General features: G+C 55.8%; 3 protein-coding genes across 9 annotated transcripts in view; 1 reads left to right on the top strand and 2 right to left on the bottom strand.

Moving 5' to 3' along the window:
* The window catches only part of LOC104326604 (interferon-induced protein with tetratricopeptide repeats 2-like), a 2,703-nt gene extending 1,378 nt beyond the window's left edge, over positions 1-1,325 (bottom strand). Inside the window, exons 1-2 of the mRNA XM_009931404.2 lie at positions 1,247-1,325; positions 1-389 (exon numbers count right to left, since the gene is read on the bottom strand). The exon at positions 1-389 is cut by the window's left edge and continues 1,378 nt beyond it. Coding sequence (XP_009929706.2) covers positions 1-389; positions 1,247-1,251 — 394 coding nt within the window. The 5' untranslated portion in view covers positions 1,252-1,325. The remainder of the gene's footprint in view (positions 390-1,246) is intronic.
* A 24,450-nt stretch (positions 1,326-25,775) lies between these two features.
* HDAC7 (histone deacetylase 7) lies at positions 25,776-128,649 on the top strand. 7 transcript variants are annotated; one of them, XM_075445610.1, is made up of 25 exons: positions 25,777-25,956; positions 106,685-106,881; positions 108,517-108,607; positions 111,689-111,800; positions 112,285-112,400; positions 112,567-112,689; positions 113,191-113,300; positions 113,730-113,846; positions 114,073-114,271; positions 115,233-115,441; positions 115,750-115,959; positions 116,779-117,004; positions 118,080-118,213; positions 118,811-118,931; positions 119,175-119,224; positions 120,143-120,250; positions 120,477-120,532; positions 120,771-120,858; positions 121,174-121,293; positions 122,797-122,894; positions 122,989-123,107; positions 123,308-123,441; positions 123,546-123,630; positions 123,855-123,993; positions 124,611-128,649. In XM_075445610.1, the coding sequence occupies exons 1-25, from the start codon at positions 25,938-25,940 to the stop codon at positions 124,654-124,656; spliced, it is 3,027 nt and encodes a 1,008-aa protein (XP_075301725.1). In that variant the 5' UTR covers positions 25,777-25,937; the 3' UTR covers positions 124,657-128,649. The 7 variants fall into 7 exon arrangements, with proteins under 7 accessions (XP_075301731.1, XP_075301725.1, XP_075301730.1 ...); XM_075445609.1 differs by having other exon boundaries at positions 25,778-25,956; positions 123,543-123,630; XM_075445612.1 differs by lacking the exon at positions 25,777-25,956 and adding an exon at positions 62,269-62,342 and having other exon boundaries at positions 123,543-123,630.
* Positions 128,650-129,706: 1,057 nt separating this feature from the next.
* On the bottom strand, positions 129,707-136,670 carry LOC104332625 (twist-related protein 2). The gene is made up of 2 exons (XM_075445758.1): positions 136,089-136,670; positions 129,707-129,732 (listed from the first exon to the last, which is right to left on the bottom strand). Exon 1 carries the CDS (start codon positions 136,578-136,580, stop codon positions 136,095-136,097), a length of 486 nt encoding a protein of 161 aa, XP_075301873.1. The 5' UTR covers positions 136,581-136,670; the 3' UTR covers positions 129,707-129,732; positions 136,089-136,094.
* Between the last annotated feature and the right edge of the window lie 1,278 nt (positions 136,671-137,948).

The following is a 137,948-nucleotide window of genomic DNA, read 5'->3' as shown; positions in this document are numbered from 1 at the left end:
GGATCAGCTGTGTGTCCCAAGGAGTTGGGCAGAGCTGCTGAATTAGCTCCAGATAGCTTTCAGCCTCCTGATAAGAGGCCTGAAGGTAGTGAATCCAAGCATAATTCCCATAGATAATCAGAGAACTAGCAGCAGATGCCTGCTGCTCTTCTTGTGTCTCATGCTCTTCAGCATCTTTAAGGCTTTGCAGAGCTGCTCTGCTCTGGCCTTTCAGCTGGTATAGGTATGCCTGCAGCCCCAAGAGTGCTGCCTGGTTTTGGTGGGCTGTGTGCTTGATTTCAACAGCCAGCTTCTGCAGGACGTGTGTAGGTTCAGTATGGCCTGTTATGTCCAAGTGCCAGGTGAAATGGCATTGAAGGGCATCCAACTTCTCCTTCAGTTGTGCATTGCTACAAGGAGGAAAATGTGAGTTATGAAAAGATGGGAGAGATGGAGGATGGGGTTCTCCCCACTTGCTCAACAAGTCCCATGCACTCAAGCTACTAAAGAACCTGTAAATCTTTGTTCCCATTTTCAGGGAACCATCTGGGAGGCTTAATTCCTGGCTTGCTGGTCTCCAAAGGGGAGTTACGAGTGCCTGGAGACAGGGCTGCTTGCTCTTCTTATTGAAGACAAAGGCTCTGGGATGGACTGCAAGAAATAGAAAGAGTAGAGGCAGCCAAAACCACAAGATGAAAACTTCTTTGCTCCCCATCAGGAGGAAAGGGGGGATGTGCCTTCGTCTGAAGGATGCATCAAGAGATGGCTCAACAAAGAGTCCAACGAAGAGCCATAAGAGGTCAGACTGGAGCATCCCTTACATGAGGAAAGGCTGAGGGAGCTGGGACTTTCAGCCTGGAGAAGAGAAGGCTCAGAGGGATCTTAGAAATATATGTAAATACCTGAAGGGTGGGTGCGAAGAAGACAGAGCCAGGCTTTTTTCAGTGGTGTCCAGTGCCAGCACAAGAAGCAGTGGGCACAAACAAACTCATGAGGCTCCCTCTGAACATCAGGAAACTTCTTTTTAACTGTGAGGATGATGGAGTACTGGCAGAGATCACCCAGGGATGTTGTGGGGTCTCCGCCCTTGGAGCTATTAAAAAAGCTGTCTGGATGTGGTCACGGACAACCTGCTCTAGGTGACCTCCAGAGGTCCCTTCCTACCTTAACCCTTCTGTGGCTCTGAACAAGCACATTGCGCCAAGCCTTGTCAACCCAAAGCTACTCTTTCTGGGAGCTTCTACAAGAACGGAGGCCGTGCACTTACCTCATTTTTGCTGTGGGTGTAGAGTCACTGTCAGGGAGCGATGGCTCGGGCTGTGCCTCTTCCACACTGCAGCAGATAAGCTACAGACTCTGTACTGCCCAGCCTATTGACCCACCCTTAAAAAGAGTAGATTTTTTCTGGGTGGCGTCCAATTACAGAATTTATCTTGGGGAAACAAAACTGAAAGAGCAAAGCTTAAACTGGGAAAGTACCTCCCCTTACTGAGAAAGTCTCCCTGTCTTGAAGCTACTGACTTCTCTTCATGAAATGGGACTGGTGTCTGGATAAGCAGGAAAGGAAACCCAGTGGTCAGAGCAGCAGGATCTGAACTTTGCCCCTGGAGTTCTTCCTGCTGAAAAGGACTTTGTTAGCATTGTCATACGCTCCGTATGACATCTGTATGACATGGTGGGACCTTGGCATTATCGGTAAAAGGCCAAATGCTCCGTATGACATCTGAATGACATGGTGGGACCTTGGTGCTGGGGTTTGTCAGGCTGGTTTTCTGTCTGGATCTGTCCTGAGCTTCCTGAAACTTTGCAGTAGTTTAACTTGTTTACTTGTTACAGCAACTGCCTAGCAACAAGGTGGCTGCTACTGATTAATTTTTAGGAATGAGTTTGCATAGTTTTGTGTAACTGTGAGAGGTACGATGGCTGTGCCTGTGATGAATCGCTGTACTGCCTGAAGGAGCAGGTAGTGCTGACAGGGGGTCTGTGCAGTCCTTGAGCACAGGATGGACCCAAGGCCATTAGCAACTCCTCGGTGATCTATTACTGACTGTTGAAGAACGCCATTTTGGTGGGTGACAAGAAACCGGTCTTGAAGGCAACAGAAAAAACACAGGTTAAACACAGGATGCATAGTATGTCTGGATGTAACATGGAACTGTGAGCTAGCAGCAAGTCCTGGTTGCCCAGAAGGCTGATGGTCTCCTGGGGTGCATTCAGAGGAGTGTGGCCAGCAGGTCGAGGGAGGTTCTTCTCCCCCTCCATTCTGCCCTGGTGAGGCCCCATCTGCAGTGCTGGGTCCAGTGCTGGGCTCCCCAGTTCAAGAAAGATGAGGAGCTACTGGAGAGAGTCCAGCGGAGGGCTGCGAGGATGAGGAGGGGACTAGAGCATCTCTCCTATGAGGACAGGCTGAGGGAGCTGGGCTTGTTCAGCCTGGAGAAGAGAAAGCTGAGAGGGGACCTGAGAAATGCCTCTAAATATCTGCAGGGTGGGGGTCAGGAGGACGGGGCCAGACTCTTTCTAGTGGTGCCCAGCGACAGGACAAGGGGCAACGGGCACAAACTGGAGCAGAGGAAGCTCCATCTGAACATGAGGAAGAACTTCTTCCCTCTGAGGGTGACGGAGCCCTGGCCCAGGCTGCCCAGGGAGGCTGTGGAGTCTCCTTCTCTGGAGATATTCCAGCCCCGCCTGGCCGCGGTGCTGTGCAGCCTGCTCTGGGTGACCCTGCTTGGGCAGGGGGTTGGGCTGGGTGATCCCCAGGGGTCCCTTCCAGCCCCTGCTGTGGTGGGATTCTGTAATTGTAGTTCTGTGAAGAAAGATTCAAGTATAGAGAGAAGTAGAAAATAAATAATAAAAATAAAATAGCCCCAAGTAGACCCTAAACCAGGGAGGAAGAAACCATTAACCTTATCGTATTCTTCTCTGCAAAGAAGAAGGAAAAACCCTATCAACATCCTCTTCTTCCCTCAGGGTGCTGATGAGCTGCTGCAGCAGCAATGCAGGGAAGTAGGGCGAATTTATCATTAGAGGAATGGGGTAATACTTTTTGTCTGCTGTGTTTATTTTGTTGTCTATTACAAGCTTTAATAGAAAACGAGTAATTTGGGTATTAGTTGTTAGCACTGCTGTAGCTGGATGAATGGTGAGAGGTTGCTATGTCTTGATTAGACTGAGGCGTTAATTAGACTGCCAATGAGTTTCAATTCTTGAACCTTCATGTAAGCGTCTCCTTTCTGTGTCCTTTGGCTTGCACCAGCTGCTTCTCCCTGGCCTGTCGTGGCCAGGATGGGGCTGTGGGAGGTGGGTGATGAACAGATGTTTTACAATCATAGAATGCTTTGGGTTTGGGTTGGAAGGGACCTTTAAAGGTGATCCAGTGATTTAAAGGTGATCCCCTGCAGTGAGCAGGGACATCTTCAGCCAAATCAGGTTGCTCAGAGCCCCGTCCAACCTGACCTTGAATCTTTTGGCTCCCTGGGGCAGGGGCTGAGCTGGGCTGGCAGAACGGAGGAGAAATTTAGAGCTCAAATCCCTCAGGCCTCGGCAGTCGTTCTTGGCTCTTTCTCCTGCTAATATTAGGACTGGTTGGAGGAAGATTACGGTTCTGTAAAATAGCTATTAATATCATACAAAGCTTGGATGGAAGTCAAAAATAACAGCAAATGAGAAAACTACAGACCACGCAGCCAAACAGGAAGCACAGGCAAGGCTCGGTGGTGTGAAAGATAAACGGTGGGAAGGAAAAACGAAAGAGCCGCAGTAAGGTGCAGAGCAGAAAAATACAAATAGCTTTGGCGATCACTTGAGAACAGTCCTTGGCTCCAAAACAGTTACGTTACATCAAATACCGCTGATCGAATGCTCTGAGCTGATTGAAAGGAAATCCTGGTTTCTTGGCCCAGACGTTTCCCGAGTTTGGAAAAACACCCGTCTGTCGTAAAGTTCCTCTGCTGCCTGCTGGGGAGTGGAGAGGGCTCGGACCAGCTTGGTGCTCTAAGCCATTCCATGCCTTGGAAACGAACTGGCTTTTCTTCCTCACGAGTCTGTTCTACCCACAGCAGTTACTGGTTACCCACTCTTGTTACTGGGCAAGACTGTGCGTCTCAGCCCGGGTTTTCTTCTTCCTTTGTAATAGCTATCGTACTGGCAATAATCTATGAGTGGAGACGAAGCGTGGTCTGTAGGAATAATCTTTAAAAGACTGAACAAAGTGGTTAGGAAATGCAGGTAGGCCAGCAGGCTGAGAGTCCTTTATCGAGCAGGGAAAGGAAGAACAAAAAATCCAGACTCTTAGCCTGGTTTATCTTGGACACCATGAAGGGGCTCCGAACCCCCAAAGTGGTCTGCAACATGAAGCAGGCAGGACAGAGTCAGCTCAAAGATGAGGAGCTACTGGAGAGAGTCCAGCGGAGGGCTGCGAGGATGAGGAGGGGACTGGAGCATCTCTCCTACGAGGACAGGCTGAGGGAGCTGGGCTTGTTCAGCCTGGAGAAGAGAAGGCTGAGAGGGGACCTTCGAAATGCCTCTAAATATCTCAAGAGTGGGTGTCAGGAGGACGGGGCCAGACTCTTTCCAGTGGTGCCCAGGGACAGGACAAGGGGCAACGGGCACAAACTGGAGCAGAGGAAGCTCCATCTGAACATGAGGAAGAACTTCTTCCCTCTGAGGGTGACGGAGCCCTGGCCCAGGCTGCCCAGAGGGGCTGTGGAGTCTCCTTCTCTGGAGATATTCAGGACCCGGCTGGATGTGGTGCTGTGCAGCCTGCTCTGGGGGACCCACAGAGGTCCCTGCCAACCCTGACCATGCTTGGATTCTGTGAAATGCGATTCTCCTGAAAACAGTGCCTGTGGGGTTAAGACGTTTCAAGGAGATTCAGCCGAGTAGCAAAGTCCAAAACTACAAACCCGCTGGGGTGCGGCAGCAGGATTTCCCTGACAAAGCTCGAATCCTGGCTGAGCAGGTAAAATCTTTCTGGTTAATTGCACCCCACTTCCTTGTTGGCGTTAAAGTGCGGGTGAGGCTTCTCTGAGTAAGCAGACAAAAGGTAACAAAAAGGTGGCTTCGGTTTGTTACCCCTTTACAGAGCATGTCGGCTCGACCGCTCCAGGCTCTGCGAGTTGCAGTTGTGCATGCGGATGTGCGCTCTCCTCCGGGGGAAGGAGGCGGCGAAAGCAGAGTTTTGCCGGTCCATCAGGACTCGCGCAGAGGCGTTTGATGCACGCAGCTGCTTTGGTCACCGTACAAATCCCTGGCCCAGAGCTACGCTGCCCAAAGCCTGCGCTCTCCACCTGCTCAGAAGCCAGAGGATACGCAGAGGACTGCGGTATCTGTCACTAGACCAAAATAGGTAACGTTTCTCCTAGGCAGGGGCTTATGCACTTCAAAGGCGCCTATTTTCTCCTACCCTGTATTAAAGGCAATCGCTTCGACCCCCGGACTTTGCTCTGGTAATTAGTACCAGCAGATGGCAGAGGATTTCCAGCAATGAGCTGCAGGACGCAGGGTGGGGGGTGTCTGCATTCGCATTCTCTCTCCGGCCCGTGAATAAGCAGCTCTGCTTTTGTACTTCTCTCAGATTTCTGCCTCGCAGCTGGATTATTTTTTAACAATATTCCAATTTCCCTCCCTGCCTCCTTATTTGGATGAAAAGACCTATATTTGGAAACGTGGTGGTTTCCCTTGGGTGTAAACAGGGAGGGAAAACAGACCAGGACTTTCGCGAGCGTGAGCTGCTTGTGGAGGGCATTCACTCGTCCTTCTTCACAATTGAGCTAGGAAGGGCCCAAGAAAATGACTGGGCAGCAAGTTTAAAATGAAAAAGGAAATATTTTTTCTATATAACGTATACCAAAACTGTGAGAGCAGCATTGTGTGAAAACAGCCTCTGCCTCTCCACAGTATTTGACCTCCTTGTTTTCAAATGTTTTGAAGGTACAGCGGAGAACAGCATCTCTGTGCATGCCCCGATTCTTACCCTCACCCAGATTACCTGATACTGGAAACTAGATCGTGGAATGCTTCCAGGTAAAGGTGGCCTAGACGTTCTGCTTTACTGCCTGAGCATCAGATGACTCGGAACCGCCAGAGACTGGATTTGCTGCCACGGGATAACGCAGGCAGCTCTGTCTGGGGATGGCAGTGAATAGGTTCACTCCAGACACTCCTGGTTCCCCCCAAACTGGACAGGGGATGCTTACGAAACTGTGTCTTCTCTACCCTCCAGCAAGAGCTGGGCAGCTTCTGAAGCACGCACAGAGAGCACAGAAAGGGAGCTGTTAAGTATTTCAAAATCTTGGGATGAAATACCTTCCTGAAGTGCCTATCTCTCCTGAATTAATCTAGCTCTAAAAATACGAGGATTCGACTGTCTGTTTACAGCTTGGTGAGCCAATGAGGTCACCGCAAAGGCTTGATCAACAAGAGAAAAATAATTCTAGGGAAAACAAAATAGACGATAGCGAGGGGTTCAGTTAACTGACCTCAAAAACACAGCTCTCGCTCTCTGCTCGCTACGCGACCGCCTCACCATCTCGCACGTACAAAGGGTATGTCTGCAAAGAGCTGGAAGACGCTCTGCGACCAACGAACTCCCCTGGCTCCTCAGGGAGGGCTTCTTATCTCCGAGAGCAAAGCCTTCCCTTCTATCAGCACTTAAAGAGACACTCAACTGTCTTCCAACTGCTCTGATGCGGCGATAAGCCCAGAGCACTTGCTGCTCGGCGAGGCTGGGAAACTCCAGAGCCCTGCGCTCTGATCTAGGGCAGGCAGCTTGGCAGCGGGGAGCAGCAAAAGCCCTGCCGTAAACATGCAGAATGGTTGGGGTCCAGAGAGCCGTTAACAACTCTCCATTTTGACCCAGCTCCTTCCCCACAAGGGGCTGTAGCCTTCACGCCGTCGCCTGAGACCGGGCAGTGGGGAGCTACCTCGCAAGCACAGGCGCTGAAAGCGGCTCCTGCTGATGCACCCCTTGTGCTGCGTGCAGTACCTGCTGCTTAACTCAGATGGTTCTTCACTCCAGCGAGGGTGTGAGCTTTGTGGAGAAGGGGTTTCCCAGTGGTGGGAATGGCCAGGACCCAGCTGTATCATTTGGGGACACGGAGGATGGTTCAGCTGGGAGTGTAATAGGGGCACGGAGAGTGTGCCTGGTTTGTTCTTTAGAAATGACTCTGAGGAGATGGCAGAAGGACACGTGTGGAAGCCAGCTGGCTGAAATAGCTCAGAAATAAGACCAAGTCCTATGCTTCTCAGAAGCCAATGCGTTGCAGAAATCTTAGGTCCTATCTGGTCCTAGCTTTTCCCACAGCAATGACTGCCCAGGGCAGGGACACAGTTCCAGCCTTCTTTATTCCAAGCCAACTATTTGTCTAATTCAGTATTTCTCTCACTGGGTTTGGGATCTCTCTTCTGTGGCTACAAGGGGGTCTCTCCTTGTTTTGGGTATCTGGAGCGTGTTGCAGGTCCGCAGAGGGAGGGGGACAGCAGAGCTGCCCAGGTGAGCAGTGACTCGCATCCGAGATGGCCGGGACTGGCAGCCTGCCGTGTTGAGAGTGGTTGTGGCTGCCAAAGGAGGCAGCAAATGGCTCTAACTCTGCAAAAAGGGCTGGGGCTGAATCCCAGTTCCAGACCACAGGAAAGGGTACAAGAGGATCCGTGGGATTTGTAGGGTTGTTAACTAATGAAAGCCAGAGCATGACAGCAAATCAGATCCTCTGATTCTAGCAGGCAGCTGCTGGTCCAAAGGCGCGTGGTCCTACTACCATGGCACGAAAACAATGAGAAATTGTGGTGTTAAGATTTTGACAAGATTGCAGCAGTAATACGCTGCCATAGTCGTGAGCCAAATTCTCAGAGAGCAAGGGGAGAAGAAAAGAGAAGCTGAAGTGATGACAACCCAACATAATGTGTAGAAAGAAAGAATAATAGCCAGTGGATGATTTAAACAATGTGTTAATTCAAATAATGTAGATATTAAAGGACACCTGTCTTTCCTGCACAACTTGGAAGCAACTAGAATGTGGTATCCTTGGACTAGTTGCTGCTGTTGCAGCTGTGGGTAAGCGTAGGTGAGAAGATACTCCCCAGTGAAATGTTTAGGTGCTTTGCATGGGTTCAAAGAAAGTAAAAGTTCTGAAAAGTGGCTGAGCCTGTAGAAAATCCTTCAGAAACAAAATAAAAGGGCCACCAGACATCTGTGAGCAGTCAGTTCAGGACAACCTCTTGTTCTGGGTGTATCTGAGATGATCTGTAGCTTATTCTACAATTCCTTGGATTCTTTCTTGGGTGGGAAATTATTTCACAGGTAAGTAACAGAGAAATTTCTGTGTGTGGAGAGGGGAGACCAAGGACACAGCAGATCTAAGTCTTTCTCAAGAGAAGCAGCTACTATCAGGTAATGCCAAGAAGGCTGAAATAACGCCAGCTGAACTTCAAAGGGCGATTGATCAGAGAAGCATCATAATTGACATGAGCAGTAAAGAGGGAAGAAATCTTAATACAGGAAGCAAAGAACAGGCTAGAAAGCACTTAACTTGTTATATACTTTCAGGTTATCTGGGCAAGATTAAATTCACTCAACAGGTAGGAGAAAGCTGAGAAGGGAGCCTCCACTAACCCAGGGAAGATGGAAAATGGTGAAGAAAAACGCCAAAGGTTTCTCTTGAAAAGGAGAGTGAAGTTCAGGAGAGAATTATGTGGTGTTGGGATCTGGGAAAACAGTGGAACAAGCAGTGAAACACGTTGTTTGTCAGCACTTAAAGAAGAACACCAAAGAAAACGAGGAACAGGCAACACTAATTTGGCAAGATCCGACCGTCCCAAGCTAAGATAATTCACTTCAACAATGATGTTATGAGCGCTGCACTCCAAGAAGAGGCAATAAATACAGTTTTATGGCTTTTGACAGTGTTCCACATGGTACACGAGCAAGCTAACGAAACACAGTTCAGATAAAATCACTCCAGAGTGGATCCAAGGCTGAGTGACGAGCCCTGCACAGAGGAGAATTTTCAGTGGTTTCTTTGCAAAGTGCAAGGACAGAAGTAAAGCAAGTTTTCAAGAGCAGGTTAAAGAAACGGGTCGGGTACGATGCAACTGGCCCTTGATGGGGCAGGAGGATATTTCTTACCTCTACTGATGGAGCCTTCTGTAGATATTTTGGAAAATAATGTAATTTTAATTGCCATGAAACTAAAAAAATTACTTTTTTTTTTTTTTAAGCAAACAGGCAACTAAAATACACCTTGAAACAAGAAGCTGTCAGCAATTTTAACCAATTAAAGACAACAAAAATGTGGTGCGAAGTAGTTACAGACAGAAAGATGCTTCTAAAAGTGTTAATTCACGGTGAAACAGCTCAAACTGAGCCTGGATGCCTGCTCTCCCAAACAGGGGTGGGACCTGGATATTTCTGCACACAGATCACCATATTGTCTGTTCCTGAAAAATCCCCATTCCTTCAAATGCCGTGTTTCTCTTGGGACTTAGGTCTCTCAAATGTCAGCACACTCTTGCTGAGAAGGATTTTGCTCTTGGCCAAAGTCACAAACCAGAGATTACATGATGTGATTTCCTCTCTGTGAGCAAGACTGGGTTTGACGACCCGCTGAACCTCTCAGCCTTGAAGGTTGAAGCTTATTTTCTTGGGCTTTAACTTGGAACCGGTTCAGCAAAGTCTTTTTGTCCTAACTTTTATCTAAACACAAAAAAAAGACGGGGGAGGATAAAAACACACAGTGTCTTCTAGAAAAAGAAAACAAACTCTACCACTCCCTAATCTGGAGTCTTCCTTCATCAGCTTTCAGGAAACCAAGTGACAGAGGTGAAATAGTTTTATATAAACTATAATTTCCTCCCAGAAAGTAAGCTCCCTGCTTACTTCTCTATCAAGTGGAGCTGAAGTTGGCCATTTTTCACCTAGGCAAGTCCAATGGCCTAATCCTGTATGAGACATGTCACCAGGACAGCAGGTTTTCCACGCATGTTCAGCCGCTCTCAACAGCATCTCCTGAAAGCTTCGCTTCTGCTTCATCCATTTGTTCTCACCCAGGACGCATCTCAGCCAACAACCATCGCTGGTGCGTGGCAAAGGCACGGTGCGGCGTGTATCTGGCAGTACCATCCCACCAGCTCCTCTGGTGCCTTCAGATATAAGCTGAATTAGACAAGAAGAAACGTGTGGTGCTTGTGTTGTTTATAGCATCTTTGTGGCCCACATTTGGGGATACGACTCGCTACAACCACAGTGGACACTGGCTTTGTATCTGCTGTCTACTGCTTGGCCAAAGCCTTCTTCAGGGTCCCACAGCACCCAGCTGGCTCACAAAGACTTTCTCTTCTTGGTTTGTTTTTTTTTCCCTTTTTCAGTTCAAAGTACCTAAAGCACTGAAAAGGCTGTCAGAGCCTTCCTGAGTGGTTTATTTTTAGCATGGCATCAAGAGCACGCTCTGTGCCCTGAGGCATGCCGTTAGGCGATGCAAAGACACTTGAAAACATAAAACTCCCTCTTTTCAACAGAAGTGAGCTCTTAAACCTGCCCGGACTTTCTAATGGCTTAATTCAGTCCTTGTGATCGTATTCCAGACCCGCCTGGCCGCGGTGCTGTGCAGCCTGCTCTGGGTGACCCTGCTTGGGCAGGGGGTTGGGCTGGGTGACCCACAGAGGTCCCTTCCAACCCCGACCATTCTGTGATTCTGTGATTTTTATCTGATGTTTCATTTTCGAGACGTTGCTCCCCATGTAAGTATTTACTGAGTCCCTGAACCCTCTCTAAAGCGCCGAAGTCCTGAAATCTCTCGCCCTAAAGCCTTTGAAGGGGTCCCATGGTGCCTGGATGATCCCAGCGGCGACTTTGGCCCCGCGATCGCTGACTGCATGAAACGAGAACCCCTGATTGTTTTCACAGACGGCGTTCCCGAGCAGCAGTCTCGCAGCAGCTCGCAGCATCTGAGCCCCTCGCTTATGAAACTCTCCGCGTGTGCAGGCGGGAGGTGTTTCATCCGGAGCTGGAACACATCAGCCAAGCAGAATTTCCTTTGAGCTGCAGATAAGCAGATTCTGGTGATAGAGAGGCCCTGCTCAAACAGACAGTGGGCTTCCAGCTTTCAGAACAGCCTCCAGGGCCAAAGGGGAAGGAAGTATTTAATATTGTGAACATAGGGCATATAGAGAAAAACAACGCTTCAAGATGCATCGCCCTTAGATGTACGCCCTGAGCTGTTAACCCATTGCTGCCGAGGGTGAGCATCTCCAGAGCGGCCTCGGAGCTGAGGACACGCAGAGAGGCTAAAGGTTTTCTAAACCTTTGGTAAGAAATTTTTTTCTGATTCTTTGGTAAGAATTCCTCAGGAATCGGCAACAAAGAGTCAACTCATTGTGCAGGAAGCCTTGATCAGCCGTGGAGAAAGCTGATCACGGACTTGCACGTATTGAAAAATGCAGTCGTCTTTGAGGACAACCTGCATGGTCAGATTACAGAAAGTAAATCCCTGCAAAAAAACCAATTCTAGCCTCTTCACTGAACGCTGCAGAGCCCAGGTTGCTTGGTGTTGAGCTGTGAAACATGTCAGGGCACGCACAAGATCGCTTCTTAGAAATCGCGGCTCTTTTCAGCATCAGCAGAATTAAAAAATCTAATAGCCTTCGCTTTCAGAGAGCAAACCGCAGCAGCGCACTGCACTGTGCAAATACTATCAGAAAGATATAGTGGGATAACAAAGTTGTGGTCAAAACCAGCAGAAGATACAGGCAGACTCTTAGGCAGACTGGTTCTTGAAAGAAAACCTTAGAAAAATCAATAACGAATCAAGCACAGTAATGACAAGCCAAGTATTTCTGGAAAAGTGATGGAGAAGCATTTCTGAATTTCAGGCAGACCCACTTGCGCCTCAGTGACAAGCGCTAATAAAGAGCAGAGAAACACAGGCAGAATGTGACACCGTGGTCACAGATGACATAAATGCACAGATCAGAGTCAGCAGAGGAAAAAAGGGTGATTCAAGGGACTCCCTCCTGGTTTCCAGAGACACAGGAGAGACAGAGTGTGACAAAACCTCAGCTCGGGGCCACCCGTCACGTTAGCTGATGACATGGCAGAGTGTCCCGTAACAGAGACCTTGTCCAGGGGTACCTGGCTGAAGAAAGGAAGAACAGGGTAACGACCTGCTCTTCAAGGACCTTGAATCGCGAGGTCAGGCTGTATCCTGGTAGTTGCTGGTGGGATGGGAGCTCTTCAGCCTGGCTGGATCCAGCTGAGGACCACAGAGGGACACCCCCATCTGCATCCCCCCCAGCACAGTGAGAGATGTTACAAGTGATGGTCTGCCCACAGCTTCCAGAAACTGCCTCAAGATGGTGCTCCAGCCAATTTTCTGGTGGTTTGTTCTTTTTTTTTTTTTTTTCCCCAAAGAATTTGCTTGTGTTGCAGATGACTTTGCTGTGCAGGTCTTTGCTTAACAGCAACAAACGAGGGTGGACCGGGCTCAGTCCTTGCAGGGAGCCTTCAGCTGCCTCTGCCAAGCCACTCCTCGCTTTGCAAGGCTCATCGCTTCCAGCTCATGGGCTGGAAGCCCCCGAGTGGCTGCTGGGAATGAGTCACAAACAAGGTCCCCATAGGAGAGGAGAACTATGGATTCATAACCTTGACCGTCCTGGGTAGGAAAAGTTTATTTGTCCAGCTTGCTTTATAAATAACCCAGAAAGCAGCGGCTTTGTTTTCACCATCTCAGACTTGACATGTGGAGGAACCTCAGTAGAGTGCCTGTCCCAACCCTGGCAGCCCTGGCCAGGGAGACTGGTCCCTGGGCAGGCATTTGATTTAATGACTCACAGCATGAAAAATATTCTGGCAGGATAAGACCAAGGAGCAGGATCCGTGAGTCTGTGTCATGGAAGCACTGTGGGCATGGCACTGGGGACCTTCCTGCTCCCTCTGACCCCTGGATCTGACCAAAACACATCCTCCATCCACACTGTGTTTTGTAGAACTGTAGAGAGAAACACCAGCAGCCTCCCCACGCTGCGACTCGATATTGCTGCGTGACATCCTGAGTGAGAGAAAGGGTTAAAAAGAAACTGCAGCAGTTTTGTGGAGAATGGAAAGAGTTGAGGTCAAAGAGCAAAATGTTAATGGAGGGATCCATGCAGAGGACATGTGGTCACCACACAGGTAACTCCAAGCAGAAACTAAAACCCAGAGAGGAAATTTTAACCCTACGTGGCAAGGTTAACCCTTACATTTGCAGTCTGTCAGCACGGACAGTCTTCCAGCAATCATTTGCTGCAGGGATGAGGAATCAGCGACGTTAAATTGGGAAAGGTACTTATCGTTTGCTTCTAGGCTGGAGAGATGGCTGGCTTCCCACAGCAGCCGACGGTGCAGGGTGCCCTCTCGGAGTCAGGCAGAGATGCCGTGGCTAAGCAGGAGCCAGGCCTCATCCTGACTGCTGTCCCACAGAAGACTCCTTGCTGGTCCCATTCCCAGCACTGGAACCATGAGGATTCCCTGCGTCCCCCCTACAAGTGGTATGGGGACAGAGAACAGCATTAATGAAGAGCTGATCCTTCCATTAGTCATGGGGGGGGGGTTTGAATCCCTCCATCATACAGTGTGTTTCTCCTTTTTGCAGGGCAGGAACAGCTCCAGCTGTTCTTTTTATTAGAGGATCTGAACAGGTGCTGGAAAGGGACAAACGCTCGTTTACGCCAAGCAACAAAGCTGAGAAATAGTGCGATGCTGCAGGACCGGTACTGGCAGACATCACCCAGGCACCTGAGCCCAGCACCGTTTGGCAGGAGACTTTACAGAGCCTGATGGTGGTCAGCTAATGAGCATCAAAATCTTGCGAGCCTTAGTCACGGGCTAAGCATCGGGCAGAGAGAACTTCGCAAAGTATGTGGAAAAAGAGAAAAAGCGGAGGGCGAATAGAAACCCTGCACTCAGCACTTCAAGGATGTTTAGCCTGTTTCTCCCACTGCAAGCTGTTCTTCCCCAGGCAGTTTCGCCTCCCCGACGTCTGATTTGCAGAATGCTAAGGGCTCAAACGGATCTTTCAAACGAGATACTTCCCTTAGCCAGCCCACTCTTCCTTCAGCCCTTATCTGCCCTTACCTGTCTCCACTAGGTCGCTTTAAAAGTCCCAGACACTTCCTTCCTTTGTTTGTCTTGGCCAGAAAGGGAAATGTCTTGTGTGTCAAAGGTTTAGTGCAAATTCCTCTCCAAGCTCTTTAGTACCTCTGGCCTCAGTAAATCAAACTTCTGACTAGGGATCTGAACAGTCATTCGGATGCTCTCCCTCCATTCTCCCTCTCCTGCCTGCACACAGGATCGAGATGGCAGAGCCAAAAGAACAAGGGGTTAAATCCCAACTGGCTGGTGCAAACTGGGGGCCGGAAAAGAAGTTCTGGGTTTCAAATGCATTTGCACAGAGCCAGAGTTTCTCAAGGTCTGTGCCGCTGTCCCAGCTCTCCAAGGGCCTGGCTGAGATGGATGAAGAGCAGCTGGCAGAAAACGAGCCCTGAAGAAGTGGTGGTTGATAGGGCAAATATGAGCTATTAACGGTCAGATTGCAATCTGTGAATGGTCAAAATCAGTGCCTCTCAGGGGGCATCAGGTCCACCAGGACCTCACGGAGACCTCTCGCAAGAACCCTCCCTCTCTCTGCCCTCTCACTCCTCCTGTTGTGTCCACATTCCTGTTACCACCCAGGTTTTGTCCTGTATTTTCTACATCCCACTAGATGCCTGTACCCACGTGGCAGCTCTCAGGACTCAGAGGAAGCTGGAAAAACCCCCATGACTGAAGCAGGCAGAACAGGGAGAGAAGATTTAATGCCCCCTGAGCAGAGTACACGGTACAGGACTCGAGGTCTCAGAGGAGAAATGTCCCATTACCAAGCCATCCAGTGACTCTACGGGCACAAACCTTCCCCTGTGGGTGACGAAGATGCTCAGAAGAGTCCCTGTTCTCCCGGTTTCACAAGGGGAATCAGTCCTTTTTGGAGCAGGAATTTATGATGGGATTGGCACAACCGTTTGGTGAGAGCAGAGGTTGCTGGCAGAAGAAAGCTTGAGAAGCATCGCTCTCTGGCGTGTTGGACTGAGCCGCTCTGATGGGATACAGCACTTCTCTTAAAACTGGCACGATAAAGCCAGGGGGAAAACTGAGTGTCAAGGGGGTAATTTTCAGGAATTTCTGGCAGCTTTCATGCCTGAATCAGCTTCTCTGGGTTGCTTTCAATGAACCGCTCTGGGCTGTGTCCGAGCAGCACGTTCAGAGGGATGGAGTGAACAGATCCAAGAGCATGAAACATCCTTGCCCGGGCTGGGTGACTTTTCTGAGTGTTCTGCTCACCCCTTCCTCTTTAGGGAAATCATCTGGACTCAGAGACTCGAAGTGGGACGTGGGAGTCCTGGCTAGAGATGTGGGCAGGAGGCACAGCCTTTATGCGCTCTGCCTGGACTGCAGCACCCTTTCCTTAGAGCCCGTGGGAGGGAGGCTGACAGCTCCTGTCCTCCTGGAAGCGTGAAAAACGTGGTAAGCCTGAGAAGTGCTCTAAAGAGAGACGCAAGCCTCCCGTTTTCATCCCAGACCTTTGCCTGGGTTTCGCTGAAAAGAAGAAAAAGAGACCTCTCCATCGGGTGAGCAGCTCAGCGGCAGCAGGTGCAGAACAAGAGCGTCAGGCCAAGTTTGAAGCTCACCAAGCCTCGACAGGGAGGGGTGAGCTAGCTAGCCACAAGCCTACCGCGCAGGCAGCACTTCGGTTGGAAGCTCCTTCCTTTGCAGATGAACACCTTGATCTCAGCTCCCCCCCTCTTCTCCTTCTCACCGACTCAGCCCTGTGCGGTCGCTTGAGAGCAGCGCACCTGACTGTGGGGTGCCTGGTGCCAGCAGCTGCTGAAACCACAGCTTGAATGAAGGCAGCCTTCCTCTCCCGTGCTCGAGAGAGGGCTGTGCTGCATGAAAACAAAACCGAATCAGGCTGTTCTCACCCTCAACTCCCCTGGCAAACAGGAAGCTGCGAGCAAGGGTGGAAGAGCAAGTTTACAGGCTCTTGGGTAACACCAGGAACAAACCCCAGACACCACCTGCAGTGAAGTGAAAGAAATGCTTTCCAGGTAAACACATGCCTCTGGGTTTTACCTGTCCAGCTGAAACACTGACATCTGTATCCAAAGCAGGGGACGGGTTGAGCACTTTTGTTCCCCTCCCTGAGCTTTGTCTTCAGACAGAACGTTAAACTGATGCACCATCTGCCAGAGCAGCAGTTCAGGTGCAAGCGGCTGTTGCCAGAGCTGCCGTTGTAGCCAGGGAGAAAAACTGATGAAGAACCAAGAGATTAGTGGCCAACAACGAGTCTCCTCCATGCCAGTACCACGCTAGCTGCTACCAGGTCTTCAGAGTAGGTCATCCTCCCTTGGAGAGGGAAGGTCTTTCCTCCCCCACAATGCTCTTCCCACCTCTGAACTCCTCCAGGAACACGGAATAAGTCCATCTAGGAGGGATGGCCACCTTGTCATGCTCCCAGTTAAGGGTGTTCAGGCTCAAATCTGCGAGGCTCCCTTATCGCAGTTTGTTGTCACAGGAGACAGGGATTGTCTGTCTGTACGTTGGTGGAAAGAGGACAGGAGCAAGCACGCACCCGGGGAAAAGTGACCGAGTCAATTAAAAGCTGTTTTGCAGTGAGATGCACTTGGCCATGGAAATATCTGCTCAGGGAAGGTCTAGAGGGGAAAATGATCAGTTTAAATAAATTGATATTAGATAGTACAAATGCCTAAGGAAACATGCACCCAGCAAAATCCAGGTAGGTTCTACCTCTGTAAAAATGCCGGCACTGATACAAGAGCAGGATTTATCCAAACTAAATGCATCAACAGACCAGCAGGTTCCTTCTGCATGTGCACACTGAGAAGCAACTTTCCTATGCCTGACACTAAAAGTTCAGAGCCCTGGTTGCTATCATAAAAAAAGGCTATACTCTAAAAAGGCTGAGAGAGTTGGGATTGTTCAGCCTGGAGCAGAGAAGGCTCCGGGGAGACCTTACAGCAGCCTTCCAGTACCTGAAGGGGCCTACAAGAAAGCTGGAGAGGGACTTTTTACAAGGGCATGGAGTGATAGGACAAAGGGTAACAGCTTCAAGCTGAAAGAGGGGAGATTTAAATTAAATATAAGGAAGAAATTCTTCACTATGAGGGTGGTGAGGCGCTGGCACAGGTTGCCAGAGAAGCTGTGGATGCCCAATCCCTGGAAATGTTCAAGGCCAGGTTGGATAGGGGTTGGTCTAGTGGAAGGTGTCCCTGCCCATGGCAGGGGGGTTGGAATGAGATGATCTATAAGGTCCTTTCCAACCCAAACCATTCGATAGTTCTATGATGAGCGTTTCTTTTTTAGTCATCAGGTGTTTTTCAGTCTGATGCAGAGGCCAAAGGGAAGCTTTTGTGTGCAGACTGCTAATGCAGCATCTTGCCTGGTGTATACCTCTTTGGTAACTCCAGAATGAATCGCAATGAGGAACAGCAGCATCTTCTGATCGATGCCAAAAGGCCACTGGCTCGTGGGAGTACAGGAAGAGGGACAGCAGTCTCAGCAAAGCCCCTCCATGGGTGGTCTCAGCAAGGCACCTCCCAGGGCTCAGTTTTGGGTCTGGTCTTGTTTAACATTTTTGTCAATGATTTGGATGAGGGGATCAAGTGCTCCCTCAGTAAGGTTGCAGATGACACCAAGCTGGGTAGGAGTGAGGGTATGAAGGCTCTGCAGAGGGATCTGGACAGACTGGATCGATGGGCTGAGGCCAACTGTGTGAGGTTCAACAAGGCCAAATGCTGGGTCCTGCACTTTGGTCACAACAACCCCATGCAACGCTCCAGGCTTGGGGAGGAGTGGCTGGAGAGCTGCCCGGTGGAAAAGGACCTTGGGGTGTTGGTCAACAGCCGGCTGAACATGAGCCAGCAGTGTGCCCAGGTGGCCAAGAAGGCCAACGGCATCCTGGCTTGTATCAGGAATAGTGTGGCCAGCAGGAGCAGGGAGGGGATCATGCCCCTGTACTCAGCACTGGTGAGGCTGCACCTCGAGTACTGTGTTCAGTTCTGGGCCCCTCACTACAAAAACAGACAGTGAGGTGCTGGAGCGTGTCCAGAGAAGAGCAAGGAGGCTGGTGAGGGTTCTAGAGAACAAGTCTTATGAGGAGCAGCTGAGTGAGCTGGGGCTGTTTAGTCTGGAGAAGAGGAGGCTGACGGGGGACGTTATTGCTCTCTACAACTGCCTGAAAGGAGGGTGTAGTGAGGCAGATGTTGATCTCTTCTCCCAAGTAACCAGTGATAGGACAAGAGACAATGGTCTCAAGTTGCGTCAGGGGAGATTTAGATTGGATATTAGGAAAAATGTTTTTACTGAAAGAGTGGTCAGGCACTGGAACAGGCTGCCCAGGGCAGTGGTGGGGTCCCCATCCCTGGAGGTGGTCAAAAAATGTGTAGATGTAGCACTTCGGGACATGGTTTAGCAGGCATGGTGGTGTTGGGTTGATGGTTGGACTAGATGATCTTACAGGTCTTTTCCAACCTATGATTCTATGAGTCTATGTTTCTCCACCTCTACTTTTTCATCCCAGTCCTCTCCTTCGCTCCCTTAGCACCTAGGTGACACATTAGGTAGGTGTATGTTCAGAGTTTTCCACCATTATTGTTCTAAACTTTTCTTTGCCAGGTACGCACAGAATCAATATTGGAGCTCCCTTGATTCAGCATCTGCCTGTTCTTAACTTTAATCTATCTGTAGTGATTAGGATCTGTTACAAAGCCACAGCAAGAAATTGTTGATGGCAATACGAGAGCCAACAGCCATTCTTGTAGGTCTTCCTGCTGAGTCCACCCTGGAGATGCTCCGACCTCTGGCACTCACAGTCTGCCACCGGCCACCATGGGACACGGGTGGGATGATGGATTAGGAACGTGGCTGTGAAATTTCTCATACATTTCCTGCAAGTTTTGAAGTCAGGCCTCCCTGTACGACATCTCATCCCTCCTCTTCACAGCTGCTTCTCATTTTCCAGCCATAGTCTTCCTGTTTTGCTGGATTTTTTTTATTTTTATTTTTTTTTTTTTTTTAAAGGTGGGGGCTGTGCTTAACAGCTGCACACAATTCTCCCCTGGCCATGCCTGCTCCCATCCCTATATATAGCCTCAGACAGGCCAAACAAATGGAGTAGGGCTGGGGTTAATAATCACAAAATGGAGTTCAGCTGTCTCTGAACTGTGATTTACTGGGACCGAGGCCAGGCAAGTTCCTCCTCACACTGTTGCTGTGGAGTTGTCCACAAGGGACCAGCCTTTTCAAAAGGGGAAAAGTTATTTGAAGTGCCTTTTTGCAAACTGAAACTTGAGAAGATGTGAAATGATTCAAGCAGGTCTGCTGTTGGATGAGGTCTCCAGGGAGATGCTGGTGTGATGTGGAGGGGTGTCATGCGTGCCGATGTGCTGTTGTCTCCACCCTTAGAAGCTTGGAGCTGGGAGAACAGGTGAGTTTAACCTGGCTCTTGTTCTTTGCTGGGGCTTGTGGTGGCTGAACAGTTGCTAATTGAAATACCCCATGAGGAATACAGTTCTTAGAGTTGCTCTCAGTCTTTAATTGCATTCCAGTGGGAGGGTCTACTCTGGGGCTAGAGGTGTGAGGATCTGTCAGTCTGTGTCCTCTACCCATTTCATGTCAGGTGTCCGGAACGTTCTTGGTGTTGGATATCTTGCCTGTTGGTTGCAAGGACAGAGAATGGGAACAGCTGTCCCCTTTCCTGAGTTTTGGCCTCATTGGTGTCCCCTGTGTTGGCTGTTGCTTGGTGTTGTGCAGGGCCACTGAGTCCCTGTGGGGTGACCTGCCTGGGGGGCTCGTATCTCTGTTCCCTGCACAATCACAATATTGATGAGAGGAACCTGCAGAGCGTAGCTGGGGCTCAGATCACTTTGTGTAATAATCATTAACAAGCAGGCTGAGCCAGGCTGCTTGTGGTCACTTGAGAGTCTAAAACAAGGGCCAAAGTACGTGGGTAGAGTTTGGACAGCATCCAGTTCTGGGGAGTCTCGGGCACCCCAGTTCTTCCCCTTGGGTATGCTGAACATCACCCCAGGGTGTCCCCTGCAGAGGCTGTAAGGAGGCCGGAGTGTCACCCCTGTGGCACTTCCAATTTTCCTCCAGACACAGGGCACCCTGTGGCACGCTCTCCCAAGCCACCGCTCTTGCACACTCTGGTCCTCAACAGCTCGGAGTATTTTTAGCCGGCGTGCCTTGCAGACATAACACTTCTCCTCCTGAAGAAACAAACCTGCTCATATCCTGCCTTCTATGGTGAGATGTGGCTCCAGGCAGCTCTCCTCCCCCTGCCTCGCACACCCCCAGCCTGCACCCACGCTGCTGCACCCACGCTGCTGTTCCTCCAGCTTCTAAGCTGCTGATGGCCTGCTTAGTGTCTAAGGGCAATTCTGGCAGTCGCCTTCTGCACTCACCTTTCAGGCAGGGAGGTGGATCTCGGGTGATGTGAGAGCAGGCTTGTGGCTGCTGGAAGCAAAGACCAAGCTCTTGTAGCATGCCAGGGCAGGTGGGATGCATCTGGCTTGGCTCAAGACCCTGGGATCCAGCAGCACAGCTTAGGTCTTTGTGCTTTGACTGGAAGAGTTGAGGTCCTGGAGGTGTGCTCAACACAGAGGTACAGGCACCTAGTAGAATTCTCAGCAGAGCTCGTACTGCTTGTTAGCCAAAGGTATTTCAAAATCCATCTGCCCCTTTACACTCCTAAACACCACCTCAGACCTGCTCCAGCCTCATTAGTTACACAAATAGCAGCTACAGGAACAGCAGCATTCAATTCCAGCGTTTGAATGGAACACTGCTCATCCTTGGAGTGGTTTCTAGCTGACGAGGCTGCTGAAATACCTGGCTGTACCTGCGATGTAAAGAACCCTTCCTCTCCTCCCTGTGCTGCCTCAGCTTCCCCAACCCTCAATGAACTGACTGTCCACGCTTCTGTGACCATGCCACACATGAGAGGACACTAGGAGAGAAGCCAGTGCTGGCAGATGTCAGGGCATCTGCCAACAAACGCTGTCCCTGGAGCTGCTCGAGTCTTCTGCCACACGATCCCAGAGGGCAACGTGGCAGGGCCATGTCACCATGCCTTTCTGCTGTGCCCCCGAATCTCCCACTGATGGGGACGCTGGGACTTCCTTACTGGGCTGCTGTACCAGCATCAGGGGGGTGGCAGCGAAGGGAAATCTTGCGCTGAAGGACACCTGCACAGGTACATGCTGAGCCACCGTGTCTGGTGTGCTGGGCCACACAGGTCTTGGGATGGGGACTGTCGATGCCAGGTACCGCCTGAGAGGAGGCATCCCAGGCTTAATTGGGACCCGTCATCTGCAGAAAAGAGGGATAGCACAGCATCAGGCCAATATAGCTCCTCCAGAGCTGTTTCATTGCTGGTCCCAAAGCGATCTGCCATGCAGATTGCAAGTTTGCAGCAAGCTTGCAGGCTGCCCGTGCGTATGCACAGCATCTTCTGGGAGTGTCCCAGATCATCATTCCCACGTAGCGTGAGCGTTCTCCGTGTATGTCTTTAAATTCCTTTGTGCTAGCCTCCAGTTCCTCTGAAATTTCTTGAAATTTTGAAATTCCTCCTCTCCATGTAGAAGCTTCAATGCAGCAGGGTGAACCATCAAGGCAGCTGTATGAATGGCAGATAAGGGCTTGTGGACTACGTGAAGATTTCGCTTTGAGAGAGCTAGGTACGTAGCTAGGGATTTCTGGAGCCCACTGGAATGCTTAAAGGTTTGTTTTTTTCGTGATAAAGCCTTGAAGAAGGGCTCTTGGAAAATGCCAGCACAGATTAGAGCGCTGGGGCTTAGCATTTGCACAACTGCGGAAGTTCAAAGGAGCCAGGCATATGCTTTCCTTCAGAAGATGGGTCACGGCGTGGTTTCTGAAAGCTTTGCTCACTGCCTGCTCGATCCCTGGGTCTCTGTGTTCCCACCTCAAAGTCCACCAGGTGTCACTTTCCAGCTCTTACAGCATGGACCCATCACCCATGTTTGCAGTAAGGGGGTGCCTATATGTGCTCACAGCCCCCATGCACGCACACATACCACAGCTAGTCTACTCCAAAAGCTCTGCATGGTCTCTGTTTCTCCTGTTCTCCTTGACTGCCCATGTTCTTCTTTCAGGGCAGAATGGACCCTTGTAAGAGACTCCAGCTTCTCCTGTGCCAGAGCAGCCTCAGGTCCTCAGACAAGGGTCCTTCCAACCAGTAACTGTGGGAAATGCTTCCTCTGACTGCTGGGGTGCAGACATGCTCAAAATTCTTCTCTTATCCAGTTGACTGTCTGTCCTGCAGGGTAGTGTTCAGAGTCTGCCTTTGGCCTCAGGTTCTTCTGATGGAGACAGAACTTTTTTGGGACAGAACTGATTTTGGGTGGCCATCCTAAACCCTTTAGACACATGTCCCATCATGAACACCTTCAGGAACCTCCTTAGATCCACCATTACAACCACTCCCAGTACTCAACTGCCACACAACATCTTCTGGGTTCTCTAGTTGGTAGAACATGAGCTTTCCTGGCTGGTCTCTCGGCCTTTGAAACACAAAGATTTTAATCTTTTGCCCCCTTTCTTCCTCCTGGGAGACTTTGGTCAGTTTTCTTAATTAGACAGGATTGCCTCACTTCCTTAGATACGGAAATGTCTCTTTGTTAAACAAGGCCGTATCTCTTATCTCTGCCTGGCCTTTAAACAACTCTGCTTTTAGCAATTCCTTCTGTGTCCTTACACCTAACATGTAAGTGATGCAAATATCCAGCTAGGTAAAAGTTTGTAACTCATTACAAAGACTTGCCTCGGACCAGGTGCAGGAGTGACCCTGTCTGGGGACACTCAATTCTGCATGGCTGATTGCCACACTCTCTCCTAAGCACACCTTTACCACGGCCACTTCCTTTCCCCTCAGATCTTTTCAACTGACCTTTATTTTTATTTTTCTTTTTTTTCCTCTTTGACAATATGAGGTTCTTTTATCTGAGAACAGAGTCAGAAAAATCCCAAGAGGAGGAGTTGTTTTTTTTTTTAACCTGCGGGTCTTCTCCAGGACAAGACCTCCTGGGATGCCCCAGGATGTGACTTATCTGGGGGAGAAAGCAGCCCTCGACCGTGGTTTTCTGTAGTCTGATGGATCCCTCGCAGCCCCCTTCCAGAGCTTGCCCCGCTGTTGCCAGAAGCGTGAATTTCGCTGCTGCCAATTGTGAAGACAAATAAGCAATTTTCTCCCTCATCCCTGTGACAGCAAAATAAACTTTTGCTTTTGAGAAGATGGCAGCTGTTTCTAGTCTCAGGAATGCACATCTACCTGCTAGAGCAGGACTGGCATCACTTGGCTTTCAGAGGTGAGAGAAGGACCACCATGCTCCCTCTTTTCTACTGACACTGTTCCAGTTGGCATTAAAGGATAATTTGTGCTTGGGCTGGAAATGGCCAGGACAGGTTAACGATGATTCTCCAATCCAGGAACAGGGCAGGGAGCCCAAACACCACTCCCAGGAGAATTTGTGTGCTCTCTGCACAAAGCCGGGCAACTTCAGCGGAAGAGGTGGAGTCCATCCCTCTACAAGGCTCCTGGGAGGATTCTCCTGGCCGATGGAGATTTTCCTTCCCTTGGACAGAGGCAAAACCTGAAGCCAGGCCTCCTATGTTAGGCTAACTGCTATTAGTGAAAGGGACACTTGGGGTGGCCATGGGTGAGGCAGGAAGAGCATTACTGTCTTCCTCCTGGAGCCGAATCCTGAAGACAAGGCCCTTCGGAAGGGTGAAGGCTCCAAGCCTTGGAAATGGTTTGGGGCTAGGAATCCCGGGTGGAAGGAGCCACCTCCTGGAAAGCCGAAGGCTTGCAAGCACTGAAGAAGGACGGTCCCTCAGCTTCTCCCCTACTCTCCTGCTTTCCTTCTTACACTCCTCCTCACATACTCTTCTTGGACTGGCCTGTGCTCTCGCAGTGAGAGTGAGATGCTCAAAAGCTCAGAGCTGCAAAGCTATTGTGCTAGGGCCTGAATTCCCCATCAGATCTATTGGAAGGTGCTACATCTGCGTCCCTCAGCCTTTTGCATGAACACCAATGGCTCCTCTTCAAAGAGGAGGAAAGAGGAGTGAAGGGCAGGCAGTGATGTGGCCAAGGTCCTTGAGGACTGGGGGAACACCAGTGGGAATGGAGCGAAGAACAGGCATAACATGGAATCCCACCCTGGAGACCTTCTCTGGAGTGACCAGAGAGGAAGCCCTCTCTTCAGCTCCCATAACTTTCCTTTAAAATTGCTGAAAACTTTAGTGAAAATTAGATATAGGCATCTGAATGAGTTCTGTGCTTCTGAAACTTTCACCCAGCGTTATAACCATGTTCAGCACCCTAGAGTGCAGCTGGCTGAAAAACTTTCTGAACAAATTCAAAATAAAATCCTTCAGATGGGACCTTTTTCGCCTGATTTCAGCTGAGTTTGAAGTCTGTATGCATTTCCCTAGGCAAACCCTTGAAAGGGAGGATGGCTCCAGGCAGGGCAGAGATCAGCTCATGGCACAGCAGAGAGGGTGACTTGCAGGAAGCTGTTGAAGGAGCTTAACCTACTCAGCACATCAAAACCCAACAGGCCTTCAATCCATTGTTCCACCGTGTATTTAGTGACACTGGAAAATACTGGGTTTGACTAGATTTGAAAGTGATAAAATGCAGAACAACAAACAATTTCCAGGAGTTGAAGCCAGGCGCAGGTCAAACAAGAAAAGACACTGGTTATGGTGGTGACTTAACAACATTAACAAAGTATTCCTTGTTAGGCTGTTAAATTATTGAGGGGAAAAAAATTGAGAAGCTTGATGCGTGCGTGTCCAGAGCAGATGCTGCTGGAAAACACTGTAGATGCTGGGCCCAGTCACTGGTTGTCTCAGGTGAATGTTCCTGTCTCGGGACAAACCTGAGGACTTTCAGATGAGGAAGACAGTGCTTTTCTGACCCCAAAATCTCAAACCCTGTGGCCGAGAAGTCACGCTTCGGTAGCTGAGGTCCGTCCCTAGCTGTGCCCTAGGATGTCTGCACAATTGAAGTTGTCTCTGGCCCTCTGATTCCCACCGGCTCTATCCAAGTGGCTGTTTCCCTTGGTCTCCTGCTTAACAGAGCAATTTCCCTTTCCATTTTGGACAGGGAACGCTGGGTTAATGCCACCCTCGTAGGGCGTCAGCATTGCACAACCAGTTAACCCTCTCCAGAGAAGACCCAGATGGGAAAAGCAAAAGGTTGAAGAAGAAGAACCGAATTCTCTGCCGGTGACACTTTCTCCCAGCCAACAAACAAAAGTTTTTATTAGCTAAACCCGCTCAGATGCTGCATTCCAGCTTGGTAACATTTCGGTAACACATTGCAAACGTTTGACTCATAGAAACTTGGAAGGCTGGAGCCGGGGGAGGGGGAAGAGCGTCACATTCCCATTCCCGGGCAGGGTTTGGTTGTTGGATTTCTTTTTTTTTTTTTTTTTTCTCTCTTAAAGAACTGAAACTTCTCCCTCTGTTTAATGAAAAAAAAGTGAGCCGGACGGCTTTCACCGGCTTGCATTGTGTTTGGGAGAGAGGGGCTGGGGGAGGAGGGCTTGCTCTGCCAAGGGTGGAACCCAGGGCAGCTGAACTCGCTTTTCTTCTGCAAGTTTTTTTTTTTTTCTCCCTCTGTGTTCCCAGGACAGGGTTGGCTTTCTAGGTTTGATAAAGCATTTCCTTCCATTGTCATTCTATACGGCCTCTGGGCCCTTCTCTCAGTCCCTCCCCTTTCGCCGTCCCCTCTCTTTCTCTCTCTCTCTCTTCCTGAACTTTAGTGAATCTTGAGATATAAAGAAAGCAGCTGCCTGCCTTAAGCACATCTTGAACAATGAGACCTCATCTCCAAGGGCTTTAATTCCTCTGGATGCAAGGACAAAGCCAGGGTGAGTAGCCTGCCAGTGACTCTGCCGGTCACTGCGTCTGCAAACGCGGCCGTTCCCGGTGGGTGCTCGCGGCCGTCCCCGCAGCGCCGCGGTCCTCTCGCCGCTCTCGGGCTGCGGAGGTATCGTACAGCACAAGAGCAGATGCTGTAAGCATTAAAACTCTTGAAAACCACCCAGCACCTCCCAAAAAAGCACGGACGCTGTCCCCATCGGACGCTGTCCCCATCGGACGCTGTCCCCATCGGACGCTGTCCCCATCGGACGCTGTCCCCATCGGACGCGCGCGTGCTGGCGAAGGCTTTGCCGCCCAGCTGTGTGCCTGGACATGGGTCACCCGCCGGCTCCCCTCCTTGTGAGACTGGGCCAAACGTGGCTCTCAGCAAGGTGGGAGGAATCCTGCTCTCAAAGGCAAAGAAAAACAAATATGATGCAATCGAGCGTGACGCTGGGCTGCGGGAGGGAGAGCTTCCCCGCGGCTTTGGGGCTGCGTAATCCAGGGACGATGCTAAAAGAGGAGCTTGGGGAGGTGACCGGGTGGGAGACATCTCCACGATGCCGGAGCGCTTGGTTTCGGAGGTGAGGGCTGCGTCGTGCGGATGCTGCAGACCTTCCTGCCGGTGTCCGTGGCATTTCTGCCCTCTTGCCTCCCACAGCCTCGTAGGAATTTTCCAATCTGTTTTAAATGGCGAAGTGAGAGATGGGCTGGAGCGCAGGGGAACTTCTGCTTGGCGCAGGGGATCGGTGGCTCGCAGCCGCTGCGTCCCGGGCAGAGAGCGTGGCCGGTGGGGCTCGCTGCAGTCCGTGCTGGGGACCGCAGAACGCAGGCAGAGGAGCAGCGTGTGCTGGCGTTGTGTTATCTGGAGTCTGGTTTTGCCCGAGTGATCTGTTTAGATTGTTTCGTGCGCAAAAAGCAGAAGGCAGAATACAGGATACCTCAGCAGAAGTGTGATGTGTGTTAATTAAGGGAATTTGGGACAAGTTAGGCAGCATCTTCATCACTTGCAACTTCCAATACGGGGTCCCAGCCTCGCTCTCCCAGGAAACTGTAACCGATTCACATGGGAGACCATGATGGACATGAAGGCCTATCCCAGATAAACCTTGAACATCTTCCCGAGGGATTCCACGCCGCAAAAAAGCACATTGTAAACCTGCCGGCTCCTCCTCCAGAGCGGCTTCCCAGGACGCTTGCTCTGCTCGACGCGCACCAACACAGCTCCGTGCTCCTGGCGCTTCCCCGCTGCTCTTCCTGGCAGGCCTCTGCAAGCAGCTGAAATACGCTCCTCTCGGGAAATCTGCCTCTCGAGGTGCTTGCATCCCCTGAGCTCTCGCGTGCGCTGGCGTACTCACCGGTGTAGCAGCCCCCCTCTTGCCTCTGCTGTTAATCAAACTTCTTTTGCTTGTGGTGCCTAGGTGAGAATGGGGGGAAAAAGGAGCAGGGACCGTGACTCTGAAGGATGTCCAAGCTCAAAAAGTCCCCTCTCACTTCACAGAATCACAGAATCACAGAATAGTAGGGGTTGGAAGGGACCTCTGTGGGTCATCTAGTCCAACCCTCCTGCCCAAGCAGGGTCACCCACAGCAGGCTGCACAGGACCTTGTCCAGGCGGGGCTGGAATATCTCCAGAGAAGGAGACTCCACAGCCTCCCTGGGCAGCCTGGGCCAGGGCTCTGTCACCCTCAGAGGGAAGAAGTTCTTCCTCATGTTCAGATGGAACTTCCTGTGCCTCAGTTTGTGCCCATTGCCCCTTGTCCTGTCACTGGGCACCACTGGAAAGAGTCTGGCCCCGTCCTCCTGACCCCCACCCTGCAGATATTTAGAGGCATTTCGAAGGTCCCCTCTCAGCCTTCCCTTCTCCAGGCTGAACAAGCCCAGCTCCCTCAGCCTCTCCTCGTAGGGGAGATGCTCCAGTCCCCTCACCATCCTCGTAGCCCTGTGCTGGACTCTCTCCAGTAGCTCTTCATCTTTCTTGAACTGGGGAGCCCAGAACTGGACACAGTACTCCAGAAGAGGCCTCACTAGGGCACTTGTATCGGCTCCTCTATTTGCTGAATAACTTGCACTCTGTTCCCTACCTCCATGTTACTTGGGGGTACTGGGGGGGAAGACTGATGGTGAGGCACGGTATGGGTGATGCACGTGGGCTGCGTGGTGGGGCGGGAACCTGCAGTACAATATGGGCCAAGGACAGTGGTGGGAGATGTACTTCGGCAAATGGGAAATACTGCATGCTTGAGAGAAATGTTGCTGTGTTATGGCGTGTTCCTTAGGCTGCTGGAACAGCAGAGGAGGGAAAACCAGCGAGGTGCAGCAGTAGCTGCTTTGGGGAGGGAAGGTGCTCCAGCAGTTCTGCCACTTCTCCCATCTCTCAGCTGCCCCTTTACTCCTGCCATTGAACTTGTGTGGTGAAACTGGGCCCTAAGGGTTCCTTTTTATCCTCAGTTGCTCGATATTAGCTCAGTGATCTGGTTGACAATACAACACCACAAGCAATAGTCGTGCCGCCGCTGAGACGGGCCGTGCACTGCGATGAGCTGGTGGGATCCGATGTCCTTAGGAAGCCCTGATGGCTTCGCTGCCAAAGGTACCGTGAAGTGGAATGGCTCCCAGGCTGAGTCGTCGACTGCGTGCAACTAAATACAGCCCAGATGCTGTTATCTAATGACCCCATATCTCAGTAACCCCCCCTTTGAGTTTCTCCTCTTCATCTCCATCTGTCTCCAGTATCTGCTGTCTGTGCTGAAATATGATTCATAGGAAATAGTATCTTGGCCTAGGAAATACCACGGGGTGTCTGAGGGCCTCATGTGGGGCATGGAAAAGACTGGTCCCTGCAAGTCCATAGCAAGCCTCTATGCTGTAGTGACTGATCCTCAGATAAATTCTCCCAAAAGCTTTATTACAGGTGAGTTTCCCCAATTTCTGTCTTCTGCCCTAGAACAGGAAAGAAAGTCTGAGATAAAGCCATTGGAAACCTTCCTAGTTGTGGTTATTGGTCACCTTCAACCCATGTATAGGCTTGTCAGGTGGAATTCACCCAGGTTAAGGTTCATGAGCCCAGCTGAGGTGCTCACCGTTGGCTCCCTTTGCAGGCAGAGGGGAGGAGGAGACTCTCCTGGGGACTGTTCATCTCAGCTGGAAGTAGATATTTTATGTGTGCTTCTAATCTGGCTAAGTTGAACCCTTCTGGTAGGGGTTTTAGGAGAAGCAGGTGATGACTTACACATGGAAGAGACAGGAAAAACAGACAGAGGGAAGACAGCTGATAAAGGGAAATTCAAATTAACAGGGTAAACCTGGGCACATGCAAACAATGTGATTTTGTGTTGGGAAACACTGGAAGAGAACAGCTGAGAACAGAGCAAGTAGGTCCGATGCTGACTGCTGGATCTATTCTAGGAAACCAACTCTGGACAGGACTTGGCCACCGCCTGCGTGATCGGGAGGACATGCCCCACTTCTCCTGTAAGGCCCAATGTGTTACTGAGGCAGATAGAGTAAGAGACAGCTGTTAATTTTGTTTTAATCTGACTGGAGTGGGTTGTTTTAGAAAATAGAAATGTTGATGCTGCCCACTATAGATGTAGGGTGTATTTGCAACGAGGAGCTGTGTTTTAAGCAACCATGCCCTGAAGAGGCTGTAGGAGACTTTGAAAGCAGAAACCTCCTGGTACTGTTTCTGGTATAACATGGCAGCTGAAAAAACAAGCCTGATCTTGGGCCTTATAAACAGGGAACCATCAAAGAAGGTGTAAAAGAACACTTTTATTACTCATTAAAGCATTACTGAGACCGTCTTGGGTTCTGTGTCGGTTCAGGTAGATGTTGGAGATGTTCTTGTCCTATGAACAACCCAAAAGTTATCCTGTATTCTACAACATATAAACTGTTCCAAAAGTGACTGGAAGTTTTCTAGGAGACCTGCAGAACCTATGGCTTGTGCAGGATTCATGTAGAGAGCCTGTGTAGTCCGTTATGCAGAAAATCAGAGTAGGCTAGACACATTTTTTTAAGCTTTAGTCTCACATTTCTAGTCTAACACAACATCGGGTGTTTTTCCCTTCATCCCAGTGCAGCTGTGTTTGTGCCATTTGCTCTTAGCCAGAGACTTCTGCTAAATCCAGCAACTTTGGGCAGCCCTCTGTATCTCTGAAAATGGACTAGGAGTACAGATGGCTCGGCAATGGACGTTGGGCTAGATGGGCAGGAACAGGATTGCTCTGCTCCAGGGAGGATCAGAGTCCATCAGCGCAAGGGAAGCGGTCGCATTCGCCTTAAATCCCGTTGACTAAGTTGAAGCAGTTGATTAAATTGGGATTTAAAATAACAGAATGAGGGAGGCGAAATGAGTATCTCCGGACTTGATACTGAACAGATCTCAGGTCTTCAGCAGGAGGAAAGCTCTGAAGCTGTGGTGCTACTGCCCGGGACAGGCATTTTTCCAGCAGGAGTTGACATGTGTTAATATAAATGTAGATGAAACATTCAGATTTAATGGAGCTTTTCGGAGGCATAATTGTGTTCCCGTGATTTTCAGGAAGAGTTGAGAACTTTACTGCCTCTTCTGCCACTGCAAGGCTTCCCCACCTCTGTGCCCGTAGTCCCCTCCACAGCAGCCTCCAGGAGTTCATCTGTGTTCTTGGCACTCGCACAATGAGGAAATCAGCCAGCATTTCCATATTAGCAATCAACTTTCCAGGGATGTCGCATGGATTTTCCAGCAAGGGATGGAACAGCATCAGCAACCCTTTTATCCACCAGGCTGGGACTGCAGTTCTGCAGTAGAAAGAACCAGACGATGTTTAAAAAGACCCAGACGAGAGCGTTCGGAGTGCAAATGCCCGGCGAGGCCATTCCTTCAGCACAGGAGCTCTGTATTCAGACCATGTCCTGGCGCTTGGCCCTCGCGTGTTGTCCCTGCTGGGATGTTTTGGCAAGGCATGGCGATCGCTGCCGTCACCGGCGCTGCGCCCTGCCCCAGCCGTTCCCCCTGGCAGCCCCAGTGTTACACCAGCAGGCAAGTGGGCAGACTGGGCAAAGGCAGGAGGGACCAGTGCGATGGCAAGGCTTCTCGGTAGACACTTCTCCCACTCAATGTAGCTTCTTGGCACCTTGATGGACTATCTGAGATTTTGGCATTCATCATCCCGGCCTTATGGCCCCATTGCCTTGGTGAAGCTGAGCTTGGGGTTGCTCGGTGGGGGCTGTCACACAGGGAAGGGAAACTGGGACAAAGCGCTTAGAAATGGCCACCTGGAATAGTTGGTGAACTGGGATTGAGGCGACACGACCTGTTTCACCACCCTGGTGGTGCGCCGGGGTAGGAGGTGGCAGGTACCCAGCTGTGACCTGATTTCCAGTGACACAGCCCTTGGTATCTCTGCCGGACAGACACAGCCATGCATTGTGTTTGCGTCGTCAGGAAGATGCACTTTAAATATGTATTAATTGGGCTTGGTTAATTCATCAGGAAGTTTACTTTAACAGCAAATAAAACCAGCGAGCAGCTATAATGCCAGGAAACAGGTAAACTCTCTTTTTTTAACTCCAAACAAACCAGGCGGATGAGGCAAAAAAAAAAAATCCAGCCAGAGCTGGAAGTATTTAGCATTTTGCGATGGCTGCGCTTGATGGTTGTAATATAACCAGGCAAACTGCTAAATAATGGGATCTTGTGTGGTGGCCACACGCATTCTCCCATCCATGAAATCTGCTGTCCAAGACCATTGCGGGGCTGTCGGTGACTCCGGAATAGCTGTTCCTCCAGCTCACAGTCGGATCTAGCTTGCTGTGGCTTTGGCATCTTCCAAACAAAAAATGCACCGAAGGAGGAAAAAAAAAAAAAGATCTTTGTGCGGGTCTGTAAATCCACCCTGAGCTCTGCAGCACCGGTGCAAAGCTACAGCAGAGCGAGTGTGTCGGGGCTCGAGGTGCTGCAGCTTGCACGCGTGGAGCGGAGGGTGGAAAAGGAGGAGGTGGAGCCTCTCTCGTAGGTGACCAGGTCGCTCCGGTGCTGCTGCAACCCCGGGTTGCCAGCCCGTGGCTCCTGCTAGTGCCCAGCAGGCTGGGAGACAGGTAACACCGCGGCTCAGCCTGCTTCAGCCTTTTTATTTTCACGCCAGCCTGCTCCTCCCTGGTAACTGCTCGCCATCCTTTGTTCTTCAACCATATTTCTCACCACGTCGTCAAGCGCACTCAGCGAGATGGAGACAAGTGCTCCCTTTCAAACACACAGTCCCAGGACAACCCCGGCCTTTTTGTTTCTTTTTTTTTTCCTGTGCTCGCTTTCCTGCTGGGAGAGCAGTTTTTCCAGCCAGCGTGGATTTGGAAAAGCCCCGAGCACCGGACATGTGCAGAATGAGCAATGGTGGAGCTTCGGGGCTCAGCCTGGAGGACCCTGGGCTGGATGGACAGACGCCGGGCTGGATGGACAGACGCCGGGCTGCTGGAGGACCTGAAAGCAGGCAGACAGAGGGGAGGAAAGGGCGCATTCTGGGGACGGAGCATGGCTTTAAAGGGAATATAGGCTTTCAGAGATGGATTTTGAGCTGGAGACATCCTGAGACTTCAGATTTGGAGGAAAACTATTTCCTCCATCTCTTTGTGCCTGTGCTTTAAAGCTGGCAAACAGCAAACGTTCAGTTTTGGTCCCTCATTTGTGAGACCCAGGCCCTGTAACTCATGCGATAAGCACTGCAGCAGAGCTGGCTGGAGCACTGACAGTACGCACCGGGGCGGGCAGGACCTGGCTGTTGAATCCCGCTGACGTTTCCGATCAATCTCTTCACTGTGATTTGTCCAGACAAAAGGTGTTCAGTGAGATGGAAAAACACGGCAAGATTCCCGGGCATTTCACAGCTCTTGGCATCTTCTGCCCCTTACAGAGGTGAAACCCTGAAATTATGACAGGCTCAAGATCCTATTGCTGTACGACTCCTAGGAATGATTTGTAGTTCAGGGACTATAAATCCTGCTCTGTTCAGGTGTAACTAACGAGAAAGGATCCCTCTTCCCACTTCCTGAATTCTTTGTATTTAAGACAAGTGAATCTGTATTAGAACAACAACAACAAAATGTCTGTAACAGATCAGAAAGGAAACATTGCTATACATGAAACTAAATCTCAAACCAAAATGGAGACCAGACCCAGGGAACTGGCTTAAAGCCTGCATCCGAGGTGGGTCTCGGGTGGGATCACAGAATCATTAAGGTTGCAAAAGACCTCCAAGATCATCCAGTCCAACCGTCAACCCAACACCCCCATGCCTGCTAAACCATGTCCTGAAGTGCAGTATCCACATGGTTTTTGAACCCCTCCAGGGACGGGGACCCCACCACTGCCCTGGGCAGCCTGGTCCAGTGCCTGACCACTCTTTCAGTGAAGACATTTTTCTTGATATCCAATCTAAACCTCCCCTGATGCAACTTGAGGCCATTTCTTCTCATTCTATCGCTGGTTACCTGGAAGAAGAGACCAACATCCACCTCACTACAACCTCCTTTCGGGCAGTTGTGGAGAGCGAGAAGGTCTCCCCTCAGCCTCCTCTTCTCCAGACTGAACAGCCCCAGCTCCCTCAGGCGCTCCTCACAGGACTTGTGCTCTAGAATGGGTGGAGGTGCTATCTGCCAGCTTAGTGATTTCAACAGCTCCTAAGGCTGTGGGACATGCAAGGTTGGTTCCCATCTCCCATGGAGGGTCAGAAGACACAGAGCTACTGCTGCTGCCCTTGTGTAAATGCTTCTCAAGCTTTTCTTCAGAGACACAAGACCGGAGCAGAAGTTTTTTTTTCATGAAATTGGGATTCCTGCGGCGCTGGGGATGCGTTGGGCTGAGCTGAGACGCAGCTCTGGCTGTCGGCAGTGGTCCTTCCCCAAACCTAAGAGCCTGGGACATCGCTGGAGGTCTCCTCTCCCCCTTCCCCGGGGTGGCACGGCTGGTTCCTGGGATGGCAGCACCTCCTGGGGACGCAGCCAGGAGCTTGCCTAATCCCCTCCGCTTTCCGCACCAGCAGCGTCGCTGCGAGGGGAAGAGGACGAGGGCCTTTTTTCAAGGTTACAAGCCTCTTATGTTTGGACGCGTTTCCCTGCCGCTGGAGCTGACCCAGGCTGCGAGCTGTTGAAGTTTTAGGTCCTTTGTTTGTTTAATTGAAGTGGTGTTTGTTTTTGATCGCAGGCATCAGATAGGCGCTTCCTCTGCAGGCAGGAAGCAGTGATTTCCTGTTCGTTCGCTGGCCAACTCTCACTGCGCAGGAAACCTCGCTCTGCTGAGTGTTCACTTTTCATCCAGCATTTTTGGAAGGTCTTTCGTGGTGGTGTTTTGTTTTCTCTTCTTTTTTTTTTTCTTCTTTCCTTTTTCCTTCCCTCCCCCAGCCCCGCACGTGGTGCTGGTGGCGTTGGGTCCCCGTAGGAAGGATGCGTAGAGACAGCCCTGAGTCAACACGCGCCGGGCTGAGCGTGCTGATGCTGAAAATGGTTCCACTTGGACCTCACCAAAAGATTTCAGCGTAAAACACAGGGAGGACAGGCGCTGTGCGCTCTTCACACCACTGCCAAGCCTCCTGCTGCTGAAGGCGCTGGGTTTTGGCAGTGATTTGACAACAGCTACGTGTTACCACAGGCAGCGCAAGCATCTCTCCCTCGTGGACCCCGCTCAGTGCGGGTCCGCATGCGCAAGCACCTGATTTCTTTGCAACTCTGGCTGGTCTCGAACTGCTGTTTTGTGGATGTGTGCCGTGTAGTGAAATATTGTGTGTGTTTCATGTTGGTTTTTTTTTTAATGGGACACTATTCCATTTACTGTTGAGGAAGGTGTATTTGTAACTGGTCGTTTAAATGACTTGCCTAGTATCACATAACGAGTCAGCATGTGAGCAAGGAGTTAAAGCTGAGACCCGGATCAAATCTGCCAGGTTTGCCTGTCTATTTGCTTGCTGTGTGAGAAGGACCTTTAGGCAGATGAATACTCGGAGGGTACAGCAGGTGAAAATTTTATTACCAATTAAATCTGTGATAGATGGCTGTTCTCAGTCCCTGCCCACCGCGGCTCAAATGGATGGTGTTTCCCAACCGCTCTGTAAGCGCAAGCAGCTCGTTTCTCATCTCTGCAACACCCCGCCAGCCTTGTTCCCTCCTCGGCTACAACTGCGTGTCCAGGTCAGTGCCGTGAAGCGTCAGAGAGGAGTCAGGGATGGGGTTAGAGCCGATGCTTCACGCCTGCATAGGTGTTTCTGGGGTGGAAAAGAGATCCTTAGGCTTTTCTGTCACGTTGCAAACAGGCGGAACAGCAGTTCCTTGGCAGCTCCACGCACACAGGGATGTTTTTACTCAGCGTGTTTATCCTGGTAGCATCCAGGAGCTAACCCAGATAGGGCTTCACTGCAGCTCAATGCCCAGAGGTGAAGCACTGCGGTATCAGATGGCTGCAGCCACAGGAAGCCCGGACAGACAGACGGACACCGCTGCATGAGAGCTTTCAAGCTGCCCCATGGCGACAGATGCCGACCGTCGGGGCCGTGCATACTTGTCTGGCCAAGTTTTTAATTATTTTGCTGTCGTAAAGGGGCTCCCCTGCAGGGAGGGAATTTGTGATGGGAAGAAGAGTGGCTGGAGGAACAAAGCAGGGAGAGAAATGGCAGGGGAAGGGGGAGCAGTGCAGTTCGGAGGTGCAGGGCAGGAGGGATTAATCCTGCAAATGCCCGTGCATGGGAGAGAAGATGGCTGGATGTTTTAGCCAGTGTTGTGCAAGAGCAGCTGGCTGGGGCCGTTCGGCTGCAGGGGGATGAAATGCCGGGGGCGATACCCAGAGGGCTGGGAGCTGGAGGAAGGAGAGGGTAGGATGGTCTCTGCTACAGCCACTGCCCCGGGGTGCTGCGTCCGTCCATGCACTTTGGCCACGGCTGGTGCTTGGGGCCATCCAGGGAAAACATTGCCCGGGCTGCTCTCATGTCCCCTGCCGTGTCAGCCTCTTCTCCCACCTCGTTCCTGGAGAGCTCTCCATTCCCCAGGCCCCTTCTGATCACTGCATGTCGGTGACATCACTGCTGGTTGCCATGGAGAAGCCAGGTTGTCCAAAACACGACCCCTTGGCCTCATCCCCTGCGTGTCAGGAAGTGAAGGTTTTATAGCACATCCCTGCAACGGAGCGGGAACGGCCGGAGCAGGAACCGCAGCCTGGGAACAGGCGCACGACCCACCCTCGGCATGGACTCCCCAGCGGCCTCTCCGATGGGGAAGTGGGGATGTATTTCTTGTTGCCAGGCTGATTTACACCTCCCGAGTTCTTGCTGAGCTTCCTGCTTTGGCCCGAAACGCCCCGGAGGAGAGGTGACCTGAAGCATTTCAGCCGGTGCCTGGGGAGGAGGCAGAAAGTCTGCATGAGGCTCTGAGCAGAGGCAGAAAATGGGAGAAAATGGTCCACGGGGGTCCTGGCCGGGTGGAGCAGTTGGAGGCGATGAAACGCGTCTCCCACGAGAGCTGCAGGCTCACGCTGCCCTCGGAGGGGCTGTGATGCGCAGGGCGAAGAGCAAAGGCGTTTGGGACTCTTGGCCACAGAAATTCTCCTAAAGCCAGAAAAATGCTGTCCTGTAATCGACGACTGCCAAGGACCCCGCAGACGGTGTGGGGGCTTTGGGAAGGAAAGGTCGGGTGTCTCGTGGCAGGGAGGGGACGCTGCTGCTACAGGCAGCCTTTGTTTAGGCAGAGGAATTAGGAATTACAACCAGACTCTCTTCGCTCTGTTTGGGAGCGGAGGTGTTTCCCCGAGGGAGAGCTGGAAGCTTTACCCCTGGATCCTCCGAAATCAGGCCAGAGAAAGTACGAGATGTCCTCCCCTGAGCACAAAGCCAAGCTGGATAAAAAGCAAATGCGTAAGCATGAAAAGCTCCCGTGAACACCTGAAGCAGCCCGTGGCTTTGCCAACTTCAGCTTCCCTTCCAAATTCATGGCAGCGCCAGCCTTCCGATCGTCACCCGGGCTCGGACGCGCGTCACCTCGGATGCAACGGCTCGGCAGCAGCTTGGGCTTTGACACAGTTTGTCTTGCCCAGGGAGGTTGTGGAGTCTCCTTCTCTGGAGATATTCAAGACCCGCCTGGACAAGGTCCTGTGCAGCCTGCTGTAGGTGACCCTGCTTGGGCAGGAGGGTTGGACTGGGTGGACCCACAGAGGTCCCTTCCAACCCCTACTATTCTGTGATTCTGTGATTGCCCCTGCCCTTCCTGCTCTCGGTTCGGCTGGGAAACGAAAATGCTGCTTCTCTTGCTGTTTCCAGGCAGAGCAGCTGAGCATCTCCGGACGGACGAGCTGTAACGTGGGAGTCTGAGACCCGAAGAGCCTTGAGGTCTCACCATTTCGCGCTGCTCCGTCCCGCCGCTGTGCTGGGCAGTGCGTGCAGGCATGCGTGTGTCTGCGTGTGCGTGCAGGCATGCGTGTGTCTGCACACGCGTGCACAGCTAAGCACGCTTGCAGTAGTCCTGGCTGGTGTGTGCTTGTGTACACCACAGCCCTGAGCACGAGGGAAGTAAACACCAAGAAGAAAGTGACCCTCCAGCAGCAGCGTGGTCTGAAGGTGGTTTCTACTCCCTCGAAACTCATCTCGAACCTGGAGGCTCTTTCCGGCTCTCTTGCCTCTCTGCCACGTTGCCCCCTTGAACCAGTCCCTCAGAAAACAGCGGTGCTGAGCAGGTTAAACAGCCTGCTCATTCGGGGGATGTGCTGGAAAACAAAAAGTGGGAGCCTTTTGGTTTTGCATACCCCATCCGGGGGCGCGGAGCCGGCACCGAGCACGGAAAGTGCCTGTGCGACTTGTTTTGGTCTCACTTTGCTTGATAACTTGCCAACGCCAGCCAAATTACCCCGGTGAACAGCAGCACGAGCCAGCTCAGACTCAGAAACGGGGCTGGCGGTGACACGGTCCCGACCCGACGGTGCCGGCCGACCCGCCGCGCCGCAGGCTCCCCCCGCTCGCGGTGGGGGTTTCGGGCTTAAAAATAGCCTCCAGATTTCGGTTAGTAAATGCGGAGGCAGGGAGCAGAGAGCTGTTTATCGATGCCAGGGTTTCCCCCGAGACGCTGAAATGAGTCAGATAAGAGACGGGCACAACTGTGCACATGCCCTACTTCACCGGTGCCGGCAACGCTGCTCCGTGCACGGGCTGTTCCGGGGAGATTTTTCTACGTGCCGAGGTGCCTTGGAAGCTGCAGTCCCTATAGATGCTCAGTCTGACTCGTGTTCCTACCAGGTTTAGATACTTTACAGCATCCTAGCCTCTTCCCCTTTTGAAAACATCTCTCTCCGGCATCAATCTGTCACGCCTCGGCCATGAAAGAGTTATTTTTCTAACCTGGCTAAAGTCCTACTCGTGTTTTGAGCTCCCCGAAGGGGTTGCAGGGGAGCAGGGGTGTCCTGAGCAGATCCTCGTGGCTGCCAGGTACCAGCCTCCGCCGGCGTCCCAGCCCTGGGGATGCAGCTGCACCTCGCAGAGCCGGGCAGGCGTCACCCCAGCTTTGCTACCACGTGCAGAAAAATTGCTTCTGGTGTGGAGGTCGTGTAACTTCAGCTCCATAATCCTTGGCTTTTAGAGAAGCACGAGTGAGGATTTTGCTGTCCCTGAGGTTTTTGCCTCCCAGGCAGCCGGACTCCCGTGCGCAGGGGGGGTTGCAGGTAGCAGAGTCCGTGGTCTGGAAATGCTGGGGGGGGTCCCAGGTTCTTCCAGCTGAACAAGCACTGGTAAAGTCTGGTTGTATGAACATAGCTACTATTGCAAGGTTTTTTTGGGCTCCCAAACGTAAGGGGGTAGAAAATAGGGATAAACTGCTAATGGGATAAATGGAGCGCTTCGTCCGCCGTTATATTGCTAATATTTTATAGCAGCTGTAAAGGGAGAAGAGCGGGAGTGACTGTTTGGAGCTGTGTGTCCATCCTGGGTGCTCAGAGCCCACCGGCACCGCGTGGCAGGGAGGGCCGGCTGGTGCTGCTGGGAACCGAAATGGTGCATTTTTGGTGCTGCTTTTAGGACCTCTGCTGATGTGCATCATCCAGTGATGCCTGAACGTAAAGACACGGGATGCTGTCTTTACATCCCCTGCCTTTCCACCGTCTCTTGACAGTCATCAAGGCACCAGCCCGTGTTTTCATGGGGTTACAGGCTCGTCTCGGTCCCACCCACCCTGTGTTGCCCTCTGCCCGGTACCAGCTTCCCTGGGGGTGATGGAGACTGAGCTGCAGCCTCCGCCTCGGCGCTGAGAGACGTGGGCCATGTGTTTGAGTCACCCCGGCAGCGTGCTGCTGCTGCTAGCAAAAGACCAAGTCACTCGGTTGCAGGGTTTCTGAGGTCAGGCCTCGTCTCAGCCCCACGGGGAGGGGGACAGGACTGAACCCCCCCCCTCAGCTCCAGCATTTCCCCTCCTGTGCCCCCACACCTCCAGGGTCCTATCCCAGGCACCTGAAGACTCCCGGCACCATCCAGAACCCGATGCCTTTGTGCCCCCGAAGTGATGCATCCACGCACGAGGAGGCTTCCGATACTCCGGAGCCCTTTTCCCATGGTGACAACATTTTCATAAACCAGCAGCCGGGGCTTCAAAATTACCGAAACCTCATTTTTCAGAGGAGGTGGCACAGGCAACACCAAACCTCCAAATCAACCGTGACGTGGAGGAGGTGCGGAGCCAAACGCCAGCGCGGGCAGCGTCCCGCGGGCAGCATCCCGCATGCCCCAGCCTGGCAGCAGCCAGCTAAATCGGCTTGGGCAGGGGTGGGCGACGGGGCCAGGTCCCACGAGTTAATCGAGGGCACTTTTTCATGGCTGATACCTCGCTCGCCCGCGCAGCAGCGGCTTCCTGTTTGACTCACACCTGACAGCACAAGCTGGGGCCTCTCGCGCTTGCAAGCAACTGAATGGGGCTGTTTACAATTAGAGAACATGGGATTCCCAGAAAGAAGCTCAGACCGGACATCCTGAAGCGAAATACCCCAGGCGTCACCGGCTAAAAATAACCGTGCAGAGCAGTCACCAAACAAACAGCGCGTCAACACCAGCCCCGGCGCCGAGCTCTCACGTATCCCGCGGCACGGGGGGAGCGGCAGGCGAAGGGGCACCGAAAGCAGCGGTTTTCCCAACCCCCCGCGAGGTTCTTCTGGCATAACGCGGTGCTGCAAAGACCGGTGGCTGCCGCTTGCACTGATTTCTCTTTGTTTCTGGCTTATTTGGTGGGAGGGGGGAGTAAGGCAAGGGTTAAAATATAAAGAAAAACAAATTTCAGCCAGAAATGGCTGGTGGAAAGCAGTTTAGCCGGCTGATGGGCTGGGGGAAGCCGTGGAGGACGGGAAGCGAAGGAGGAACAGCCTCCATGAGGATGGGGACTTTGCTGGCCGGCTCTGGACCTGAAGCTGGTTTCTAGGGGCTGGGTGGGCTTGTGTCATCGCAGCTGGCTCCGGGGGATGCTGAACAGCCTTGGGGAGCAGCACGAGCTGCTGCTTCCATTCCGATGTCTGTACTGGGAACACGTCTCCCACTGGGACACCCTGCTCGGGCTCACAGGGGTTTTTATAGCAAACGCTCACAACAGCCGGGGTGGAACCAGCCCCTCGGCACCGCTCGGCTCTCCGTGGACAGCGGAGCGCTGGCAGCTGCAGGGTGGTCTCAGTAACGCTGTTGTGCATTTCTGAGCAGGGTCCCGCTGTGGTTTCCCACTTGCATTCCCAGGGTAAGCAAGGGCCCAACCTGAGAGCCTTTCCCAGCCTTTCTCTGGGACAGCACCAACAAAGTGACGGGCAGGAACCGACTGCACACGAAAGAGTCGACAGCCCTCACTAATCCCTTACGAAATTTTCCTGGACCTGAGCTGGAGCTAGGGAAGGTGCTAAGGGGGGCCTTAGAGCAGGGCTCAGAAAATGGGGACGCGATGGTGGTGGGACCACCCTCAGCTCGAGCTGAGCTGCACGTTGCGGCAGCCCCAGCACAAAGCAGGGAGCTGCTGGCTTTGCACCTCCTTCCCGATGCTCGCTGGCTTGAGGAAGAGGCAATAAGATGGATCAGAGCGAAAGGGCACAGGAAGGATCACACAGACTCAGCCCATCAGCCCATGGTCCAGTCAACATCTTTCTAACAGAGATTTCAGGAGATAGGAGCTCCTGTTAGAAGGCACTTATGCAACAGGTTGCTACGAGAGGAAGCTTCTCTTTAACCCCAGGCAGTTAGTGGTTGATTTACGTCCTGCAGCTTTAGATTCTACAAGTTGCAGGGGTGTTGCATAAGGAGATAATTTGACCCTATATTTCTTATAAACTTTTTCTGTTGGGGAACATCTGCTGTTTTTATCTGCCTCTTGCATGCCTGACACCTTGACGATCTAAAGCGAAGGAGAATTCTATGGCTCAGGTTATCTTACTCATGAGAGTGAATCCGCAAGTTTTCTCGGAGGCAGTGTTGGATTTGGGTCTTCCTGAGCTTTACCCAGGGCACTGGCCACTTTTGCTTGCTAGCTGTATCCCCACCCAAAAATAACAGAGGCTCCGCTGCTGCATGTGCCCTTAATTTATCCTGCTCTCTTCATGTGCCAAGTTATAGCTGGTGGCTTTTGTTCTTAAGCAATAAATATTGCCATGGGGAATACCCCAGGAGTGGGGACGTGGGGAGTGGACTGCTGTGGACAATTCTGCACCGTGTTACTTAGTTCGTGTAGATGTTGGCCCTGGACTTAATGGCCCTGGGGACCACTTCTAGTCCCATGGTCCTTCCTAGGTAAGGGCTATAACTTAGTGGGAGTCAATTCATTTCATGGCAGGGGAGACAGATGTGTCTTCTGCCTCATGGAGACTTCACTTGGGCTCTCTCCTGATTCACCATTTGCCTTTAACCTTAAAGAAAAGTTATTTAGAGTAAAAGCGCACGTTAGTGATTTGTGAACAGAAGGCAAATTACAGAAAGAAAACTAATTTCCACCAGCGTGGCGGGGGAAAGACACTGCTCCATTGTCTGAGCCGCGGTGTTCTTCCCAGCAGAAGAACCGGTCCAGGTTCTCTGCCTCCAGCTATTTTGAATGGCGATAGTTTGTGAACTCGCCCTCTTGTGCTTGGCCTCCTTCTTGGAGGCCCACCACGGGCTGTCTGGCTGCTATGGCAGCAGCAATACCTCCAGGCCTTCCCATCGACAGCCGCCCATGTAAAAAGCTTCATTTGCTCAGCGGAGGACCAGGCTCCTCCATCTGCTCTCGACCAGCGCAGAAGCAGAGCCGCATCCCGGCAGGGACGACGCGGAAACAGCCAGCTCCCAGTGACTATTGCACTGGAGGGACAGACTGCTGAGCACAGGGAGGACGATGCTGGTGCTCTGAGATGCTGAATGGAGAGTTGGGGCAATTCCTGTTTTTGTTATAGACTCCCCAGTGCCGGTGAGCAAGCCCGTTGCCCGTCTGGGCATCGGCTCACCCTGCTTGCAGAACTGGGGGGACAGCGTCTCCATTCTCTTTGCGTCTGCCTTGCTAATTGGGACCGGCCCTTTGTTCGCGTGGGTGTCTGCTGCCATTTGGAAATCTGAGCTTTAGGTTGTAAATTCTTGAAGGGAGGGATTTTTCCCTTCCTGGGTGAGCGTGGGTGGCTCCGAAGCTGCTCCAATTTTAGTTTGCCCGCACCACCCAGATATAAAACTGGGCATCTTGCTGCATCTGCTCCCAGGATATTCATTGTCTGAGAATCCCTGGGTGACCAATTATACCAGCGGGAGCATTCATGGAAACAGGCCATTTTCTGCGACGGCTCAAAGTGTTTGCAAAAGGTTGGTAGAGTCCCAAGTGCTTCTGGCAGCTTCATTTTATTTTGAAACCAGTTGGCCCCCAGCTGGGTGTGAGAGTAAAATGAAAGGATGCGAGATAAACCCACTTGTGCGAGAGAGTGAGCCGCTGCCCGAGGCAGCGCAGCATCAGAGGTCGTCATTCTGAAACCGAGCATGGAAACTGCACCGAGAAGAAAGCTAGAGAGCAGGGCTCGGGCTCCTCGCCACACAGGGTGCAGACCACACTAAAGAGCTGCTCTGCCTGGGGACTGTCACATGCACTGGGGCAAAAGAGAGACGGAAGCTTGAAGGGCAGCAGGCAGCTCTGACCGGGCAGATGAGCACTGACAACAAAGGTACTCTCGTCCTCTCCAGGCTACTCTCATCCAACCCATCTTTTGTGTTTGAATGCGTCTTCGGGCTCTCTTTGTCCTCTGCTCCTTGCTGAACATCTCTGTCGTGTTGCTGTGATTGCCACCGTCGCTGCACGGGTGATTGTAGGCATCCCCTGGCCGGAGCTGCTCGGGAGGACGAGGAGATGTGGAGGTGGAGGGGAGTGAATGGCGAGGTAGGGAGAAGAGGAGGCTCCGGTCGGTTGTTGAAGTGAGCGTTTGCATCTGGTTTGCTGCCGAGTGAGCTGCCAGCCTGCTCAAGAGCCTAAACACTGTTTATCAGGAAATATGGTTGGTGTGTGCTGGGTTTGTAGCTCCAGCGCCTTGTGACCCAGACCATACCCCACCCAAGAGCACGCAGGGAGTCAGGGATTTTTAGTGCGGTTGACCCATTTTATGGTGGTGAGTACTGCGTTATTGCTGACTGCTCTTGCTCAGATAGCCCCAGGTCAGCATCTCCATCCCCTCAGCTTCTGCGGCCTCTTGTATTTTAAGTAGCTGAGAGATGCTCCGATAGACGGGCCGTAGCAAAAAGGGCTTAGCACAGAGGATCTCCTGGTGGACATCAGCCAGGAAGGGAATGGCCGACAGGGCAGGTGGCTCTTGCTGGTGTTCACCATCGGTTGCTCACCATACTGCATGTGACAATCTCCTAGCAGGTGGGCACAGCTCCCTTCTTTCAGGTGAGAAAGGCATTGCATTAGGTTTAGCACAGTAAAAAGCAGCACCGGCTCTCACGGGACACCAGAGCTCTCCAATTTCCAGGCTAGATGCTGGGTTACAGGTGTTTGCCTTCAAAGCATGAAGTTCTCATTGCTGCTCCTCATGACCCTCCTGTGTGTGCTGCACTGGGGACACTGTTACCATAGGACTCACAGCTTTATGAGGCATGAGCTAGCCTGACACTAGCTCTGTGGTGCTGCACCATGATGGTGTACAATAGCTGCAGCATTTGCTTAAATTACATGGACGACTTTTTCTCCATACACCAGTACTGGCGTTGCAGAGCCCTGGCCTGGACCAAGTGACTGGGCTACGAGGATGAGGAGGGGACTGGAGCATCTCTCCTATGAGGAGAGGCAGAGGGAGCTGGGCTTGTTCAGCCTGAGGAAGAGAAGGCTGAGAGGGGACCTTATATATGCTTATAAATATCTGCACGGTGGGGGTCAGGAGGACGGGGCCAGACTCTTTCCAGTGGTGCCCAGTGACAGGACAAGGGGCAACGGGCACAAACTGGAGCAGAGGAAGCTCCAGCTGAACCCGAGGAAGAACTTCTTCCCTCTGAGGGTGACGGAGCCCTGGCCCAGGCTGCCCAGGGAGGCTGTGGAGTCTCCTTCTCTGGAGATATTCCAGCCCCGCCTGGACAAGGTGCTGTGCCCCCTGCTCTGGGTGACCCTGCTTGGGCAGGGGGTTGGGCTGGGTGACCCACAGAGGTCCCTTACAACCCCTAACATACTGTGATACTGTGACACTGTGACTGGAGCCAGGGCATGGGGTGGGAGCATCTCTCCGCTTTCTTCATCCCAAGATGGGTATTACAGCTTTTCTCTCTGCTTTCGCCACCCCCTGGTACTTCCTTGCTCTCTTTCTGTGAATAGGTTGGAAAATTGCATCAAAATAGAAATGTGCAGGCTGTGATACCACAGTTAGGAGGATGGAAGCTGTGATGGAAGAACTTGTTGAGTTTTGTCCTACCTCAAAAGTGCTGAAACTGGTGTAACTCTCCCACACCCCAGCCTGGGAATTTCCAGCTAAAACCAACTGGTTTTGGTTCTCTGGGCTGTAGAGAAAGCAGAGCACATGCTCAAGGTGCCCTAGTTGTTTCAGAAACCAGGACGCAAATTGGAAGAGCTGGCACTTTTAAAATATCAGAACCCTTAATGCTGAATCTCATGATCTAAAGGCATCTGACGTGACTTTTCGATGGCTGACCTTGGCAGCACAACTGTGTTTCAGGCACCTCATCTCCTGGCTTTGAGGGGGATAGTGAGAAAGAAAGGAGAGGGAGAGGACACAGTGCTAAGGAAAACTGAGCCCTACACATGATGGGACGTTGTTGAGAAGCAGGGAAGAAAGTGGAGGAACTTCACAGACCTCGTGCAGCAGGAAGGCTTTCAGTCCCAGGGTTCCTACAACCACTTCTAGGCCAAGAAAGCACCTTCAGGGTTGTTCTCTACAGCTGGAGACAGCACCACCTGATCATGGTCAAGAGTTAGTGCAAATTAGAGTCAATTACAGTCAGCAAGGAGGAGAGAGATATAGCAGACCCTCTCCTCCTTCACCCACACTTTCCTCTGCTGCTTTCCTCTTGTATTAAGCCTTAATCACTTATGAGTTTTGGTTTGGTGTTGTCTTTGTTCCCCGCCTACAGCAGCGAGGCTGAATGCATCTTTGGGGGAGAGAGGGAAGGAGCAGGGTGAGAAGAGCAGCTAGAGATGCTGGCAAGCCAAGTGCCCAAATGCTGCGAGCCACTGAGGTTGCTGCAGGGTAATTGAAGGCTTCAGCGAAAGCTGCAGGGGACAAAATGAGCAAGAGATAGCTGCTTAAAAATCCTCCTTATTAGAGGTTGTAAGATTTTCTTTGACAGGCTGCACTTGAGTTATCAGATGCTGGTGCAAACCCTTGGATAACAGTGTAGTCCTACCAGGACTGAAACTGTTGAAGGATACTGGTTTCAGGTAAGAACTCAAAAAAAGAGGGTCTCACGAGGCATTTATAACAGTTTTGGTTGTGCTGAGTTTGATGGGCAGTTCTGGTGGGCTTGTGAACTCTATCGATTGTGGCCAGACTGTGATGGGGACCAGAGATGAGACCTTGTGGAAAAAAATCTTGACGGGGTGTCTTGATCCAAGCAGTAAAACTCTGAGCGAGGACAAGAGAGAACCGGCTGGGTCTTGGGCTTTGGTGGGGAATCGAGGCAGTGCCATTGGGCGGGTGGTCTGTAAGTGGTGGCCCAAGATGAGAAAAATGAGGAAAAAAGTGAAAACTCAAGGGATGGGACTGTGAAAATGCGAACAGTGAGCTGATAAGAAGTGGCCGGGAAGGCTTCACGCAGCAGGAGAGAGTGCAGGCACCCACGGCAGAGCTGCTGGCCTCGCAGGGAGGAGAACGGCAAATGCTTTCAACTAATGACTGAAAATACCTAAAAGAAGTAGAATTTACCTATTCTGCATGGTGAAGAGGGTCAGTTCGCAGAGCTGTTGGAGGTACAACCAGGCACCATGGCTAGGCTCTCGTCCTTAATGTTATTAAACCCACTTAGAGAAGCAAAGCGAGGAAACCGGTGGTTAAAGCTTACACCACGTGGATGGGGTCATTCTTACCATGGGTGTTTGTGAGCTCTGTATCAAAAACCTGAAAGATCTCTACTGGTGGGATAAAACGGGTAAAAGGTCTCTCTCACTGTTTCTTGCTGGGCAGGTATCCCATGTTTCAGAGAAAGCCCTTCTAGGGCTGAGCGTGCTTGAGCTGACGTTGGGCAAAGAAAACCTGAAAAGATGCTGACTTGACAAGTAAAAGCTCTTTTGGTGACAAATCCAGAACTTTATGCCCAGCCCACATGCACCTGGTCTTTCTCTATGTTTCCTGGGAAATGGGGATGTGATGGTTTTGGATAAAATGTTCTTGGTGTTCAGGAAAAGCCTCACTGGTGAGCCCAGCTCCTTGCCCCACAATTGCAGGCAGAGTCAAACCCTGCAGCAACGGCAGAGAATGAGCCGCATCTCATTATTGGGCCTTTGGGGTGGCCTTTTCTTTTTAACCAAAACAGGATGATTTCCAACCAATTACTTTGAATCTGAAGGATGAGTAATCACACAGTCATGGGGATGGTGAGGTTACAGTTGTTAAAAGGAAGCCTTAAAAATTGAGTGTCGTGTTCGAAGCTCACACGAGGGTAGCACCCATGTAACGGGGACCACAATGTGCTGAAATGTTGCTCAATGAAACCTCAAACTAGACAGCTTATTGTAAGAGCGTTGGGTTTTAAAGATAGCTCTACTGGAAACGTTCACGTCCATCGTGGGCAATTGCAGTAGAGAAGGTCAGAAGAAAAAAATCTGGGCAGCCACAGAGGTGTGTGTTGGAAATGAGTGTGCATGGGTGGGATTTTCTGCTCCTTGCTTTTGGGATAGCTCTGCAGGAGAGGGAAAGAAAGCTTCAGTTCTTGGTGAGAGGAGGTGGAGAGGAAATGGACCTTGAGTCAAAGCTGCAGAAGCTACCAAGGGCTCGGGGTGCAGGGAGCAGAGGTGGGAAGGGTGAGTAGGCAGCCTGGGGCTGCAGCCTGGGAGCTGCTCCCAAGGTGAGTAACTCCAAGCTGGGCTGAGACCTCACTGTTTTGTCCTGTAAGGGAAGGTGGCCCTTGAAGAGGCTGGTGTGAACAATGAGGAGCTGTTTGGTGGGATCCAGCTGATGCCTGTCCCAAAACAAATTCATAGGCATTTGGCTGTGATGCCTCTCCAAGAACCTCCTTTCCCCAACTTTTATTTACCTCCCTTGTAAGATAAAAAAAACCATCAGAGTTATCAGCTCTATTTCAAAGATGCCATCAACCACAACCAAAGCCATGGCTTAGCCAGCAAAGTGTTAAAGTCTGTCCCGGAAACTCTCTGAGAGGAAGGGAGCTGGCCAGAGGCAGGCTTGGGTCCCTGCCAGCTGCTGCAGAGCAGCCTCAGCCATCTCCTGGCCACCCTCTCTGCCAGCGACTTGGCCGGGGCATACGTACTTCTTGGGCTGTCCCCTCACTTTCTCGGGATTTCTGTGATCTGTTGTGTGAGCAGTGCTAAATTCCTCATCTAGACATCCCAGCTTGCTCCCCTCGCCTCTGCTGGCATCTTCCTCCATCCTACTCCATCACAGCGGGGTTACACCGGCACCTCCAGAGCACTTTGTGTAGCTGCACCCAGAAATCCTCCCTGCTCCTACCACAGCTGGCCCATGTCTGAGCTCCAGGAGGAAACCCAAGCCATAAGGGATGTCCCCACACTCGGGAGTTTTGCCTTTGCACCCGCTGTCCACCACTGCTGGAAGCTGCTTTGAGCAACGTCACAGCGGAGGAGGTCTCCTTTGGGATGGCAGCGACACGGGCATGTCCTGGGAGAAGGGAGGGCCGAGCTGAGCAGGCTGTGAGCTGGCTGGGGAGTCCCTGGCAGACCTGGCCCATCTGCTGTTGCATCCAGAGGGCTGGGAGGCCGTGGAAAGGCTGCCAGCAGCGCTGCCAAGCACAGAATGGAAACATGACCTCAGCCTGAGAGCAAGATTCCCCTTCGCTTGGAGGTCTGGCCACTTCTGCAGCGAGACTGCTGGCGGGGCTTCCACCTCAGCCCAACTTGTGGTGGCCCTGGGGAGCTCGTGATGCCAGGAGGCTCGCTGGCAGTGCTGCGTTGGCCAGCCTGAGCTGTTCTTCTCAACAGTCACCCTCACAAGGGACATCTGGCAGAGTTAAAAGCAGGGGCCACCAGGACTGGCCTGGCTGTGGGTAGGATGTGGTTGCTCAGCAGCCTTTGGGCGCATCCTTGCCCATGGGTTTTAGACATCTCCATCCTCACGACTCATTGTGTTCATCTCTTTGGTTGTCACCCTTAGCGCTCTGAACGTGCTCGTTCTGCAGTTGTCAGAGGTCACTTTGGGCTCCTCTGTGGCTCTCAGAGGTGCTGAGGAACTGACAAAAGTTTTGCTGTCAGATCTTGTGGGACTGGGGGAGAGAAGAGGAGAGCTGGTGCTCAAACCATCTTCAGCAGGTGGACTGCTTGAGCGAAAGCAACCCTTGGGGTACCCAGGCTGTCAGGAGCTGGTGGGTTTATTTGCCTTGCTGAATTCATCTTGGATTAGACACTTCTGTTCACATTCTCTGCTAGGGACCATGAGCTCTGGATGTTTCCGAGCAAGCTGCAAGGGCATCTGTACATGTGTCTGTGTCCACCTGGTGGCACTGTGTCTGCCCTGGGTCCTGCAGGTGAGGAGCCTGACCTGCTGCTGGAAGAAGCTTTCAGATCCTCAGGTTAGGTTATGCTACAGGGAGCGACCTGGTGTCCGTCGTGGTGGTGATGCCCTGGGTACCTGTGCTGCAGGACCCTTCTGCAGTGATGCTCTGGGGACCTGTGCTGCGTGACTGCAGCCAGGCTCTTCACCGTGGTGCACGGCAGGTGTAGCCATGAGCATAAGAGAGGTTCTGGCTGGATATGAAGGGGACCTTTTTCCTTAGGAGGACAGTCAGCCATTGGAATAGGTTGTACAGGCTCCATCATCAAGCTTTTCAAGACCAAAGCCCCAGGCAACTTCCTCCGTCTCATAGCTGTCCGTGTTTCAGGCAGGAGGTTGAACTAGAGACCTCCAGAAGTCCCTTCCAACTTGAATTATCCTATGACCCGATGACAACTCTTCTGGCCATAGTAGGAACTTTGCTGCTTACGCTCTCACTTCTCAACCCATCTGCTGACGGCAGCCAGCACCTCCTCCTCCCACCCCCTCCTTGACCGTCGGGGCTGTGCAGCTCCTGGCTTTCTCCATGTGTGTCTCTCAGCAAGCTCTGAGCATGACACAATCCGTTCCACGTCGCCTGTTTGCACTGCCGGCGCGTTCGCCGGTGAATCGGCACCAAGGAGCTAAGTGTTGCCTCCAGCCTCTGCAGACAGGCTGGGAGCTGAGCTCATAGCTTGCTGGGTGGAAAGATTTACTAGCACTGTCATTCCTGGTGTGTTTTCTGAGCCTTTTTGAAAGGCAGGAATCCACCTTCCTCTGCAGACCCGCCGAGTCTGGTGGCACGGCTGCGTTGCTGAGTCTGGAGACAGCTCTCCGGTCACCCAGGTAGACCCTGTCGAGGAAGAGGACAGCAGGGTTGCTGTCACAAAGCTTTAGAACATATTGATCTTCCCTCTCCAGCCCAATCCATCCTCACAGCGTCTCCTACCCCAGGGCTAGAGCGCTTGGGTGAGCTCTGCATTCTTACTAATTAGAGAGCAGCTATTGATTCAAGCTGTTGAATTGATGGAGAAAGTACCTTGCCTCTGGATGGATTACGACATCCCTGAAATGCTCATTATTTCTCATTGAGATCTATTTATCTCCATTTGGATCTCTCTCTGCTGTTGGACAAGAAAGATCCTTCTGCACTGAGAAATATTGCCCCTTGCAGATAGCTCCGGTTACAGTTCACTCATCCCATAACCTTCCCCTGGATGCACACGGTGCTCATGTTACATGGTAGGACACGTTACACGGTAGGACATACGAACTCTGGATCTTTACTGACCTGCTGTGATGTTTCACCACCCTTCTTCAAGGGCAGGTGCCAGAGCCGGGGTCCATCCTCATGCCTTCAGAGATGTGTCAGGCTTTGGAGGAGCCAAGCGTGTAGGTTTGGCAGTGGGACTTTCCTGAAGGTCTGAATTCATCTCACCTACCTTCAGATGTCTTCACCTGAGCATCACTTTAAAGCGACTGAGGAGAACAGCTTTTCTAGGGCATGAGTCATCTGGGCTGTTTTGGAGATGAACGGTGCCTGCTCTGCCCAGGGATTTCACGTGTGGTTTTTCACTTGTAGCGACTGATGCGGTGCCCGTGGAAAGTTGCCCTCCTCGGTCACTTCGGTTGTGTTTCCTATCAGGCAACCTACGGCAAGCTGCTAGCTTCAGATCAATATTTCCTTTTTCTAACTGGTTCGATGAGAAAATCACAACTGCCTGGGTCAGGTTAAGAAACTGCTGTCTCTCTTTTAGCAGTCGCTGCCAAGTTGCAGTAAATTCGGGTGGTTCCTGTGCCCAGGCTGGCTCTGAGGAGCTTTAAGACGAGGTGCAACTGTCATTTTTGCGCCCTGATAGTTAAAGTTCTGCTTTATCTGCCTGAAAGGTTTGGAGAAGGAAAGCCAACTGCAAAACCCCATGAGCCACCCAAACCCTCTCTGCCGGGGAAACCCTCCGGCCCCAGCCTTTCGCAGGGGGCACACGGGTGACAGAGGCCAGGGGAGGTGGCAAGGGCAGGACCCGCAGCGCTGGCACCCCAAACCCTTCCCGCTGGCTTTAACCCCCGAGCAAGTCCGTGCTCTAACCTTCAGAGCGCAGGACGCCGGGGTGGTCCCCAAACCCACCCTGAGGGTAGAAGCAGAGCCAGTTTTGTGCTGCAGGCACAGGACAGGCAGCCGGGACCCAGCGTGGACTCGGGACCGGTGGCCCAGGAGGTCGGGCCACAACACAGGGGTTACAGCCTCTGATGCCAACGCGCCCGGCAGCTCAGAGCAGCGCCCAGAGCGTGCCAGAGGCTTTTGTTCCTTCTCCTGGTGTTTAGGAAAACACAGTTTTGCCGGCTATTATTTCTTTATCTGGATGCAAACCCTCTGGGTATTTTGAAAGGAAATAAACAATTTCCACTCACTCAGGCGGCGACATTTGCAAACTGCCGTGAACTTCAACGGCTCCGTTCTGCAAAACTGTTTGGCCTCAGCTTGTCTAATGAAAAAGGCAAGGAAGAGCAGGTAGCAGGCAACGTACACACGCGACGGGCTCCACTCCACATTAGAGCTGCTTTTAGGGATGTATTAAAAAGGGAGATGTCCATAGAAACTCCTGTGTAAGCTGGGCTGTGCTTTGCTTCGCAGGGAATGTGCGGTGAGGAACCCACCGGGTTGCCTCCATGCTTGCGAATCCCACGGGTGATAAGTGAGGAAGAGGCTTGGAATTGGGAGGTGTGGATTTGGCACCCGGCTACAGGGGAGACGACAAAGCCACCGAGTTATTGCGAGAGGGCGTGCGGCCCGGGGCCGCGGACGGGGTTTGCTACAGAAACATTTAGTCAACTCGCAGGCTGTTTCGAAAGCTAAATTCAGAGCTGCTCCAGCTCCTTCCCCAGCCCATTGTTGTGGTTTTACAATCACATTTTCCTGTTTTTAAAACAAATGTTTTTCTCTCCCCTGGGGCTGTACGAAAGCCCCGCGAGAGCAGCAGGGGAATCACAGAATCACAGAATCACAGAATAGTAGGGGTTGGAAGGGACCTCTGTGGGTCATCTAGTCCAACCCCCCCGCCGAAGCAGGGTCACCTACAGCAGGCTGCACAGGACCTTGTCCAGTCGGGTCTTGAATATCTCCAGAGAAGGAGACTCCACAACCTCCCTGGGCAGCCTGTTCCAGTGCTCCGTCACCCTCAGAGAGAAGAAGTTCCTCCTCATGTTCAGACGGAACTTCCTGTGCCTCAGTTTGTGCCCATTACCCCTTGTCCTGTTTGGGCCAGCTTGGCCGCCCTGGAGCAAACGCACCCACCGGCATCGCCCCTTCCTCCGCTTTGCCCCCCGCTTTGCGCAACGCGCGGCCGCGCTGACATCAACGGGAGGGTGAAACAGGCAGGCAGAAGTGTGATTATTTTTAATTTTCGAATTTTTTTTTTAAAGTCGACGGTTCCTCTTTACTGCGCTGTGGTTTCACGCTCAGCAGCAGGATGGTGAAGGTATTTTTGTAGGTCTTATTCAAGGAGTGTCTATTTAAAACCAACTTTTGGGCTGCCAAGCAAATGGCATCGTTCAGTTCAAAGCACAGGCGGAGAACGGGGCTCATGGGGAAATGGGTTGGCTGGTGGCAGCCCCTTGAGGGCTTCTGCACTTCGGCTGTCTGACAGGTGCTGGGGGGTCTCTGAGGGTCCTCAGAGCCCGAGTCCCAGCAGAATCCGTACCGAGGGTGGACCCATTGTGGTGTACGCAGAGGCGGTGCAAGACAAGGGCTTGTGGAGCAGAAAAAACCCTATTTATTATACAAGTTCCTGTATGCAGAGTGTCTGCACGCTCCCAGTGTTTTGCATTTAAATATGAATAATTTCAGGTTTACTGAATGAAAGTCAAGAAGTTTAAAGGCAGAGCGGCTCTGCTGAGCTGCTTCAGCCGTGCCCGGCGTTTCCAGGCAGGATGCAACTGGGGCCGAAATGGCACCGGGAGTGGGCTAACGCTTGCCCAGGGTGGCCAGGACCTGCTCAGCCCCTGTTCCGGCCCTGCTTCCTTCACTTGTACAGCTGAGACCCTGAGTTACGAAACACAAACCCTCCAGTGCCCAGCACAGACCCCAAAGACCCGACCCATCGCCCACTGCCTGTTTACCCAAAGCGTCGCTCGGCGCCTGCTTCCCGGCCCAGCCGCGCGTTGCCCAACGCAGGGCGTGAGTTGCTGCTCTCGTATCGTACATCAGCAAATAAAAAAAGGCATCAAGCACTCTTGTGCCCAAGTCAGCAACTCGCCCACCACCCACCCGCTTGCTGGGTCAGCCCGTCCCGCCGCTGCTGGCAGGCTCAACAGGTTGCCCTCAAACCCTCCCGAGCATCCCAAATTCAATCCCCAGCAGAGAACGAATGGAGAGGGGGAAAAAAGGAGAAAGGCTGATGGAAATGTAGGGGTTGGGAGGAACGGCTTCATCCCTGCTCGTGCACCCAGGGCTACAAGGATGGTGAGGGGACTGGAGCATCTCCACTACGAGGAGAGGTTGAGGGAACTGGGCTTGTTCAGCCTGAAGAAGAGAAGGCTGCGAGGGGACCTTATAAATGCCTACAAATATCTGCAGGGTGGGGGTCAGGAGGATGGGGCCAAGCTCTTTTCAGTGGTGCCCAGTGACAGGACAAGGGGCAATGGGCACAAACTGAGGCACAGGAAGTTCCGTCTGAACATGAGGAAGAACTTCTTCCCTCTGAGGGTGACGGAGCACTGGAACAGGCTGCCCAGGGAGGTTGTGGAGTCTCCTTCTCTGGAGATATTCAAGACCCACCTGGACAAGGTCCTGTGCAGCCTGCTGTAGGTGACCCTGCTTCGGCAGGGGGGTTGGACTAGATGACCCACAGAGGTCCCTTCCAACCCCTACTATTCTGTGATTCTGTGATTCTGTGATTCCCCGCTGCAGCTGCGGGCTGCTTTGCTCAAGCAGAGGGATGCCAGGCAGCACCACGCGGGGCTCTCCGGTGTCACCAGCATGAAGCTGGAGTTGAGGCGAGCAGGAAGAAGGTTTTCAGATAGGATCTGAGGAAACGGAGCAGGTTTCTCTCCCGGTCGTGTCTCCAAGCCTGCCAGCGCCGAGCGCGCTGCCTTGGGTGCCGTGTTAGCTGTGGCCCCGCTCTGGCGTGACGGGGCTTGTGCGGATGCGGGGAGCAGAGGCAGCTTTATCTCCCCCGCCACGCACCCCAGTGGGGTAGGTAACGTCCCTGCCTTGGTTTGCAGGTGGAAGGGCATGCTTGGAGCAGACGCTGCGTGCTGGAGCATTAGCAGGAGATCCACAGCTACTGAGTGAGAGCAAACAGTGATTTTCAGCATCTTGTAATGAGGCTAAAGCATCCTGCTGCCAGACTGTGAGTTCCTGCTGCAGCCCAGGGAGGCCGAAATGTAGCTGAAACCAGCACAACGCCATTTCCCCCTGGAAAGTAGGAGAAACCTTCATTTTTTTTCACATTTTGTGAGGCTCACAGGTGACCTGGGAGGTCCGGACCATGCACAGCCCTGGACCAGCCCTAATGAGAGCAGAGCTTTGTGGTTGCAGGACAGGCAGGCGGAGGAGCTGTGTGCTCGGGATGGAAAGCGTGTGGATGGAGGGAGGAGGACACAGATCAGCACAAAGCTGGGGAGAGGATGCTGGGCTGTCCCCGAGGCCGTGGGTCCTGCCTACAGCAGCTCTGTGTGCTTCTTTCTTATGCCTTCATTTTGCTCAGGTAATTCTGGAGCCACAGGGACGCGATCCGTCCCAGCGGGGGGGAATGCTGGCTGCTGTGTCCCTAATTCTACCAGGTCCTTCCCTCAGATCAGCAGGGCACGCTTGAACACGGTTCTCCCAGTGCCAGCAAGAGGCGTTTGCCCAGTCGCCCCTGCACACCAGCGTGGAGATACCGGGCAGCTTCCTGTTCCCAGGGCTCCGCTGAGGGCAGCCCCGTGCCAGGAGAAAGCTGGCCACAGCCCAGGTTCCCAGCGTGGCTCCATAAACCGGGGCGGGCCGGGGAGCTGAGCGTGCGTCAGAGGATGCTCTCCTCCGGGGAGCATTGCTCCCGTCTGATCGAAACCACCGTCACTCCTCACCTGCCGCAGCCACCACCTACGTGGCCTCGCGCTCTTCCAGACGTTCCCGCTTGCGGCAGGCAGAGAAGCTACAGGCAGCAGGCGTGGGACGGGCAGCGCAGCAGCCCTGAGCTTGGGTGGGCAGGAGGTGGTGGCTGGTGGTCTCCGAGATGCCCCTGGATGGGGGATGGAGGCCAGGAGAGCTGCTAAGGACAGGGCTGCCTGTATCTGCCATGCATGGGTCTTCCCAGGGAGCGTGCTCAGCCTCGTGGCTTCTGCCATTTGGGGAGCCAGGAGTGCACCCACAGCCCTGGGGACATTCCCAGGCTTATCCCCGTGTTTTCATAGAATTGTAGAATGGTTTGAGTTGGAAGGGACCTCAAAGATCATCTGGTTCCAACCCCCCTGCCATGAGCAGGGACATGTTCCACTACACCAGGTTGCTCAAAGCCCTGTCCAACCTGGCCTTGAGCACTTCCAGGGAGGGGGCAGCCACAGCTTCTCTGGGTATCCTGGGCCACTGCCCCACCACCCTCATAGTAAAGAATTTCTTTCTTATATCCAGACTAAATCTGCCCTCTTTCAGCTTGAAGCCATGGCCCCTTGTCCTATCACTCCATGCCCTTGTCAGAAGTCCCTCTCCAGCTTTCTTGTAGGCCCCTTCAGCTCTCTGGCTTGCTGCATGACTCGGAAGCGTGGTGTGATGGGTGGCAACTAGAAAAGCACGCCCCGCCGCTCAGCAAAGGTTTCGGATGGGAACTGCCACTGTTGCCCACCCTCCTTCCCCCTCCTAGGCAGACCAGGTCCTTCTTCTAGCTCCCCCCTACCCCGAGCATCGGGGCCGAGCCCGTGTGGGGATGCGGGGAAGTTGGGACGAGCCCGGGCAGCCTTGAGCATCTTCGTCTCCTTCTCTGGCAGTCTGAGGGTTGCACAACGTGTGGGGGTGAAGCATGTTCACCTCCACTGACCAAAATAGCACGTTTCTTTCACAACCGGCAGTGGGTTCTGCACATGTCCCCCCGCCCGGCCGCAGCAGAGCCCCAGCCCTGCTGGCAATGGTCTGTGAGGGAGGAGAGACTCAAGAAAGGGAAGCGGTGCCTTGCTTTCCAGGCTAAAAATACTGGCTGCGCTTCCAAAATAATCTTGGTTGAATGATGTCGATTGACCCCACGCTCCAAGAGTGCCCGCTGGTTCGATTCCCCAGTAACTGCAGTCTGGGCTTTGGTCAGCTGGATGGAGGAAGGTCTCGGTGGGATCTCTTTGCTGTTGGAGGTGGGTTTTGCTGTTTGCGTGCAGGTAATTTCTGAATGGGGTTGTAAGGGGAGAAGCCAGGCTGCTGCTGCTTTTTGAAAATATGAACGTGAAAAAGTTCACAGATTCCAAAGCTGAATACGAAGACCAGAAGAACTCTGGTTTTCCAGCTGGCCCCAAATCTGACCTTTTACTTGAGCTGTTATTTTGTAAGGGAAAAACACCGGCTTCCTCCAGGATGCCCCGGGGTAGATTCCCGTGGGTTATACTGGAACGGGGAGCAATCAGGAGGAGCAGCCCCCGGCTTGCCCTTCCCAGTGTATCTGAGCCTTTTTGAAGGATGAATTTAGTGGAATTTAGAGCCCTGAACAGGGGAAAGAGCTAGGTGAGGAGGATGAAACCCTTTTTCCTGCTGCTGCCGCCCAACATAAGCCATAGAGAACGGTCCTCACTGATGGCATCTTTGGTCAGCTCCACTGAGTAATATGCAAATTTATGCAGAGTGGAGCTTGGCGGGGCTTATGTTATAAAGTTCTCAGAATGAGCTGTGAGTCAGAAAAAACATTGCCACGGCAATTTTGGTGGTGGTGGGGCTCTGGGAGCACATCAACATCCCACACCGGAGGTTGCTCTGGGTGAGGACAGGGTGGGCTTGGAGCGCAGACCCCCCACCAGGCAGGTGATGCTCGGGCGAGCCCTCGGATGTCTGTGGGTCCGCTCGGTGCTCACCAGGGGGTTCACGGCAGCTCACCCACCCCATGTTCCTGGTTTCCCATTGCTCACGCATCTGGAGAGGCTTTGCACCTTGTTGCTTCTCTCTTGGCACCGCTTTGTGGCGTGGTCCTCCCGCGGTCCCAAAGCGCAGCTCAGGCTGGCACACGTGTGGACCCCCTTCCCGGTGGGGGTCTGAGCCTCCAGCAGCCCCCAGCCATGCGCTGGCTTCTTCACCAGCCTGGGAAACAGCCAGTGCTTTTGCAGCTCATGAAATCAAGGATGTCAACGCTTTTTCCCCCACCGGTCGGATTCCTCCGCTGGCACCGATGCTGAGGTTTCCCTGCTATCTACCCCGGCTTCAGTTTGGGATTCATTTGCAGCCATCTTAAATGAGCAGGACTTCTGTTCCAGTGTTATTTCCCAAATCAGAAAGGCATTAAGCATAAGCTCCATAGTTACGAGTCAGTGATAAAGCCTTTGTCCCCTGAAGACTGAACTGCCAGCAGGTGCTCTTTGAGGGTCGCGCATCTCCTCAGCCGAGCTTTTGCCAAGCGTTCCCAAGATGAAACCATGGATAAATCAGGTTTTGAAAGTTCGGAAATGAAAGGGAAGGAAAGGCCAACCCAGAAAAAAAAACTGGCACAAAGGAAAGGGAAAGAGAAAGCCCCAAATGTGAGGTGCACCGTGAGCGGCTGCAGCTTGAGCCTCCCAGCTTCAGAAGTGCCAAAAATAACCGCGTGGTCACCGGGGCTTACAGCTCTGTGCCAGCCTGCGTGCATGCACGCGTGCTGGCTGTGTGGCTTCCCATGTTCTGTTCTGGTACTGTCAGAGCGTGCAAAATATCTCGGCAAAAACACAGCCTCTGCCCACCCATGTTTCGGTGTTTATCTCGCTGCATCCGCGACCTCCGGAGATGCTGAGCGGCTGCAGCCGAGCAAAGGCTCCTCTAGGTCTCCTCGCTCCGGGACGAGGCAGGGTTTCGCTCTGCCCCTGAAGCGATTTTTATTTCTTTGGAAAAGAGAAGTGTAATTTGGTGGTCAGAGAATCCTCCGCGTTTTGGATTTCCTGGAAATGCAGCTGTCCTCTTGCAGAGGAGCTGCCGCCAAAGAAGGCGTCGCAGGCTGCGCATCCCGTGGTCAGTAAGGAAATCTCGAGTGATGTCACCCTGCCTCTGCACGGGATCTGAAGCCCCCGAGCGCGACCTCCTTTGCTCTGAATTTGGCTCATTTTCGTTCTTCGAGGTGCTAGGCGCCCACCGTGCGCCGCGTGGGGATGCTCCCCCGTCCCCTCCTCACCCCGTCGCGTCCGGCCGCGATGGAGCCGCCCCGTCCTGGCTCCGACACCCACCACGAGCTCCCGCAGCGGGGGGCCGGGAGAGCCCCGACAGCCGGCGAGTTGCCGGGAAACACGCAGGAGAATGGCGTGTCTTAAGCCCGCAATTTTATGCAATTTCAGAGTTTTCCTCAGGGCTGTGCGGAAGTGTCGATCTCCAGTTAGGTTTGCAAAGCTCTCCTCAGGTCAGGGCCTTCTGCCAGTGTGTTTGCTGCCCCTTTTTTCAGCAGCTCGGTGGCTTGGACGTTCACCCAGGATGGAGGGGACTCAAGGTCAAGTTTGGCTTCCAGTGACAAGGATTTGAACTGTTTTCCCACCCGCCCTGGGTGTTTCTAACTGCTCGGCTGAGGGATTGCCGGAACAAGCTGCTCACGGTCCCTCCTGTCGAAGCAGGTCCGCTCTCTATAAAATTATACCATTTTTATTGGGTATGATGCAGTGCGGTGCCCTCCTTCTGGTGGTGAGGGTGCTCCTGGGTGATCCCATGGGGGAGCGACCTGAGTTTTGGGTCTTGCTCTGATGGTTACTGCTTTTGCAGTACGGCTGCTGAGGTGGTCACGGTCGAGAGCAAGGGGCTACAAGGAGAGGTGAGGGGAGCTGGTCTGTCTTAGGGTGGGGAAGAGCAGACGAAGGAGAGGTCTGACCACAGCCTATCGCAACCTGAGGGCAAGCACAAGACAGCAGAGCCAGCCTGTTCCCAGTGGTGGGAGCACCAAAAGGCATCTGGGACAGCTCGAGGTTGGCTGGTACAGGCTGGACAAGCGGAGGGGTTTTGCAACCCTGGGGTGGGCATGCGGAGAGGGGGAAGATCTCCACCCTTGGGGATGACCAGCCTGAGCGAGGCAAAGCCCCGAGCACCCTGCTGTGGTGGTGGGGAGGGTGCTGCTCTGAGCAGCAGCATCCAGAGGTCCCTTCCCACCAGCACTCCAAGCCCTCAGGCATCTGCCTGTGGTGGGAGGCTGCAAGGCTGGGTTTTTAAATAGAAAACAGCACCCAGTCCCAACGGGAGGTACTGAAGCCTGACCCGTCAAAAACCCAGGATGCTGCATGTTTGAAAGACAACCTAAATATTCATGTGGATTTCAGAGCAGCTGAAAATGCTGCTCGGAAAAGGAATGTTTGGCTCAACTTCAATTAAAGAGCTGCTAGGCTCCTCAAATATCAAATTTAAGGCAGACTGTGATCCGTGTAATATTCTGGATTAGTAGTATTTAATTTTCAAAGCGAATACACTTCAGACTAATATAAATAGCAGTAGAAAAGGCTGGCAAGTGTCATGGCTCTTTCCTGCTTGCACATCCCACATCTTTCTGGAGCCACCCTTATTTTTACCAGCCGGATGCATCCAATCCAAGTGATGTGGCCACTTGAAAGGACTTGTCGTTGGTGACAGAGTCCCAAGGAAACGGCACCAATCTGCTGAAGACAGCCCCGTGCTTTCGGCTTTGCGTCCTCTGCGCTGCCATACAGCTCTCGCTGCGGACTTTGCTGGATTTCAGATTTTGTGAGTACATCCGTGGTGAAAAGTCTTTTCCAAAAGTTAATTAAGTGATTAAGTCTGGGCTCAGGGTCCAGCTGCAAGAGGTTTTAAATCTGCAGTTCCTAGTTTTTGCTCTTTAAACATGTCTGTGAATCGTACCGGACTCTCTAGCAAAGAGCAGCGCTCTGCCCGAGCTGGCAGGTTTGGGAAGCGAGATAAAAAGCTGCAGTAACAGCAGAGCTTCTGACCGAAAAGCTCTTGCTGCAAGAGGAGAGTTTCTTAAGTTCCTGCGTGTAACCAGCCTGACCCTCACATTTTCTGTGTCTGGGATTTATAAGCTGTAGTGAAGCTTCTCTTGCAGCTCACTGATCTCAGGGCGATCGGTTTGGTGGGGACCAAACGCTGTACGGTCGGTGAAGAGGAGCTGTTGAACCCACCGAGGTTGAATTCAGCAAGCACCTAACTGGGTGACTTTCTATGATGTTAAATAAAATAAGATGTTAAGATAGAAAGGAGACAGACTCCATTTGAAAGAAGCACGTAAACCAAGGATGGCATCGCGTGTCCAGGTGAAACACAGCTCGGAGCGACCCTCCAAAGGCAGCAGCAGTTGAAGTTGCCACCTGTGAATGCTTTTAGGCGTTTTGGCTGTGGGTTACACGTCCCGCTGGGCTGTTGCCGGGGTTTTTCACAGCCGTTTGTTGTGGCAGATGCTGCTCCTGTTTGTCCAGCATCAGCTCGTGCATGGTACGATGCTACCCATCCTGTGAGCATCAGGCATGGGAAAGGCCATGGGTGCTGGCGTCCCGTGGGTGCGGCGGTGGCCGGGGGTCACGGAGCACCCCACAGCCGTGCGATGAGCGGCAGGGCCCAGAGCACAAGGCTGTTCTATGACCCCCAGCACCCTGGAATCGTGGAATCATAGAATGCTTTGGGTTGGAAAGGACCTGCAAGGTCATCTAGCCCTCCGCCCCAGCAATGAGCAGGGACATCTTCAACCAGCCCAGGGTGCTCAGAGCCCACGTCCAACCTGGCCTTGGATGTTCCCAGGGATGGGGCATCGACCACCTCTCCGGGCAAACTGTGCCAGGGTTTCACCACGGTCATGGTAAAAAATTTCTTCCTTACACCTGGTCTAAATCTGCCCTCTCTTAGTTTAAAGCCATGACTCCTTAGAATCATAGAATGCTGTGGGTTGGAAGGGACCTTTACAGGTCACCTAGCCCAACCCCCCTGCAGTGAGCAGGGACATCTGCAACCAGCCCAGGGTGCTCCTAGCCCTGTCCAGCCTGGCCTTGAACGTTTCCAGGGACGGGGCCTCCACTACCTCTCTGGGCAGAGAGTTGTCCCATCACAACAAGCCCTGCTGAATGTATTTTCCCCATCTTTCCTGTAGGTCCCTTCAGGTACTGGAAGGCTGCAACAAGGCCTCCCCGCAGCCTTCTCCTCCCCAGGCTGCCCAGCCCCAGCTCTCCCAGCCTCTCCTCCCAGCAGAGAGGTTCCAGCCCTCGCATCATGGCTGGGGCCTCCTCTGGCCCCGCTCCCACAGCTCCAGCTCTGCCCTGTGCTGGGGGCTCCCGAGCTGGGCGCAGGGCTCCCGGGGGGTCTCAGCAGAGCAGGGCAGAGGGGCAGAACCCCCCCTCGCCCTGTGCCCACGCTGCCGGGGATGCAGCCCAGGGGACGGGTGGCTTTCCGGGCTGCGAGGACACGTTGGGGGCTCACGCCCAGCTTCCCACCCCCAGCACCCCCGCGTCCTTCTCCTCAGGGCTGCTCTCCGTGCCCTCACCCCCAGCCCGTGCTGATGGCGGGGGCTGCCCCGACCCAGGACCTTGCTCCTGGCCTCGCTGAACCTCAGGAGGCTGTGGGCCCGCTTCTCCAGGTCCCTCTGGACACCATCCCCTCGGTCTCGGTGACCCGAGGGTCTTTCCCAGCCCGAGGGGTCCCGCAGACCCGCGCCAGGCCGCGGAGGGCGGCTCCCGAGCCCCTCAATCCCGCTGCTGCCCAGGAGCCCCAAGGCTGCTCCTCCCTGGGCTCGAACCCCCACACCCTGCGCGCAGCCCCCGCCGCCCCCCTCTTCCCGGCTGCGCGGATCCGCCGCGTCCGCGGGTTCGAGCCCGGGTTCGGCGGTGCCGGGGGGAAGGGGGCGGGGGGGGGCTGTGGCGGCGCCATTGGCCGCGGGGCGGCACCGCCCGCAGACAACGCGCCGTGGGCCGGGCCGGGCCGGGCCGCTCCTCCCTCCCCCGCCCGGTTCCGGTGAGGCGGCGGCGGCGCAGGTGGTGCCGGAGCCGCCCGCTGAGCCCCCGCCGCCCAGCGCGGCCCGGCAGGGGCCGCCTCCCCCCCCCCTCCTCCCCGCCCCGCTCCGCCGCCGCCGCCTGAGCCCGCCGCCGCCTGAGCCCGCCTCGCCTCGCTCCCTGCCGCCGGCCTCCGCCCGGCCCCGGCCCGAGGTAGGCAGCGGGGCGGTGGGGACGCTTCCACCCTGTCACCCCGGGGCGGGGGGCGAGAGGCCTCCCCTGGGCTGAGACCCGGCCCGAGGCCTCTCCCGAGCCGGGCCCACCAGCCGCGGGGGGCAGGAGGCCGCCCCCGGGCCGAGCCCCCGTCCCCGGGCAGCAGAGGCCTCCCCCGGGCCGGGCCTGGCCCCGCTTCGCTCACGCCCCCGGGAGGGAGATGCCTTCCCCCGGGGCAGCCCCGGCCAAGCCCCCGGCTCGCCCCCCTCCCTAGGCCTTGCACCCCTGGCCAAGCCGCCCCTTCTCACCCCCCTCCCCAGGCCTTGCACCCCTGGCCAAGCCCCCCCTTCTCACCCCCCTCCCCAGGCCTTGCACCCCTGGCCAAGCCCCCCATGCTTGCCCCCCCTGCTCCCCAAAGCCCCCTGGGGCCAGCAGGCTCCTGCGAAGGGGTACCCTGAAGCCAGGGCCCTGCGTTCCACCGGGATGGACAAGCCCCCCTCGGCAGCAGGGGTTTGGCTGGTCTGGATCGGGGTGGGGGGCTCCATTCCCGGGGTGTTGGAGCCCTGCAGTGCCTGTCTTGGGGTCCGCAGCCTCCGGCCAGGGCTCGGCTGGGGGGTGGGGTGCTCCCCGTGTCGACGCAGGGGTGCTGGCAGTGCTGACAGCCCCAGTATCGGAGTACGTGTGGCGTGCCCAGCTCCGGGCGAGCGAGCGTCTGTCGAGCCGGCACGCAGATGGGCCCCGGCCGCAGCCGAGAGCCGGTGCTGGTACCTGGGGAAGCGTCCGGTGGTGGTGGCTCCGACTGGGGCTGATCCACCCCGGGAGGAGAGGGTGTCCCGTGCGGGTGCGTGCGTGGGGCTGTGCGTGTAAGCCCGGACAAGCTGCCAGAGCCGAGGCAGAGATTGAGGCTCGTGAGTCCCCGACTCATCGGGTCGAACGAGGTCCGCAGCCCTGCGGCCACCTTCGAGAGCGGGTGTTGGGATGTGTTAAACCTGAGCCTGTTTGCTGGGATGTTTTTGTTCTATTTCTGTTGCCTTTTCCTTCTGAAGGCCAGCTGGCGCTGGCAGGGAGCGAGGCGTTAAGGGCGAAGGAGCGATGGCATGAAGAGTTCTGCTGAGCTGCGTCCTCCTTGGGTGTATTTACTGAAACAGCATCTCTCCAAATACCTTGCTGAGAAAGGGTGTGAGCAGCTGCGCTGGGTAAAGAGCTGTCGATACCCCGAGTAGCCCGAATCTGTCTGGAGACCGAGCGTACGAGCCAGTGCAGCCCACAGATCTGCGAATCGTCCAAGATTTGCCCTTTTGCTGGCAGTCCCCGGGCTCCCAGAAAGCAGATCTTCCCACACCTTTTTCCATGGTGAAGGTATTATCCGGGGTTTGGGCACGTTCCGAGGCTCCGCTGAGTAATGGGATGTCGGGAGGCTCCTGCAGAGGCGGCGTTGAGATGTGCTGGGCTTGGCTCGATGGCGAGTGCGCGGGAGAGACGAGGTGTCTCTTGTCATGGGGGAGGAAGGGAATGGCCTGAGGATTTGGGCTGTGCAGTAGCTTTTGCCCGAGTAGATGATCTGGAAGTGGTTTCTGTCCCATGTTTGTTCTAGCAGACGGTCAAAGCAGCACGCCTTGGGAGGATGGGGAGGGTGGGCCCCGCTCTCCGAGCGTCCGGATGCGATACCTCTGACCAGATGTTTGCAGAGCATTTGCAGCCTGGAAATCACAGCCTTTCTCAGGAGATCTCCGGCGCTTCCTGGTTTGCAGCGAGGATCGGAGGATTTCAGCACTTCCTACTCGGCTGCCTGATGTGAGCAGGAAGTGGGAGCGTGAAAATGGCAACAAAAGTGCTCACAGCGAGCCTGGAAGCTGGGCAGGCAGCGCGTGGGGTGGTAATGAGGTTAGACCTGTTCCGAGCAGGGTCCTAAACCTTTTGGCCATGTCCTTTGGGGCTGGACAAGTCCCAGTGCCAGGGCCGGTCCGTGCAAGCGTGTATCTCGTCCTGGGACAGCATAGCGGGAGGATGAAGGTGAATGTGGACGGGTGTGTGCGAGTGTCTCTTTTCCTGCAGTTTATTAAATGGCTTCGTTGCATCCTGCTGGGGCTCGGACGGGAACCTCCCAGGAGGCAGGGAGAGGCTGGTGCTTTGGCTTGGTGCTGGGGGCTGTCCAGTGCAGTTCTGATCTGGTAGAGGCGTTTCGAAGCGGCGCGACGTTACATCTGGCCTAGCAAAGTGATAAACTTCGTGTCCTTGTGTGGCTGTAGGTCTGGGTTTGTGTCGTGCCCCCGGCAGAGATGGGGAGTTGAGGCCTGCGCTGGCTGGAGCGTGCGTGCCACAGCTGTGGCCCCGGTTTCTGCGTTCGCGCGTCGCTGGGCTGTGGATTGGAGTAAAGACCCAGCTGATGTCTGGCGTTGGAAACGGGGGCTGGCTGCTGAAAGTCTTTTGAGGCAGGTGGTTCCAGGGATGCGAGTGGCCACACCAGTGGCTTTGGGATATGTGGGTTAAGCCAAACGGTTCTCCCACTGTGGGGCACTGGGGTAGGAACAGCTCTTGGGAAGCTGAAAGCCAGTGCTGCAAAACCCTAACTGTCTGGAAACTGTTGAAAGCAAAGTGAGGTTTGAAAATGTCAATAGGAAGGAGATGTTGTGTATTTGGAGTCCGTGGCTCAGATTTTCAGGCTTTTTCCTGTTCAGATAGTGAGACGCGATGGTATACGTGCTTTTTGAGGGAGTCTGGGAGATCCTGCGATCATGAATTTAACAGCTGGGACCTTGGGGAGGGGAAAAAACAAACAAGTGTGTTGGCAATGCTCCGAAACAAGGCAGCTCCTTCTACCTCGTTGCCTGACTCTCGCAGGGGAGATGTGCCAATCTCCTCCTCAATCTCTGGTTCAGACATCAAGACCTCAGTTCTTCTGATCTGATTTATTACCTTTTGATCTCCATCCAGCCCCACAGCCGCTCTCTGCGGTGCGCGCGGGGTGGGTAGGTGAGTCAGTCCTGCCAGCTGCTGAGTCCTTCCCGATGGCTGCTCTCATTCCCTCGCTATGCTCCCTGAAGGCAGGAATGCATCCTTCCCCGGTTCAGGCTTTGCCGGCTTCCTATGACCAGCTGCTTTGCTGACTTTTTCGTCGCTGGTAAAATGGGGGAGATGACAGCCGGCCAGAGAAGCGTGTCCTGGCCTTGCTGGGTTTGAACACTCTGGTTGCAGCTGGGTGGGCTTGGGGCAGGCTTGAGCAGCCCTCTGTGACCGAGGCTTTGAGAGCCCCGCGCGGTTCGGTTCCCGACTGGCACGGCTGGTCTCTCGCCTGCCCTAAAAATACTGCGGAAAGCCCTGCCCCTTGCCGCCGAGCAGCCTCGCTGCGCGGCCGTGATGTTTTCCTGCCGTTGCTGGTGGCTTAATGTACGTGGTTTGTTTCTGGCCGCCCCGCTCCCACCTCTTTGGATGCGTACGGGCCGCTCTGCGGAATCGCCTTCCCCGAGCAGCGGGGCTTGGCCGTGCCAGGGGCAGCTTTGTCGCTCAAAGGAGGTCTGAGTTGCTGTGTTTGCTGTGCGATGTGAAGGTGCCGGGAAGCTTTTGAGGGGATGTACAGAGTTCAGGAGGCGTGGAGCGGCTGGTGGGGTGGGCTGTGAGTTGCTAGTGCCGTTAATGTTAACTTTTTAGCAGATTAAACTTGGGTCTTGTTAAACCGAGCCAAGGAAGTTTAGGAGAGCAGTGCTGTCCTGCAGAATGCAGGCAAAGGATTTGTTTTCGTTCTCTGCCTTGGAAAGCTCCGTCCTCCCTTGAAACTGTCTTCCAGATATAGCAGCAGTTGCTAACACTGAATGAATGCGTGCTGGATTTAGGCAGCTCGGAGGCTGCTGTATGTTGTGCAGGATTCAGTCGTATGGGTTTGAGTTTAGGCAGAGCAAGCGGAGCTGGTGTGCTTGGGTGGCATTGTCCCAGTTGTCAAACTATAAATAGCAAGCGGAGCCCAAGCGCTTGTCGAACTGGCTTTGGAAATTTCCCAGACTCACCTTGGAGGAGGAATCCGTGCCAAGGCACATCAGCCCTTGGCAGAGCGGGGCTGAAGGCGGCGAACGCTCAGCATGATGCAGAAGTACCCGTAAGCGAGTCGGTGAGGTGGCAGAGTTGGTGGGAGTGCCACATGTCACTGTGGTCCGTGTTGGGTAACATCTGAGGATGCTGAGGAAAGAGCCTTGAGTCAGTGCTACGCTGTCACCCAGAGAGGTCTTCGGCAGGGAGGGAATGTCCAGAGTGGGGATCTCCACGGAGGTCCTAACCCCAGGGAAGGGCTGGAGTGAGATGGCGGCTACGTGTTACACTTTGATGCCTTAACACATCCATCACTTGTATCTGCTCATCTCCCCTCATCCGAAAAGTTTAGGCTGTTCACGTTCAAGGCTGAGCGTGGTGGATGGTGCTCGTGGTCTGTCAGTGCTGTTGTCGATGCAAGAATTGTGAAGGTGGCTCTGAGGCTGGAGTCTTCCTCGGTGTCTGGCTGGCTTGGCACGGCAACAAACCGCACGGCTCACTCGCAGCCAGATACGTTGGGCTCTGTCCCGTGAGGTGTTTGTATCCAGGAGTAGGAAAGCATGCCAGCGGGAGAATTAGCTCTTCCACGGGGCTGCATTGCACGTTGGATGAAGATACTGCTCACACCAGTGCAAAACAAACCCTGCCGCTGGTCTGGCACGCGGTCACGCTCACCCCATGGCCTCTCCGTGCCGCACAAAACGACGGCGTGTGCTTCAGGGGGACGGCTCTGCGCTGGGAAGGTGGGTGACCCTGCTTCGGCAGGGGGGTTGGACTAGATGACCCACAGAGGTCCCTTCCAACCCCTACTATTCTGTGATTCTGTGATTCTGTGCTGCAGGGAGCGGGCAGGAGGATGGAGAAGAGCTGGAAACGGGGAGTATCTCGTGCTGGCAGCCAGAAGGGATGCGTTTCTCTTGGTGGAGGAATTTTTCACGTGTGCGGGGTGTCCCCGTCAGCGGTGTCCGCCTTGGAGCATCCTCCCAGCGTTTGCCTGGAGACTGGGGGACGTGGAGCTGGCTACACGTGGCTCCTGGCTTTTGGCACTGATAGCTGATTGCTCTTCTGGGCTGTCTGTGCATCGCAGCGTGTAACAGGATCAAAAAAGCTCTACTGTTTTACTATAGCTACCCTAAAGTAATACCTCAAAGCCAAGACCCAAATCTTTGCTTATTTTAGGAATGACTCAGCTGCTGTCATAAGGCATGAAATAGGCAGGTAGGGCTTCCCGGTGCGCTTGGGCTGCGTGAGAAGGTTGCTCTCACCTGTACTGATTCACTGGGTCACGTCAGGTGGCCGTGGGCTTTTCATCCAGGCTCTCTCACCTTCCTCTCCTACTTTGCCTCTTTTATTCCCTTTCTCCACCTTCCCTTTTACTGGGGTACAGCCAGTTCTCCCGCAGCTCCCTTCTGCAAGGTGTGTTAGGCATTTATAGAAATAGGAAGGTGTCCTGATCTGCTCTGTGTTCCAGTGGTGGCTGGAAGGATGTCAGCCTGTCAGTGGGTCGTGTGCTTCTCCCAAAGAGAGCAGCGTGTACCTCTGGAGCATCCTGAGCTCCTGCGAGTGCCTTGGGGTTCACCTCCGTGGCGGGGGAAGCCAGGCAGCGGGGCAGCCTCTGGGGAGGAACGGCCTCCCTGCTGCTGCAGGAGGGAGTCCAGACGCGGTGCTGGGAGCGGTTCTCCGGGGGGTGTTCTGGAGCCTCACGGAAGGAGAATCTCTTACGCAAGGGAGGGGAAAACAGTGCTGGTGCTGAGGCTGCTTTTTCAAAAGCCGCTGTGGCGTAAGAGTGAGGCCTTGGGCAGCACAGAAAAAGTGGAGAAGGCCACTTTCTAGCCATCACTCAAGACAAAGCGAGGATTGCTCTCTGAATTTCTTCCTTTATGCGTATCCTAAACTTCAAGGCTTATGTAAATTCTCCAGGTTTGCTCAGCCTTGATGCATTTAGGTTGCAGAGGATACGTTTCCATACGTAGCCTGGGGGTGCAACTGCCAAGTGAAAATAGTCTCTTCTGTTCTTGCTGTAGACTCTTCTCTTCACCTCGCTGCCTTCAGCAACACTGCAGAGGCCAGTGAAAGCACCTGCTTTCCAGTATTATCTCTTAGTGGCTGTAGGGTGGGAATATTCACAGCGGAGGGGCTGTGTCCGAGGTGGGAGCGTGTCTCTGCTCCCTCGTGCCCCTGGACAGCCCAGTTCCCCCACCATTCTCCCACTTCCCTTGCCTTGCTCAGTCACAGGTCTTGCCGCGTCCTTTGTGCTATCGGTGGGAGCTCACCCTTGGTCCTCTGGCCTCTCTGTCCTCATCCCACGGCTGAGGCAGGGACCGGCACGTGGCTCCTTGCTGTCCCAGGGATGTCGAGGATGGAAGGTCGGCTATTTCTGCAGACACTACGGAGCATCTGGATGCAGGGAGCCTCTGCTTCTCTTGGGGCTCATTGCCTGGCTTCTCCTGAGCTCAGGGTCATGCTTGCCTCCTTCTTTTCCTTCTTCCAAGAGTGCACCAACACCTCACTGCAGTGGTAGAGCAGCCACCAAGTGAGGATGAGGAGATGCTGGTGGGCAGACTTGCAGTGTGGTCCATATGCTTTGAGAATTCCTTCCACAGAGACCAAGCTTGAGAGTGGATGCAGTTCTCCATGGCTCGGGGATGCATCGAAGCCTGAAGAAACTGCCGGGCCCTCCTCATGTGCCTGTGGTCAGCCCGCTTCGTGGCCTCGCTGCTTCCCTCCGCACTGGGGCTGAGACAGGCTGGATCCTCCCTGCCCTTGTTGGTGGCACTTGTATCGCCACAGCACAGTTGCAGACTGGAGATGCCACCAGCCGGAGGTGGCAATGTCCCCACAGAGGGGTTCCCCACGCTGGGGGACCGTCCCTGCCACGGTGCCAGGGTGGTTGGGTTTCGTCTGGGTCCCTGCAGCCACGTGGCTGTCACCTGCTGGCGTGGGGCAGGCAGAAAGGACAGCAGCGCTGGCTCACGCCGCTGCAATAATTGAACTGCAGCACTAAGCAAATCTGCGGCTTGTGAGCTTTATTCAGAGTGCTCAGCCTCTTTGAAACCGTGGTTTAATGCAGGCAGTTTGACAGAGGCCTTAATAAGCAGTTGCTGTCTGGATGACAACTGGAACTGGAGGTGCCGTGTTCGCTCGGATGCCCTGTGTAGGTTTTGGAGGATGTTTTTATAGCAGGCTAAGCTGGTGGGTTTGGGGAATTCAATTATTTAGCACTGTAGACTCTGTCAATCCCTACTTATGACTTACTCCTGTTCGAAAAAAAACAGTAGAAAATATATTTTTAGGTTTTGAGTAAGCTGGCAGAATGCACTGGCATCACGAGTATTCAAATACACACACTGACGAGGTGGCCATGCGATGAGCTAGCAGAGAGCTGCTGCAGGGACCGGTTTCAGGTGGTGAGTCTGATTTCCAGAAACAGTAGCTTTTATGTTTGTTTTCCCAGTATCTAAGGGTTGAAATCCAATATGCTCCAAGTGTTGCCGTTTAAATTTCCCTACATTAATCTGAATGCGGGTTGCTAACGGAGACCAACTCTTTCCTAGACACGTCTGGTGACCGAGCGCAGTCGCAACCCTTTCCTCTTAGAGCGTGCTGTGCTGCAGAGCTGCAAGGGTCTGCTTGAGGTTCGACAGCAAAGACGGGGTTTGGGGTTTTGTGGGTGCTCTGTCTGGTCGCTTTGGTCGTGTCGGCTCGCTTTGAGGCTCGGCTCCGTCACAGCAGGAGCTCTGGCAGCCCTGCTCCATGAGGTGCCTGGGCAGGCTGGACCTGCGGCAACACGCTCTGCTCGGCGTGGGCTGCGTGGCAGAGGTGTGGGCAGCACGGCGGACGGTTTGCTGGGGTTTTGTGGGATCCCAGGCAGGGAGGAGCAGTGGCTGCGCTGGGCTGCTGCCCGCTGGGGTCCAGCTGTGCCGGTCTCAGCGGGCTCAGCTGGTCCTCGGGATGCTCAGGGCACCGAGGGGGTGGTGCTGTGCCGAGGATGACCTGCTTGATACCACGCTGCTGCGAACACAGACGCCATGGCTTGGGTTTTGAGAAGCGAGCTGGGAAAGTGGTGTGGAGGTGGCCTTGGCGATTTGTCACAGAGTTTGCTTTGCCTCCAAAGCACACGCGGTGGCTCTACCTTCTGTTACCCAAATCTTTCTTGGTGAGGTGAGAGTTGTTGTGCAGAGTTTCCTCTTTATATCCTCTTATGTCACGCTGCCCCGCCGGCCGAGTGCGCTCAAAATAGCTGCCAATCCCAGTAGGTTTCACTTCAAGGTCTCTATTCTTAGCTTGCTGGTTAGCTGAGCAAGCCGCCTTACTCAGTAGTCATGAGTTCAAGGACTGTAGGGTAAAGACTAGCAAACTTATCACGGAATCACAGAATAGTAGGGGTTGGAAGAGACCTCTGTGGGTCATCTAGTCCAACCCCCCTGCCGAAGCAGGGTCACCCAGAGCAGGCTGCACAGGACCTTGTCCAGGCGGGGCTGGAATATCTCCAGAGAAGGAGACTCCACAGCCTCCCTGGGCAGCCTGTTCCAGCGCTCCATCACCCTCAGAGTGAAGAAGTTCTTCCTCATCTTCAGACAGAGCTTCCTGTGCCTCAGTTTGTGCCCATTGCCATGCAGGAGTTTTGTTTGCGTTTCATGGCAGCTTGGAAGGGATGGCTTGAGCGGAGCCCTACTCAGCAGCCTCAGACTTGCATGCTCTAAAAGAGAGCCACATGTATGGGAGTAGGAAATAAGAGTTGCCGGAGCCTGTAGGTGCTCCGGAGGAGGCAGACGGTCGGGAGACGGGGTGAGTCAGTGGGCGAGAGTCTGTTCAGTTGCCCGTTGCATCTGACCCATCTACGAGCAGCCTTATCAGATGCGTCTGACTTGCTGCACTGATGACCAGATACGTGCGTGGCAGGAGTGAAGCAGAAGTGAATGTGGGATGCGGAGCGGTGGCTTCCCGGGAGCGGAACTAGCTGGATGTTCTCCGTGTTGTGCCGAGGCTGAAGATACCTGCCACGCTGGTGATGTTCAGCCCGTCCTGTAAGTGCCTTTCCCATCTCTGGGGGATTTTTTTCCTTCCGTGCACGGCTGTAAATCCTCACTGGTCAGGTGCTCTGGCTAAAGGTGTACATGGGAGCATCCCTCTGTGTGGTGTGTGGAGAATGGCTCACGCGTGGGCCTGCACTGCAGCTCTGATCTGCGTCTGGTGGACACAGCCACCGCTGGGACAGGTTAAGGGCTTTGAGGGTTTGATGGCCTGTGCACAGGGTCCCAGCTGGGTGTCTGTGTGGGAGCTTTCCACAGCCCGTAGCCGCAGGAAGGGAGCGGGCAGCATCAGTCCCAGTTGCAGCACAAACACAGGACAGGCTCATCTGTTGTCTGCTCAGCCAGTGCTGGCTGTTTCGTTGGGAACTCACCATTTGCCCACCAGCTCTCGCTCAGATCTGATGAAGGTGATGCCTAGATGGATGCGGAGGGACGCTCGCTAGTCCTTCCGCAGGACTTAGCTGTTTTTGAGAGTGCCTTTTGGGAGAGATCTTGTTTTCCAGACTTTGTTTAAATCCCTTTCACTTTTTCAAACCGTTGTTGAAGCTCTCTGATGCCAGCTCAGCCGGGCTGAGGTGGATTTCCACCCAGGAGTGGGTCAGGCACGGCACGCTGGGGTTAGGGCACGGGCAGGAGCAGCATCCTGCGCCTGAGGGATTTATGGCACCGGAGCAACGAGCCCGTCCTGGGCGAGAGAAGGTGCTGGCCGTGGCTTTTGCTGCGCGCTGCGAGGTGACTGCGGCTCTGTGCGTGGAGCTGCTGGGGAGTGAGCGTTGTGTACCAAGTTCGCATCCTGCCTACACTGTGGGTAACGGTCACGTGCAGACAAGGCCTTTGTCCTGTGCCTGGCTGCTTTTTTTAAAATTTATTTTTAGGTGCTCTCTGGCTTCCTCTTCCTCTTGCGCTGCGTTGCACTCCCTCTTTCTAACTCCCTCTTCTAGGATTGCTTTTTGAACAATCAGTTCCTCCTTAAACCCATTTTTGCAGGCCTTTGTCTGCGCTTGGGAGCTGGCCCAGTTCAGCATTAGCAGCTGTGGCTCCTTCTGGGTAAGCAAGAACAAATAAAGGTTTACACTGAATGAATCATTTGAGCCTTATCTGTCTCTCAAATTCGGGACAGCTGTAGGACTGCTGCGTGGAGTCTGCCTGGAGGGCACAGAGGCTCCTCGGAGGAGAACTTCTCGGAGCTTAGTGGGTTTGTGCTGTTGATCCGTGCGCTGTCTCAGTGAATTCTTCTTTGCGCCTCTCTGAGCTTTAGCCTATGCTTGGTTACAAGGCACAACTCTGCAATAACTCCCTTTCCTTGAAGACCTGCTCCACGCTGGCTTTGCTGTAGGCTCCCGTGGAAGTTCGGCCTTCAGGGTGCTTTGAGTGGTTTGATAACTATGTGAAAATGCAGGTGCCAGCTGCAGAGCGTCGTGGTGGGACCCGTGTCGTGGTGGGACCCGCGTCGTGGTGGGACCCACGTCCTGGAGAAGCTTTGAAGGCAGCCAGTGCACGGTTTGGGGGAGCGAGCTGTTGGCCTCGCCTTGGGCCCTCCTCTGAAGCAAAGGCGCGTGGTGGAGTGTCAACACTGCAGGAACCGTGGTGTGGCTTTGCTGGTTTAAGAGGCAGGATTTGTAGATAAGTAGCGTTAGTTGGCTTGATAACAGAAATGTGGGAGAAGGGAGGGGAGCAGCAGATAAGCCTTGGGCTCGTGCCTGAAAAGTTTTAATCTGACACTAAGGTGGGGAGTTGCACCAGAGCTAATATTTTGATGAGGTGAACGGGACAGTTTTTTCTCCCCTCCTCCTGCCGTCCTCATCTTCTGGCACTCTAGATTAGACTTGGTTTATCCTTTCTACGTGGAGAGGCACCCTGTCTGACTGTAATGAAGGTCTTGCCAACAGATCTGGTGGTGTTTAGTGGTTTGGAGGAAGTGTTGGCGCAAGGCGAGCCTTGCCCGCCCTCCTACAGCCTAGTCCTTCTCCCAGCTCGCATCCCTCCTGTCCTCATCAGAGCTCATCAGAAGAAGAAGCAGGATTAGACACATGACACAGTGGTGGCCTGCTCGTGTCTCTGCATCCTCCGCAGATGCTGTGTGGAGGTTTTGGCTCTGCGGCTGGATAAACCATTCGCCTGTTGCGACGCTGGGAGCCACCGTGCTCTTGCAAACTGGAGGGGTTGGTGAAGCTTCCTTCGTGTGTTCACGACCTGCCTTCCCAGTTTGTCTCATCCCATGCCCAAGGCTGTGTGTTGAGACCAAGAGAGGGACACAGTGGCTTGGTGGCTTCAGTACTGTAAGGCAATGAGGACACATTTGCAAGACAGAAGTCCGTCCTTCCCAGCAGGCCAGGCCTTGGGAGGTGAAGATGGCTCTGTCCTTTCCAGTTCAAGAAAGATGAAGAGCTACTGGAGAGAGTCCAGCGGAGGGCTACGAGGATGATGAGGGGACGGGAACATCTCCCCTGCGAGGAGAGGTTGAGGGAACTGGGCTTGTTCAGCCTGGAGAAGAGAAGGCTGCGAAGGGGACCTTATAAATGCCTACAAATATCTGCAGGGTGGGTGTCAGGAGGATGGGGCCAAGCTCTTTTCAGTGGTGCCCAGCGACAGGACAAGGGGCAATGGGCACAAACTGAGGCACAGGAAGTTCCGTCTGAAGATGAGGAAGAACTTCTTCCCTCTGAGGGTGACGGAGCACTGGAACAGGCTGCCCAGGGAGGCTGTGGAGTCTCCTTCTCTGGAGATATTCAAGACCCACCTGGACAAGGTCCTGTGCAGCTTGCTGTGGGTGACCCTGCTTCTGCAGGGGGGATGGACTAGATGACCCACAGAGGTCCCTTCCAACCCCTACTATTCTGTGATTCTGTGAAACCTTGCTGTTGACCCAATAAGAAGAATCAGGGGATTAAAGTGGACCTTGGCTCCTGAGTGCAAGGGCTCTTGGCACTTGGCTCCTCTGCAGAAGCTCTGCAGGCTGTCCTGGCTGCTCGGGGCTGGGCTTGTAGCTCCTGCTGAATGTATTGAGGTGTATGGAGGATCATGGGTTGTCAGCAATGTCGTCTTCTGCCTTGTTGCCTAGGGCTCCCTGGCGCTGGGCTTGCTCTGAAGCAGTGACGGCCAAGGCTCTTGGGATGCCTGGAACATGAGTTTAGAACTAAGATAAGGTCCAGGGTGAGGATTCAAGCAGTTGCTTGTAATGGTGGTGGCAAAATAAGGTTGCGTTGTGGCAGAAGCCATTTCCTTAGTTCCACGTGAGCTCTTTCCTTCAAACCCTGACAGATGAACTGCATCTTTTTCTGGAGGCACCTGCCTGTGCTTGTGACCTGGCCTGGGAGCTCGAGTAGAGCGGGGAGATGCAGCTCTGTGTGTCTTGGGTTGGGGAGGAAAACCCAGAGACCCTTTCCACCTTAAATAAGGAATTTTGGAGGGAGGCTGCAGTACGCTGAGATGGGACAGCCACACTATGTGTGGTGGGCTTGGCTATTACCTGTATCTTCATCTGGCGCGGAGGTGGCACGTCAAGCTTGGTCATTGGTAGGAGGCTCTTCTTCCGTGCTTCGGTTTCCAGCATGGGATGGGCAGACCCAGGGACTCGGTGGGAGAGGGGTCTTGAAAGCAGGGTAGGGAGGCAAACCTTGCTGGTGGGAACACAAAGACTGGCTCCTGAGGTGCAGGGAGATCTTGCTCTGAGCCTGAAGAGCTGTGGCACGGAGGAGGAGAGCACAAAGCTGGCACTGAGCGCGTGGTGCCACAGGAGGGAAAGCCAGGGGGGGGCACAGAGCAGCACCACCTCCTCATCCAACACAGTTTCTTTTTAAAACCGAATTTTTCAGCCTTTCTGAAAGCTTCCGATGCATTAGGCTGGCTCCGTAAGCCGCCTGTCAAGCCCAGGCTGGGGCGATTTGGGGCCAAACCCATGGATCCATTGCGTGGGAGGTTTCTGAGGGATAACCCAGCTTCCCCCCCCAGCCACCACGAACCTGTGTCGATGACCACTTCACTTCTGGTCTCCCTGCCCGTGCCGGGCAGACGCCGAGTGCCCTGGTGCGGCGGTAAGCAAACAGGGCTTGTCCAACCCTTACGAAGCCGGGGCTGGAACCTGCTTTTCTAGTATGACAGACCAGGTCTCAGCCACTCTGCCTCTTTAAAAAGCGAGTGTACTCAGAGAGGGTTTGGCTTTTCTGCCTATAACTAATTTTTTAGCCATTAGGTAGACGGGGCAAAAGTCCTCGCTGCGGAGCCGTTGGAGGTTGTTTGTGTTGCGACGCCTTGTCTCGTGCGGCGAGTCCGTCCCTGGCATGCACGGGTGCCGAACCCCCCCCTTCCTCATCAGCTGGGTACGCTGGAAAGGGAGCAGGAATAATTCACCTGGATTAAATCTGGAATTAAGTCTTCTCTCTCCTTCCGTCTTCAAGGCTTTGCTGTCGTAAACAGCTGCTTACTGGAGTAGGTAAGTGGAGGCAGCGCCGTCCTGCCAAGCCCTCGTGTCCACAAATGACTAAATCCTGCCTGAAAAGTCAAAGTATGAAAACATTATTTTTTGGTTTTGGCTGAGCCTCGTGGATTGCTGGGATCGAGCCATCTTGGCTGCCCGGCGGGACGGCAGAGCCGCCCCTCTCGATGCTGGCTGGGGCTCTGCCCACCTTGCAGCTGGCGATGGAGGGTGGAGGAAGGCTGGTGCGGACGTGTCGGGGGGCAGGTGGGGACCGAGGGGGGGGTCCCTGGGGGCTGCCGCTGCCCCAGTGACGCTCGGACCGGCCTGACGGCCCGGGATCTGCCAGCAGCACTCTTGCAAAAATTGTTGTGCCCGTCGGCAAAGTGTGTTGGCTGGAGGGCGGTGCTGCGGCTGCGAGCCCTCGCAGTTCATAAATAACTGTGGGGGCTGGAGAGCCGGGCCGGTGGCTCGTAGAGGAGCCGTCGTGCCAGCCCCTGTGCAAACGCAGCACCTTGCCTGTGGTTTTTTGGCTTTTGAGCTGGTTTTTCTCTCTTTTTTTTTTTTCTCCCCGCTTGCACGGCGGGGGCCTGCGTACAGCTGGGGTTTCTGTGCGCTCGCTGCTCTGGCGTCCCATGGTGGGACAGTGGCTGGTTGTTTCCTGCTTGCAGGCAGCCCTGCCTGCCTGGAGCTGGGTCAGGAGCCTTGCTGAGCCATGTGGTGGGTCCATCAGCCCGTCACAGCCTGGCTGATCGACTCTGCTGTCGGTTCCTAGGGAATAGGTGGATAGGAGACGCGAGACGCTGATGTTTAATAGGGCACTGGTCTGGGAAAGCAGAGCTCGGAGCAGCTCCGTGCTAAAGACTCTTTGTGCATTTTGATGTCTGTTTAATATACGCTGGAGCAGGAGCCTAAGAGGGTGGGGAGCAGTCTAGTAGTAGCCTGGTCTAACTGGGTATCCTGGAGCGCTCCTGGGAGCGTAGATCTTTCTGCCTGAAACATCCAACATGTCTCACCGCTGCAGTGTAGGCTGCTGCGAGAGCAGGTGCCTACAAACTTGGTGCTGCTGAAAGACCCCCGACCCGGCAGAGACCACTGCCTTCTCGAAACAGCACAGCAGCTCGTGGCCTGCTCGGTCTGATGGCATCTGTGCCGTGCTTCGCACGCAAGCAGTGATGGACCAGGCAATGCAGAAGGCATTGCGCATCCCTGCCCTTGCTCTGCTTCCTACGGTCCCATCTCCAGCTCCCCAGGCTTTCCCAAGTGTACCCCTCTTCTTCTCCACCCAAACTAGCCCTTGCAGAGCTTGGTTTCCCAGCTGGTCAGCAGAGATAACAGAAAATGGGTATTTTCTCTCCTGTTCCATAAGCTCCAGCCCGTAGAGATGGTGGGTGCATGGCTCCAGCTGCTTCCACGAGGCTTGGTACCTACAGGAGCTCAGCAGGAGCCTGGACTCTGCTGTCAGCTGTAGGGTCAGAGCTGAGCAGTTTTGGGAGCTGAGGAGCCTGTGGTGTGGGAGGTGAGAAGTCATGACAGGGAGAGGAAGGTCAGGATGCTAGGGAGGTGACAATGGCAAGGGGGTGTCCAAGCCCCACCTCCCGTCGAAGAGGATCTGTTGTTGGCTCCAACACAGTTGGCTTGCTCATAGCATGGTCTGATGTGACACCTTACCAGGGGACACTTGTGCTTTTTCAAACCACTTTAGCTCCACTGGTTTTATAATCAAACTTTGCCTCAGAAGAGGTTGGGAGCCGTGCTCTGGGTTGTCCATTTGCAGCTGGAGAGGACAAGCATGCCTATGCATCAGAAGGGCAAGCTCAAAGGCGGACTCTGCCAGCTGGTCAGAGGTGGTGGTGGTGCGAGTGGACCATCTCTTTGCATCTCATCTTCCTTGCTTGCTCCTCAACATGGCTTGCAGGGGCTCAGGCAGCAGACTGTGGGTAGTCTGGGATTGCTGCTGGTGGAGACAGAGGTAGAACCTGGCTTCAAAGGCTGTATCTGCTCGGCCTGGGTCAAGCAGAGCAGCAGCAGGCCTGTGATGCTACGCTGGATGCTCGTCTGCTCCCAGTAGCTCTTGGTGTCCGTTCCCTGCCTCCACAAAAGAAGCCCCTTTCCCAAGAGCAACCTCCACCAACGCTTGCAGGGCCTGGCTCTTCTGAAAGACTCTCTGGTGTCTGGATGGAGATAAGGGTAGGATTCAAGACCAAAAATTAGGAGAATTTCCTGCTGCTACAGATGGAGCCTGGACAATGCCGACCTGGGGCTCTGACTCCCATCTGCAGCCTCCCCAGCTCCCGGGGGAAGCTGACCCGATTCCCAGCTTGCTGGGACCTCCCAGCTGGTGCCCACTGGCTGGGCCAGCGGCTCGCTGGACCTGTGGGTGGTTTGTGCATACGGATCCCTGATTCACGGCAGCGCAGTTCCCAGGTACGCGGAGCCACCAACGCCGCGTCCTCCTGCGGCAGGGCAGAGCCTGGCAGCCGAGACAGCCCTTCCGCCCGGCCGGGCTCAGCGGTGAGACGCTGGTATGCGAGATGTAAACTCAATACCAAAGTTTAGATTACAGCCCTGTGAAAAACATCAGCTCCCCTAAATGGAGCCCAGATGGTGGCGGAAGCTGTGCGACGCGTCGAAGCCGAGGGCCGGGAAGTGCAGGAACCGTGTGAGCAAAGGGACCGGGGGCGGTGGGGCAGGGAGGGAGGTAGGGTTACAGCTCGTGGCCACTGCCGTCTGCATCCAGGGTCAATTCCTAAACCAGGCTGGTTAATCCACCTCGCCCCCTTAAAAACAACTTCAGACGACGAATGTCTCCCGAGTTGCATCACCGTAAATGCAGCATTTCCAAAGCTGAGGTTTCCCACAGCCTCTGACAGCTGAACTTGCAGGCGTAAGAGGCCACGGGCTCTTGGGCGACTTAGAGGAGACCGGGTAGATCTGAGACAAGGAATACACAAGCTGTGTTTGCCCAGGACCTCTGCCAGAAGAGGAGTTTCCCAGTTTGCTCCTTTCAGCAGGTTCAGAGCTGCTGAGCCCAGGGAGAAGGTTGAGCGCGCGGGGTGGGAGCCCCAAGACGGAGCCGTGGTTTGGGTAAGACGAGTGCTGATGAGCACCCCAGCAGCTGGGTGATTGCAGGCCTACGGCGAGGCTGACGGTGACTCAATATCCTGGTGTTGTGAAAAAACCAAATGTCCCGGGGCAGCGCCGAGGGCGCTGTCTGGGAGGTTCGGAGCCATCCTTCCCCCCACTGTGTTTCAGGAGCCTCCGCCGCAGCTTGTTCTGGGAGTTTTGGAAAGGAGCAGAGCTACTGGGAAGTGCTGGGGGGACCACGGAGCAGGTCTGGTAGAGTCGGACACCCCCCATGAAGCCAAGCAGTGCCAGTGTGCGCACAGGAGACCGAGATGGAGGTCTCCAAAGGATGCTGTGGTGGTGTGGGAGCAAGTTATTCCCTTCCCAAGACCGGTGATGGCCTCAGACTACAGCAGGCAGACCTCCTCTCTGGGCCAGGCCAGGTCCAGTGGGGAGGACGTGCTGGGAGGCTTCTCTGGATGGTTTGGCCATGTTAGATGTACGTTAGGAATGGAGGAGTTAATAATCCCCTCGGTGAACTCGAGAGCTGGGGTGAGGTGGTAAGCGATGAGGTGTTTATGTAGAAATCGGGGCTCTTCCTGAGGTCGTTTTGTCACAAGAAGCTGTGGAGAGACCCCAAGCACATCCAGATGGGATCAGCGCTCCTCCGTTAGGACCCCACCATCCCTCCTTCCTCCCTGCTCTGCCCTTCCCACGTCCCCCTGCCTTCCCCTCCTCCTAAGAGCTGCTGCGTTTTCCAGTGCCACCTGCTTGGATGGTAAAAAGGGCACTGGGGCTGCGCTGAGGAGAGGGCAGTAGGGATGGAGAGAAGCAGGAGCGCTCCTGCGGGCCCCAGCACCGCTGCCGGGGAGCCGAGGCCAGCGTAGGTACCAAGCCATGGGGCCCACAAGTAAGCTCTGCCACGCGGCGTTCGCCTCGCAGGAAGGCCCACATCCCTCGAGATAACTGTGTGTGCGGGAGCAGCACACTCCTCCCCTCGGAGATAAGTTTGTGTGCAGACACAGCCCGGAGATAAAACACCCAGGAAGGCAAATATCCAAGTCGTACACGTGTACGGGCGCCGAGTACCCGCAAACACCCGCTGGGCGGCTGTGCCCGTCCTCCCGCATCCTCGGCGCTTGCCGGATCAACACCGGACCTGGTTTTGTGCTAGAAAATCACGTGTGGGACTATGCAGCACCCCAGAATGTGGGGATGCTCAGGGGGAGAGCACAGGCAGAGTCTGGTGTCGTCTGTGGGTTGATTTGGCTGCAGCTTTCAAAGATGCTCAGAGCAAGGCAGACCCCGAGGTGCTGCCCCACGCCCGGGTGGGTGCTGTCGTCTTTCGGCTGTGAATTCGGTTTTGCGGTAGCTCTCGTGTAGGCTCCGTGCACAACGTGGAGCCTTCAAAATTTCCTTTAAATTGCGGGGAGGTTTTTTGCTAAATCCTCATCTCAGAAATTGGCACAGATGAAACCGTCGCTGGCACGGCCTCGCTGCAGGGGGATGCTTTGGGGGGGGTTGCCACAGATGTTCCGGGGACCCCGCTTTCTGACTCCCGCAAACGGAGCTGAACTGGTCGTCTGGGCTCCGCTTCGATTCGGGGGGGAGCAGATCTGTGCAGCCAGCGGAGCTGCCACCCGCTTCATGGGAGCGGCGTGCATCGGGTTTAATTCCCTGGGTTTTAGGTGTCTGCAGTGGTGGCATTTCCACCTGAGCCTGACCCGCGTGTTGCCGCGCTCCGGGCAGGCGGAATCACAGAATCACAGAATAGTAGGGGTTGGAAGGGACCTCTGTGGGTCATCTAGTCCAACCCCCTGCCGAAGCAGGGTCACCTACAGCAGGCTGCACAGGATCTTGTCCAGGCGGGTCTTGAATATCTCCAGAGAAGGAGACTCCACAGCCTCCCTGGGCAGCCTGGGCCAGGGCTCCGTCACCCTCAGAGGGAAGAAGTTCTTCCTCGGGTTCAGACGGAACTTCCTGTGCCTCAGTTTGTGCCCATTGCCCCTTGTCCTGTCGCTGGGCACCACTGAAAAGAGCTTGGCCCCATCCTCCTGACACCCACCCTTCAGATATTTGTAGGCATTTCTAAGGTCCCCTCGCAGCCTTCTCTTCTTCAGGCTGAACAAGCCCAGCTCCCTCAACCTCTCCTCGTAGGGGAGATGCTCCAGTCCCCTCCTCATCCTCGTAGCCCTGCGCTGGACTCTCTCCAGTAGCTCCTCATCTTTCTTGAACTGGGGAGCCCAGAACTGGACACAGTACTCCAGATGAGGCCTCACCAGGGCAGTGTAGAGGGGAAGGAGAACCTCGCTTGTCCTGCTGGCCACACTCTTCTTGATGAAGAAGAAGAGCTGCTGGGACAGACAAACCGCCCTGCTTCAGGCTGTCCATGATGGGGTTATTGCTGGTGTCTCTGCAGCCAGCTCAGACATCTGCACTGAAATGTCGACTCCGGAGGATGAATCACAGCTGGAGCTGGTGGATTTGGATCTGTCCTCTGAAGTCAGACTCCGGAGTTTTATTTTTCAGGACTGACTGGGAAGCAGTTAGGGCGCTGTCACGTGTATCCCAGATGAGATAAAGGGGGCTGGGGAGCTCTGGTGACGCTCAGCCCTGCGTGTGCTGTCTGCAGACACTTCCCAGCACATCCTGCAGAGGCTGTTTCTGTGAGATTTGAGTCTCTCGATGGAAGTTCAGTGGCAAAATAACTACTGAGACCAGGAAAAATTATGGTTTGGTGCTGTTTGAGGAGCAGGGGAACCAACAGGCAGCTGTTACAGCAAGTGTCTTGTGAAACGCAATGGTGCAAGTGTACAACTGCAATTTGTGGGACAACCTGAAGGACCAGCTCGCAGGTGTCACTGCCCCTCTGCTCATCTCCGTTACGTTTAGGAGTACTTTGTGAGCAGACTTGGAGCTGCTGAGCCGCTGCAGGTAAAGGCACTGCAGCGAGAGCTCCCCGATGCCCCCAGCCTGCCGTGCTGGTTGTAGGGGCTCTTGAGACGTGCTTTGGCACTTCAGTCCCACCGTGCAGTTACTCTGATTAAAATAAATATCGACAGTGGGTTGTAACCAAGCCAGGGGGTGGTGGTTCTGCATCTCGTCTGTCACCGAGAGGGCTTGCTGCAATGCACCCCCAACTCTGGGGCGAGCAGCAACCTGAGGAACCCTGTACTGACAGGTAGGAGCCTTGCAGAGAGTCGGGGAGCTAGACATCAGCTCTGTGCTTCTTATTATCTTTGTAATTACTGCAGGTGAATATTAACCGTTTTCCTTGGGAGGATAAACTAGTCTTTAGACTTTGAAGACCAGGAGCACTGTATTGGTGGTCTGTGGATGCAACCAAGCGGTAAAGATGTGCCCACAGCTTGTCTCTACTGGGCATCCTTTGCCCTCTGTCTGCCTACGTGTGTGGGGCTGTGCGTACCGCGTGCTGGTTTTGCTGGTAGAGGTTTGTTTGTCATGGATCAACAGGATCCGTATCTGCGAGCAGGAACTGAGCTGTCAGGAGAGAGATGATGCTGGTCCTGCTCAGACAGTGCCATGGTGGCTGTGCTCGAGTCCTCAGAAATAACTGAACAGGGCTGAAGGCTCCACTGAGTCAGTGCTTCTTGAGTGATGCCAAGAAGCATCAAGTAGGAGTAAGGAGATGGGCTATCCAGTGGGAGCAAGGAGGTGTCGTTGCCTCTGTAGCTCATGACTCTTCAGGCAGTCTTAATGCTGTGGCTAGCACTGTGCTGTCTGCTTCAGAAAGGGCAGTTTGGAAAAGACTCAAAACTGCGAAGAAGTTGGATCTGCCTTGCAGGGAGACATGATGATGAAGCTCAGGCTGGTTATCTTGGCAAAGGAGACTCAAGGCATCAGCTCCTTGGGCTGATGGACCAAACCAATGATGTGTTGGAGGCAGAGGTTAGCTTGTGATTTCTCTGTTGGCCCTGTCCATCTGATGTGAACGATCCCAGCAATGGCACATCTGATCTCTGCTTGTGTCAAATCACAGCAGAAGGGAGTCCCTGGAGAAATGTCTGGAGTCTGCTCCTTCCCTGGCCAAAGATCTACAAGTCTGGTTTGCGGTTCCTGTTGGTTTTATTGGCTGCCTTTTTTGTTTGTGTTTTGAGGTGTGGATTTGTGACAATGATGATGACGAACCCTTGAAAGATCTGTCAACATCAAGGAACTGGGAGGATTTTTATTTTTTCTTTATTTTTTTTTGTTTCCTTGGTGGGACCTTGCTGTCAGGGTTGGATGTCTTGTTGGGTCTAGCTTACTCATGAGTAACTGTGCTGGTTGGGTGGAGGTTCGCTCTGTCTTCTGCAGGAGCCCAGACTGGATGATAGCCTGTGACGGCGATGGGAACAAGTGATAGCACTTGGCTGCTTCCCGGCTGGAGAGGCTGGGATGCTGGCACGGAGAGGCCGTTTCACACCGCGCGGGACATGTCTGGGACATTGTGCCAAGAGAGCGAAGAAGGTGGAGGGTGTGTCTGAGGAGAAGCCTGGGAGGGGTACAGGGTGTAGGATGGGGTGCTGGCACATCTGGAGGTGGGACAGAGAAACTTGCAGAAGGATTTGTGGGCTAGGCCTGGTCTGAGCTTGGGTGTGTGCTGTATCTGCACAAATCTGCATGTCCTCCCTTCTGCCATCTTATCTTCTGGCTCTTCGGGCTCTCAACAGTGCTGCCTGCCGGAGGAGGTCCTTGCAGAACCCCACAACTTTCCCCTCTGTCCATGCAACGTCCATGTTCACCTCCTTGCGGGAGCTCTTGCACATTCCCAACCCTGGGAATGAGAGATGAGACTTTCAGAACTCACCCACCTACAGGACTGGTCTGATGCCGACCGCCCAGTTCAGATGAGAGGTTCCCAGTTAAGTGCCACTGGTTGCTTTTCTGATGTACTTCGCGTTAGCATACAGATCTCCCAGTCGGAGAGGTAGGGATACCCCAAATAAAGATCTCGGAGCAGGCTCTGGGATGAGCAAATCTCCCGAAGTGGCATCTCATTACAACACCTGGTGGTTTTATTTTGTCAGAATATCTAAAGTAATGGCAGAAAGGCTCTGATCTCGTGACTTTGAGGTGAGTGTGGCCAGCAGGACGAGGGAGGTTCTCCTTCCCCTCTACACTGCCCTAGTGAGGCCTCATCTAGAGTATTGTGTCCAGTTCTGGGCTCCCCAGTTCAAGAAAGATGAAGAGCTACTGGAGAGAGTCCAGCGGAGGGCTACGAGTATGATGAGGGGACTGGAACATCTCCCCTGCGAGGAGAGGCTGAGGGAGCTGGGCTTGTTCAGCCTGAAGAAGAGAAGGCTGCGAGGGGACGTTATAAATGCCTACAAATATCTGCAGGGTGGGGGTCAGGAGGATGGGGCCAAGCTCTTTTCAGTGGTGCCCAGTGACAGGACAAGGGGCACCGGGCACAAACTGGAGCAGAGGAAGCTCCAGCTGAACCCGAGGAAGAACTTCTTCCCTCTGAGGGTGACGGAGCCCCGGCCCAGGCTGCCCAGGGAGGCTGTGGAGTCTCCTTCTCTGGAGATATTCCAGCCCCGCCTGGCCGCGGTGCTGTGCCCCCTGCTCTGGGTGACCCTGCTTGGGCAGGAGGGTTGGACTGGGTGACCCACAGAGGTCCCTTCCATCCCCTACTATTCTGTGATTCTGTGATTCTGTTTGGTCACGGGCAAATAGTTTCCAGCAGATTTGTGTTTTGGGAAGCCATTTGACGTGTTGTCTTCAAGACTTTCAACTGAAGGCTGCGCTGAAATTGCCGTGGCTGGGAGGTGGTTGATGTGGGAAGCAGGAGGCCTGGGTGAGAGCAGCGAGCGGTGCGTACAGTCACGAGCAGGGGACGGTGCTGCCTTCGCGAGAAGTGGCGTTTGCAGCTCCTCCATGTCTAGAAATTCTCATTTCACTGGGTGAGAAAGGGCTTAGGAACTTGATGGCAGGGAATAGAGATCGCAGCCCAAAGATCTGGCTGGGAGTTGTGGCTTTCATGCAAAAAAAAAGAAGAGAAATAGAGCTCTGTGAGGCAAAGACTAAGAAGGGAATTGGGATCTGGGGCTGGGGTCGGTGGATTTAAGGCTGGAGCAGGGCCAGGGGTTGCAGGAAGAGTTTGTGCGGCTCAGGGCTGTCTGTGCTGCTGGATGCTCCCGGATCGGGCTTCAGCTCTGGCTGGGCTTTCCTGAAAGGGGAGGCCAAACAGCTGGGAGAGGAGGTGAAGCTGGCAGAAGTGAGGCCTGCAGGAGCTGATGTAGCTGGGAAGATTAAAATACTTTTCTATCTAGCTGAAATCATGGCCTCCACGTAGGCTGTGCGAGGCTCGGTGTTCGCTCCAGATCCCTGCCGCTCGCGGTGGGAGCCTCCTGCCGCAGCTCTGCCGGGTCGGGAATGTACCCAGGCGTTTCTCCACGTCTGTCGGCAGCGCGGGGATCGGTAAAAGCAGCCGCAGCACCTCCGGAGCCGGTCCCTCCTTCCCTTTTGGGTGCTCGCTGTCCCACATGTGCAGGCTCGCCGGAGCCAAGCGAGCTGGCTGCTCCCTGAGCCTGTCCCTGGGCTCCCAGTTTGCTGGTATTTTTTCTTTCTCCAGCAGCGGCCACATGCCCTTTCCACAGCCCACACGGTTTTTCTTGGGTTGTGGGAGCCCTGGCAGCAGGATATCTGAGCAGGCTTCCCTGCCAGGGCTCTGAGGGTGGATAGACCAGCTTTTCTCCTTCCCTTATCACCTTGAGCTTCGGGACCGAGTAAGCCACTGCACAGCTTCCGAGCCGTGGAAGAGCTTTTGGGTTTTGGCAGCAAAGGGAGGACATCGAGAGCTGTGATGGCTGCAGAGGGACGAGCTAAGAGAGCATGGGAGGCTGGCAGCAAATGCGACTGAGCAAAGAAATGGCTACTGATGTTGAAACTCCTGGAAGGGGGAAAGTTCTTGCTGTAGAGCAGGGGAAAAAAAAATAATGGAAAAATAATATGGACCAGCTTGCCACTAGATGGAGTGAATGGTCTTACGGGGGTTTATCTTCAGCCTCTGGCAAGTTCAGTCCAGGACCTTCACTGTGGGAGTGGGGCCTTTCTTCCTTGACCTCCTGGGCTTGGCTCTGGGGAGCTGAGTTGAGCTGGCCATCAGCGTCTCCTCCAGCTCTGCCGAGGTGTGTGCGGTGTGGTGGTCCAGGCTGCCCCAGCCCATTGGACACAGAGCAGAAGAGTCACCTCCAGCTGTTGTGGGCACAAAAATCAAATCCTTGAGCTCTCGAAGCCCACGTCCTTCAGCAGGAGCAGAGTTTGGGACTCTTCAGCGTGAGAGTTTCCATGTGTGAGTATGGGAGAGGCAAGAGTCACGCAGCCTTGATGGAAGGAGCAGCAGAGCTGGTCCTCATGGGGCTTTGGACAGGGGCCTTTTGGGAACCCACCAGTGCCAGAGCTGGAAATGTTGCCCTCGTGATGTGTGTGGAGTCCCAGCAGAACTGATCCCAGATCAGGAGCTGCCTGCTGATCTCTGGAGCTGCAACGCCGGCTCTGCTGGCCCCATGGCCATCCCCGGGGAGCTGATGGCTTGCAACGGGAGACCTTCATGTCCCGTCCTGTTCTCCCACCTCTTGCTTTTGGCAGAGGGGTCTGCAGACCCAGTCGGGAGTGACACACTGCTGCAAAAGGAGGTCGATGTAGGAGAACCTTGGGTCATCCCTCTCCGGTGCCGGCTGGGAGCGTAAGGAATCCCCGCGGCAGCAGCTCCGTGGTGACGCAAGCGCCGGGGGTGAGATGCAGCGCTCTTCCCACCGCCCGCGCACCAGGCGAGGGGTGAGCTACAGCGACAAAAATGCACCCTTCCACTTGGGTGACTGCTCCCAGTTCGAGATGAAAACATTTGTTCCTGAAATTGGAGTCATTCCTGGGATTGCAACACCCAGGCTGTGTTTCCAATTAATCTGCTGAAGTCGTCATGCGTTTCCAAGTGCTTTGGCTCAGCGGAGAGAAATCTGGCATCGCCTTCGCGCTGAAATGCCAGCTGAGACGCGCACGGTGTTGAGCGAGGAGAAGACGGCCCCGGCAGGCTGGTCCAGCGGCACCTGGCATGGGATCGCCGAGGGGCAGCTCCGGTACGGCTTGGGGGGGCTGTGGCAGAGGGCAGAGCAGCCTCCTCTGGGAGCGAAAACGCTTGAAATAGTTGTTGCATTACTGTCGGGTTTTTCCTGACTGGTTTCCTTCTGTTTCTGGGTGTGTGTTTTGTTCTGGGGAGAAGGGGAGGGGGGTGCAGTGAGTTATGCTTGGTCTATTGGCTGCGTCTGCAGGAGCGTAGTTACAGCCTCGCTGCCTCGGCGGTGGTGAGTGGGAGACGTTTGCCATGCGGTGGGGATCGCAGAATATCACAGAATATCACAGAATAGTAGGGGTTGGAAGGGACCTCTGTGGGTCATCTAGTCCAACCCTCCTGCCGAAGCAGGGTCACCTACAGCAGGCTGCACAGGACCTTGTCCAGGCGGGTCTTGAATATCTCCAGAGAAGGAGACTCCACAACCTCCCTGGGCAGCCTGTTCCAGGGCTCCGTCACCCTCAGAGGGAAGAAGTTCTTCCTCATGTTCAGACGGAACTTCCTGTGCCTCAGTTTGTGCCCATTGCCCCTTGTCCTGTCGCTGGGCACCACTGAAAAGAGCTTGGCCCCATCCTCCTGACACCCACCCTGCAGATATTTGTAGGCATTTATAAGGTCCCCTCGCAGCCTTCTCTTCTCCAGGCTGAACAAGCCCAGTTCCCTCAGCCTCTCCTCGTAGGGGAGATGCTCCAGTCCCCTCACCATCCTTGTAGCCCTAATGGTCCCAGCATGGTCAGGGTTGGCAGGGCCCTCTGTGGGTCCCCCAGCCCAACCCCCTGCCCAAGCAGGGTCACCCAGAGCAGGCTGCACAGCACCACGTCCAGGGGGGGCTGGAATATCTCCAGAGAAGGAGACTCCACAGCCTCCCTGGGCAGTGACCATCCCAGGCCCTCCCACGGGGTGCTCCGGCCCCAGGCGAGGAGGGCGAAGGCTGGAAGCTGGAGGCTGCTTTATTTTGGGAGCTGAGGCATCCGTTAAGCAATGTCTGCGGTGCTGTGCGTGGCTCAGCGTCCGGGCGCCTGCGGGGCGAGAGCTGCCGGCCGCGGCTCCTGCCCGCAGAGCTGGCTCGGTGTCGGATGGTGGGTCCTGGTGCTCCATCTCCACGTTGGGCACCTCTCCGGGGAGCCGCTGGAAGGACAGACATCCCCTTGCCGATGGGTTTGGGTTTTTTTTTTTTTTCTCTCCTAGGGCTGCTTTTGCAGAACGCCAGGGTTCCCGCCTGGAGCTGGAAGTGACCCGACACATTCCTCTCGTGTCCCGTGTGATTTTCTGAGAAATGAAATTGGATCTGGAGCCCGGTCCCAGCTGGGTGGGAGCGGCACAAACACTCACGGAAAGGCCGAGCTTGCGTAGAAATCTTCCCTTTCCAAGAATGAGGTTCAGGCTGAGGCCCCCCCCTCCCTCCGGCCTCGCCAGGGGTGATGATGGGAGCGGGGACGCGGGGACAGGGCGGCTCAGCGGGTCTCCTGCCGCCCAGGCCACCGGTGGCTTTTACCTTGAGGGGGAAGCGTGCAAACTGCTTTTGCAAAAGGAGCGTGCGGGCTCCTTCTGCCTGTTGGGAACCGGAGCAGGGCCGGAGAGCCCAGCTGCCTCCAGCTCCCCTCTCCCCGTGCCGCGGGGACGGCGTTACAGAATCACAGAATCACAGAATCACAGAATAGTAGGGGTTGGAAGGGACCTCTGTGGGTCATCTAGTCCAACCCCCTGCCCAAGCAGGGTCACCTACAGCAGGCTGCACAGGATCTTGTCCAGACGGGTCTTGAATATCTCCAGAGAAGGAGACTCCACAGCCTCCCTGGGCAGCCTGGGCCAGGGCTCCGTCACCCTCAGAGGGAAGAAGTTCTTCCTCATCTTCAGACGGAACTTCCTGTGCCTCAGTTTGTGCCCATTGCCCCTTGTCCTGTCACTGGGCACCACTGAAAAGAGCTTGGCCCCATCCTCCTGACCCCCACCCTGCAGATATTTGTAGGCATTTATAAGGTCCCCTAGCAGCCTTCTCTTCTTCAGGCTGAACAAGCCCAGCTCCCTCAGCCTCTCCTCGTAGGGGAGACGCTCCAGTCCCCTCATCATCCTCGTAGCCCTCCGCTGGACTCTCTCCAGTAGCTCTTCATCTTTCTTGAACTGGGGAGCTCAGAACTGGACACAGTACTCCAGATGAGGCCTCACCAGGGCAGTGTAGAGGGGAAGGAGAACCTCCCTCGTCCTGCTGGCCACACTCTTCTTGATGCACCCCAGGATCCCATTGGCTTTCTTGGCAGCCAGGGCACGCTGCTGGCTCATGGTTAACCTGTCGTCCACCAGGACACCCAGGTCCCTCTCCACAGAGCTGCTCTCCAGCAGGTCCACCCCAAGCCTGTACTGGTGCATGAGGTTGTTCCTCCCCAGGTGCAGGACCCTGCATTTGCCCTTGTTGAACCTCATCAGGTTCCTCTCTGCCCAGCTCCTGCAGCAGCGCTTGGTTTCGAGCTGGGAAGTGTTAAGTGAGGACGGTGACAAGACCGCTCCCAAACTGGATCACGCTTGCTTTCCCATCTGCGAGGGCGGCACCGGGGCAGCGTGTTCCTCGGTGGGAGTGTCGTGCGAGCCCGTGCACCCTGCTCGGAGGCCAGCGCAGGCAGGCGGCCCGCAGCAGATGCGTAAAAGCCTGAAAAAAAAAAAAAAAAATGAATAATCAGGGAGGCAAGGAGAGGAGGGGAAGGCAAGTTTACCGCTGGTGTTTAATGCCGCAGTGCGTCAATATAACAAATACTCTTAAGGATGTGGTGCTCACTTCCCGAGTTATTTGCTCCAGAAATAGAGCTTTCCTGTGTGTCTGTATTAGAACAAGTCTCTGTTGCACAGATTTTTAGCAGTGAGGATGTAATCTTTCTATATTTGCTTGCAGGACAATAATACTGATGCTTTCTATTTTTAACACATCAGCGGGGTAAAAAAATGCAGTGGGAATCTTCAGGGAGCAGAGCAGCTCTGCACGGCCGGGCTTCGGGAGCGACGCCAGCGGCTCGCCGAGCAGCCCGGCCTTTGAGGGTGCCTGGCCCCACTTTTTGGCAGGTAAAGGGAGACCAGTCTGCACGGGGCTCGTCTCCCTGCTCCGGTGGGCTCCGCGGAGCCGGTGATCCGGGGTCCTGGGGCTGGGAGGTGGCAGGGAGGAGCAGGGCCGCGTGGCATCATCCGTCCTTCTCTTCCTCCTGTTTCTCTCCCTGCTGTGGCCCTTCGACGGGGAGAGCTGGAGGGTTTGTGGGTCTGGCTGTGTTGCTGGCTCTGTGAGGCTCGTTTGGGTGGTGCCAGTCCTGAAATCCCAGCTCAGATCATAAAAGCATCTAAAGCTTTTTTTAATATATATATATTTTTTATTATTTTGTTATTTTTATTTTTATATTTATTTTTTCGAAAATGAACAGTTTCTGTCGCCACCTTGATAGTGAAAAAGGGCTGCGAGCGATCATCTGCAAAGCCCTCCAGAGCAGGAGGTAAATAACAAAACTGGCACCGATCTGAGTCGCAGCCCCACGTTTGGGGACCGATTCATAACTCTGAGTGGTTCTGCCCTGGCCAGGTCCTTCTGCCACCCTCATCTGCTTGAGCTGCCGTCAGCAGCCGTCCTCTGGCAGGACGGGCTTGCGTTGGTCCTTGCGGGGTTTTCCAGCTGCTGACGTGCGTGCTGGAGGAGCCTGAACACGTGCACCTCCCATTTGGAGAAGAAAATAAGAATTTAGGGTGGAACTTGATCCCTGGGGCCTTTGTTTCGCCCTCCGGGTTGGGTCCAGAGAAAATGTCTTCTGCCGTCTTGGGGTTTTTTTTTGGTTTTTGTTTTTTTTCCCTTGCAGTGGAAAATCACAGCAGTCTCAGGAGTGGATTTTGTTGTGGTGTTTGCACTTGTTGTTGACTCTGGTTTCCAGCCCCTCTGTGGGACCACGCGTGGCAGTCGCTGTGCTTCCACAGCAGCTGGTGGCCGACGGTGGATTTTGGATTAAATCCGAGACCTGGCCGTTGTGCCTGGGGGTCCCGGGTCAAGGCAGGGTCCGTGCCTGCACCCATCCCTCCCGGACGGCGCGGCGGGTTTGCGTTTTGGGGCAAAGAGGCAGTTTTGGTTTAGCTGTCCCGGGTGTGCAGCTGCGTGGGGCTCGGCCCCCGGCTGGGACAAAGGCAGGAAGCCGGGAGCCGCGCGCAGCTCCTCGCCGCTGGCCGGGCACCGCATCCTCGCCGAGCCGGGGCTGCCTCCGCCACCGCTCCTCCCTTGCTATTTCCATCGCATTGTCCGGAGGAGAGGAAGGATGTTTCCAGCCTTCTTCCTTTTTGCCTCAAAGGGATGTGGGGTGGGCGGGGAGATGATTTTTCTCGCTGGCAGTTGTGCAATAGGCACAGTTACTGCTTTTCGAAGCACCGTCCCGCTCCGCCCAGGTCAAGGGGCTGATGCATCTTGGCCTGAGACGTCCCCGAGGTCTCCCCTCCTCTGCACAGTCTTGGCAGTGGAGATGCGTCTCATCCCGTGTCCTCGCTGGCAACCAGTGGGCTCAGGCACGTCCTCCTGTGCAAGGCGAGGGCTCGGAGCTCCGTCGGAGGAGATGCTTCTGCAACGTGGCTTTTAGTGACACGCAGACGTGGCTGGACTCATGAGTGCCGGGGGAGATGTTGCTGCCTCCTCATCCCTTGTTTCCAGCGATGGCTTGAGGCTGTCGTGACGTTACTGGCGCTCAGCAGAAGGTATTTTGGGAAGGCAAAGTGGGATCCTAATGTTAGAAACGCGCTAAGTCCCATATCGTGGTGGGGACGTGTGCGTGGAGGTGTGGTGGGGCTGCAGGGGAGGGGAGGAGAATCCCTGGCCCCTCGGCGGGGATGGTTTCAGGTGCCTCTGCTGCGCAGTGGGGAAAGGGAATGGGGAAGGTCACCTCTTGCTTTGTGATGGAGAAATATGGACATGAAGGGAGGTTCTGGCTTTTGTCGGGGTGTTTTTAGTTCTTCACCTTGTGGACGGGACTCTAGTGATGACAAAGAAACCCTGCGAGGTCCTTCCTGTGTTTTTTTGCACAGCTCCATCTGCTTTGGCCGTGCCAAGTGGAGGAGGCCAGGCTCCCACATGCCAGGAAGTGAAAGCAGAATTAATTAAGATGGGAAATGATCTTAATTTGCTCTGGTTAAATCCCTTTAGCACCAGTAAACCCCAAACATTTGAAGCAAGGATCTTGGTCAGAATGCGGCCACACCTCTCCCAACGTTCAGATGAGGAGAAATCGCCCATGACGCATCCCTGAGGGTTTGACTGTATGGGAGAGTTTTACCAGTTTTACTGGGGTGATTGTGGCTTGCTGGTAGCAGCCGACCTGGGAGAAGCCCATCTCTTACTGAACTGGATCCCAGCTCAGTTGGAATCACCCTGGGACAGCCAGAAGGGTCCAAATTCAAATCTCACGTGTGCTGGCATTGCGTCTGCCCTGGGCCAGCCCCAGGACTTAGCAGCACTGCTGATTTTTCCATAGGGGAGCAGAAAGCTTTAAGGATCCCTTTTGGCTTTTGTTTTTCTCTTTCCTTGTCCCAACGTGGACGGGGACACAGCTGTTTTGTCCTCCTTGAACAGCATCTGCCACGCGTGGTACCCATTACGTGCCGTTCTCAGGGATGAACCCTCCGTCACCCGCTTCGGAGCCGCCGAAGCTTCGGACAAAGCCCGGGGTTGGGGCCAGCCCGTGTAACCTGCCGGGAATACCGGGAGCTCCCGGATTTCGCTGCTGACAGGAGGTGTCTGGCGGTGCCAGGGCGATGGAGCAATTACTTGGCGGCCGTCGGAGCCAGCTCTTTGCGTTGGTGAAAAATGCGAATGGTCTGCAGGCTTGTGAAAGCGCCGCTCGGCCCCGGGGGGGTCAGGGCAACGACCTCCCCTGCGTCTCCTCGGCGGTTTGAGCCTTCCGGACGCTTGGGCCAACGCGTGTCCCGCTGCGTGTGGTGGCCGCGCTGCCGTGGGCTACGCGAGGGAGGAGAGGTTGCGTGGAAGGAGGAGGAGATGCGCAGCTCAGTTGTCTCCTTCCTCCTCCGTGGTTTTGTGGTTTCGGGGAGGCTCCACGCGTGGAGGATGCAGCAGAACAGCAATTCTTCAGCTTACAAACGCTGCTGGGGGAGCTGATGCACGAAAATATCACTTTAGGCCAGCACAGAAGTTTTTCCCCATTTTTTTAAAAGTAGGAGCAAGCTTTGTTACGGTCTGTCTTACCGCACGTTCCCGTTTGCAAAGCAGAGAGCGTCTTGCGTTCGCCCCCGGCAGCTGCCGTGGCGAAGGGAGTCGGAGCGGGCGGAGGGTGGCATCCTGGACCGGCCTCTCTGCTCCGCTGGGGCTTTTCCTTCCCCGACAAAGACCTCGGCGTTTCCACCTGCTGCTGCGTGGAGCCTGGGTGCCAGCCACCTGCCCGAGCCCACGCAAAGCCTCCCTGTTTATTTTGTCTAAAAGCAGTAATCCCCCAAAGCGGGGTCGGGGTGGCGGGGGATACCCACTCCGGCTTAATTGCATTTAATGAGTCTGATGGGGCTGGCTGCCAGCAGGCCGAGGGCTTTGCCAAGGTTCGGGCTTTGCCCGTGAGAACTGCAGGGGTGTGGTGCGGGGCCGCGCCTGGCTTCGCAACCGCTCCGAGAAAAGATCTGAGAGCTCCCGCCGCGCTTCGCCGCAGTCCTTGTGCCGCTCGCCCGATGCCATCGGCCCAGCCCGCGTTGCAGGGCGCAGCTCCACGGGCGCGTTGACCCCCAGGGACTCGGAGGAACACGATGACGTCTATAGGTGAGCGTGCCAGGCGGGGGGGAAATATCCCTTGCAGACATTACAGAATCACAGAATAGTAGGGGTTGGAAGGGACCTCTGTGGGTCACCCAGCCCAACCCCCTGCCCAAGCAGGGTCACCTACAGCAGGGTGCACAGGACCCCGTCCAGGCGGGTCTTGAATATCTCCAGAGAAGGAGACTCCACAACCTCCCTGGGCAGCCTGGGCCAGGGCTCCGTCACCCTCAGAGGGAAGAAGTTCTTCCTCATGTTCAGACGGAACTTCCTGTGCCTCAGTTTGTGCCCATTGCCCCTTGTCCTGTCGCTGGGCACCACTGAAAAGAGCTTGTCCCCATCCTCCTGACACCCACCCTGCAGATATTTGTAGGCATTTATAAGGTCCCCTCGCAGCCTTCTCTTCTTCAGGGCCTTATAAGGGTGGATTTGGATTTGGATTAGGTGCACCCTGAGCACCCTTTGGCCTGGAGCTGGGTCCGGTTCGGCTCCGCAGCGTGCACCCAGCCAGGTGCCATTGGTTGTTTGATGGTCAAGTGAGTTTTAGGGTCCTGGACGGGTGTGTGATTTTGCTGAGCTGACACCGGGTCTGATCTAAAGAGGTGCCGAGGGCTCAAACCCCAACGCATGCACTGATTCCTCGGTGTCTGAGGTTAACGCTGCTGCGCTGGGCTCACCGCGGCTTGGCTGGTTTGTTTATTTTCCTTCTTCCCCCTCGTGCTAGAGCAGCGCAGCGGCAGAATCGGCCCTGCTTTCTGGGTTAAAGACTCTGGGCAGTGTTGCTACATGAGCGCGGAGCGCACACACCCCACCGCACCCTCCGTCCCCGGAGCTTTGGCTGCCTCGGGGCACCCGCGTTCTGCAGCCGTCAGCCGGGAGCCGGCCTGCGTCCTCCTCCGAGGTTTCTCCCTGCCGACTGCTGTTTGCGCTTGCTTTTCTCCAGCTGCGTGTAGGACACCGGGTCCTCCTTGCATTTCTTCACCCCCAGTTCTCGCAGAGACCCAGAAATCCTGCCTGATGACTTGGCCGTCCTGGTTTTGCGTAGCTTTTGCAGCCTGGGTGGCATTCCCTGGCTTCAGCATCGTGGATCTCTTCCCAGCATCTCCCCCAGATGATTGCATGCACCAGTACTAACCCAGATTCACCCCCCAGGGTGGCTGTCACTGGTGTCCCCATGGTGTGACAGAAGGGCTTGTTGGATCTAGGCATGTTTCGGCCTCCTCTGCATCGAGGATTTGATGCCTGCTCCTTGCCCAGCTGCACAGATGCCAGCTTTGAGCCAAAGGCCACGCTTTCCTAGCTTCTTCCTGAGCACCCAGGTATGGGAGGCAGTGCCAGACGGCCCCACAGCGAAGGATGCCAGAAGTGTATTTGTGCAGGAAACTGAAAATATTGCAGCTTCCTTCCTCTGACATAAATAGCTCTCGCCCTAAGACCTGACTCTGCGCGCTGGTGATCACCGGCGCTGGCTGGAGGGGACGGTGACACGGGGCGGGCAGTGGTCGGGGACCACCTCGCGCTCTGCCCTGGCCTCGCAGGGCAAGGCTGGGTCTCCCCAGGGTTACAGAGCTCTCCTGAAAGTCTCCTTGCTGAAACGCCTCGCGGTCGGCGCCGGAGCAAGGCGTGGGGTGAGGGCCAGTTGTGCCCTTGCTGGTGGAGGCTGAGCAGTCTGTAGACCTGCACGGGGAATTTTGTTTGTGCCTCTTTCCCTGGGACGTATCTTACTCCGGTAGAGCTGGGGCTGCTGCTGTTGCTGCCAGCTCCTTGTTCTCCTGCTCTCTGCGTTGTATTGGGCCTGAGTTGTTGGGGGTTTTTTTTTAATTTTCTTTTCATGACTGAATCTGCCTTCCAGCCCAGCCTTGGACCTTGGCCAGCGTTTGCCAAAGGGATTTCCTTCTCTGCAGCACACAGAGAGGCTCCAATTAATGGGCAGGTCCCCTTGAGTAGTCACTTGCTGAGAGCGGGTATTGTGGGAGTCCAGGCTTTTTTGTCTCAGCACTTCCAGATCAAGCAAGACACCGCTTCGGAGCCCTGAGCCTTTCCCTGGGGAAACATGAGTCAAGCTGGGCTCTTGCTGCGTGGCATGCAGCAATTAAAAAAATAAATATGTAGGCTGAGCTGCAGCGCTGGTGACAGCAGCCCCAGCGCGGCGGTGACCCTTCGCAGGTGGCGTGCGGCGAGGCAGGTTGTAGGCTTGAGCCAAGTGGATGGAGGCTTTGCTCCGTGCCGAGGGGCCCCGTGCCGCAGCGGGATGCTCCCAAGGGCAGCTCCGTGCGTGCACGGGGTGATGGCAGCGAGGATCCCCCTGCGGCAGCCCCCGGACGGGCTGCGGGCAGCAGCGTGGTGCGGGGCAGAGGTGCTGAGGAGCCTGTCGGCGTGCTGTCCAAACCGGTTGGGAGTGCTCTCCTCTGCTTATGCAAACGGCTGGTGATTGAGGAGAGGTTCGTGTAATCGTTTGATCTCTCCTCTGCTTCCCTTGGCACGGAGGCTGCATCCTCTCGTGCTGATGTAATCAACCCCGGCGCGGGAAGGCGAAGCGTCCTGTGCCGGGAGGGTGCTCAGCGGCTTCCCGGGAGCGCTTGGCTGCGGCCGCAGGGCCGCCGCAGTTGGCATCTGCCTGCTCGGAGAACAGAGACCCGGAGGAGCTCATCTTGCCAGGACCGGTGCCAAAGCCTCTCTCCAAAGATCTGTGTTGGCCGTAGGGAGGGAGATGATGCTGAGGCTCTGGGCTGGACTGTTGCCTCTTGCCAGAAGCCTGGTCGAGGGAGAAGATGGGGCTGTTAGAAGACCCCTGGCTGCTCCAGTTCAGGCAGTTCAGGCAGTTCAGCTCTTTTCAGTGGTGCCCAGCGACAGGACAAGGGGCAATGGGCACAAACTGAGGCACAGGAAGTTCTGTCTGAACATGAGGAAGAACTTCTTCCCTCTGAGGGTGACGGAGCCCTGGCCCAGGCTGCCCAGGGAGGTTGTGGAGTCTCCTTCTCTGGAGATATTCAAGCCCCACCTGGACAAGATCCTGTGCAGCCTGCTCTGGGTGACCCTGCTTGGGCAGGGGGGTTGGACTGGGTGACCCACAGAGGTCCCTTCCAACCCCTACTATTCTGTGATTCTGTGATTCTGTGAGAGCGGGGCTGCTTGCTTGCCTGGGGCTGCTGCCCGTCACCCACATTGGTCTTTGCCTTGGCAGTATTGCAGCTTTCAGGAGCACAACGCAAACCCTCGCCCCTTCTCTGGGCTGCCCTTGGAGAGGCGATGGGCGGTGAGGATGCGTAGCAGCCCTCTCCGGGGTGCGTCCGCGGGGCTGGCGGGGCAGGAGCAGCGGCGGAGCTGGGCATCGGCCCGCTGCAGGGAAAGGCTTTGGCGGAGGACCGGGAGGAAGAGCGCTGCGTCTCCGTTGCGTGATCTGGGATAGCACGGGGCTACGCCGACCCGCTGCTGGAGGCTCGCGAGCAGGGGGTCACCGGCAGACCCCGTCCGGGCTGTGTGACCAGGTGTGGGTGGTCAGGGAGGGAGGAATCCAACGGGGTTGGGCTGTGCTATGGGGGATGTTTTCCTTCTTGGGATCCTTTCCTGGATCTGGGGAGTTTCCGCGAGCAGAAGCTGCCTACGCTGTTCTGGGGAGCATGAGGAGCCGCCAGGCAACCTTGGCTTTCCTTCAACAGAGCCCTTTGGTGATGAATTTCCCTCTGTTTCGGAGGAAATGGCGGTTGTTGCGAGGTTTCCTGGGGATACCTTGCACTCCTCCACGCAGCATCCTCCCCCAGGGCCTTGTGCTGCTGTTTGGGATGGGGTTTACAACCGGTGGGAGTGGGAGGCTGCAACTGCTAGCAGGAAATGACTGCCAGAGGTTTCCAGCTGTGCCAGAGCCGTGATGGGGATGGAGCCCACTCACCGTCCCTCCAGTCCCATGTCCCGGCTGTGGCTGCAGGAGATGAGCTCTTCAGTCCCACCTCGCACCTCCAGCTGCCCACGCTCAAATGGCGTGGCGCGGGGGCCCTATCCTTCTGTAAAGAACCTGGTAAAAACACTATTTACCCACTTCCTTGCTTTAGAGTGCACAAGCACCCGTGTGCCTGCCTGCGGAGGCACGGCTGACGGTGCCATGTGTCAGGGTGGGACCGAGGAACAGCCGGCAGGGACGGGGACTGCGAGCGGCTGTTTGTGAAACCGCAGCCACCACGTTGCCTGCCCGTGGCGTGATTCGATCCTGCCTCTGCCCAGCTCTTGCTGTGGCTTAGTACCTGTGTGTCCCTGTGGCCAAACGATCTCAAATTTAGAGTCGAAACCCATCGCCAGGTTTTGCTTCTGCACGTTCGTGGTTGGGTGCTTCGAAGGATTTGAAAACTCGTCGCTGGGAGAGGGGCAGCACCCATGGAGCTCAGCCCCTGGCATGTTTGCAAGTTGCTCCAGCTCCTCGGGGAGCGTGACGTGAGCGTGAAGGAAGTGGTTTGGTGGTTTCAGGAGCAGCTGCGGTGGAGTTTGGGTCTGGCGTTAAGGCCCGGGGCTTTGGGGTAACTCAGCGTGAGGCAGGCTTCCCTCGGGGTCCTCCAGACCAGCTTCACCCTGCGGGCAAAACGCTTTCGAGGCCGATCTGAACACGTGGATTTGAGGGCACGTGGAAAACCTGCCTTGAAACAGGCACCTAAACACACCTGCGTGGATCTGCTCGCCCCACCGACCGCTTCTGTGGGGCAGCCCAGGGCCCGCACTGCACCCGGGCCCGTGAGGAAGGGGCCCGCTGTTCAGGGAGAGCACAGCCGCCCATATTTCCACTGGGGATGCAGCTGGACCGCTTCCATCCGTACCTTATTTAGTCCTCAAGAGTTCACTGTACCTCTTCCTTCGGCAGTGGAGTCCTGCCCGCTGCTCCACACGCACGCGGCAGGAGCGTGCAGCGTGGCCCCGCACCGCGGGTGAACCCGAACAGCGTCGCTGTCGTTGGGGTGCGGGGCTGAACGCCGGGCAGCAAAAACAGCAGCAGATCCCGGGGGAAAGATTTCCTGCCCTCTGTTCCCGTAGCGCAGGCTGGCCTCGGTGCGCCGTGAGGGTTTTGGGTCCCGGAGTCATGAGTTTCAAAATGTAACTACGCGCGTTTGCGGGGAGATAATTCCAGGGAGGGCTATTAAATGTCTGACTCGAAGGTCACGAGCTGCAAGTAACCATCCAGGGTAATCAGGGGAAGTATCTCGCCCTGATCCGCTTCCCGAGGCCTGGTGTGGATCTCGTTTACAGGCTCGAACAAAGTATTCTTCTGATTTATGTGCTCTGAAATACCGAAATAATGTGCTTGCTCACAGGTGTACGTGCGTGGTCGGGGTGGTTTCAGGTGTGCTGCTTTTAATCCTGGTTCTTGACTTCGGTTGCGGAAAGGGTTTTGTGATGCACGTGCGACTTTTTGCCAAACTTCCATCATCGCCTGTCTCAAATATTTTCTGGAAACTTTGCAGAAGAAGGTTTGCAAAAATTGGAGTAGAAAAACCTGGTTTTACCCTTGTGGAAAAACTCTCCAGGGCTTTGCATAGAGAAGCATCGGCCTGTTCTTGTTTTGGAGCAGGAATTTGATGTCTGGTAGGGAGGAGAGGGATCCACCCACATCTGGCCAAGTCATAAAGCCCTCGAAACTCCCGGTTAACATGCTCCGTAAAGAGTTACCAGAATTTGGCAACCGACCGCTCCAAACATTCCATCTTCCCTGAGCATCATCTGTTCTCTTATGGCTGATGCGGGACGCTGCGACCGGCCTCTCTGCTCGGGGAGAGCGGCGACGGCGCAGGGCTTTCCCCGGAGCCACCGTCCCCGGAGCTGCGCGGTGGCTGCCCCGTGCTCCCCCAGCAGCCGCCCGGGAAGGCGAGCAAGGAGGAAGATGCCCCAAAGGCTCCGATTTCGTGGGGTCCTGCGAGGAAGCCCCCCGGGAATGCAGGAGCGGATGGAGGTAGGGCGAGCGGAGGGGTGTGTGGAGCACCGGCTTGGGGTCCCTGCTATCGCCCCGAGAGCTGCGAGACCCCACGGCAGTGCCTGTGTCCCCGCTCCTGGTGTAGCCGGGCAGAGGTACCGGGGTGATGCTGGCTTTAGAACGACTTTTTTGCTCGTCTTTGAGGGGAGCGTAGCGCTTGGGCCCATAATTAAAGCCAGCGTCTTGGTGCACACACCCCAGGAGCCGGGGGGAGGTTATGCGAGGTACCCCGACTCCGGGATTTCCTATTTCTCGACTTCTGGCTTTGTGATCTTAATGTTAGTTCAGCATAGTCCTTTTCGTGTGGTTTCTTATTGAAGTGTTTTTAATTTGAACGAATTCCCTCCAGCTAATTTTTGTTACTTGTGCGTGCCTCTAGAGAAGACCTTTTCCTTTTATTAAAGAGGAATGTTTTTAATCACACGCATTCTTCAACCCGGCTGAACTCTGAACCTTTCACAGCTAATTAACATAAGATGGGAAATGGTTTTTTTTTTTTTAAAAAAAAAACAACCCTGCCTTTAGCTGCTGCTCGGCCTCAGACAAAGCTCTTCGCCGTGTGCGATCGGCTCGCGGGCAGCGCTGGCACACGGCACGGCCGCGCCGCAAGCCCCGGCAGCCTGCCCGGGTGGCAGGCAGGGGTGCAGGGAAAGGCGTAGTCGAAGAGCTACTGGAGAGAGTCCAGCGGAGGGCTACGAGGATGAGGAGGGGACTGGAGCATCTTCCCTACGAGGAGAGGTTGAGGGAACTGGGCTTGTTCAGCCTGGAGAAGAGAAGGCTGCGAGGGGACCTTATAAATGCCTACAAATATCTGAAGGGTGGGTGTCAGGAGGATGGGGCCAAGCTCTTTTCAGTGGTGCCCAGTGACAGGACAAGGGGCAACGGGCACAAACTGGAGCAGAGGAAGCTCCAGCTGAACATGAGGAAGAACTTCTTCCCTCTGAGGGTGACAGAGCCCTGGAACAGGCTGCCCAGGGAGGCTGTGGAGTCTCCTTCTCTGGAGATATTCAAGACCCGCCTGGACAAGGTCCTGTGCAGCCTGCTGTAGGTGACCCTGCTTCAGCAGGGGGGTTGGACTAGATGACCCACAGAGGTCCCTTCCAACCCCTACTATTCTGTGGTTCTGTGATGTGACTGGCTTGCTCCGTCGTAATCTGCCTGCCCTCGTTTGTTTGCCTCTCGCTTTATTTCCCTCTTACATAAGTGCGGCTCTTTGCTGACGGCTGATCTTGCCTCTTCAGAAAAAAATCAGGAAATGCCAAAGCAAAGATTTCTGTGCTGGTTTTTTTTGGGGGGGGGGGGGGGGAATGGCTGTCTGTCTGAGAGCAAGCAGCGTGACCAGCGATTTCCCCTTCAGGGAGCGAGCGGCACCGGGTTACCACCGCCCGCCTGGGAAAGCGCCTGCCACCAGCTCTCCCCCTGGCCAAAAGCTTAGCAGGAGCTCAAGACCTGCTTGACTCTTTGCAAAGCGGGGAGCCCGTCGCCGTCGGCACTCGTGCTCCATGCCTCTCCCCACCTCGCCGGCGAGCGTGCCGGCCCTGGCAGCGCTCCGGCTGCTTTCCCCGCGCTGGAAAGTGCTGGTAACCCACGCCGGGCTGTGGAGCACGGAGCTGGCGTTCGTGCTCGTACCGCCGAAGGCTTCACAGAATCACAGAATAGTAGGGGTTGGAAGCGACCTCTGTGGGTCATCTAGTCCAACCCCCCTGCTGAAGCAGGGTCACCTACAGCAGGCTGCACAGGACCCCGTCCAGGCGGGGCTGGAATATCTCCAGAGAAGGAGATTCCACAGCCTCCCTGGGCAGCCTGGGCCAGGGCTCCGTCACCCTCAGAGGGAAGAAGTTCTTCATCATGTTCAGACGGAACTTCCTCTGCTTCAGTTTGTGCCCATTGCCCCTTGTCCTGTCGCTGGGCACCACTGAAAAGAGCTTGGCCCCATCCTCCTGACACCCACGCCCGAGCTGCTCTCGCTGTGTTCAATCTTGCTTTTTGGCGGAGGAAGAGTGGAGCTGCGGCGGCTGCTGCCCGCCCAGGCGCGGGGCGGTTTGGGCGGTGGGCTCCGCGGCAGCCCCGCTTCCCCGCGGTTTCCTCCCGGCGTGCTGGGGGACTGGAGCGTTTTCCTCTCGGTGACCCAGAAAAACAACAGCTCGGTGCCACAGCGAGGGGATGGCCCCGGGGCTGCTGCTTCGCGGCGGGGCCATGGGGTGGGAGCGGGGACAAGGCAACGAGTGATCCCCACGGCCACCTTCACCGAGAGAGGCTGATGCTGCCTCGCTTCGCGCCTCAGATACCCCCTGGGTTGTCTGAGCTGAGCAGATAAGCTTTGCAATTAATGATTATTCAGCAGAATCACAGAATCACAGAATAGTGGGGGTTGGAAGGGACCTCTGTGGGTCATCTAGTCCAACCCTCCTGCCGAAGCAGGGTCACCTACAGTAGGCTGCACAGGACCTTGTCCAGGTGGGTCTTGAATATCTCCAGAGAAGGAGACTCCACAACCTCCCTGGGCAGCCTGGGCCAGGGCTCCGTCACCCTCAGAGGGAAGAAGTTCTTCCTCGTGTTCAGACGGAACTTCCTGTGCCTCAGTTTGTGCCCATTGCCCCTTGTCCTGTCACTGGGCACCACTGAAAAGAGCTTGGCCCCATCCTCCTGACCCCCACCCTTCAGATATTTGTAGGCATTTATAAGGTCCCCTCGCAGCCTTCTCTTCTCCAGGCTGAACAAGCCCAGCTCCCTCAGCCTCTCCTCGTAGGGGAGATGCTCCAGTCCCCTCACCAAGCAGTCACCCTCAGAAGCAGGGCGGAGAGGGAGAAGGCATCGTATCTTTGCAAAGAGGCTGAGTTTTGCTGTGTTTTAATGTGGTGTTTTTGGTTTGGTTTTTTTTTTTGCAAAGCCATTTGCTGCCCTGGTCCCACCGCGCTGGTGACACGGTGGCTGCCGAGCCCCTGCCAGCCCCGGCGCTCGTGTGAAGACGAGCCCAGCGCCAGCCTTCCCGTGCGAATGTTCTTGCGAACTAAAAATAATCCCCAAAAATGTTGGCAGCTGGTCGGGCAGCGGGGAGAGGAGCCTGTCCCAGAAACCTTCCGCCTCTTCCCTGGGTCGGTGCTCCCAGCTCGCTGCTCCGTGCCCCAGCACTCGGGCCATGCGGGTGCGGAGGGAAGGGTGATGGATTCGGCTCCCTGAGGGTGCACGGGGCCAGCGGAGCATCCCGGTCGCAGCCCGTGCGTCCCAGCCCCTCCGTGGCCGCGTCTCGTGCTGCTGGTGGCTTACAAGGCTCTGCTAGACCTGGGCTGGGTTGGGGAAGGGGGTAGACCCCCCAGGAACTGTCGTGGGGCCGTGCTTTTGGCCTTCTTCGGGTGAGGGGAAGAGGAGGAGCTGCTTGCCTGGCTGCCTGCCCCCTGAATCATGTGTGAGCATCGGAGGCTGCCGGGGAGGGGAGTTGTTTACTGTAACTCTTGGCGGAGGTCCCGGCATGAAACCCCAAATGAATTCAAGCTGCAGCAGGAGGTCACAGTTGAAACAAACAGCTCCCAGGGCAGGAAGGGCTTTGCAATGGGGTCCGGAGCTGCTGGAGCAGGAGGGATGCAGGGCATCCCTGGGGAGCCCCCACGCTCAGGTGCCACGCGCCGGAGGGGTCCCGGCGTGGGGACAGTGGCCGAGGCTCCTGCCCAGGGGCTGGGCTGTGCTCCCAGTGCTGCTGCGCCCGGCTGGTCCTCATCCCTCGCCTCCCTGGCACTCGGCGAGTGAAGCATCGTGCTTCTAAGCTCTGGAAAAGCGCCCTGAGTTTGGTGGCTTTAGCCCACGCTGGCCGGGTGTGAAGCTGTAACGTCGGGGCTTTGCGCAGGCCGGGACGCCCGCATTGCCCCGGGACACTTCATCCCCGTCCGTGCTCCCATGGTACCTTTTTTTCACCCCCTTTTCCCTCTCTCCCACCTCCTGAACAACCCCAGGTTGCCAAAATGTCCCCCCAGCCGAGCAGGGCCCGGCGTAGCGGGGTGCTCCCTGTGCCGTGGGTGTGCGGAACTGGGGGGCCCGTGGCAGGAGGAGGGTCCGTGCGGGCTCCGCCGGCGGCTCTTCCCTGGCTCTGGTGCCTGTTGGCCGTGGGGATGCTCGACAGCGTTTTTCCTGGCTCGGGCTGAGCGGTGAGGAGTTGTTTTTCTGGCTGCTGGCCGCTGGCCTGCCCCGTCCTCCCTCTCCCCCGGCACACGCGTTCCCTCCCACTTCTCCTCTTCCGCTGCTTCGGAGTTTGTTTTTTAAAAAGACTAAAAACAAATGAGGTAGAGAGATTCCCAGAGACCCCGCCAGCGCCTTCCCCCTCGGCTCTGTGCCACCGTCCCCCTCCATCCCCGGAGGTGCCTGTAACAATCCCTCCTGCGCCTGGGGTTGCCCCCAAGACCTTCGCACCCATTTTTGCCCCGGGGAGGTGGCCACGCCAAGCCCAAGGTCTGGCCATTGGGAGCTCCCCATGGGCATTTTTACCATTGCAAGCAGAGGAAAGCTGTGACAGCTCTTCTCTGGATGCCACCAGCTCCGAGGATGGAGGCTGTGGCTCGGTGGCCTGGTCCCTTCCTCCTCGTGCCCCTGCTTTCCCCTCCACACGATGCTTCTGCGTGTAAGCAGCCCTTCTCGGTGTCTCGACGGCTGTGGTCCCCCGGGCAGTCCCACTGTGTTTCCCAGCTCCTGCCCCTTCGTGTTCCACAGCAGGACAGTGACATTTGGCTGGAGGGGACCGAGGGATGGCTGAGCTTCAGCAAGTTCCTGCAGATAGACAGCATCACGTGGCGGGGGTTTGGCTCGGCTGGGAGCTGTCAAAAGTCCCCGTTTCCCATCCTGAGATTTGCTCGTTACAGTCTGTTCTTGTCTGGCTGCCAGCAGCCCGGCACGTCGGGTAGCACTACGCACGCCGTGCCGCTGCCTCCCTCCAGCCTTCCTCCCGCCGAGCATCCCCGAGGGGCTCAGCCAGCACCCGTCTCTCCAGCACCCTCCTCCTCCTCCTCACTGGGAGGTTGGAACACACGTGGGCTGAGAAGCCGGAGGTGACAGCCCAACTTATCGCTTGCATCCTTCAAGATCGCTGATGTTTAGCAGGCTCCGAGGTCCTCTGGGGCTGGCTGAAGCTGGGAGGGTTCTGGAGCAGCAGGCAGGTGCGACCTCCCCGGGTGCTGGTGCTGGCACCGTGCTGCGGGGAGACGGGACCCAGCGCTGCAGTCTCCGGGGCAGCGCTGGGAGGACCCGTCAGGAGGACAGCAGCCTTTTTGGGAGCCTTGGCTTCTTGCAGGTGTTGAAGAGCACGCAGAGAGAAGAGTTGGGGTCTTCTTGCTTAGGGAAACTTCTACTTGGGCTCTTGTTAGCTTGTAAAAGTGCAGCTGAAACGTGCTCATCTGGCCGTGCCTGGTCCTCAGAGCGGGCTGTGGGGCTCATCCTGCCCGGCTCGTGGCATCGCGCCGTGTCCAGCCCCGAGGCCTCGGTGACAAGAGGGCAGAGGAGTTCAGCGGCTTTCGGGCTGCGGCTGTTCATCTTCCTCAACCTCCGTATCACAGTGGGGCAGGCAGGGTGCAGCAATTAGAGCCAATTAGCCAGAGACAAATTAAATCCCTGGCAGTTATCAGCGAGATGGAGAGAGAACGGGGAAAACCCTGCGATGGGCGTTGTTGGAACGTCAGGTCCTTCTCTGACATGGGCTGAGGTCGGGGACGTTTCTGTCCTGGAGAATTGAGCTGGGGCCGAGAAGCGTTTGCCCCTTGACCAGAGGGAATTTTTCCTGCCTGGGCCACGCAGGAAAGCCAGCGCTGGCCCCGTTTCAGCAGGGCCGTGCACCCCGACGTCTGCTCAGATGCCTGCCTGCGGTTATGAATAGTCCCGGTGCCCTCCTTGGGTGACCACGCTCGTGCTCCTTTGCCCTGCAGGGAGGCATGGGCCAGGGCAGGAGTTCTGCCAGTTTTTCACGCTGGAAGAGCTGTGTAAATCACAGAATCGCTCAGAATCACAGAATGGTTGGGGTTGGGAGGGACCTTGGTGGATCGTCTGTGCTGCATGATGGGGCAGGAGCCTGCAGAGATTTCTCCTGCAGTACTGCAGTCAGCAGCACAAGCTCCCTGATGCCGTTGAGGCTGAGGTTTGAACAGCACAGGGTGTGGCTCTCTATCTATAAAATAACGTTTGCATTTGTTTTTCTTTTTAATTGAAACTGCTATTGGAAAGCAATTAGCTCTCAGGCTGCGGCAGCCTTGGCCTTGCATCCTGCAGCAGCATCCCCCTTGCAACCTCTTCCAATGCCGAATTTCCTGCCCACCTGCCTGTTGCCAGCTTCCCCCGTGCCGAAGCGCAGAGCTGCGGTGGGCTGCCTTGCACCGGGCTGCGTTTGGTTGGTGGGACACCACGGGGCTTGCCCCTGTGTCCTTTCAGTTGCCGTCGTGCTCGCTCGTCCCCTTTCTGCCCGCGCTTGGCTGGCTCCTGGCCGTGCTGTCTGGAGCATCCCTCTGCCGCCGGCTGCAGAGATGCAGGAGGAGCCGTGCAGCTGCGGGCATCCGCGTGGCTGGGGGGCTTTCCTGCAGGTTTGGCTTCTGTTTGCACGTGCAGGATAAATTAAGCAAGGCTTTTAGGAGCTGGTTGGTGAAAGTCCCCTGCTGCAGCGGGTGCTCCCACGCTCTGTGTAATGGGGACTGTTTAGGGTGTTCCCGTGGGGATGGGGGGTTCGCCACGCGGGGAGGCTGTGCGTCCAGGCAGGGCAGGAGGGTCTTAAGCCTGCAAAGTGATTGTCAGCCATGACGTCGGGGAGAGATGCCTGCAGCACCTTGGAGACTCTCCAAGGGTGTATGATTTACAGGATTTTTTTTGCCCAGGTGGTGGAGGAAGCTCTTGCAGGCAGTAGACGGTGCGTGGCAAGCCCTTCTCCGTGGCAGGACGCGTTCCTCGCAGTGCCCATCCGTGCACTGAGCTGTGCCTAGGCCTCATCGTGATGCTTTCCCTACCTAATGGGGTGGTCTGAGCTGGACAGGGACTGAGCTGTGCCCCGCTTTGTGTCTCGACAGCTGCTGTGAACCCGTGCACCTCCCCACGGGTGCCCCAGGCCGCCCCGATGGACCTGCGGATCGGGCAGCGCGTCGTCAAGCCCGGCTCTGACACCACTTTGCTGGCCCTGAAGCACACGCAGCAGCTGCAGCACCAGCTCTTCCTCGCCAGCCTGCACCAGCAGCAAGTGGAGCAGCTCGCCCACCAGCACGTGAGGGTAGGGACACCCTGGGGTGCAGGGTTGGGGGACCTGCGCCCGCTTTCAGTAGCGTTTGGGTGAGGACCGGGCGCTTTGAAGAATTAATTTTGCCCCCAGCACGTAGCTCATGGTGCTGTGCGTGTCTGCCAGCAGTGCCCTGCGTCAGGGCTGGCTTTGCCTGAGCTCGTGTCTCTGGCAGGGATTAAGAGGAAGAGGCTGGAAATCCCAGTGCCAAAAGAGCCTTCCCAGGTGAATTCCTTCTCTCCTCTGAGCTGGAGAGTCTGTAGTGCTTTTTAGCCAACCCAGAGACCTCGCTGACGCAAGGAGGCCGGTTAGGGAGTCAGGTGGGGGGGTTTCGTGTCTTACTTTCAGGCCAAGTCTCCATCCTGCCAAGGCCAGCGGGAGGGCTGGGGCCTCCTGGGATGTGCGAAGCGGGGAAATGTTTTCAGCCGCATACCATGTGTGCTGAGCGAGGAGCCAGAGCGACTGGACAGGATGCCTGGTGTCTGTGATCTGCCACTCCGCTTGGCCACTGCTGTTTCTCTGCCCTGAAGGCACAGCTTACTCACTTTACAAGCTCATTTGCTTTTCTGGGAAGCCTTCACTGAAATTCTCTAGTGTCACCCAGAATAGCACCCCTGCCTCGGCTGCCAGACCCTGCATTGTCACAAAAATCACAGTAAGGTTTAGTTTGGATGGTTCCTCTGGAGGCCCCCGCTGAGAGCAGGGCCAGCTTCAGAGGCAGGGCAGGTTGTGGAGGACCACGTCCAGGCGAGCTGTGACCATCTCGAAGCACAGAGATCATCCCCTGCCTGTCCCGGTCACAGGGCTGCACCGTGCTCAGGGCAGGAATCGGCCCAGTGTGTCCAGTTGGGATTTCTGTCATGGCACATCTGTCCTGTTGCTGCTCATCCTTTTGCTGCGCTCCTCCTCGGAGGCTCCATCTGCTCCGTAACCCGCCTTGGGTGGCGGAAGATGCAGCTGTACACGTCCCATCTGCTCTGCCTCTGAGCCCCAGCCCCGCTCTCGGTGGCTGGCACGGGCTCACTGGTCCCAGTAACCTTATCTGGAAGCTCTGGGGGAGTCACGCTGAGGTTTTCTGGGAGATGCTGAGCATCATCTGGGTCCATGCAAGGAGAGTTCAAGGTGCTGCTGCTGCCACAGCTGTTGGGTCCTCTGAGGCATTTGTGCTTTCTGACCTCCCTGTGAGATGGGATCATCTCTGAAAACCTCAGCTCCAGGAAACACCAAGATCCAACCATATAAGACCAGTATAATGGGATTTTTTTCCTTTTTTCCTCTTTTTAGTCGACCATGATTTTTGTTTTTGTTGTATTACAACGTGCCCTAGCTACAGATATGTCAAAACACCATGAAAGGCAGCAAGTTGAAACAGAGTGGTTTGAATTTTGTGATGTCCCTGGGGAGAGTGTCTCTAGAGACAAAGATGCGTCCGGTTGGCTGTGGTGAAACAACACATTCTTGTCGGCCAGGGCTACCCATCAGGTTTCCAAAAATGACATAACGGACCGTTTCAGACGTGCTCCATCACCGTGTAGTCATGCGTTGTGCTTGGGGAGGGGGTAAGAGGGCTTTGGTCTGCGTTGGGCGAGGCTGGGGTCTCCTGGTGCTGATGTCCCTCTCCTCTCGCAGGTGACCATGGAGTCCCCGCACCGCGAAGCCGAGCCTGGGCAGCAGGAGCAGGAGCTGCGGCAGATCCTCAATAAGGACAAGAGCAAGCGAAGTAAGAGCCTCCAAGTGTCTGCCGGCACGCGACACCGAGCACCAGCATCTCTGTCCCGACACCAGGGAACTCAGCTCACAGAGGGAGTGAGAGCAGAGTGGGTTTTAGAAGGGGGCTCAGCAGGCGGTTCTGCCCTGATCCAGACCAAGCTCTGCCTTTTCTTGGTCTAAAGGCGTGGGACAGCGTCCACGCCACTGAGCATCTCTGTCCTGTGCATCAGACTGAGCCTGCCCGGGGCTGAGAGAACAGCTTAGTGTCCGTGGGGAAGCCTGGTCCTCCTGAGCAGCAAGCAGCGATCCCGGCCAGTTGCACTTAGCAGCTGGCAAGAGATTTTTTTGGGGTCTCCCTGGCCTGGCTGGTGTTTGTCCTTCATGTCCTTCCAGGCGGTCGCAGCAGATCTCAGTGCTGATTTTGCCTTGTGCTGTACGGTGCTCCCCAAAGCTGACGGTGCTGTGACTGCCCGGTGGACTGGGCAGGGCGTGAAGTCGCCTCTTGGACTTGCCAGCCCCAGGCTGGAGCCCCAGTTACAGTGGGGAGGGGATGGTGGGGCCCCCAGTCCTGGGCAGAAATGTTTGCAGGCGCCGTCGGGCTGCGATCTCCCTGCGCCATCTACTGCCAGGCGCTGCGGGGAGCTCGCAGGGAGCTCGCTCCGAGTTCTTGGGTGCGCAGAGCCCTGCGTCACCACCCCAAGACGCAGCCACAGCCTCCATCAGCTGCTCCGTGCTGGTCCCAGTGTCCGTGAGCCTGCTGCCCACCCGCCCGTCCAGTCTGAGGTCTGCCGGGAGGGTGGTGTTTTCCCGTGCCGTCACGTGGAGCGCGGGCTGCTCCGCTGCGGTTCACGGCGCTGGTGGGGCTCACGGCCATGCTGCAGACACAGTGCCTGCCCTTTCTGTGCCATTCCTGAGCTCCTGCGAACGCATTCAGTGTCCAGTTCTGGGGTCCCCAGTTCAAGAAAGATGAGGAGCTACTGGAGAGAGTCCAGTGGAGGGCTACGAGGATGATGAGGGGACTGGAGCATCTCCCCTACGAGGAGAGGCTGAGGGAGCTGGGCTTGTTCAGCCTGGAGAAGAGAAGGCTGAGAGGGGACCTTATAAATGCCTCTAAATATCTGCAGGGTGGGTGTCAGGAGGATGGGGCCAGACTCTTTCCAGTGGTGCCCAGCGACAGGACAAGGGGCAACGGGCACAAACTGAGGCACAGGAAGTTCCGTCTGAACCCGAGGAAGAACTTCTTCCCTCTGAGGGTGACGGAGCCCTGGCCCAGGCTGCCCAGGGAGGCTGTGGAGTCTCCTTCTCTGGAGATATTCCAGCCCCGCCTGAACAAGATCCTGTGCAGCCTGCTCTGGGTGACCCTGCTTCGGCAGGGGGGTTGGACTAGATGACCCACAGAGGTCCCTTCCAACCCCTACTATTCTGTGATTCTGTGATTCTGTGAATCGTAGAATCACAGAATGCTTTGGGTTGGAAGGGACCTGATAGATCATCTGGTTCCAACCCCTCTGCCGTGGGCAGGGTCACCTTCTGCTACACCAGGTTGCTCAAAACCCTGTCCAACCTGGGCTTGGACACTTCCAGCATGACAGCCTACGCACGGCCTCGTTGCAATCTGGGAGTTAATCATACAAATAAAGTAACTTGTGCTCGGAGATGCCGAATGCTGCAATGGAAGCGTGGAGCATCCCTGTTGTAACCACGGAACATTCCTGCTGGAATGAACGGATGGGGGTATGGCCTGGCAGGGGTGGGAGCATGGGAACAGGCCCTCCTTGGGGTGGGGAACCGCACGGGAGGCTCCCGGCAGCCGGGGGCTGGCGGTTGCAGCACCCTGCAGCACTCCGACCTCGGTGCAGGGGTGTTTGGCCACCGCAGCGGAGCCAGGTGTTGAACGTGGGTCGCTGCTGTTTGCCGGTGGGTTGTGGCAAAGCTCTGCTGTTCTGGAAGGGTGCAGCTCCGTCAAGAGATTCAGGAGCCTCAAAGCTGTCCCTTGAACCGCTTGGCGGTGATTTCTTTTTCTTGCTGTCTCTCGTGCGAGCTGGCCCTGTCTGGGGGCAGAGCGTGGCTGCGTGGGGAGCTGAGGTGCCGGACGGGCAGAGCTGCATGCCGGCAGCTGGAAATTATCGGCATGTCACACAGAATCACAGAATCACAGAATAGTAGGGGTTGGAAGGGACCTCTGTGGGTCATCTAGTCCAACCCCCTGCCGAAGCAGGGTCACCTACAGCAGGCTGCACAGGATCCTGTCCAGGCGGGTCTTGAATATCTCCAGAGAAGGAGACTCCACAACCTCCCTGGGCAGCCTGTTCCAGGGCTCCGTCACCCTCAGAGGGAAGAAGTTCTTCCTCATGTTCAGACGGAACTTCCTGTGCCTCAGTTTGTGCCCGTTGCCCCTTGTCCTGTCGCTGGGCACCACTGAAAAGAGCTTGGCCCCATCCTCCTGACACCCACCCTGCAGATATTTGTAGGCATTTATAAGGTCCCCTCGCAGCCTTCTCTTCTCCAGGCTGAACAAGCCCAGCTCCCTCAACCTCTCCTCGTAGGGGAGATGCTCGGAGAGCCCCAGGGCACAGTGTCTCTGGAGAGGCTTCAGAAGGTTCCCATGCACCCGTGGGAGTTTTGTCGCTGCTGTACGAGCCACGCTGTGCTTTGATGCCCTCTTTATTCTGTGGGTGTCAGCCTATACCTGCTGTCTGTGGCTCAGCTGAGGCAGGCAGATCCACAGCTGAGGCTCGCCTCTGGCCATGCTCTGCCTCTCACCAGCCACGCTCCCGACGCTCAGCGAGGCGCACACAAAAAGATCGGGCTCCTGAGATGACGTGGGAGAGCTAAGGGTGGGACAAGGATGCTTCCTTGCTTTTTCTGCCTGGTCTTTCTCTCCCTGATCCAACCTTGACCCGAGAACTGCACTGAGCATCTCCGCAGGGTTTTGTCAGTGTCTGTGTGCTTGCAGGGGGTCTCCAGCCGTGCTGGCATTCCATGTGCAGCTGTGGGGGAGTTGTGGGGCAATGCTCATGTCTGCAGGGATCCCTTAAAACGCTCTGTGTCGGCTTCTTGCCCTGTGTGGTCACTGCTGGTCTTTCTGCAGGTGCTGTGGCCAGCACGGTGGTGAAGCAGAAGCTGGCTGAGGTCATCCTGAAGAAGCAGCAGGCAGCTTTGGAGAGGACCAGCAACCCCAACCCTGCAGCCATGCCGTACAGGTAAAACAGAGGCATCCTCTGGCCTGCCCTGAGCAGTACATGTGCTCAGGACCCAGAAAAGGTGGCCGTTAATCTTGGGCAGGATCTTGGGGTTATCTTCTGCTTCCTGGAGTTTAGAGATATTGCTTAGCTAATGGCTGTTGGGGTGAGGTAGCTTGGTTCTGTGTTGAGTGCTTGCAGGAGGTAGCTGAAGCTTCCGTGTTGTTTTCCCTGACCTTGGTGAGCTTTGATGTCTTGTCCAGACCTAAAAAGTACCGTCAGATTTCTTGTCTTTCGCTCCAAGACAAGGCAGATCCAGCAGCTGGATCCTTTCTATAGGGGCTTGTGGTGGTGAACGGGACAAGCCTTTCTGGCCACCGACAGAGCAGCTGTCACATGCCCGGGACAGGCAATGCCCTGTGGACCACTCTTGTGTTGGAGGGTGTCGTGTGGGTGGCCCATGGCAGCTGGGAAGGGTCTCTAACAAGGTGGCTTCTCCCTGTAGGCCCCGGGAGTCTCTGGATCCTGAGGGCCCTTCCCCTCCTGTGCTCAGCACCTTCCTGCCCCCGGTCCCCAGCACTTCTCTTGACCCCCCAGAGCATTTTCCACTGCGGAAGACGGGTAAGGCCTTGGGGATAACACCATCTCCCTCCCGCTGCGATGCCCTCGCAGCCCGCTCGCAGGGGATGGCCAGAGCTGGGAAGTGGGGTGGCCTGGCCCGCCAAGGCCGGTCCAGCTTCGCCTGCATCAGCAGTGGGGCTGGACTAACTGCCTTGTCTGCTGGCAGCGTCCGAGCCCAACCTGAAGGTGCGTTGCAAGCCCAGGAAGTGCCTTGACCGACGCAAGAACCCCTTGACGCGGAAGGAGAGCGCTCCCCCCTCGCTGAAGAGGCGGCCGCCCGAGGCGATCGGTGAGGGCTTCGTCTGGACAGTGATACCTTGGGCGTTTGCAGAGACCCTGGAGCCAGGCTGGAGCAGCTACGGTCTGCCCAGGATCCTTGCAGAACTGGGGAGGGAAGTCACGTCTCTGGGTCTCGGTGCCTGACCAGCACCCTCCTTGGGGGCACAGCCCGTGGAGGGAGCGCTCTGCCAGGATGGAGCAGGGAGAGAGGAAGGAGAGAAGGACACTGCTGCAGCTGTACCGTGCTGCTTTTCGGGCCCGTGATGGATGCACAGGGCTGGAAGGGTCCCAGGCTCTGAGCAAACGCAGCTGGTCAGGCTTCCTCACCCTGGTGGGGTGCCTGCCGCGCTGGCAGGGCAGCTCCATCTCCACTGTGCCAGGGAGGTTTGGCACTAGGAGGGTGGTGGGCAGCTCTTAGAGGGAGGGAGGGCTCTGAAGGGCTGGGGCAGGGGCTTTGTGGCCCTCCTCTGGCTGCTTGTGCCCATCACCCCCGTTTCTTTTCCTTGTGCAGACTCCTCCCCGAGCAGTAGCAGCACCCCCGTGTCCGGCTGCAGCTCTCCCAACGACAGCCTGCCCGCCGAGCACGGAGCCCTCCCCGCCACCTCCGGCATGGCCCATGAGGTGAGCTCCGACGGCCTCGCAGCCAGAGGCCTCGTGGGCCTGGGGCTTCCTGACCCCCGGCTTGGGTGCCCTCATCTCCCACTCCCATCCTAGGCTCAGGTGAAGGTAGCATCCCCCCCCAGGGACCCCAGCCCTGAACCCTGCTGCCCAGGAACTGCCCTTAGCCCTGCTCTCCCTGCATGGTGGGATCTTCTGCCCGGCCCAGCGCTGCTCCTGACACTCTGTCCTCCTTTGTAGTGTGCGTTTCTTGTCTCCTGGTCTATGTGCTGTCCCCCACGGGTCCCCAGTGCCCCTTGCCCTGGCCCCAGGCGTTCCCCCAGGCAGCTGGGGCTCAGCCACCCTCCTCTGCTGCCTGTGCCTGAGCTGCTTGTCCCATGCTGAGCTCTGCTGCTGCTGGAGCAGGAGACTAATGAATTGTGTTTGGTGCAGACACCCCTGGCCCAGCGCCTGATGATGCAGGAGAGCTCACTGGCCCAGTTTGCCCTGCAGAGTGCAGCCTCCCTTCCCGCCATCACGCTGGGATTGCCGGCTACCACTAGTGCCAGGGTAGGTAGCCAGGTTGTAGGTAGCCCCAGAACTGGGCAGAGGGTCCCCATGGGGCAGGGGAAGCCCTTTCCTTTGGGCCTGGGGTTCCTGGGGTAATGCCAGCCTGCGCACTGGCTCTGAGTATTCACAGGCGCTGCCTGCAGGCACGGTGAGGATGCCCCGTCCCCTCGCCGTGCTGTGTCCCAGCAGGTTGCCAACCCAGTCCTCCTCCTCCTCCTCTCTGCAGGGAGAGGCAGACCGCCGCCCCCTCTCCAGCCTGGCACACCGGGTGCCCGTGCTGAACGGACCTGTCCTCGCGGGCACGCACTCGCCCATGTTCATACCACCTGGCTTGGAGCAGCATGAGGCTGGAAGCCCCTTATCCCCTCGGCTCCAGCCCGTCATCATCCTCGAGCCATCGGTCACCCACACTCCGCTGGTGGCCGGTAAGCGTCAAGCTCAGTGACAGGCACTGTGTCAGCGCTGGCAGGGCTCAGCATGGAGCTTCACTCAGGGCAGGCAGGATTTTGGGGTGTCAGGAAAGCCCAGTGGCCTTCTGCGGCCCAGAAACCCCCCTCCAAGGGGTCTTTCCTGCATCTTCCTAGGCTCTTGTGCCAGCAGATTTCACTGCAGACCCTGTGTTGAGCAGGGCAGCTCAGACCTCTTGGCTGTGCCTCTGGCTGCCTTATTCCCCCCGGCCCTGTGAGGTAATTTGCTCTAACTGTAGCAGAAGGAGAACTGGCTCCTTTGTCCTGGCTCCTGGCTCCTTCTCCCGACAAACTAGAGATAGGATGAGAGGAGATGGCCTCAAGTTGCCTCAGGGGAGGTTTAGATTGGATATTAGGAAAAATTTCTTCACTGAAAGAGTGATCAAGAATTGGACCAGGCTGCCCAGGGAAGTGGTGGAGTCACCAACCCTGGAGGTGTTCAAAAAACATGTAGAAGTGGCACTTCAGGCCGTGGTTTAGCAGGCATGGTGGTGTTGGGTTGATGGTTGGTCTTGATGATCTTACAGGTCTTTTCCAACCTTAATGATTCTATGATTCTGTGATTCTGTCTCGCCCTGCCCTGTGATACCTGCAGTGAAGGAAGTTTCTCCCATTGAGGGTGAACTGAGAGGGGACTGAGAAGATGAGGTCAGCCAGGTCCTGTCCCCAGGCCCCTGTGGGCCGTGTGATGCCAAAGCAATGGGGACAGAAAGAGGGGAGCCGTAAAGATGCAGCCCATCTGTCCTAGCCTACCAGATACTGGGCTCCAGGGGTGGATCAGAGTAATTTTTTAGGGCTGTCTGGAGATAGTCTGCGTGGGTACAGACAGCACTGCTGCTTGCTGTGCCCAGCTCTGCTGGGCGTCACGTCTGCCCCGTGGGCAGTGCCGCCCCTCACCTCTCCTTCGTCTCCCCTGCAGTGCCGGGTCTGGGAACGGTCCCCTTCTCCTTCACCCCCTCACTCATCTCTGCAGAGCGCCTGTCGCTCCCAGGCCACCATAAACCGCTGGGCAGGACCCGCTCGGAGCCCCTGCCCCAGAACCCCAAGGCCATCCAGCAGCAACTGGTGTACCAGCAGCATCACACCCAGTTCCTGGAGAGACTCAAGCAGCAGACGCATCTGGGCAAGGTAAGTCACGGAGGCCCAGTCTGGGCGTGCAGGAGGCCGTGGGTGACAGATGCTAGAAGGGTGTGAGATGGCATCCCTGCCTGCTGGGCAGTGAGTACCAGACGTCCAGGGCCAAGCCCTAGCCAGGCGTGTGAGATGCTGCCTTGCCCAGACTCGTAGCAGCAAGCTGAGGGTGTCTGCTCAGCTTCTTTGGCTCCCACATCCATCATGCTCCTGCCCTGAGACGCCCTGCCACCCCCCATGTCCTTCTTGACCTGGCCTGTCCCCTGCCACCTCTCTGTGTTCATTCGTGACCCCTCCGGCCGCAGCGTATGGCTAAATCCAGCGAGAAGCCCCGTCTGCGGCAGATCCCCTCCTCGGAGGACATGGAGGCTGAGGGGACGCTCCCAGAGGCCGGGGCTGAGAGCAATGACCCGGCGAGGGCACGCGTGGAGCCCACACGGCCGGGGAGCAGCGTGAAGGAGCCCGAGAGGACGCAGAAGATGATGCAGCCTCAAGAGGAGCTTGTCCTACAGCAGGTACCTGAGAGCTGGCAGGAATGGGAGAGCACTGGGAAGGGGTCTGGGCTGTTGGCCTGAAGCATCCTGCTCCCTTCTGGGCACAAGGAGCCCACGGGGAAAAGGGTCGATGACTTCTCTGGCTGTCTCAAGCTGCATGGAGCCCTCAGGGTGGTTGGAAGCCTTCATACAGGCTCAGGAGTGGGCTGTAAGAGGTGGAGTTCCCAGCCTTGTCCCTGTCCCCAGTGGTGGCTTAATTGGTTTGAGCATTGGGCTTGTGCAGGCAGCGTGCAGAGATCCCTGCCCTGCGATTTGGAGCAATTTTTAATTCATCCCTTGGTGTCTCCTATCTGAGGCTTTGTCACAAAGCCTCAGATAGGAGACACCAAGGGATCCTGAGCCTGGAAAGATCCAGATCAGGCCCTCAGAGCCACCTCCGTGAAGGGGTGCTGTGTGGGTAAGGACACAGGCACCACGTTGGTGCCTTCCTTGAGCCTGGGGCAGTTGGCTGGGACAGGGACGAGCGCTCCAGCCACCAGCGGTGTCAGCAAGGCTGGGCATCATCCCCAAATTGCTGAGTGTCGTCCCCAGATCGCTGGGTATCGTCCCCAAACCGCTGCACCTTGCAGCAGGGCTGCCCAGCACTGTGGGGCTGAGCCAGCAGAGAGCAGCAGATGCTGCGTGTCGCGTCCCAGCTCCTGCAAACCTGCTCCGAGTCCCCCGGCGTGGAGGGGGCTGTCGTATCCAGACCCCGGGAGGGTGGCACAGGGCAGGGCTCACTTCTCGCCGCCCTGGTGCCTTGCTCCGGGTGCCCTGCTCACCGCTGCCTCTCTCCACCAGGCCTACCTCTGGGATTCCTACCAGCGCGTGCAGCAGCAGCTCCTCAAGCGACAGCCCTTGGCCGACTCCCCCATGGTCCCCAGCATCCATGCGGGGCACAGGCCCCTCTCCAGGGCCCAGTCATCTCCTGCCACTGCGACCATCTCCCTTCCAGCCCAGGACACGGCCTCCAAGACGCTCTCCCTGCCTGTGCAGGAGCAGCCAGCCAAGCCACACTTCACAACAGGTATGGCCCGGCCCCTGTGCAGGGCCACCACCACTGGAGCAGCAGCAGAGGCTGGGGACAAGAGCTGGACGGGAGGTGGGGATGCATTAGGAGGAGTGGGGCCAGCAGGTCCAGGGAGGTTCTCCTTCCCCTCTACTCTGCCCTGGTGAGGCCCCATCTGCAGTGCTGTGTCCAGTGCTGGGCTCCCCAGTTCAAGAAAGATGAGGAACTACTGGAGAGAGTCCAGCGCAGGGCTGCGAGGATGAGGAGGGGACTGGAGCATCTCTCCTACGAGGAGAGGCTGAGGGAGCTGGGCTTGTTCAGCCTGGAGAAGAGAAGGCTGAGAGGGGACCTGAGAAATGCCTCTAAATATCTGCAGGGTGGGGGTCAGGAGGACGGGGCCAGACTCTTTCCAGTGGTGTCCAGTGACAGGACAAGGGGCAACGGGCACAAACTGGAGCAGAGGAAGTTCCAGCTGAACCTGAGGAAGAACTTCTTCCCTCTGAGGGTGACGGAGCCCTGGCCCAGGCTGCCCAGGGAGGCTGTGGAGTCTCCTTCTCTGGAGATATTCCAGCCCCACCTGGCCGCGGTGCTGTGCCCCCTGCTGTGGGTGACCCTGCTTGGGCAGGGGGTTGGGCTGGGGGACCCACAGAGGTCCGTGCCAACCCCTGCCATTCTGTGATTCTGTGATGCCCAGGGGCAGCTTAGCATCAGTCCCAGTCACTCCCAGACTCATAAATGCTTGGAGGTGTTCTGGCTGGCTGCAAAAAGAGCAGAGCGGGCAATGAGGGGCCGCTTCTCCTTATCTAAGGTGGCTTTTCCAAGCAGGACTTGCCCATCTGGCCCCTTGACTGCCATCTTGGTTCAGTGATGCTGGCAAGGTTCAGTTCCTTTACGTATCCAAGGCAGGATTAGCTTCCAGCATGTTGGGACAGAGGCTCCCGTGGTTTGAGGGAGACGTTTCAGTCAAACCAAATTGTTTCAGGCATTTAGGGTCTCATCCAGCCTCTGAAAAGGAGCTGAATTCGTGTCAGCACCATCGAGGCCTGGGTGTCCAGTCCAGTCTCGGGGCAGCAGCTCTCCTTGTGCGTTGCAGGTCTGGTTTACGACTCGGTGATGCTCAAACACCAGTGCTCCTGTGGCGACAACAGCAACCATCCGGAGCACGCGGGCAGGATCCAGAGCATCTGGTCCCGTCTGCAGGAGAGAGGGCTGCGCAGCCAGTGCGAGGTGAGCGGGAGCGGCGGGGTGGCAGCCGGACGCCTGGGGATGCTGGTGTGGGCAGATCTCCTGCTAACGGCGTGATAGGGTATCCCACCTCCATCCCTGCTCCTCCCAGATCTTCTCGGCCAGTTTACCACCATTATCCAGAAGGCTGGGACTTGTCTGTTGCTGGCAGTGCCAAGTTAGAGCCTGCTGGTCTGACATCTCCAGCTTTGGATGGCAGGAGGAATCTGCTCTGCTGGAAGATGGGCGTAGGGAGAGGGGTGATCCCGACTGAGACAGGGTGTTTCGCCAGCTGGGGGAACATCAGTGTCAGCTCCAGTCTGTTAGAGACCTTGCCCTGGTCTAGCTGGGCTGACTGGTCCACACAGGGCTCTGCAGGTGCAGGAAGGTGGTGCTGGCGCTTCCTGCCTAATCTCTGCCTGCAAATGCGGGGTGCTCAAGTTGAAATCCAAGGCGAGGAGCACCGTGCTCAGCCTTGCAGCTGTGGTGACGCAAGGTGGGCCTGTACTCGTGCCACCATCGAGACGTGCCACCTCCACCCTCGGAGGCTGGTGTGCGTGGGTGGGAGAGCAGCTCGGTCACAGCCCCTGTCTGCCACAGTGTCTGCGGGGACGCAAGGCCACCCTGGAAGAGCTGCAGTGTGTTCATACCGAGCGCCACGTCTTCCTCTACGGCACCAATCCCCTCAACCGCCTGAAACTGGACAACGGGAAGCTGACGGGTGAGCCCACCTCCGCACCGCTCCCTCGGGCAGCAGGGCCCTCGTCTTCTGCCTGTCACTGCCCACACTGGGTCTCGGAGCACCTTGGCTGTGGGGACCGCACCAAGCAGCTCCTCTGGAGGCTGGTCCGAATTCTGGCCCAGCAGCCAGGCCAGCGCTCCCTCCGTGTGCCGTGCGCCCTGTCCCCCGCCAGTCCCCAGTTCTTCTCAGCTCTGAAGTCGTCACCATCCTGTCTCTCTGCAGGGATCCTGTCGCAGCGGATGTTCGTCATGCTGCCCTGCGGAGGGGTGGGGGTAAGTGCTCGATCTCTGCTCTGGCCGGTTTTGGATGGGGTTGTTCCTTTCTTCTGTCCCCAGCGGGGGCCTCCTCTTGGACTTCAGTGGAGAGGGAGCTCCTGAAGCCTTTGGGCTGCCAAGGTTGGGTAGCCTCAGGTGGGAGCAGCCACGGGCAAGATGTCACTGCATCAGAGCTTCCCCCAGTCCTTGGGATGGTCCTAAGCATCCCACCCTTGAAAGGGGATCCTTTATGCCTCCTCACTCCAGGGGACCCAGCAAGGAAAAGCCCCTCACAGCCATTTCTAAGAGCCCAGAGCGTTAGAAAGGAGCGAGCTGGCAGGATGGCCGGGGGAAGCCGCAAGCCGTGGTCTCCACTGAGGGAGGGGAGCAGTGTCGTGGGGACAGCAGCTCGCCACTTCCCTCCAGATACTCCTGTGGCCTCTCCTTTCACAGCTTGCCACCCTGGTTTCTCGCCATTCATTGCGTTCTCTTCTCTGCCTCTCTGCCCCCCTGTCTCTGTCCTTCTCTCTCTCTTTCAGGAAGGGTCTCACCCCATGCCTTCCTGCTGCCTCTTCTGGTTCTTCTCCTCTCCTTGCCCCTGCTGCTGGGCACCAGCTCTTCTCAGCCCCGTTTGCATCTACTTTCCCCGCTCTGCCTCCCCTTCCCTGCCCTCCTCTCGCCCGTGCCCTGGAGGCGGGGGGGCTGGAGCTGCTCCTCTCCGTGGGCAGAGGGGAGCCTTTGAGTTGCACACATGGAGTTGATCAGAAGAGACTTGAGTTTTCCGGCTCTGCCTCAGCCCTTGACGTGATCCTGATCAAACCAAGATGTTTGGTTAAACAATAAAATAAGATAAAGAAGGTAACGAGCGTGGGTCCCGCAGCCAAGATCTCCTCTGCTGGTGCCCTGTCCCCATCTGACCGATCCTCTTGCTTCCAGGTGGACAGCGATACCATCTGGAATGAGCTGCATTCCTCCAACGCTGCTCGCTGGGCCGCCGGCAGCGTCACCGAGCTGGCCTTCAAGGTGGCCACCAGGGAGCTGAAGGTAGGGTGGCTTCATGTGGAGGTCCCAGAGCTTGCATCGCCGCATGGCTGGGCGAGAGCGGGGCTGTGGGGTCTCTCTGGCCGGCACCGGGTGCTCCCAGCCCTGCACCGCTGCAGGCTCCGTCCCCAGCTGTCCCCGTGCGGCAGGACCGGCTAGCCGCGGGCGGATGCGCTGCGGGGTGGTGGGGACAGCAGCTCTGATCACCTCGCCTCTCTTTGGTCCCCAGAACGGTTTCGCCGTGGTGCGGCCACCCGGACATCACGCGGATCCTTCCACTGCCATGTAAGGGCTCCTTCCCAAGCTGTGGAGCTTTGGGCTGGCGAGTGGGAGGCCCTGAAATCCAGCTCCTTGGCTCAAACCCACCGATCGCTCCAGACTAAGCTCCCGCGGGACCCATCCATATCCAGGATGGAGGGAGAGGGGAGGGAGAGCCCAACCTTTGGGGAGCTCCTGAGCCAGGAGGAAAGAGTGCTCACAAGGAGCCCCAGAGCGTTAACCGGCTCCGACTGCCTCTTTGCAGGGGATTCTGCTTCTTCAACTCCGTGGCCATTGCTGCCAGGCAGCTGCAGCAGAAAGGGAAACTCAGCAAGATCCTCATTGTGGACTGGGTAAGTCCCCTCTGTCCCCCAGCGTGTCCCCGCTCCTCCCCAGGACATCCCCGGGAGTGGGTGTCTGCACCTCCTCCTAGTTCTGTGCAGAGCTAGACCAGAGAGCAGCGAAACCTCCTCCTTGGGCACCAGCTGCAGGAGCGGGGCTGGGAACCCCCCGGCACGTCGGGATGGGGGAGCAGGAGCAGATCCCGGGCATGGGGAACCCAGCCCTGGAGCAGCGCAGAGATGCAGTCACTTTTAGCTCTGTTAGGCTATCGGGCCACCTTCAAGGCTGGAAAAAAGAGCACTTTCCCAATCGCTCTCTCCCTCTAGGACGTTCACCATGGCAATGGGACTCAGCAGATCTTCTACAGAGACCCCGATGTTCTCTACATCTCTTTGCATCGTCACGATGATGGCAACTTCTTCCCTGGTAGCGGGGCCGCCGACGAGGTAAAAAGCACCGACAGGCTGCGAGGTCGGTGAAGTGGATGGAGAACTGGCTGAATGGCAGAACTCAGAGGGTTGTCATCAGCGGCGCTGAGTCTAGTTGGAGGCTGGTGACAAGTGGTGTCCCCCAGGGGTCAGTACTGGGCCCAGTCTTGTTTAACTTCTTCATCAACGACCTGGATGAAGAGTTAGAATGTACCCTCAGCAAGTTTGCTGACGACACCAAACTGGGAGGTGTGGTAGATACACCAGAAGGCTGTGCTGCCATTCAGCGTGACCTGGATAGGATGGAAAGCTGGGCAGAGAGGAACCTGATGAGGTTCAACAAGGGCAAGTGCAGGGTCCTGCACCTGGGGAGGAACAACCTCATGCACCAGTACAGGCTTGGGGTGGACCTGCTGGAGAGCAGTTCTGTGGAGAGGGACCTGGGTGTCCTGGTGGACGACAGGTTAACCATGAGCCAGCAGTGTGCCCTGGCTGCCAAGAAAGCCAATGGGATCCTGGGGTGCATCAAGAAGAGTGTGGCCAGCAGGACGAGGGAGGTTCTCCTTCCCATCTACACTGCCCCGGTGAGGCCTCATCTGGAGTACTGTGTCCAGTGCTGGGCTCCCCAGTTCGAGAAAGATGAAGAGCTACTGGAGAGAGTCCAGCGCCGGGCTACGAGGATGATGAGGGGACTGGAGCATCTCCCCTACGAGGAGAGGTTGAGGGAACTGGGCTTGTTCAGCCTGGAGAAGAGAAGGCTGCGAGGGGACCTTATAAATGCTTACAAATATCTGCAGGGTGGGGGTCAGGAGGATGGGGCCAAGCTCTTTTCAGTGGTGCCCAGCGACAGGACAAGGGGCAACGGGCACAAACTGAAGCAGAGGAAGTTCTGTCTGAAGATGAGGAAGAACTTCTTCCCTCTGAGGGTGACGGAGCCCTGGCCCAGGCTGCCCAGGGAGGCTGTGGAGTCTCCTTCTCTGGAGATATTCAAGACCCGCCTGGACAAGGTCCTGTGCAGCCTGCTCTGGGTGACCCTGCTTGGGCAGGGGGTTGGGCTGGGGGACCCCCAGAGGTCCCTTCCAACCCCTACTATTCTGTGATTCTGTGATTCTGTGATTCTGTCTGTGCAGCTCTGCCCGGGGATGGCAGCGCTGGTGGCGAAGGTGACAGCCAGGAGAGCAGGGCACGGCCCTGCCGGCTTTGAGCAGAGCGGGGTTTTGTGTCGGTGCCTTGCCCGTTGCTGCCTGGTCCTGCTCGGCTCACCCAGCTGGCTGCCAGCGGCACGGGGATGGTGTCTGAGGGCTGCAAGGCTCTGGGAAACGTCAGGAAAATGCTGCAGCTTCTGCTGCTCTTCAGCAAGATTTGCAAACCCAGCCGGCTCCTGGAGCATGGGACGGGGGGTCCGGGACAGCCAGCCCTGCCTCCCCGGAGCCTGGCGGCGATGGAGCCCGCTCAGGGCACTGCCCCAGCATCTCTGCAGGCCACATCCAGGCCTTCACTGCCGTCCTTGCTCTCTCACAGGTTGGTGCTGGCCCTGGCGAGGGGTTTAATGTCAACATAGCCTGGACTGGAGGGCTCGACCCTCCCATGGGTGACCCGGAGTATCTGGCTGCTTTCAGGTACCGTTCCTTGTGTTTCTGCTCATCTCCTCTGTCCCTCGGTGCCAGGCTGAGCCAGCACTTAACACCTTTTGCTTGTTTCTTGCCCACGCAGGACGGTGGTGATGCCAATTGCGCATGAATTCTCCCCTGACGTGGTGCTGGTGTCGGCCGGCTTCGATGCAGCTGACGGCCACCCACCACCCTTGGGCGGCTACAAAGTCTCTGCCAAATGTAAGGAGGTGGAAGCCGCGCCGCTGGCTCAGGGCGGGTTGTTCCCACTGCCCACTCAGGCTGGGACCACAGCGTGGGGGTAGCAGCTCTGCGGGGAGCCAGGGAAGATCTTTGGGGTCCTACTGGCCTGGCATTGAGGGCCAGGGCCCCAAAGTTTCGGGCAGGGAGGCTGACAACCTCCCCTCGGGTTTCTTCTCCAGGCTTCGGCTACATGACGAAGCAGCTGATGAGCCTGGCCGGTGGAGCCATCGTCCTCGCGCTAGAAGGTGGCCATGACCTTACGGCCATCTGCGATGCATCCGAGGCCTGCGTGTCAGCCTTGCTGGGCAACGAGGTGAGAGCTGGGCATCCCTGGCTTGTGTGGGTCGTACTGACGCTGCGAGCCGAACCCTGGGCACAGCTCCCTCCTCTTGACCCGCTTGTGTCGTCCTTCAGCAGCTGGACCCTCTCCCAGAAGAAAGCATGAGGCAGAAACCAAACCCCAACGCTGTGCGCTCCTTGGAAACAGTGATCCAGGTCCAGAGTGAGTGTCCCAGGGCCGGGGCTCGGTTAGTTAACGTGGAATGGCCAAGCGCTAGCGTTCTGCTCTCCGGTAAACCCCGTGACCTCCAAGGGGACACTTGGCATAAAAGACCCCAGTGGAGCCCTCCATCATCATCCTCCTCATGGGAGAGTGATGCCCCATGCGTGCCCAGAGACCTGGGGCACCCTTCTCCTTGCACCTCCTGATTTTTGCTTCTCCTGCAGGTAAATACTGGGTGGCCGTGCAGCGCTTCGCCTCCAAGGTGGGCTGCTCCTTCCTGGAGGCGCAGCACCACGAGGCAGAAGAAGTGGAGACGGTCACAGCCTTGGCCTCCCTCTCGGTGGCTGTGATGGTGGAGAAGAGGTGATGCTCTTAATTGATCCTGGGAGATGCGGGTGCCCCTCGCTCCCTTAGTGCCTGGGTCTGAGCCTTGCTGTCACGGGGGTGGCATCAGAGAAGGGCCATGTCCCACACCCAGATGAGCTTCTGCGAGGTCGGGACGGGGCTGGCTTTGAGCAAGTCTTGGGCTGTAGGAGAGAGAAATTGCAACCATCCTCCCCACCAAGAGCTCTGATCCTGCAGCCCTCACATCCCGGTGGATTTGGCCCCAGCATTAGGTGGGTGGTGGGCTGAGGTCCTGCGTCCGCGTGGCCAGGACCTGCTTTGGCTCCTGGGGGATTCAGTGCTGGATGAAAACAAACAAGATGAAAACGAGACCAAATCCTCTTCCCTTCCTGGGAGGCTGGAGGTGTGGGGGATCATCACCTCCTTTCAGCAGGGTCCCCACCTGCCCACAACCTTTTCTGATCCTCACCAGGACTCAGCTAGAGTCTACGTAGGTCCCGGTGAGGTTGGTAGCACTGGGACACTTGTGAAGTTACAGAAGCTGGACTTGGCAGAAGGCCCCTTGGTGCTGAGAAGGATGTGTTGTGTCACACAAGTCTCCTCCTCATCTCGTGTCTCATATTTCTCCGTTTCAGGCCACAAGACGAGCCGATGGAGGAAGAGGAGCCCATGAACCAGTGATGAGCAGTGACGTTCTCTGCTCCCCTGCTTCCAGGATGTGACTGGACTCTCCTGAGCCCAGCGCTCGCTCTTCACTCCTGGCTTCCCGTTTGCCACGTCATCCTCGCTCCCTGAGTCATGGTCCTGAAATGGCCTGGACCTTTGGCTGCCGCCTCTGCAGGTCTCCCAGAAAGGATGCTCCTGCAGCCACCTGGAAGGTGTCCTCCTGGTCGGGACCGATGGAAAACCATAAACTCCCTCTGCACAGCGTGGCCTTGCAGACCTAGACCGTGCCTGCAATCAGTCCCCAGCCTTTGGGACCTGAAACCCCTCTGGGGACACGTGTGAGAGGCCTCCAACCCCTGGCTGCGGTGGCAGCCGGACGCAGACCTGCCCTTCTCCTGGGATCTTCTTGCCCTTGGGCAGGGGCTGGGTGTTGGGATGGAGGTTGTGGCCGTGCTGCGGGTGGTTAGAGCCGCCTTCGGGACTGCAGCCAGAGCTCCTCTCCGGGCAGGCAGCGCTGCCTTTGAGAAGCAGCCCTGTGTTGGGCTCGGGAGGGACAGGCTCTCTGTGTCTTCTCGCAAAGGCTTCCTGGCTGCCCTTCCTCTGGCAGGCACGGGGCGGGAGCGAGCGCGGCAGTGACGTGGGGAGGAGAGAGCGGCGTTTGGTGACGCGCCCATCGCCTTGCAGCTGGCGAAGAGCAAGGGCTGGAGTGTCTGCAGTGCCCAGGGCTGCACCCGTGGCTCATCCTAACCACTAACCAGAGCGCGAACCCTCTGGTGCCGGGGCTCTGATTTGCACTATGTACAATTGACGTGTGCTGATGTGAACCTGACGTACTCCTCTTTCCCTGGGAATTTCGGGCTCGAGCACCTCTTCGTGCGGACGTTACCGGGGTGCCTTGAGCCCGTTTCAGCAACCCGCTGACCTGAGGGTCTGTCTCCACGGAGACCCCTGTAAGCCCTAAAGCAGGGGCAGCCCGACTCTCTCCCAGTCATCCCCCCCACCCCGAGCCCACCCTCCCTGCAGCTGCACCCCCAGCACCCCGACAGGCTCCTCTTCTCCAGCTGAGACCACATCAAGTCCTGTTACCTTCAGCTTGGGCTCAGCTCCCCAGGGATGTCCCAAGCCCCAGCAGCACAGTGCCTGTCTCTGTCCGGGCTACCTTGGGGTGGCAGAGGCAGGGCCAGGCCCCCCCAAAACAAGGTCTCCATCCGGATTTGCCTTTTTCCCATCTCATCCTGTGACAGGGCACCATGTGGCTTGGCACCCCGCGAGCCTTCCCCACGTCCACCCCCGTGTCCCGTGGGTGGCCCCACGAGGATGGGTCCCTGCTCGGGCATCAGGGTGCTGGGCTGCAGCAGGGTTTGGGGACAGCTGGGTTGGGGTGGAGGGGGTGGACGGGGTGCTGAGACCTGGCTGAGCGTGGGAGGTGGCCAGGCTCCATCTGCAGGCACAGCGAGGAGATTTTTGTAACAAAAAAAGCGAGTAACGAAGGAGGAGAAAAAAAAAAAAAGGAAGAATAAAACATTTCTGTGTCTCAGACTGCCCGGAGCTGCGCGGCAGGGAGACTGGAGAGGGTGTGAGCTCCCTTACGGCTGGGTGACACGCAGAGAAGTCATCGTGACCGCGCCGTGGCACTGCCCGTACCCCCCGTGACGGCTGTCACCTCGCTGCTGGGGACCCACGCTCACCCTGCAGCGTGGTCCTGGGGTGGGCACCCTGCATGGCAGCCTCTGATGTCTCATCGTGGCGGGGCAGCTTGGGCAGGAAGGGGTTAAAAAGGACCCCAAACCCTCCCTCTTGTCTTCTCCAGAGCTTGCCCTTTGTAGATGCTGTCCCTCCACCCTGGGGGTCTTCCCCCTGGGTGGGCTGTGGGGTGATGGGAAGGACCTGCGGCTTCTCCAGCCCTGGGACACCTGGGCGTTTCTGGTGTCCCCGAGCCGAGGCCGGTGCCACCACCCCTTCGCCCAGTGCCAACCACTACAGCCCCTTCCCTGCACTCCAACCCCTCGGCTGAGCACCCCACAGCCCCCGTGCCACCACCCCTCCCTCCATCAGCCTCAGTTTCCCTTCCCTGCTCAGTCCCAACCCCGTCCCCATTTCTCCCAGTGGATCCCGCTGGATCCATGCCACGTGGGAGAAGTCCTGCTGTGATTTCTCCCAGTGGCTCCATGCCACGCAGGAGCAGTCCCGAAGCGATGTGGCCAACGGCCGCTCCCCACCTCTGAGGAAGCCCAAAGCTCAGCATCGAAGGGGAGTTTGTGCCCCAGTTTCCTCCAGGAGAAAGCTGTGGGTGCAACTGGGTGAGCTGTTACTGCCTGAAAGCAGAAGAAATGCCCCAAACCAACGGCCTCTTTCCTCGCTTCTTAACTTCTTCAGCACTGAACATTTTCAGGTTTCCTCTGGGTCCATCAGGGCAAGATGCCAAAGGAAAAAAAAAGCTGTGATTAATTAAACTCATGAATTTAAGGGCTGGCCCTTCCCAGGCTCCAGCCTGGCAGGGAGCACCCAGCGAGACCTTCATGAGCATCACCCAGCCCGGGTGAAACCCTTCGATCCTGCGCACCCCAACGTGGTGGGGTCACCCGAAACCGGAGCCGAAACCCTGAGCAGCCCCTCCGCCTTCGCTCCCCTTCGTGTCACCCTGTCTGCGGCCAACGCGCCGAGCGGCTCACGGGAAGCACCGGCCCCCGCTGCCAACCGGTCGCTCGTGGTTGCAACCCCAACGACGTGGTGGTGGGGTGTGGGCCTTCATACAAGCACATGTGGTTTTTTTTTTGCTTTTTTCCTTATGTGCTTGCTTGGAAGGGTCTCCTCTCCCCATGGGGTGGCACCTCCTCATCCCCACATTCCCCCCCCCCCGCTAAATGTCCTTTTCAGGGGTGTCCGCTGAGGCTGGAGGAGGTGGTGGGGTCCCATGGGTGGAGGTCCTGCCGTGGTGATGCTGAAGCCCAGGTCTGGCTGGGTGCGTTGCTGCCTGGGTGCTCCCACTGCTCCTCGCTTAGGCTGGAGGGAGGGACCTCACCCAGCTCCCGTCTGCCCGATGTGAAGAGCTGAACATCAGGCGGAGACGTCCCACCGTGAAGCCGATGGCGGACATCTCCAGCTCCAGGGAGGAGCTCCCGGCGGCAGCCATCCCTGTTGCCGTGTCCGTGCATCCCGGCTGAGCACGCTCCACCCTGTTGTAGATGGAGACCGGGACCTCCAAACTGGGCACCGGGTCCTACAAAAACCACTCCGGCCGCGGGGTTTGTTGGCGTGGCAAGAGAAGCCGCGCGACACCATGGCCACCCACGCCAAGACTTCCAGGGGACGCCCAGCGTCGTGCTGGGGGGACCATCCCTCGGGGACGGGGTTTAGCGGGGCTTTTCCCCCCAAGATATGTGAAGAGGCTGAGGGCCAGAACATCTCCAGATCCATCCCTCCTTGCCCCAAACCCCTTTTCCCCCCCCAACTTTTTAGGTGTTTGAGAATAGCAACCATGATCGTGACGGTGAGCATTCAAAAAAAACCCAAGGCCTCGGTTCGACCTGTTGCTCCTTCCTTACGGATGGCATTTTGCTCATTTTCAAATAACACAGTATAAGGATCTTTTTTAAAAAAAAGACTAAACAAAATGTTACTTTTAAAACCATTTTTTAAAAGACGCTTTATCCTTTTTTTATAATTAGGGTTGGCAGCCTGAGTCTCCACAACGAGGCATTTCCCCTTTATTTTTAAATCACAATTTATTTTTTTTTAAAGAAAATTTATATTTCTAAAGACGGTTTCGTTTTTTCATGTGTTCTGATGCGGTCAACCAAGCCATCCGCGACACTATTTTTAATGGAATTTTTATTTTTTTAAGCACATTCAGATCTTCCTAAAGGCTGCGGTCGGCTCCCCGGCGCAGGGAATCCACTCACGGTGTACATAAAAATCGAGGATTATATAGAAAAAGGTAGTCTGAGCCTTGCTGTCGCTTCTCGTTGGATTCTCTGGTGTGTAATAAAGTGTGAGCACTAATTGAAACTCTGCTGTTGAGTCAGTCGTGACGCTGCTCTCCCACGTGGATTATTTTGGTTGCGTGCTCGTTGCAGCCTCACTTGCAGGGACTTCCCCCCCCCCCTTTTTTTCTGCTGTAATGAGCAAAAATACCTGATTCTTTTTTGCTAAATTTAATTAAAATTGGCCGAGCACCAGCGCTGACGAAGGGTGCAGGGGTGGGTGCGCAGCTGCGCCGCCGCACGCTCATGGCAGCACCATTTCCTTAGGAAGCAGAAGGATTGAACCCTGGAAAATTCCCCCTGGACTTCACTGGGATTGTCTGGAATCCCCGACGCCCCTCCGTCCCCCCTCCAGCATCTCCGCATCCCCCCGAAGGAGCCTGAACCCCCCCAGCGCAGCACCGCTCCCGGGCTGCCCCCAAACGATCCCACTCCTGCGGGCAAGAGGGAAGGGCTGCGCGTAACCTCTCCAGCCTGATTTTTCCAATAATTTCAAAGAAATCGGGTCGTTCCAACAGAGCAGGTCATCTCGAGACGCGTCCATGGAATATGGGTGAGCGGAGGGAGTCGTGAGCCTCGGGGTTCGCTCAGGGGTCCAGCAGCCCCCCCAAAATCCACTCCGCGGGCCAGGCAGCGGTGCGAACCGGGGTGTGGGTGCGACGCAGACCTTCAGAGCGAGATAAAAGCGGACGGAACCCGCGCGCCGTGCTCCGTCCTTGGCCAAACCCTGGGATGCTGCCGGGGCCATCGGCTTCCCTGCAGGCTCGGGAAGCAGGCGGCTGGTACCGGAGTAGATAACCGGACTATTTCTTACCTGCCAGTCACAAATAAATTACACCTCAAAGAGTTTCATCCACAGCATCCAACCAAGCTCGTTCCAAGCAAAACCACCCAGGTCCTGGTTCGGGTCCCTCTGCCCCAGCCCCGAGGCTCAGAAGGGTCAGAACAGCCCCGGGTGAGGGGGCTGGTGGGGTGGGACGGGGGTCGTGCTCTCCTTCTCGCCGGGGAGGCTGCGGTTGTTTTTCGGGTGCTGGAGGAGAGCGGGGTGGCTGGGTCTGGGTGCCCGGGTGCTGGCGAGCTGCTGCTGGTTTCCGTCGAGGCAGAAGACCTAAGGGGAGACGGGCAGGGTCAGCCTGGCTGCCAAGTCACCGAGGTTTTGGCTCGGCACGGCCAGCCCAGGCTTCCCAAAATCATGAAAAATCCGGCGCTCGGCTGGGAATCCGGCTGGGGGGGGGGGATAAAAGCCGCGCTCGGTCGCTGGCTCCCGAGCCTTCGTGCTTTGCATTCGCAGACTTCCCCGTAGCCGCAAGAGTTCGCATGGGGCGGACTGGGAAATGTCACCGCACCTGAGCCCGGGACCGTGAGCGTTCCAGAAAAAATCACAGCTTTTACCCCAAATATGCCTCAGTGGGTGGATGGAGAAGGGAAGCAGCCAAACGGCTCAGCTCTCCTTCCCTCCCCTCCGCGGTGTCGCGCCGGGATGGACTGGTTCCTCTCCAGCCTGGAGGACGAGAGGCTGTCCCCAGGGCGGGGGGTGCCGGAGGGGACCCCGCGGAGCTGCCAGACGCCGGCCTGGAGCCGGGGGCCGTGGTGCCGGTGAAGCCAGGGCAGGAGCAGCCAAGCTGGCGGCCGGATCCGGACCTTGGATCCTGCAAGTGCTGGAGATTGGTAATGGCTCCAGCAGGTCTTAGGGGACCGGGGATGGGGGGGAAAGAGGAATCAAGCCCTGTGGGGCGATGGCTTCATTTTGCCGGCCTTGGTGCTCTCTGGGCTTCATCCCCGGCACCCTCAGGTCTCTGGTTTTATTTTGTCCCCCCTCGCTTTGCCTCCTGCTTTTCTAGTCCCTCTTTGAGCAATAGCTGAGACCTTTAGCTCTCTGGAGAGGAGCCTGGAGAGGAATAAATCAGCCCCTCCAGTAATTCACCGCTGGGCACTGCTGAGGTAATGCAGGCAGGGCTGTCCACGGGGCTTGCAGACGGGACAGAACCTGCCCGAGCCCAGTGGCAGAGGGAGAAAAAAACCTCGACGCCGGACGTGTCCCATTGCCGACCCGTTGGGAGCGTGGTCCGAAAGGTCTGCGATGGGCGCTGCGCACACCCATAGCACTCAAGGACAGCGGTGCCAGGCACAACGGGCAACCAAAAAGGCCGGCGTCCAACCGGGATGTCCTGGGGTGTGGGAAGCATCGCAACCCAGCCCATATAAAAGTTAATAACCTCCCCTTGCCTCACGGCACGGCTGTGTCTCAAGCCAGCAGGGTCCAATGCCAAATGACGCACTCATGGCGCAGTTCTGAAGGCTGCCCAAGGGCTGCGGGAGCCTCCGGAGGAGACCAGCTCTGCTCCCAGCGTGCAGGGCTTGGGGACGGACGCTCACGGGGCTGGGGTGGGGCAGACCATGGAGCCGGGGAGACACGTCGCTCTGCGAGCCCGTCCTCAGCGCCCCGGCCGACGACTGCCCTGCCCTCCCTCCGCTGCGTGAACACCCTCATCTCTGTTCAGGTACAGCCCTATAAAAGGAAATTAAATGCAAAGCCCGTCTCGTTAACGCATCTCCTTCGTTCCCCCTCAGATCCCAGGTGCATTCCCGTGACATTCGGCGATGAAATACGGGCTCGTTTCAAAGCCGTTCCTCTGGGCTAAGCGAACGCAGCTGAGATCTAGCGAGCCCGTCTCCTCGCAGGGATCGTAAACCGGCAGACATTTTAATGCTCGTGAGGGCTGGCTCTGTATTTTTATCTCTGTTTTAATTTTGACTGATCCTGAGTAGGGCTGAGAACCTGCCTTCCTGCGATGGAGAGGAGCCTGGTGCCCTCCGGGCAGGTTCGGTGTTGAGTTCTTCCATCTTTAATAGAAAAGTGGAAGTTTTTGCTGGAAAAAGACCTTTTTAACAGCAAAAATAACAGCAGCCCCAGTCACGTTTTGACATGTCCTTGTGCCAGATGCTCCAGTGCCAAGGGACCTGGAGGGGGATGGCTGGACAGCCTGCAGCTCTCCCTGCTCCAGGCTGGGCTCCGGGAACTGTGGCAGAGCAGCTTCGGGACGTCAAGGTGATGCCACCCCTTGCTCCCACACAGCAGTCATAAAATCGTAGAATCATAAAGTGTGGAAAAGACCTCTAAGATCATCAAATCCAAGCATCAACCCATCACCACCATGCCTGCTAAACCATGTCCTGAAGTGCCTTATCTACACGTTTTCTGGACATCTCCAGGGATGGTGGTGGTTGGGCTGAGCATCCCCAGCCCCGTCTGGTCCTGCATCCTCAGCCAGAGCCAGACCGTGAGATCAGCCATGGGATTTGGGGGATGTTCCACATCCCTCATCTAAGGCAGGTCCTCCTGCCCCAGAGCATCAAAGCTGGAGTCTTCAAGGCACCAAACATCTCTTCTTCTACCTGTCCACCCTACAGACGCTGTGGCAAATCCCACACTGGCTTTGCGCTTGGGGGATGAGACAGCAGCCTTTGGAGGAAACTTCTGGCCTCTAAATCTGCTCCACGCCAGAGCAAATCCCAGAAGCATCCTGCCAGAGCCTGTGGATGGGAGCACGGAGCACGGCTGGTGCTGAACACAGCCCTCGACCCGAATGGAAAGAAGGAAAATCACCCAGGCACAGCTTTCCCAGGGTTCGGGCAGCCCCTCGTCTCCTCTGAGAGCTCAAACCAAAAGTGAAAGCACAGTGGTTCCTGCCAGGGCAATTCCTCACCCTCCTGGACCTGGCTACGGAGGAGCCCAGCGCCTGGGCTTGCTCCAACCTGACCCAGGGGTCCTGAGCCGCCTTGCCAGTTGAACCAGCAGTGAGCAAATGGACCCGCTTCTCGATGCGTTTAAAGGACTGGTCCAGGGTGGCAAGACAGCTCAGCTGGACGGGACTGTGCTTTCTCGCCAGTCTGCAGAGGGATCTCAGCTTCTTGAAGCAGATGCTGCTTTAAATGCATTTTTCGAGCAGATCTGAATAGGGAAGGGAGCTCGCCCCCAGCTCCTGTAATACCCTGGTGCTTTAATACTGTGCAATGAGACGTATTTATAAATAAAAGAAAATGAAAGAGCCGCCCGACAAAGCAGACTCCAAGCAAGAGCAACAGTCCCCAAAGGGAAGATTTATCCAAGGTCTTTCAGGACAGACAATTAAGTGAGGGCAACGCGAGAAAGACAATAAATCCAAGGAGACAAATGAAGGGCAAGGAATATCACCCCTTGCGACTCCGCCAGTCTTTCCCCCCCAGCAGTTTCAGCTTCCAGCCTCATTTTCTCCTCCAGCAGGAAGAGAAACCATTTTAATGTGCTCAAGACTGTGCTGAAAAACCGTGAGCTTGGGGGACTTCAAACATTATTTTTCTCGCCTGAGGGCTCAATCCCTCTTTCCCCGGATGATGTCTCCTGGTTAACAAGGGCATATCCACATCCAGCTATTCCAGCACCCTTTGATATTTAATAGGCTGAGTTCCAGTGGAGACCAGTATGCCGGTGCTCGCAGCAGCTATTAGCTGCTTTACATTATAAAATTACGGTCCCATCGCAAGCGCTGGGTTAATTCACTTACGGGCGAGCAAGACGCAGCCTTTCCAACTCCGGCATCGCTTCCCCTGTGGCTGTTGCCTCTTTTTGGTCTTTGCTTAGCAAATCCTCCTCCCATTACTTCCCTGCCCAACTGGGAGCTGCTAATTGGTAGCCAAATACCGCTGCAGGTTGGCACAAAGCAAATTATTATCTATTCAGCTGAAGGATGCTTTGCCTCGAGGCAGGCACCGGAGCCGCTTGGGATGAATATTAACCAGCAAGGATAAGCACACCGAGAGCACCACGCTCACAGGACACGAGGGATTTTACAGGGAGGCTTTTTCATTTAGCAGAGAGGTCTTTAAGATCACTGAGGGTCTTTAATTCCTCTGTTTATCATGGGACCACAAGTCCTGCCAAGCACTCGGCTTCAATAAGCAGGTCTACGAGTCAGCGCCCGGACGCAGAGCTGCACGTCAGCCCACACACGCAACCGGGAGCAGACAGCGTGCGCCCAGAGCAACGGTCCCGAGTCTGGGGGCGACGGGGATGGGGACACAACCCCCACCACCACCACCTCCCCGAAGCGAAAATGCCTTTAGCTGGGCTTTAACGAAGTGCACGGCTCGTTCAACACGGACTTCCTCAGCCCAGCACAACGCTCTTCAAAACCGTCCACCAAAGAAACCCACGCTCCCGCCGGGCTGGTTCCACCTCTCTTGCAAACCTCGGAGCAGGGCAGAGCCACGCTGAGCAGCCCCCCATCTTTTGGGAGCATGCACGGAGCACCCCGCGTCCCTCAGAACAGAATAACCCAGCTGTGAACCGCAAAATTCACGGGGCTGCAAAAATGCGGTGCCTGGAAGAGGGTGAGGGCGGCTCGGGGAGGGGTACGGACTTGCCCTGCTCGGGGGGCTCAGCATCCCGACTGTCCCTGGCAGCTTTTTGCTTCTCAAAGCGAGAAGAAGCAACCACGTCCTTCGCTTCTTGCTGTTCCGAAGGGGAAGGTGTCCCCAGCAGCAGCCAGCCACGGCTGAGGGCCATCCGTTTTGAAACAACTGGGTCTGCCCCGAATAATGGAGATCTTTGGGTTTAGAAAACTGGCAGATTTCCTGCTGCTTAGAAGAGATCTTAGTGAGGTTTGCAGGGAACAAGGGTTAAAATGTGGCACATCCTTCAATGAAATCTCCCTGCGGGCTGGTCAACGTCTTTAGCCCGTGGCTGCACGGGTAACTGTGGATCTGGCCTGAAATTCAGGGCTGTTAGCTGGCAAAGCCCGATGGTGGGGGAGGGTCAGCGGTGCTCGTGGGGACACCGGCCGGGGCAGAGGGTCCCCCACCGCCCGGGCACCACTTGGGCCACTTTGCAGGAACTTACTGTGATTTATTTTGTCTCAGAAAGGCCACTTTCCTCCCTTTCCCACTCCCTCTGGCCTTTAAAAACCTAAGACCAGGGTGGAGAATGGATTTTTTTTTTACTGTGGCTTCCCCCAGACGTACCCTAAAGACGCTGAGAGCCCCTCGTCCTCTCCAAGCTGCGCCCACGACGAGGCAGGGACCGGCGCGCTCGCGTCGGGCTGCAGCATCGCACCAGCTCCCTGCTCCGGCTGGGGCTCAGCATGGCTCAAATCAGGGTCTTGCACCCGCTCAGCACCTCTCGTCACAGGGTCTGGACTCTCTCGTGCTATGAATTTGCTTTTCTGACTGCGGGGAGAACACGGCCGGGCACGGGCACCCAGGTCCCCGCACTGAATCGGGGCTGCAGAGAGACTGGCCAGGAGGAGAAACGGCACATAAGGAGGGCGCACAAGGTTGACCCCAATTTCTGGCAGAAAATAATAATAAAGGGGTCTTTTATGAGCAGCCCTTAGTGGTGGGTGCAAGAAAAATAGGGGTCCTTTTGCAGTTGGTTTCCCCAGAGGCTTTGGCGGCCTCTCACCCCCAGCGCCGGGGCTGACACAAGGCAGGGGTTAATGAGTCGATGCCCGAGGAAAGCCAGAAGCCCTGATCTTGTTTAGGGGACAACGGGGACTCTCGGGAGCTGGGCTGGGCCCCCATGGAGTGTCCCCGAAGTCCACAGCTTGGGAATGTCCTTGGAGCTTTCTGCTTCTGCTCATGGGCTGCAGGAAACATCAGCACGTAGCTGACCCTGCTCCCCCTGCTCCCCCGTTCTCCCAGCCCAACGAGACCTGAAGTACTGGAAAGAGGATTGTCCCCCTCTCAGCAGCTTTGCTGAAGGATGCTCAGGCGGTGGCTGGGTGGTGCTGAGTACCTCAAATAAGAGGTGCAGTGCAACGAGCGGGCAAACCTCACCGCCCCGTCATCCTCACTCCATATTTTCTTCCTTGTAGTGTAGGATACCTACAGATCCAAAGGGATTATGGATCCCACCTTATCTGCAGCGCTTTAGGAGAGGGGTAGGAGAAAGCCCAGCAGGCTGGAGGCCCCAAGGGCCACCAATGGCTTCAGGGAAGGGCTGCCCAGTGTCACCCGGACGGCAAGGACAAGGCTGGGAGCAACAGCAGCCATCGGCCGATGGCTGCGGGGCTGCTGCTTGTCCCGCTCGTGCAGCTTTGACACCTCGGCAACCCAAGAACATCTGGGAGGGTGTCTGCTGATTTATGTGACCTCCTGGGTTACCGTGGGAGGATAATTCAGATTTTTAAGCCCTCATTTTAAACCTTTCACTAGCCTGCCCCAGACCAGACCCGGCTAAATGAGATCAGTCGCTTGAGGGCTCCATTGCTCGGCCCCCTGCGAGGTCCTGCTGGCTCCGGCGAGGCTGGGAGCCGCCACCTCCTCCAACCGCCGGCCTTGGCAGCGTCTGGGGTTCGTTAAAGCAAATCGCTTGCACGTGGAGCGTGAGGAGGGGGCGGCTGCCGTGTGTTTCCCCCGTAGGACCTGAGCTGGGGAGATGCGTGGAGGATGCAGGAGCGAGGGATGTGCGGAGGTGGTGATACGTACCCCGGCTCAGTGGGACGCGGACATGGACCAAGCCCCTTCCATCCTCCAGACGGAGAAGGCGTAGCTGAGCCTCTCGTGGGCCAGGTAGTTGCAGCTGGTGATCTTGTGGTCCAGCTCATCGCTCTGCAGGACCTGGTACAAGAAGTCTATGTAGCGGGCGGCCAGCTTGAGGGTTTGGATCTTGCTCAGCTTGTCGGAGGGCAGCGTCGGGATGATCTTCCGCAGCTCCGCGAAGGCATCGTTGAGCGACTGGGTCCGCTGGCGTTCCCGCACGTTGGCGATCACACGCTGCGTGTGGACGTCCTCGAAGGGCTGCGGGACGGGGCTGCGCTTGCTCCGCTTGCCCTGCGGTGAGGGGGTACCGCAGTCCTCCGCCGGCTTGCCGCCCTGGCCGCGCTTGCGGAGGCATTTCTTGTGCAGCCGCTCGCCTTCCTCCTCGCTGGTGACCAGGCTGCCTTCGGGGGAGTCCGGGCACATGCTTTCCTCTTTCATCTTCTCGGCACCTTGCAGGCGAAGGGCTCTGGGGGTCTCACGAGATGCGACGGCCACAGTGCATCGGCAAGGCGGCCTGGAGAGCAGCCAGCGCCCGCTCCAGAGGTGCAGCCTGGAGCATCCACCCTTCAGCCTCCCCAAACTTCCCAAGCCTGGCGGAGCCCTCCAAGGAGCTCGGCTGGTTTTTCCTTTGGGTTACGGAGAGGAGGGCGTTCAAATAACTTTGGGGAATGGCTCTAGCTGATAGGGTGAGGAGGACCGTGGGCGGACCAGGCGCAGACCAATACAGCCGTGCAAGGTAACACAAACATCAGTGGAGCTTATGGGTTCCAGATTTCCTCCCTCCCTCCTCCACCGACACCCCCAAGCCCTCCGGCACAGATGCTCCTGCCTGCTGCCCGGATGTCAGGGGACATTGCCTATGCTAATGTGAGCACCAGCCATGGAGTTCAGGGGAGGCTTTTTCAGATTTTAGTCTGGTTTTTTTCCTTTTTTAAGCCCAGTTCATAGAATCATAGAATGGTTTGGGTTGGAAGGGACCGTTAAAGGTCATCTAGTCCAACCCCCCTGCAACAAACCAGGACACCTTGAACTCCATCAGGTTGCTAGTTGACCCTGCAAAAGCCAGCCAGAAATACTTGCTTCTCCAGTTTGGAATAGGAGATTTTTATCTATGACAGATGCAAGTGGAAATGTGGAGCAACGGATTTTTCAATGAGCAGTGCAAGGTATCCTCCAAGTCCAAAGGAAGCCACTGCAGTGCTAGGCATCCATACTGCTCTTGAGAAATGGCATAATTCAAAATGAACTGGAGTTTCCATCCATCCATCCATCCATCCATCCATCCATCCATCCACCCACCCACCCATCCATCTTCTTCTGTCTGCATTCCTAGGCAGTCTACAGTAGCCCTTATTATACAGATGGAAGCCAATACTCAAATACTCAATACCATCAAATTCCTCTCAGATAAATATGGCAGCTATTGCAGATAGAAAGGGTGGAAGAGGTCCCAAACCTGTTCCTGGCTGGATCCACAGCCAGTTCTGCCCCTGATTTTCCCAGGAAATCAAGCACTATAAGCAGTATTGCTTCCTTACACCACTCCTGACTGGCCTACAAATAAACCCACTTTCTCCTCCCTGCAGAAATGCTGGGAGAGCTGCACCCTCTTTTAGCCAGAGTTGGAGGTCCAGATTCAGACTACCAAAGCATAAAATATTCTGCCCAGGTCCCTCTTTATACTGGATAGTTTTCAGCCCTCTGTAATCACACCAGTAGAATCATCACATGAAACTGGAGCCCACTGGTGACCCACGATCCTCCCATGCTCAGCCACCCACTCCCAAAGAAGTCCTGGACCTTTGG

This window comes from Opisthocomus hoazin, chromosome 32 (assembly GCF_030867145.1).
Source record: "Opisthocomus hoazin isolate bOpiHoa1 chromosome 32, bOpiHoa1.hap1, whole genome shotgun sequence".
Classification (NCBI taxonomy): domain Eukaryota; kingdom Metazoa; phylum Chordata; class Aves; order Opisthocomiformes; family Opisthocomidae; genus Opisthocomus; species Opisthocomus hoazin.
This window is presented reverse-complemented; position numbering and strand designations above follow the sequence as displayed.

Coding starts and splice junctions, on each gene's coding strand:
- HDAC7 (XM_075445609.1), top strand. Junction 115,442..115,749: donor AGCAGACGCATCTGGGCAAG/GTAAGTCACGGA, acceptor CTCCGGCCGCAG/CGTATGGCTAAATCCAGCGA. Junction 119,225..120,142: donor TGCCCTGCGGAGGGGTGGGG/GTAAGTGCTCGA, acceptor TCTTGCTTCCAG/GTGGACAGCGATACCATCTG.
- LOC104332625 (XM_075445758.1), bottom strand. CDS start 136,580: ATGAAAGAGGAAAGCATGTGCCCGGACTCCCCCGAAGGCAGCCTGGTC.